Here is a 144,179-nt window from a genome sequence, read left to right as displayed (position 1 = left end):
GAAAAGATAAAAAATAAATAAAAAAAATAGTTTAAGCTCATTAAATTGCAAACAAGATAACTCTCAACATAGAAGTTATACAAATTTTATTGATCCTTATCAGACCAGATCTACGACCTAAGAGATGGTTGAGTGATTGTGGGCGGATGCAAATCCACAAAGAGGTGCACATGCAAACACTCCAACAATCAATTTAATAAGGGTCGTGAGTGTGAGGTTTTTGTGGTTTTGGAATAACATACTTAGACCTGAGTCATATGTTGATTTTTATAGGAGGGGTTTAAGTTTCTAGGACCAGAACCCTAATTGAAAAACTATCTTCGATGACAGCTATAGATGAATCATGATACGATATTCATCACACAATCTTTATTTGATCAATGAACCTACTTTAATTGCCTCTAGGGCGCGTATATTGCAACACCCCGTTTATTATTACTATTTGTTTAGAATTTAAAGTGACATCCACATAAAGAAGCAAGGATGAGAAAATCACATAAGAATCATTATAGTAGTTCGCAACTCAACCTGTTTGTAACATATAGTACCTTACACCGAGACATTTAACTTCAAACACTAAAAAAAAATCTACTATAACCAAAACCATGATTACATAGAATCTCTAATTGAGTATAATTTTATCAACCTAACTACATCACAAACCTTCTCAAAAATAAATTAAAAACGCTTAAGCCTTTTCTAAGATCACCTCTATTTTAGATGTCTATGGAGAAGGGTGGTTGTGGAATCTCTCTCTCTCTCTCATATTTTTATGGGGACTTATTTAGTGTTTTTTTAGTTGATGGGTTGGAGAAAATTTGTCTTATTAAGTGTTGGCACAAAATGAGTGATATGAACATACAAGATCCATTTAAACACCCAACATGAGGAGCTCTATTGTAGATGGTCTAACCCGTCTTAATACAATTAAGACTTGGAGGAATTACAATATGTCACTGCATAGTGAAAATATACTATAAGTTTTTGTTTACAATAAAAGTTTTCTTTTAAAGATAACTTTCAACAAGAGAGGATAAAAAAATTTAAGCTTGTAGAATTACATGTAAGACAACTCTTAAGAGGATACAAAAATGTTACTGATCCTTACCAGGCCTAGATCTACAACCTAAGAGACAATTGAGCGATTGTGGACGGATAGAGTTCCTTAAAGGAAGTGGTGAAGCTTCTAACACTTCAACAATCAAGTTAGTAAGAGCAATGAATGTGAGGTTTATATGGTTTTGAAATAACGTACATGGACCTACGTCATACACGTACCCTTATAAAAGGATCATTAAAGGTTCTACGATCCAAAAATATAATTGGACGACTATCTTGGATGACAATTGTAGGTAGACCATGATATGATCTTCATCATGGGGTCTTGATTTGATCAACATATCTGCTCGGGTGTGTCCATGGTATGATCCTCTTTAGGCTGGTGATTTGAAAGTTGTTTTTTCCATTGTTGGGTTGGGCTTGACTTAGTTGAAACAATTATGTTTGTTCGATGACTTTCAGAGTAATAATCTGCTTAATTGTTCAATATAGCTTGCCAATATTGTTCCAAAATACTTCTTCAAAATTTTCATTAACTTCAACTGTTTAAGAGATGTTGAATTTAAAAAGCTCGAATAATAAAGTTGTTGAGTAGATGTTGAAAGAGTGATTGTCACCATAGGTATCATAGGAAAAATAATTATAATTTGAGGTGTAGTACAAACATAATGTTACAACCTATGATGAGCGAATTTTGAACAATCTAAAAATGATCTTTGAGACATCCATATATCCTAGTGAAATTCAAATAACTATTTTTTTAGGAAGCCAAAATAATATATATTATAATCGAACGACTCTCAACCCAGCTCAAGGCGTGCCAAAGAAGAGAGCAAAAGATATAGAGTCATCCAACAAAGCTAGAAGAGAAAAAATAACAGAAATCAGCCAATGCCCATACATTGCAGAGGGCTAAGCCACCACCTATGATAGTCAAAAACAAGGTTTGTGAATATTGTGTTTAACCACCAGAAAGAAATGAGCTGAACATTATCTAAAAACTTAATAGTCTAACATTATTTGTTGTTGAAAATTAAGCTATTCCTTTCCTTCCAAATGATCCAAGTGCAGGCACGCCAAATAAGAAACATAATTGAAGTCTTCGCTTTTGATGTACCAACTAAATTGCCAAACTGAATAAAATGATCTAATAACAAAACCGGATGGGCCAAGTCAAAACCCAACCAATGATGAACTAGATGCCATAATGAACCAAACAATGAACAATCCAAAAAAAAAAAAAAGATGAGTCGCCGACTATCTTTAACCACACCAAGTTGAGCATCTTGGGAAACTATACCTCGTCTGCATAAGTTCTCTTTTGTAAGTAATTGATTTCTAAGCAACCGCCAAACAAACACCGACACCTTTAGAGGGACATGTTGCCAAATGGAATCCAGCACTTCCACCACATGATGAGAACTGTCACTAGCGAGAAGACTGTTAGACTCAAAGAAACTAAGAAATGAGGGATGTTTAAACTCAGAGAGACTAAGAGAAATGAGGGTCAAAACTGTGTACCTCTTCATTCTGATTTCTCATATAAATACAATGCAATTACAAGCTTTCAAGTTGACTTTCAACCCACTAAATTAGCTAAACTGACATATATACATTTACAGCTAATTATGCTAATTGATAGAATGATTATTTGACTATTTACAAATAAATGTGCAATCTTATAAAATTTGATTTGTCATTAATTCCATTGACACCCCCCCTCAAATTGATGCTGGTAAATCTACAAGCATCAATTTGCCAAGTAGAAAATTGTGCCGCTGACGTGTCAAACTTTTAGTGAAAATGTCTGTTGTTTGAACAGATGTTGAGACATGTGGTAGATTGATGATTCTTCGATCATAGGCTTCTCGAATAGAATGACAATCAACCTCGATGTGTTTCGTCCATTCATGGTAAACTGGATTTGCTGCAATCTGAATGACACTAGTGTTGTCAGCATGCAGCGGAGTCGGTTGTTCTTGAGAGAATCCAAGTTCTGTTAGAAGTCCACGCAACCATATTATTTCAGAACAAGCAGCAGACATTGCGCGGTATTCTGCTTCAGTGGATGATTTTGAGACTGAATCTTGTTTCTTACATTTCCATGAAATAGGAGCATTTCCTAGGAACATACACCAGCCAGTAGTAGATTTTCTTGTGTCTGGACAGCCTTCCCAATCTGCATCACTATATGCTTGGAGTTTAATTGATGAACCAACAGGAAAAAATAAACCACGCTTTGGGGTGCCAAGGAGGTATCTAATGATCCGTTGTACTGCTGAAAGATGAAAATGTCGTGGAGCTTGCATGAACTTACTAACTGTGTGTACAACAAAAGAAATATTTAGGCGAGTGATAGTTACATAGATGAGACTTCCCACCAGTTTGCGATATTGAGTGGGATCATCAAGGTGGTCACCTTCATCTCTTCTATATTTAACATTAACTTCCATGGGAGTGTCAACAGGGGTTGCATTTGTGAGACCAGCTAGCTGGACCAAGTCTTGAGTATACTTTTGTTGATTTAGAAAAACACCTTCATGATGATAATGCACCTCTAAACCCAAGAAATAAGTGAGACAGCCCAACTCTTTCATATGAAAAGTTGAGTGCAACAGATTTTTTATCCTAGAAATAGCATCTTGATCAGAACCAGTCACAACAATGTCATCCACGTAAATAAGCAGCACCACCATGCCTTTAGGAGTTCTTTGTAGGAAAAGAGATGGATCATACTGACTTTGACTAAATTCAAAACCAATTAGTGTCGATCGAAACTTTTCAAACCATACTCTTGGTGCCTGTTTCAATCCATACAAAGATCGTTTTAGTTTGAAAACAGTATTAGGTGAAGGTGTAGGCATACCATTAGGAAGTTTGATGTAAACTTCCTCCATTTGATGTAACGACCAAGCTTGTGACGCAGCAATAGCAAGAATAGTGCGCACGGTTGTCATCTTGGCAACCGGAGCAAACGTCTCATCATAGTCTAGTCCATATTCTTGCTTATTTCCAAGCACAACTAAACGAGCCTTGTAACGATCTATAGATCCATCCGAGCGCAGCTTTATAGAGAACACAAACTTGCTGCCTAAAGGTTTAACAGATAAGGGACATGGCACTATATCCCATGTTTGATTTTCTTCTAAGGCAAGAAGTTCATATTCTATAGCTTTCTGCCAACAATCATTCTCCATGACCTGTTTATAAGAGGAAGGAATAGGAATAGAAGATAATGTTGCTGTCATGCAATTGATATACCTTTCTAGGGGATTGCTTTGGCGTGAGCTGCGTCGTAGAGGAGCTGGTTCTGGTTCTTCTACTGGACCAGCAACCAAGGAATTATCTTTAGGGGGCCCATGAGTGGCAGTACTACGTCTTTTGTAGGTCAAGAGAGGTTTAGATGATTGTTGATCTAAATGAGAGTTAGAAAACATTGGTAAAACAGAAACTGGAGAAGAGACAAGGTCATGATGTGATGCAAAAAAATATTTATTTTCTTGGAATATGACATTTCTAGACACCCGAATCCTACGAAGGTTAGGATCATAACATAAAAAGCCCTTTTGATTAGGAGAGCATCCGAGAAAAGCACATTCAACAGATTGTGCGGTGAGCTTAGTGCGTTCTTGTGGAGGAAGGTGGACATAACACACACAACCGAAGACACGTAGAGTGGAGTAATTTGGTGGGTGACCATATAACCGAGTGAAAGGGGATTCATTACCTATTGATGGAGATGGCATTCTGTTTATAAGATGAACAGCAGTGGAAAGAGCTTCACACCAAAACCGTGAAGGCACATGAGACTCTAACAAAACGGTGCGAACAACATCAAGCAAATGACGGTTTTTTCTTTCCGCTACCCCATTTTGTTGTGGAGTTGAGGGACATGACCTTTGAGATATAATGCCATTAGATTGCAAAAATTCCTGAAATGAGTGTGACATGTATTCCCCCCCATTGTCAGAGCGAAATATTTTGATTTTTGATGAAAATTGGGTCTGAACATAAGCATGAAAAAATTTGAAAGTGGAAAAGACTTCATCTTTTGATCGCAGAAAATAGACCCATGTGAAACGATTATAATCATCAATAAAAGTTACAAAATATTTGTAATGAGAATGAGATATAACTGGTGCCACGCCCCAAACATCACTATGGATTATATCAAAAGGTAGTGTTACATTAGACTGATCTGTTGGAAATGGCAAAATTTTACTTTTACCAAGCTTACAAGGAATACAATCAAAATGAACAGAATTAAGTGATGGAGTGTGTTTATTTCCAAGAAAATTAGATTTTAGCAACTCATGAAGTACATTTGCGTTTGGATGTACAAGACGCTTATGCCACACTTGGTGATCAACAATAGCAGAATTACAAGAAAGTAAAGGCAAAGAAAGACTTTGAGGTAATGAAAACTGGATTGGGAAAAGACGTCTAACTTTAGTCCCCTTCGCGATTATCTTCCCTAATTGTTGATCCTGCACAAGACAACTAGATTGTGAGAACTGTACTTGACAGTCATTCTCAACTAATTGACCAATCGAAATGAGATTACTAGTGAGACCAGGAGAGACAAAAACATTTGTTAAAGATGAAGAAATATCACTGGTGGCTGTGATAGGTAATTGATTTCCATCAGCAGTATGTATCTTGAGGTTTCCAAAATATTTTTTGATATTAGTAAGAAATTGGGCATTGCTGGTCATGTGATTGGAAGCCCCCGAATCAAAGTACCATGAGGAAGAGGATTTACCTGAGATTCCTAGAGCAGAGAAGGCAGAAATGATCATTTGTTGAACCATTTCAGGGGTCACTGATGAAGCAGTAGGAGCATTTTGCTGAACCGTTGCTAGGAATAGATGAATCAACCGAGGTTGTAAAGGCTGTGACATTTCTCCTTGGTGGCCTTATTGGGCATTCCTTCAAAATATGTCCGTCTTTTTTGCAGTAGTTGCAGACTTTGTCTGGACAGTTTGAAGCATAATGTCCCAATTTCTTGCAACAGAAACATTGAACAGCACTCATGTCACGACTTCTTGTCTTTCCTCGTGCCACATAAGCCACTATAATAGTAGAAACTTTTTGATCTTCAATGATGGACTATGTCAGCAGACGTTGTTCTTCACGTAACAGATCATTGAAACATGCATCCAATGATGGTACAGGGTTTCTATGCATGAGATTGGACCGAATACCTTCAAATTCAGATCTCAATTTCATAAGAAATTGATCTCGCTTGGTAGTTTCATGAACAGATTATACAGAACTTAAACCTTCAGAAGTTAAGTCTGCATAAACTATCTCAGTATATTCAGCCCAAAGATTCATGAATTGAGAGTAAAATTCAGAGATGGAGAGACTATCCTGTTTAAATAAGGCTATGTCGTGTTCAAGCTGGAATCTTCGAGCGGCATTGTTCTGATTGTAGACTTTCTTCAAGTAATTCCACTTTGTGGCTGCTGTTTTGTAAGGTCGGAGATTCAGGACAATGTTTGGATCAACAGAACCTAGGACCCAGGACATGACTTGAGCATCTTTGACTACCCATTTGGCATGTGTAACCTTATCTTTCTCTTTGTCAGGAACTGAAGTGCTGCCATCAACATGACCTCACAAATCTTTTCCCGTGACAAATATCTCGAAATGGAATGCCCAAGTTGAGTAGTTTTTGCCATTAAGGCGAACCACCAAGATTTCATGCTTTTCGGTAGACATGTGACTATGAAAATACGTATTGAACAAGAATGAGAGGTTAATCTGGACTGGGAAACGAATAACCGAGACACAGAAGTGAAATGAAAAGAAAAACAGACTAGGTTCTTGGATTGTAACCTAGGCTGATACCATGTTAGACTCAAAGAAACTAAGAAATGAGGGATGTTTAAACTCAGAGAGACTAAGAGAAATGAGGGTCAAAACTGTGTCCCTCTTCATTCTGATTCCATGTTAGACTCAAAGAAACTAAGAAATGAGGGATGTTTAAACTCAGAGAGACTAAGAGAAATGAGGGTCAAAACTGTGTCCCTCTTCATTCTGATTTCTCATATAAATACAATGCAATTACAAGCTTTCAAGTTGACTTTCAACCCACTAAATTAGCTAAACTGACATATATACATTTACAGCTAATTATGCTAATTGATAGAATGATTATTTGACTATTTACAAATAAATGTGCAATCTTATAAAATTTGATTTGCCATTAATTCCATTGACAAAGACGGCACACACCGCACATCATGTACCCACCATCAAGATCAAGAGACTAGATCCAACGATCTAACATAGCATCCCTGCAAAAATACGTTAGCAAGAATATTCCTACACTCCGCTTACAACTCCTTCTTCCACGCCAACAATCTCCTCTTTCATTTCCACGCCTCCCCTCCAACTCCACACCCTAACGGATACATCTCTACAATAAACGCCGACTTATTCTCAAACAAGACAAAAAGTCAAATAACTATTCTAACTCATTTATAATACTCAATCACTATATAAAAAAATACGCAAGAATTTAAACTTAAATATATAAGAAATAATAAACAAAAATATATTCCTTAAAATAAATAAAAATACATAAAGATTTATTTCTTAAAAAAAAAACATACATGATACCGCATTGAAAATTTATGTCGTATTAAGAATGATATCTATTTATGTCAATTTTTGTTATTATTGTGATAAATTTAATCAACTATACATAGAGTATATGTTTAACGGTTTTTTCTAGATTACCCTCTCATGATATCAACCAATCAAAATATAATATACATTGGCAACATTAAATGTCATAAATGAGTCAATTTTTTTCTAAAAAAAGAATTAATTATAATCATAAGGTAACTTTTAATACTTTTAATTTTTATTTAATTATAGACATGATTACATTAGAGATCCTTTATCTTATTTATTTGTTACATTTAAGTCCTTTATCTTTATTTTTTTCCGCTTAGATCTTTTATCTCTTATAAAAGCACATATACATCCTTTTTCTCATTTTTTTATTAAAAAAAGTACATAATTTTATTTTTTTAAATATCTTTTTATTAAAAATGAAAGAAATCCAGAAATATGATGAAGATGTTCATCATCTTCATCTTCTTCCTTTGAATCTTCATCATCTTCATTGAATGAAAAAAAATTCTACACAAATATATCTCCAAATATCATGAATTAATGTTATATTCACCTCAAATATTCTTTTAAATACAAAAATCAAACCCCTATAGAGAAAGAGATTTAGTTTCATCACAAAAAAAATTATTTATGTAAATTGTCACGCTGTATATTATTATATTATTATTATTTTCTAACTCAATATTCAAGTCCGACATAAAAATAAGCCCAAAATTGATAGCAGCTTTGCACATCAATTTTGTTGTTTCCAGAACAATCTTAACTTTCATAAAGCCTAACCTTTCCGCCAGTGACTATGCCTCCACCATCCGCCTTGCAACATTTGTGAAGTTACAGTTTTTATTTTTGTGTTTAAAATAAGATTTGAGGTGAATATAACATTAATTCACGGTTTTTTTTCTTCAGTTTTAATAAAAATATATTTTTTAAAATAAAATTATGTATTTTTTAATAAAAAAAATGCGAAAAAAGATCTATATGTGCTTTTAAGAGAGATAAAAGACCTAAACGGGAAAAAATAAAAGACAAATGACCAAAGTGTTACAAATAAATAAGATAAAGGGCCCATAATGTAATATTGCCTTAATTATATTTAGGTGTTCAATCTTAATTAATTTAAACTACATGACTGACTTAGAACAATTAAAATTTCACATCAAATTTCTTTCATCTGAATGTCCTTAAATTTATCAGTTATATTCATAAAATTTATTCTTCCCATTTTGATTGTTCAATTTTGTCGTTCCAACTGCCGCATTTTTCAATTTTCGTGAGAATCGTCATGATTTCAAATATCGTGAGAATTGTCGTTATTTCCAGTACAACGTCATGTATGATGACTTGATTTTTCTTTTTGATTTGATTTTTCTTCGTTGTGAGGTAGTTAATTATAACAATTGAGTAAATCATCTGTTGTACTTTGAGGGCTGCTAGCAGGTGTTGCCGCTGCGATGTTGTGGGAGTTTGCTAGCATTTTTTTGGTTGCTGCTGAAATGGTTATGTGATGAGGCTTTTGTTCTTTTATTTGGACTTAAAGGCTTTTGCTGATAGTGAGACATGTCTATGCGTGTTAACAGATTTTATTAGGTTGCTGCTTAAATAAAAAAAAAATAAGTCACGATACCTGACGCGGTTCTAGAAACAACGACAATTCTCACGATAATTGGAAATTGCGGCAATTTGGAATGACAAAATTGAACAATCAAAATGGGAAGAAGAATGAAAAAGAAACAAAAATTGATCAAAATGGAAGAATAAAGAAGAAGAAATTTGAAAGAAGGAGATGTTTTTGTTCTCACGTTCGGGGTTCTGGAATGGAAGAAATTTTATGAATGTAAATGATGAATTTAAGGACATCCAGATGAAAGAAATTTGATGTAAAATTTTATTTGTCATAAGTCTTGTAGTGTAAATTAATTAAGATTGAACTCCTTAATATAAAAGAAAAAATTAAATCATTTATTGTTTAAAAAAAATAAAAATTAAAAGTATTAAAAGTTACCTTATGATTAAGATTATCTCTCCTTCAAAACAAATAATTAAGATTAACTCTTTTATTTTTAGAAATAATCTACTCATTTATTTGACATTTAATATTACCTATGTATATTACATTTTGATTGGTTGATATCATGAGAGAATAAATTATCCTTTAAATAAGAGAGGGTAACGTAGGCTTCAGCATGCTTAACCGGTTGTAATCCTCACCCTCACTCCCAAGTCCCTCCCCCAACCCCACCGACTCTCAACACCACAAGCCTCCCCTTTTTCATAACTTGGTGACGTGTGTATTGACTAAGACACAAACATATAAACAAGAAGAAGAAGGTCCACAAATCAAAATCACACATTTAAATTACAACAAGAAAATACTATTTCTAATTTAGATAAATAAACTCCTCTATTCGGTCTCAAATATAAACAACTTTTCAAATTTTTTGGAGTTTATCAATAACTCCAAAGACATTTTGTTTGCAGAATTGAAAGCAATTTATCAGGGTCTCAATTTGGCTATTAGTTTAGGTGTTGAAGAATTGGCTTGCTATTCTGATTCACTCCTCGTAGTTAACCTCATCAACAATGACACATCTCAGTATCATAATTATGCAGTTCTTATTCAGAATATTAAAGATGTATGGGATCAAGAAATTTCTCTCTTGAGCACTCGCTTAGGGAAGGGAATCAGTGTGCGGATTTCATGGCTAAGTTAGGAGCTTCGATTGATGTTGATTTGACAATCCATTCTTCCCCTCCAGAGGATCTTCTCCCTCTGTTAAGGTCGGATGAATTAGGAACCCTTTTTATTAGGCGCTAGCTTTTCTTTTTCTCTGTTCCTGTTTTTGTTTTCCTTTTCCTTTGATTAGCTTTGTAACCAAAAAAAAAAAAAATATAAACAACTTTTCATATTTTAGGTTCATTCAATAAATGATGTATGTGGTCTAAAATATGGACTACATACCTCATTTATTGAATGAATTTAAAATGTGAAAAGTTATTTTATATTTGAGACAGGAGGAAATATTATTTTTTATCTTCATAAGTATAGCTGGAATGTAAGAAAAAAAAGTATTTCAAATCGTAACTTTTTTACATACTCCTATAAAAAAAAAAAAAAAAACATGTACATGAATAAAAGAGTGTTTTTATTTTATTTTAATTTGCTACTGACAGGGTAGGCAAAACATACTCAAATAAACACATACTATAAGAAGAAACTGTGGTGATTCAAGTTCAAATTTAAAATTATATTTATAATGTTACGGTCATACTCAAATAAACACATACTATAAGAAGAAACTGTGATGATTCAAGTTCAAATTTAAAATTATATTTATAATGTTACGGTCAGTAGCAAAGGAATGCATATCATAACAAAGTTGATGAATAGACTTACGTAATAAGGTATGATCTATTCAATTGTTCATAACAAAGTTATTGACTTAACAATGCTTATTAAAAAAAAAAAAATGCTGCGTAAATACAGTCTAAATGGTTAAAGAATATAAAAACATTTGATATGTAAGAATATTGGATCCGCAAATTTTCACTTTTCAATACTTACTTTGTGTGAATTTAAAATAACGAGAAAGAAAAAAGAGTCTTTACTTTTATGCAAATTTGCAAATATATTTGATATTAGAAAAGATCGATTTAGTAAATTTGAATAAACATAGCCATGTTTCAAATGAGGAAGATACGCATGAATAGTTTGCTAAAAAGAAGATATGCATGAATACCCAATGCAGGGCCGTTCCTCTGAAATAGGAGGGCTCGACTCTCTTTTTAAAATAATAATTTTTTTGTGTAGTTAAATTTCATTAAAGAAAAATATATTAGAATCAGAAGAACTTCTAAACATGAAAGGAATTAAAAAAAATTAAGTGAAAGAGGTGAAATTTATCAAACGGTGTCGTTTGGATTTGTCACTGCTCTGTTGTGGAAAAGGGTAAAACGAATTGTTTATGCGAAAAAAAAAATGATTGTTGTGATTCTTTCAATGGATTAGCTTTTCAAATTGACTGATTAAGTGATTATACAAATTAGGGGTGGTTTGATAGGATCCGATTTATGTACAAAAATGAGAACTAAAGTCTAGAAAAAACTCAAACGTGTACTAAAGAAAGAAAATGATATAACATATATATTTTTTATTTAAGTGGAAGGTGGGTATTATATTTAATTTTTCGTTAAAGATCCGTAGCAATTGAAGGCCCGGCCTAATTGAACACCTTACACACCCACAAAGCCGCCGGGCCTGACCCCATGCATCATGAAATATATTTCATTCATAAAGACATGAGAAAAGGAAAATAGTATAATAAAGAGAAATGAGATATTTTAACTATTTATTTAAACAGAGACCGATAGTAAAAGAATGAAGCCTGAAATTTATATTCTTAGGGTGTGTCAATTGAACGTTCATAATCATACTATTTTTTATTCTTGATTAGCTGTTAAAGTGTTAATGTAGCGACCGTTAGCATAGCTCAGTTGATAAAAACATACATTGTTATATGCACGTACATGAGTTCGAATCTCGGACACCCTATTTATTCTCTTTAAAAAAAAAAAAGAGAATTCTAACCACCTGACGAAAAAATAATTTTTTATTTCTATAGTTTAAAATTTGTATATACACTGCACTTTTCTTTATATCCAAAATATAGTGTTTCTACATTTTCACTCTCTTATCTCTATTTTCTCACATAAGGAAACAAAAAAAAGAAAAGGAAAATTTATAATTTTGTTACAATACCACGAACCAAAAATTCGCAATACAAAGTATATTCAGTGAACATGAACCATACAATTAACAAGTTGTAAGAAAACGTTTTCACCAACCTTAACGTTAAATGTATGGAAGTGCTGTTTTTATAAAAAAAAAATTGAAAAAGGAAACACCACAATAAGGTTTCCCTATTTTTATAAAGAAAGGTAAAATCCCACTGTCAAACCAAATTCATTGACCAAATTAAAACAAATATTGTCAACAAAATTTAAAAATTAGTTGGTGAAAAATTAAAACAAATATCCTCACAGGTAAGATTTCCATATTCTTATCATTTAAGTCGTTTTTTATTTTAACGTCAAAATTCACAAAAATGAGGTGTTGAAAAGTGAAAAACCGTGAATTCAACTTTTTAGATTCCAACGTAACAAAAGTTTTTATATTCTCCTAAAAAAAGATTTTTGTATTCTTTAACCATTTGAACTGTATTTACGGGACATCATTAAGTCAATAATTTTGCTTTGTTATACACACCTTTGACAATGAATAGATTACAAATAGATTTTACATAGTAATTCATATAACTCATCGTATTATCACGAAAGTTTATATTATAGTCGATTTCTAACTCCGGTATATAAAAAAATTGGTTGAAAGGCAAGAATTTATGTATACCTCGTAAGTTTTTTTAGTCGTCACCGCTAACCAAAGTAGAAAGTTCGTAATTATAATATGATAATAAAAAACTATACAAAGATATATAATGTACAAAGATGTTTCATTTCATATAGTCACATTACATGTATGACAATAAAATTCCCATAAATAGAAGGAATACAATCTTTTTCTTCATTACCCATATATAAACCTTTTACCTCTCATTCTCCAACACCAATCTTTTCCAACAACACACAAAAAAACACAAACAAATCTAACATGGCTTCATCAATCACAAACCTTAACTCACCAAAATTACTACCCATTTCCAAAGAACAAACCAACCCATTTTCCCATTTTCCATCAAATACCTTAAAGTTTGCATCTTTGTCTTCAAGAACATTTTCTAATGTGTCTTGTTCTGTTATAAGAGATACTTCCTCTGTTCTTCCATTGCAGGATGCAAATGGGTCGGTTGTTCTTCAACGACCCGATTCATTTGGGAGATTTGGGAAGTTTGGTGGGAAATATGTTCCTGAAACTCTTATGCATGCTCTTACTCTGCTTGAAGCTTCGTTTCATTCTCTTGCTGGGGATGAAGATTTTCAGGTTCTGCGAAAAAAATTAAGTTTTTTGATTTTGTGAATGTGTTTTATTGGATTTGGTTGTTGATTTGTTTAATTTGCAATGCTGGGTTGGGCTGAAATTTTGTTTATAATGAGTTATGTTTTGAATTTTGGATTATTTTTGTTTTGGTTGGTTTTGCACACTAATTGATTGTTGAAATGTGGCACTGAAATTGATTGGCAATGATAGTTTTTATCTGTTGACTGTTTGGATAAACAGCTTATTTGCAACTTATAGTTGAGAAGCGCTTATGTATAAGCTTACATAAGTTATTTATATAGGAAAAGATAAAATATCGTTGAATTTTTTTTTGTATATGCTATAAGTTGTTTTCATAAGCTATCTTGGAGAACTTATGAAATTAAGCTTGAAAAAGATTATGAAAAGTGTCGTGAACTGTTTTCATAAGTTCTTGCAAACAGTCTCACAAAACTTATGTCAGTAGATAAGCTCAAATAAACCAATCCAAAAGGACTATGTTGGTCAACTTATGTCAGTAATTTGATGGCCAACGTTTATTTATATTTTAATAAAGCCTATTTTATAATACAATCGTTTGATGTAATTCTGAAATAGATATTTTAAATTGCAGAAAGAGCTGGCTGGGATTCTAAAGGACTATGTTGGTCGGGAGACCCCTCTTTATTTTGCGGAAAGGTTGACGGAGCATTACAAGAACGCTAATGGTGAAGGACCTCACATTTATCTGAAGAGGGAAGATCTTAACCACACCGGGGCTCATAAGATTAACAATGCTGTTGCTCAAGCTTTGCTTGCCAAGAAATTAGGCAAAAAGCGCATTATTGCTGAAACCGGAGCTGGACAGCATGGAGTTGCCACTGCTACTGTATGTGCTCGGTTTGGTTTGGAATGCATTATTTATATGGGTGCACAGGATATGGAAAGGCAGGCACTGAATGTTTTCAGAATGCGTCTTCTTGGTGCTGAGGTATAACAATTGCTATTGTTGTTCCATTTGGTTTAGTTGATGTATCCTGTATTTAGTCTCTGGTTTGTTGAAAATAAAAAAAATGGCGGAAATTATCCAATAAAAAAATGAGTTAATGTTAGTATGTTTGTTGTTCATGATTTCATATGAATTGAAGGTGTGTCCGGTGTATGACACATGTTGGCGGTGTCGGACACTGACACATGTGGTTACCTTTCAATCACTTCCATTTTCTTAAGTTTTTATTGGTTTCTACGTGTCAGTATCAATGTTGTGTCCAGTGTCTGTACTTCACAGGCTGAAGACAATAACCGGGCTTTAGGTTGTCAACTGTTCAACTTTTAAAAAATGCACCATTACAGCTAGAAATTGATCTCAAGTATTTGTACTGTTCATTCACGCATATGATGCTAAAATACTTGAAAATAGCACAGAAATATAAAACTTTGAACAAGATAGAATGCAAATTTTGTAAGCAAATAAAAAAATTTCAACACCCCATTACTTTTAGCATTTGTAATTATATTTGACTAATTGTGGCATCGAGGACTAAATGTTGATTGATTTATTTGTAAAAAAAGCTTGGATTGTTTTATTGCATTGTTCATACAGGAAATTGTGTCTTTATCTAGCATTGAACAAGGTGTAGCGTTATTGAGTTTAAAAACGTGCATTTGAAAAATGCGATCTATTCATTTATGTATCTAAATCCTGTGATATAGGTGAGACCAGTCCATGCTGGAACTGCTACACTTAAGGATGCTACATCAGAGGCTATTAGAGACTGGGTGACTAATGTTGAAACAACTCATTACATTTTGGGATCTGTTGCTGGACCGCATCCATATCCAATGATGGTAAGAGAGTTTCATGCTGTGATTGGCAAGGAAACGAGAAAGCAAGCTTTGGAAAAATGGGGAGGGAAACCAGATATTCTGATTGCATGTGTCGGTGGAGGTTCAAATGCCATGGGACTTTTCCATGAATTCGTTGATGACAGTGATGTTAGGCTAATTGGTGTGGAAGCTGCTGGCTTTGGCCTCAACAGTGGCAAGCATGCCGCTACGTTGACAAAGGGAGAAGTTGGTGTTTTGCATGGAGCTATGAGCTATCTGCTGCAGGATGATGATGGACAAATTGTTGAGCCTCACTCTATTAGTGCAGGGTAATTCTTTTGACTGATAAATTTTTATTTGTTTTGGTTTTAACCCTCCGGTTCTCAAGGGAAAGGGGCCCTAGTAATATGGAGTTTGGCCCCAAGGTATGTAAAGTCTGGTCAAAGATTATTTCAACTATGATCCGATCTCGGGTACTCCGGATTGATTCGACTTTACCTGGCTGATGATTTAATATCAGCTTTTTTGTGTTTATTTAGATTCAGCTTGTTCTGATTGTGTTGTTGTGCTTTCAAAAATATCGTTTTGTAGCTTGGACTACCCTGGTGTTGGACCTGAACATAGCTTTTTGAAAGACTTGGGGCGTGCTGAATATCATAGCATCACTGATGATGAAGCATTGGAAGGTAGGAATACTATGACTTTGTTACTTATATTACATGATTGCAGATATAGGTGAAATATATTTTGTATAAAGTGTAAATTCCATGGATCTCTTGCCTTTTAGTTGTCATGATTTGATTTCCTTTCCTTCCTTTGCATTGGCATAGTCGTGCTTCATAATTGTTAGAGATTTTAATGTATGAGAATGATAACTGTCACTTTTTCAAAACTTAGCATCCTATGTTATTCGTGTAATTGATCTTCCTGTAAGTTTTTCCTTGCCCTTATTCTGTATAAGTTTTACAGAGACTGATGTGGTCTAGGTAGATGGCATAACTGTTGTCAAATAGTGGCTATAGCATAGCGGAATTTTAACAAACCACTATTGTTTTGCGATACACAATTTAGTTCTAAGTGTTGTTAAATAGTGGCTATAGCTGAGCTATAGCAGCACTGTACGTAGCGGAATTTGAACAAACCGCTATTTTTTACGGTCCGCTATTGACAACACTATATGACATCCATTTATTCTTAGTATCTTTATCTAAATTTTCTTGAAAAATGGTTCTAGAACTTGATTTTCTTGTGAACTTGAAATATAAATTTAGGATATTATCATTTGGCGCAAATCAAATTGAGAAACCAGCAATTACCATCTTTTATGTGATATTGTAGCCAATCTTTAGATTTTTTTTTTTTCTTGAGGATTGATGGGCACCAATCTTCAGATGCAAGTGTACTGCTTATAGATATGAATCTGCAGTCATATGAAATATGAGTTCTGATGGGAACATATATATATAACTAGGGAAGTTAGAAAGGTTCATAATTTTATTGTATTAGAACACCTTTCCAATTTTCATCATATAAAATGTAATAAAATGCATCTTTCTTTCAAAACTTTGTGGTTAAATGCTAATGCTGCTCTATTATAAGATCCTGTTACTCTAATCTAATTAATGATTTTTTTTATTGTATGTGCAGCTTTTAAGAGAGTTTCGAGACTTGAAGGCATCATTCCAGCTCTGGAGACATCCCATGCGTTGGCATATCTAGAGAAAATATGTCCAACCCTTCCTAATGGGACAAAGGTCGTGGTTAACTTCAGTGGCCGAGGTGATAAGGATGTTCAAACTGTTACCAAGTACTTGAAGCTTTGAAAACGTCATGTTCTTGTATTGAATAATGGTTTAGCTGCTGAATGGTTGGTTTCATTTTCATACTTAGAGACAGAATTAGTTCAATTTGATTTTACAAAAGCAAGCTATAGTTAAAGAACAATGTATATTTGCTTCACAGAACTCCTGTCTTTTTAATAATCTTCTGTTTGGAATGGTACAATAAAAGTAATAAATGCCACAAAATTATGCTGTTGCAACTTTTAGCTTGGGAGCTATTGTATTTGTTCAAGGTCAAAGTGCTATATGAGCCTACCATGAATCAGATTTTGAATCATGGTCATGTGTGATTCTTGATATTGCTGAGCATCCCGATTAAACGTGTTGACGTTGTCTCAATTGTAGTCGCGGAGACATCAAATTCTTGAATATTGCAGCTGTAGACATCTTTTAAAAACCCTGGAAACGACGTTTCATGACGCAATAACCTTTGACTTTGAAAATTGATGCTGTAAGGAAATACTAGTACTATGTTTTCCTTACGGACCTCATGTGCTGCTAGCTAACCACATATTTGGTTTGATGCTACAAATGTTGCCGATGGTTGACGTAGTATTAGTTTTTTTTCTTTTCTTTTCAAAAACTAGTGCAATTAAACAGTTGAAATTGCTTACAAATTCTTTATTTTTTCATTTTCTTCCTTGTCAATATTTAAACTTCATATATTTCTTCTAACTAAAATAGGCCTAACTACAGTTAGGTTGGAGGATCCATTAGTAGGAGAAGTTTTCTCTATTCCCACATTTTTAAAAAATTACACTTATTTTTTGGAGCATACCTTTAGATGACATATTTTGTCTTTAAATTTACCTTTGAACGGCACAAAATTTGGGTAATTTGCAAGTGATATCTAAAATACTCTTATCTTTTTACCAAAAAGTACCTAGAAAAAGGAAAGAACATCAACCAACAATGAACTGGCTCAAGTGATAGTAAGAGATTTGAGCTATTTAAACAAGAAGTTAAGGCTTCGATCTCAAGCTCTTATGTATGGAGAAAATTTGGTTGGAAGTGGAGAACTTGCCTATTCAATTGAGTCTCTATTGGAGATTAGTCGCTGTTAAATGATGGTGGAAATTTCTTACTTGCAACATGGACATGGTAACAAAGAAACTCAACCTTGCATGCAACCTGAGATTTAATGTTCAGCATTGGGATAACTTGGTTTGTTTATGTCCCAAAAAAAATATAAAATTTGTGTTGTCTAGAAGTACACTTTTAAACAAAATATGTCATTTGAAAATACACATTCAAAATTATGTGTAATTTTTTTATTTTTTTTTTAGAAATATAGGGTGGTAAAAGTTCCTCCCTAAACTTAACCACATGCATACAAAAAGACCTGACTAAGTTCATGAACTTGTGAGTAAAATATAAGGTGACCCACGTTATTTTGGAACATTTGGAAGCATGCTGTTTATTTGTGGTTATTACTAATAGAAACCTTATCCCATCAAATTGTTTTATTGGAACTCACCTCAATCTTAAAAAAATATCATCCACAAAAACCTCTATAAAATTATAGTCTCTGCCAAAACTTACCTACAATGAGTTCACCATTTTTATTTCCTCTTAACATGGTTTCTACACCCATATATAGCTGCTTCCAAAGCCAGTTAAAGAATACAAATATTAGATAAGGGTTCTTTTCATCTTGTGGATGAGTAAAAAAAATCATCTTGTGGAGGTACCTTCATGCATAGATAGTCTCCATGAAACTGGTTCAGTACTCTCTCTCTCTCTCTCTCTCCATCTTTTTTTATTGATAAGTATACTCTCTCTCTTGTCTTTTGTTATAAGCTTTACTTGATAACTTTATACATATTAAAAAAATACAGTGTACCTAATTTCTCAATTATGTGTATTGATATGTTCCAAAATTAATTTTCAAATATTGTTTTAGTTGATGAAGCCAAAAGATGGTTAAAAAAATATTGGTGCAACAAAAGCTGACAATATTAATACACCTAATGATGATTTGATTAAAAAAACTTATATTTCGGGACAACTTTTTCAATGGAGTAAGACAAAATAATCATTTTAAATTATTGGATAATGTGAGGCACTAATCTCAAATAACAATTGTATCAAAATATATGAAACTTTTATATCAATTGACACAAAAAAATGTCATGTAATAGATAAATAAGATCAACTAATTATCTCTAAATTTCCTTTTGATTTTTTGACTTACGGTTTTTCTTCATCTTTTTGTACCTCTGATTATTAGACTACTAATTTCTCTACTAATAATTATTAGACTATTATTCTATGGGTGTGAATTTCCTAACTTTATTTTTTACTTCTCTTCTCCATAAAAAATAAATAAATCAAAAAAGGAATTTACTTTCTACTATGTATAAGAAACTTTGTCTTAAAAAATAGTTTAAAATGAGCTTGTAACTCAATTGTAGACCTTTTACAATTTTATCCAATTTTTAGTCATTTAACTCAAATTCTGCCATTCTACTAAAACCTTTTGAGCTAGAAAACAATCATTACCAAACAAACAAATTTAGCTTTATTGTTCAACCTTTTATTTTTAGCTTTAATTTCAAAATTGCTTTCAATCCCATAAAAAGCTAGGTCAAATGATCTTTAGATATACTGTCCTTGCCACTACTTCAGGTGTGTCCAAAGAATCAAAATCAGATTCTATAATTTTCTCAATTAGTAGTAGCAACTCCAATTTTTATTCTATCCATCCTATCTAACTTTGTTACAAAACTCAAAATACAAATTTCCATGGAACACAAGACATTGGACCACATCCTCTAAAATATTTGCCTTCCTAAATTATATTTTGAATCTAAAATAATTTGATACATTGCTAATATTAAAGTAGACACTCATAGTCCCCGTGAGCATAACTAAATTATATATATATGCAGGGGGTTGGGGTTCGAACCCCGGACACGCTACTCATTCACCTTAAAAGGTGAATTCTAGCCACTAGACTACTTGACCCCCTAAAAAAAAGTAGACACTCGTAAATTTGATTTGATTAATTTGTCCAAACAATCACATTGAAGAGAAAACATTTATCAAAGAAATTGGAATGAATGATTGACTTATAGTTATTATTGACAAAAAGCATAGATCATTGAATTGAGAATGCATTTATCAACAAGAGAAAGCATGCTGCCCTTTTAGAAAAGTGAAAAGTTGCTCTTTTCACAAGACAAAGTTCACATGGAAACTTAGGGTCAAGGCACATACTACAAATGAAAGGGTCACAATCACTGAAACAAAATGCACCTGTCTTCTAAGCATAACATAAAAAGCTCATTAATATTATATACGAGTGCCCCCGGGGGCCGGGGGCACTCTTTAAGGATTCCAAAAGAAGAAATAATTTTTATAAAAAAGTCAAATATTTCGATTTCCGATGCATTGATTACACAACTTTTCATGATAAGTTACCATTTAAAAGCCTTAACTAATGCCCCGGAGGCACTCGTTATCATTTTCCTATTTTATATATCTCAAGTTGCATCTCCACCAATGTCAGCAAACAAAGAAACATATAAAAAAACAGCACTAAATAGGTCACACACACATCATATATCATAAATAAAACTCCTTTATAGTAAACAATGTTTTGAGAAATTATTATTCTCAGCCTCTATAAACAGGAACATTTATTTCAATCCATTGGCATTGCAGAAATTAAAATAACAAAAATCTCACTAATCATCTGTTTATGATAATGTTTCTCAGCAGGATTATTCTGATTATTAGTATTATTATCTACATGCACTAAAAGCCGGATCATCCTAGTCTTACAAAAATCCAGCAGCCACATGTTCCAAAATAACCTTGTAGGTTTGAAAATGACAGAGTAACAAACAAATCCCTCTTTCTGTTAGCAAATTCTATTGTTTTGCCTGCAAAAAAAAACAGTTGGTAGGTTATACGTAAATTCCATCGTAAATCCTCAATGAGGTTGGTGGTTCTACTGACCTTTCATGAGATGTGTCTCCACTAATCTAAATTTATTTTTTAAGAATCTAATCAATATTCTAAATTGTTTCTAACCCTTCTTTTTCTCTATTTTCCAAGGTCCTACATGGAAACGACTTTTAGTGGTCACCATTGAATCTCCTATGTAAAGGTTTGAACTAAAGCATGTGCTCAGGTGTCTGGTGCAGTCAACAAGGAAACTCAAAAAGGTAAGCCAACTCATGTTGACATTGACTTGGAAAAGGAATATGTGATGGTAGGTGGCAAAGTTCAAACCAATAAAGTTAGGTGGGAATCTAAAGTATATCTGCCAATAAAACATTGGATCGCCTAATGAGCCTCAATTTCTTCCCATAGTAATTCTTGTTGAATTAATATATTTTGCACCAAACCCTTTTCATAAAAAGAACGAATGAGTTTAAAATCGGATTTTTACTCCAGAAATAATAACAATGCTTTAATGAAAGTGTTTGATGTTAAAAATGAACATTTTTTTCTTTTTGATGATGAATAATACGGGTAGAGGGCACAGTAAAAAAAGAGGGGCATGTGAAGCATCGATACAGACTCGTCCCTAACTTTGGTAATAATTTATGAAAATGAATGTGATTGAATGTAATAACTACAAATGTCAAGACTATGTCGGTGTTGGTGTCGGACACCGACACGTGTCGGACACAAGACACGCCATTAATGTGAAGTGTTGGAGCTACATATCAAATAAAAATTGATAAGAAAGTACCTGAGAGTATAAGAAGGTCCCGAAGACAGCAATTGCGGCTCCAAGAGCATTGACAGGCTGAATTGGTGTATGGAAGATGATAATTGAAGATACTATGACAGATATACGTTTCATGGTGTTTCCAATGCTAAATGTTAGGGGAGAGATCTCATCCAACGACATGTAAGACACCTGATTGTATAGATGATAGAATATACTCTGAGCTGCTACCCACCTGTTGCGCACATTTAACAGCCATACTTTAGTCATAATATGAAGAGGCGGATGCTCTCACAACCAAATAATAAACGGAAGTGGAAAAACATTACTCAATCAGAACAAGAAAAAAAACACTTTGTTTTCGGTTACAAAAAAATATTATTCATGCATGAAGTATCATCAATTTCATCATTTAAATAACATTAACTCATAAAAATCCAGGTAATTGATAGCCAGGTCATTGCGGGTCATGGATAATCTCTTGGCTATCAAGTCCCAAATCAAAATAAGGATGGACATGGTCATCAACAAGAAACATAAAAGAAGCATAGCTGAGTCCTGCAACTAAAGAATTTAAAATCGGCATAAATTTTATAGCAAGAAATGCTTTCGCGTATTCTCTACATAGATTTTTTGAAGTTAGTTCATCTTTTCAGCAAAAATATACAGAAAGCATTTGAATTTGAAAAACATAAACATATAGATTGAGTAGTCTCGACAGGACAGGAGTTTAACTTGGCTCTCCCGACATAAACATATAGATTTTTTGAAGTTAGTTCATCTTTTCAGCAAAAATATACAGAAAGCATTTGAATTTGAAAAACATAAACATATAGATTGAGTAGTCTCGACAGGACAGGAATTTGACCTTTCACCATACTGATATTATGCATGTCTTTGGAAGTTAAATGAATCAATGATTTAGGAAATACTTTTGCATTCTCTCATAAGTCCAACCAAAAGATTGATATAATAGTTATCTCAACCTAATCAAAGATCGTGAATAGTCATCTAAACCTAATAAAAGGTCGTGAAATTTTTTTAGAGGTTCAAAGTAGAGATGTATATAGATTTAGATGAGAGTGCAACAATGACAACAAACATATAATATAAGGGATAACATCAAATCAAGTAGTCATCTTGTAATTACCATAAGAATTGGGGTCCAATTTCAGCGAGAGCTGTTTTATATCCAGCAGCCCACATTGCTGGTCCTTCCACAGCAATTGCAAAGGGTGTGAGAATTGCAAGGGACAAAATAGATAAACAAGCATAGTAATTCATTCCACTAACAGACTTTCCCTTCATCCCCTTTTTCGAGAAGATGTTGCGGAACACAAATGCCAGATTTGATATCATAGCCCCCATAAAACCTGAAGAAGAAAACAAACAAAAAAAGTCAATGAAATTAAAGTTGGGGGAGAGTAGTAAGAACAGCTTGCAGCAAAATTACAAGAAATATGTTCGTTGGTAGACAAACTCGAGCAAGATTACACAATAAAGTGCACTAAAGACCAGATTGCTAGCCAAAACAATGCAAAACTACTCGCACCGAATTGATCAAACAAAGATCATCTTTTTTCAAGTTCAATTCACATTCACAATTCTAGTAAGTTTATCATCTTACCTCAAGCTTCTACCATGCCAAACAACATAAAAACAAAATATTATTGAAGAGTCAAGTTCATTACCAATCATATTGAAATTGAGTTCAGTCACAGCAGCAAGTGCACATCCACCAATGATTGGAATTAAAGACAGATAGACTGGCACGGGGAAGGTTTCACCCAAGATAAATCTCGAAACCAGAACACTAAAAGCAGGCTCGCCACTCTTGATGATATGTGTAAACGACACAGCCACTTTGGACATACTAACCGTAGCCGCGACATGTCCAATTGTGTGTGCAACAGCAACCTGAAGTTGAAACATCAAAGAATAAAGTCACTATCCATTCATAGTGATAAATAAATGAAGGAAAATGACCATATCACTTCATAATTGTTAGTATCAGTTACATTGCTGTCAATCGTAGATCACAAAAAATAGCAATTTGTTTTGAAAAGAACTCCGCTATGCCAGTGTTATAACGACGCTATAGCCGCTATTTGACAACACTTGGCTAAAAAGCGTATGCATAACAATAGCAATTTGTTCAAATTCTGTTGCACTATAGCCGTTATTTGACAATACTGATTCATCATGTACATAAAGTACAAAGGATTAAATGGACAGGATTAAATTTTCTCTATTTTGTTTTTGACTGTTTCTTTTCCACCCTATGAGCTTCTCACGCGCCCTTTGCAATCCAAACTGCATAAAAAACCTATAAAACCTCCACAAACACATTGAAATATTTCGGATTTCAGAATACAAATAGGGCGCGCGAAAACTCATAGGATGGGAAAAATAATAGCCTTTGTATTTTTTCTGAACTCAACATACTTATCAATATCATCCACATATGAGTTCAAAATTGCAATAAAACAAAACAATTTGTTCCAGAACAAAAAAACATAGAAGCAAACAAAACAAACCTATCAATTCCACCAATCAATTTTCCTTTTTCTCCAAAGAAAAAAACAAAAACAAATTCAAACTTACAGGGAACAAAGTCTTCCAAAATTCAAGATCAGTCTTAGGAGCTTCAGCAATCCTAGTGGCCCAAGAGATCAACATCATAAGAGAGCCACAAGCAAGTGAGAGAGTTGATGTAAGCCAAGGGTAAGGGTAAGCATTCAAAACCTTCTTGTTGTAAATATTAAACACAACATTCAAAGCCCACCAAGTTGCAAAATATATCCCAATTTTCACTTTCTTTGCAGCCTCTGAAGGTGTTTCTGCTCCTTCAACCTCTGATCTATCAGCTTCATAAGCTTCACACTTCACCAAATCACCCTTTTCAAAACTCTTCTTCTCTGATTCAAATTCAAAATTCTTCACTGACCCAAAATTTCCAACACCAGCACATGCAATATGAAGAGGCTTCTTCATTGAAATCACAGATCTTTGTGATTTTCCACCAACCAAAGATGGGAGAAAAGATTGTGGTTGAACTAGGGTTGCATGTCTTTTCCTTAAACCGGCATCAGAACCAGTGATCACAATACCAGGTTGTCTCAACGATGAAATCATGGTTTTTGAGGTAAAGGGTATGTGAAAAATCAAATTTTTCCGACCGAAACCTTAAAAAGAGTGGAGAAAAACAGAATCAAAGACAACCCTTTTGTGTCAGGGTTGAGATCACACTGTTTATGTGTGAAAGAATGTGTCTTTAGGTTCTGATCATGCCCTCTGAGATCTTGAAAGGTTTGTTTATATGAAACCAAAACACTGCGAAACAATAGCAACGATTATAATAATTAAATTAATAAATAATTAAGAAGGGAAAGTGAATTTTCAATTATTATAGTCAAAAAAGTATAGAGAAAAAAATAAGGCAAAGGAATGATACCTTGGAATCTGATTTTAGTGGGATGAAATATTAAAATTTAATTGTATAGATGCAACAAATATTTGTTGAAAGTTAAATATGGTTGTTGTTTTTCATCTGAATCGAGTAGTTTAATGTGTAACCGTAGAAATTAATCTTATAAGTCGATTGAAATTGCGCTGCAATTTTTTTTTATGTGAAGAGTGTATTTTAATTTGTAATTGTAGAAACTAATCTTATGAGTCGAATAGAATCGCGCGGAAAAATATTCAAAACTAATCTTACGAGTCGAATGGAATCGCGCGGCAAAATGTTTAAAACTAATCTTATGAGTCGAATAGAAGTGCGCGGCAAAGTGTTGAAACTAATCTTACGAGTCGAATAGAATCGCGCGGCAAAATATACAAAACTAATCTTACCAGTCGAACAAAATTGCGCGGCAAAATATTCGAAACTAATCTTACGAGTCGAATAGATTCGCACGGCAAAATGTTCCTTCAAATATTTAAGATTGTTGTATTTCTATAGCTGAATTCAAACACGGGATCGTTTTTTTTTTGTTAATCCTCTGATTATAAGAGTAAAATGAACTTAATAATACAAAATTCGATCATAAGGTAAATAAACTGGATCAATAATTATTCCTCTCAAAAACACAAGATTTTTGGTCAAGTTGAAACCGATCCAAACATGATTGTTGTTTGTTGTTAATATTTTATTTAAAAATAAATAAATATTTGCAGGGTAAGTGTTTAGGGGACACCAAAGTTGGTGGGATTTGGTGATGGAGGCGTTAAGGTAAAGAGAAGTGTTTGTACTTCTTTGAAGTCTCAGTCCAAATTGAAAGTACTCAACAACAACAAAATTCACGTGCACTCTCTCTTTTTTCACTTTCAGAATCAAATGTGATCTAATCAAATTGAGTAAGGAAAGATGTACTATAAATCTTAGGTTATATATTTGGGCATGGATCCAATTTTTCCTAGTTTATGATGGACATAACATATTTTTATCTTTTACCGTTGTTTATGTAAACACAAAACAAATCTTTTGCGGTTTTTATCTTTTATAAGCAAATCTTTTACAGTATATTCTCCTTCTAAAGGTCACAAGAATATTTTAAAAGAACTGTTTATGAATATTATTTGACTTTCGACTACAATAAAAGCAGAATCTATTGCATTTATTTGGATGTAGCAATCAATTAGAAAAAATTATTATCATTTGCTGAATTAATTACCGTTCGCTTTTCAAAACGATAGTCGGTTGAAAAATCGGTTGAATCACTTTTAAAACGATGTAACCGATTTGAAAATTCTCCAAATTGTAAATAATTGTCGTTGGATGTATTTTGGATAATTTGAGGTTCCAATGAGCAATGGATAGGTGATAGAGAGAAATTTTCTATTTGGTTTAAGAATTAGTGTTATGCCCCAATTATGCAAAACCCATTAATGTATCCATTAATTTTTGGGTTTTCATTTTCTCACCCTCCAAGCCTCTTGCTCACCCTCTATTGTTCCAAATTTACCCTCGTTCAGATTATATAATTTGAAGAGTATTTTATGGTTTTTCAAATTATATAATACAAAATTTATAGTTTTCCCTTTGATCCCACCCTCTACGCTCAGTTGATTTAAACTTAAAACCCACTTTTTTAAAGTAATTTAAAAGTGAGGAATACTTTTGTAGATTTACATTTTCTATCTTTTCTTGCACAATCTTGTATGATTTTTTTTGGTAGAACAAACAATTTTGTAGGTATTAATGTTAACTTATGTCCCAAGAAAAAAAATGTTAACTTGTGGACATTTTATTCAAAAATAAATAAAAGCTTGTGGACATATCACATCAAATTTGTGGTGTATATCATGTTACTTCACACAATGTTTGTTCATTCCTGGCCAGTGACATTGCTAAAAGAAATGGATTAAAAACAAACTTCATTTGGAATCAAAGGAATATATCAGAAGAACCAAAAAAGTTTTTCCAAATCAATTATATTCTTAATCATCAAAGGAATATATCAGAAGAACCAAAAAAGTTTTTCCAAATCTCACAAACCTTGTGTCTCAAGTCACCATTCCTCTTCAAGTTCAAACATATAAGCTAATCTAAAAGCATTTTACTAATGGTGGACTACCCTTGTAAGATGCATACAAATTTAAAATGAATCAAACTCCAAAACTGCATTGAGTTAACATAAATTCCTCCTTCTAAATCATTAGTAGTTTAGAGACTTATGTTGGACAAATTGCCTAGTGATGAAATATTTCTCAAAGAGGTTGTTGTATTCCTTCTATGTGCTCCTTTTGCTCTAAATATGTGGAAACCTCATTCCATTTATTGTTTGAATGCCTCTATGCTTTTAACATATGGGGTTGGTTTGCCACAATCATGAAATACACCCTGCACTTCCAATCAAAAGAAGACATAGGAAATGGAGAAAATTTTAACTCTTTTGATGAAGTTGAGATTCTCTCCATTTCCTATAATAAATGGCAAAACCCATTACTATAGTTTTGTAGTAAATACATAGTAATATAAACGCACACATTTCTATAATATGTGACATTAATTGAATATATATACACCAAACTATAGTTAATAGTAATGCACTTCGCCATATATTATAGGAAATGGAGAGGATCTTAACTCGTTGACATAGCTTTAGGTCTATCTCCCATAGAGAGAGTTTTTGTATATTGCACCATCTCTTTTGCCTAAAAAGGAATGTTTTCTTTCTCTCTTATTTTTCTTTTATTCCATTTCCACACTTTTTTCATATTGCTATATGAGAACAAGTTTTTATTTTTCTTTGAAGGGGCAAGATTTTAAGTACAATCAAAACATCAAAGAAATCAACTAAGTAATTGAGCTAAAATGGTTAATGAGTTCCATCAATGGATGAATCGTTCGGAAGAACCCGTGTTCGATCTTCTAGTGTAATAATTCAACATAATGAAGGACTATCATGTTATCATTAAGCCTCCTAATGCTCCAATCATTCGGAAGTGATATAATCTCCTCCAATTGGTCCATGGATCAAAATTAACACTGATGATGCATCTATCAAAAATCCAATTAGAGTATTAGTTGGTGGCATATTCAGAAATGCTGAAGGAGTTTGTCTAGGTTGTTTTGCACAATATCTGAGAGAAAGTAATGCTATTTTTGCTGAACTCTCTACTGCAATGACTGCAATTTAGTTGGCTGCATCAAAAGGATTCTGAAATATTTGGCTTGATTCCGACTCTCATTTGGTGCTGCAAGCTTTCAAATCTAGCACAATGGTTCCTTGGAGCCTAAGGAACATATGGTATAATTGCATAGCAGTTACTCATAATATGAGGTTTTTTTTGTATCTCACATCTATAAAGAGGGAAATGTGTGTGATGATGACTTGGCAAATTTTGGTCTTACTTTGTCCTCTTTTGATCTTGGTTTAATGAAATCCCTGATTTTATTTTATTAGGGGGAGTACATTAGAAATAAGTTGAAATGCCTAACTTTAGATTTACAACCTTTTGAGAAGGTTTTGGCTTCATCCCCTTTTCTTTCTTGTACTCTTTTTTATATGAAATGAAGTGACGCTCTTGCATCTTTTTAAACAAAAAATAATAATACTATTATATCATTTTTATTCAAATAGTTAGTTAAAAAATTAAGTAAATCTAATTAAAATACAAACAATCCACAACAATAGCAAGAACAATCAACAACAATAGAAACAATACTAGACACAATGAAAAATCATTATTTTGACCTTATATAAAGAAAAATATTTGTGTTTCGGTGTAGTATTATTTATTTCAATTCTACCCTTCACTTCATAATTTTTTATCGTACTATTTAATTGTTCCTTGCCAGTAAAAGCGGAAAGATAGGCACATTAGTGCCCGTCTTGATGTTAGTATACTATAAATTTTTCATCTCTTTAAATGACATCAACAAAATAATATTTTTATAGTCAAATTTGTTTAAGAGTATAATTGGAAGCTATAAAGTCTGTTCAAAAACATGTATTCCCGGTATAGATAATAACAAATAAACTTGTTATAGTTTTGGTGATTGGTACAATTTTCTTTTGGTTGTCTCTTAGATATGTAAACTACTATTGCCATTTGTTTTCGGGACGTTTCAACGACATTTGTAAATTTTAATTTATTTATTTATAAATATATAGTATGACGAATGACAAATTAATTAAAGATGTTTCTCTAACTCAGTTGGTCGGAACAAATATCTTTCTTGACCTACATTTAACTCTCTAACTCTAAACATATTGGGTCCGCCCTCGTCGGATTCAAATTTCATACACAAATTCAATTGTGGAATTATTTGATTTTGAAAATACAGATATGCTCAACCGGCTTGATGTACTCCAAACTCTACACAACTGTAATTTGCACATTCTTGTTATTAGCACTATAATTCTTTGTTACTATGTGTCGAGTACGTAAAAAACAAAGCTTAACTTGATAGATATATCCAATGAAAAGTGGTTGTTCAAGTCTTTTCAATGTTTTTTAAATGGTCTTTAAATTGTTAATGATCACCTTAAGTATGTACAAAATTATATCAACTTTCATGCATATTGTGTTTGGTTTAACGAACATAATGGCAAGAATAATGAGAAGTAGCTTCTTAAATCTTTTACTATTAGTGGTCTTATTTACAAATTTATTACACTGTTTTGATGCTCAGCCTGTGCCAACTCCTGCTCCATCTCCGAATTCACCTTCACCGGCTCCAAATTTGCGTCCACCTTCGCCTACACCAGCTCCTGTTCCGCCTCCTAATTCGCCTCCACCAGCGCCTGTTCCGAGTCCTATTTCTTCACCTCCCCCTAATCCAAATGCACCAGAACCGGAACCTACTGCGGCTGGTCAAGGAGGCTCATCGGGTCTAAGTGGCGGTCAAAAGGCGGGGATAGTAATAGGTACACTTCTGGGAGCTGCCATATTAGGTTTCATTGGAATGGTTTGCTGGAAGCGCCGAGTTAACATTAGAAGAAACCGTTATAGTGATGCTGCCAGAAACATTGAACTTTGATCTTACAAATTAAGGATTTGTTTTGTCCTGAAACATTTTAATTTTACTTTCAAAATGCAAGGAAACTTCGGAAAATGGTCGGGTGTATGTGTTTTTTTTTTCCTTTTACTAATGTGTCTGTGTTGAATATTTCACAGATGATATTTGAATTCTAGTTCAATTTTTTGTTTTATTATTGATATTAATTTATTAGTTTAGGTAAGAAGTCAAATAATAAATTATGGTGTTTCATTTTAACTTTTGCTATATTATTTCATTTGTAAGTAAAATGCATTGAAAATGAGTGGAATAGGTAATTCAACCCATATACAAGATTAACAAGACTCAATCACAATGTAAAACTGCTATGGTAAAAGACTACATGAACAAATGATATGTTTGTTGGATCTGTAATTCACAATTTCCTAATATTTTATTTAGGTTAAACTGCACCTTTCACCCCTTAAGTTTTAAAATATTGTGATTTTGGTCCCCTATTAAAAAAAATGACAAAAGTGACCCCCATGTTAAGGGAAATATGCTCTTTTGACCCCCTACCATAAGATAAATATGTTCTTCTGATCCCTTAGCTTCTAAAAAAGATGCAAGGGTGAGAGCGTGTAGGGTTACTGAGCGGTTACGATCTCCTAAAAACTAGGAGCGATTACGATTTTTTTTCCACAATGTTTCAGGTTTCATGATCATTAGTTTGGTTTGTTATAACTTGAAAGCAACAAACATTTATATTTTTAGTTTTAATCAAAATCACAATTTCATAAAAAAAACATCGTTTATAATTTTCAAACGTTAGGGCAATAAAAAGAGCGGAAAGACTGCCACGTGAGTGCCCGTCTTTTTGCTAGTGTGTGTGTGTGTGTGTGTGTGTATATATATATATAGGGGTATATGGGGATGTATCAAATGAGAGGAGATGTTATTGTGAGAGGATGAGAGCATTAAATAGTAGCCACAAGATTAAAACAAAAGGTTGAGATATTATTTTTCTTAAGCTGCACCTTCAACCCTTCGCCTTACATGCACAATTATGTCTGTTCCTTCCTATCTTCTCTCTCACACATGAAAATGCCATCGATTCTATCCCTATCCATTGTAAACAAATAATCATACACCAAACGAAGTAAGAAAAATAACGATTCTCAGATTAATCCTTAAAACACATGGAAGCTTAGGAAATTGAAATGACAAATTATGTATGAAAAGAACCAATTTTGAAACAAAACCCATTCCCAAAATTCATATGAAAAATCATTTTCTGAAGGGGAAATTCATTTTACGATACAATTTCCGTTTTCAAACAATGAAATAGAAATTGTGATAATAAAATCTATTTATTGTTAATCTTTTAACTATTGAGAAATTGGGATAATCACATCATCCAATTATTGCTTGAAACATGAAATCATTGGAGAACAAATGAGAGAGGTTAAGATCTCAAACTGTTTTCTGTGACAAATGGGAGACGAACGGGTCTGGAATAGAAAGAAGTTGTGATATTAAAAACTGGGTCTTTTTGTTTATGATAGTGATTGTGAAGTTCTTTTCTTTTTTTTTTTACTAAATGGTGAAATTGAAACCATGAAAATAAGAAGAGACGCAAAAAAAAAAAAAAAAAAAAAAAAAAAACCAGTAGAAATTACCCAAAGAGAGAGAGAACGATGAAATGGAGAAGAAGGGTATATGTTGAAGAGCATTTTAATCTTAGCCATTGATTTAGATCTAACCATCCAAAATAATTCCTCTTATCTCTCATTGTAACTACTCCTCTCATTTGATATGCCCTATATATATATATATTTAAAAGATGCAAGACAACAATTCATTCCAAAAAGAAAAAGGGGTACAATAAAGAAAAGAGGAACAAAGATCAAGGCCTTTTCAAAAGGTTGTAAATCTATAGTTAGACATCCCTAACCTATTTCTAGTGTACTCTTCCCTAATGAAGTCAGAGGCTCTATTAAACCAAAAAAGATCAGAAGAAGGTAAAGTAAGACCAAAATTAGCCAATCTATCAGCATAGACATTTTCCTTCTCTGTAAATATGTGAAGCCAAAAATCTCATATTGTGTGTAATTTCTAAGCAATTGTACCATCTCTTTATGAGCTTCCAAGGAATCCCTATGTTGTTGGATTTGAAAGCTTGCAACACTAACTGTGTGTCAGATTCCAACCAAACATTCCAATACATAAAGAAAATATACTGTTTTGGCTTTTTGGGATGACTTTTTTTTTTTTTTAAAACTACCTTCATCTTTTTAATACATATAACACATATAACAAATATATAAGAGTAAATTTAAATATTAAAATAAAAGTTTAACAAACACAATATGAGTATATATATATATATATATATATATATATGTCCATTTTTTTTCCTTTATTCTTTAAAAAGTGTAACAAACTATATAAGTATGCCTATACTTTTTCATTATCTCAATTATACTCTCAAACAACTTTTTTTTATAACAAAGATTGTAGCTGCTGTCATTAAAAAAATTTGATTATATTTTTTGTTATATTGTTTGTCATGTCATCGAAATAAATAATCATGGTTAGTTTGATTTTTTATAATTTGAAAGCAAAATGCATTTATATTTATATTTTTAATTAAAATCAAAATTTCATAAAAAACAACATTCATAATTTTCAAATGTTAGCGCAATAAAAAGAGTGGAATGACGGACATGTGAGAGCCCGTCTTTTCGCTAGTTTGTATAATATTTGGTTAAATATGTTTTTGGTCTTATAAATATGTCAACTTTTCATTTTAGTCCCTCTAAAAAATTTCTTCAACTTTTATTCCCTCAAAAAATTTCTATTTTCATTTTTGGTCCCTCCTTTAAAATAAACTCGAGTAAATAGTCAATTTCCCCCCTGAAATTGTAAGTTTCGTCAATTACCCCCCGAAATTAACAAAACTTCAATTACTCCCCTGAAATTGCATAACGTTAATCAATTTACCCCTCCGTCAAATTTTTCATTTGACGGAGGGGTAAATTGATTAACGTTATGCAATTTCAGGGGGGTAATTGAAGTTTTGTTAATTTCGGGAGGGTAATTGACGAAACTTACAATTTCAGTGGGGAAATTGACTATTTACTCAAATAAACTCATATGTAGAATTCATATTTTTAAATAAAAATTTTCAGAAAAATGTAAAATATTATAAGGATCTCTCCCTAAAAAAATTAGAATTTTTTTACCAAAACATGAATTAAATTTGAATTTTAATATTTTTGACAGTATAAAATTCATATTTAATTCATCTTTTGTTAAAAATTCTAATTTTTATCGGGAGTGATTTTTACAATATTCTATACATTTCTGCATAATTTCATTAAAAAAAAATACAAAAATTTACTTAAAAATATAGACCAAAAGTTGTGATTGAAAATTTTATAGGGACTAAAAGTTGAAGGAAAATTTTAGAGGGAAGAAAACGAAAAATTGACATATTTATAAGGATCAAAAATATAATTAACCCTATAATATTTATACTATTATATACAAATAATCTTATCTCCATAGTACGGGTCTCCAAAGAAGGTATCTATGGTTCAATCTTTGCTACTTACATTTTCCTCGTCCTCTCTAAAACCAACTAACCCTAACATTTACCCATAAAGAAAAAAGTTATGCACTAACTTTCCAAAATTCACCTTTATTGATGAAATTAATACGAGTCCCATCATATTGATAATGACATCATAAAAGAGTGAAATACACATGATTTTCATATAATAAAATAGTGAATGTTTGAAATAAATAAGCATTAGAAAATCATTTTCTAACACATATTTGGACCCTCTCATATTTGAGTCATGAGGGGTTGGTTATGTTGAAGATCTTGTAGAGCGGCTGAGATTGATGTACCTTTTTCTCCAGTGATTTCTAAGTCACAGAAGAAAAAATTGAATAAGAATAAGGTTGGTTATCAAACCCATTCTCAGGGTCCTCTTCCATCATCTAAATGAAGATTATATGTTCTCATATTTACACGGGAGGCAACTGTTGTGTAGACGCTTTGGCTACATTGGGGCATGACATGTCTGATACTACTTGGTTCTGAACCATGTCAGTTTCATTGTCGGATGATTTTACTAGAGACAGAAATAGGCTTCCTAATTTTAGATTCTCGTAGCCATTTCTAGTCTTTTTTTCTGCTTTGTTTTCCATTTCCTTTTTTGAGGGTATTGGCCTAGTCCCCCCTCTTTTGTACATATTTTTTCTTTTCTTTAATAATATTATTACGTATTAGGAAGGCGACAAAGGATGGGAGGTGTTGTTGGGTGCCAACCTAGTTGGGATGTTTCAGCTTCTCCCTGATGCCTAACATCTCTATTTTGCCTATCAAAAAAAAAATTTATATTAATACAAATGTTTATAATTCATAATAATCAATTTTCAAACGGACGAAAAAAAGTTAATGGATTTCACAACTATAAAATCATTTATTAAAAATTGTAATAATCTTATTATTATTATTATTATTATTATTATTATTATTATTTTATCATAATAATAATAATCTATAACTATTAAATAAGAGGATTTTAAGTATGGTCTTAAAAATTATAATCATCAGATAAGTATGGTCTTCCAATAATAATAATAATCATAATTTTAAGTCCCAGATCGGATGGGGTTCATTTTGGTTTTAAAAAAGAGTTTTGGGAAGTTGTTCAGGAGGATATCATGCGCTTCATCACTGATTTTCACAGGAACGGCAGGTTAACGCGAGGTATAAATTCTACTTTTATTGTTCTCATTCCTAAGGTGGACATCCCCCTAGTGTTTATGTAACACCCCGTTTTCCCAACATAAAAATTTCTTAACATAAATCAGAGTAAACATCACAAACGGGATATCACCTTTCACATAATCTAAAAACAGTTAAATAACAATTTAACTTCCAACAAAATATCTTAATCAATCGCAGCAGAGTTATTTCAAAATTATAAATTGTCTTGGCACGCAGACCTAATCAAAATATCTCATAAAATTCAGTTAAACATCATAAATGAACACGTAAAAGAATGAAGCATGCATATCATAAACCCTATCCCGTTACGTATCAGAGCAACCTAGGACTCAGTGAGGCAAGGCCACTCACGACAGCACAACAGCAACTTAAGCTCGATCACCTGCAAGTTACTCATACAAAGAGCAACATTTCCAAGCAGAAGGGGTGAGATTTCACAAAACAATAATATTAATCAATATAATTCAACAATCGTAATTAACAACATAAACATCTTAAACATCATTGCATCTTTGACAATCAAATATCAAGTAATCACTTCATTCAATCATCATAAATAAATTACATCTTTCATCAATTGACTCGACAATGCGACAATGCAACCTAAACCTCTTATATGCATGTGGAACCAATACAGGGCATGAGCCCCCAGCATTATAGTATTAATATACTTTCAGGGCATAAACCCCCAACAATTATTTTGAGCAAATGCTCCATCGTGGTGAGTACAAAGCTCCAGGGCATAAGCCCCCAACAAATGTATGCTAATGCATGGACTCAATCATCTAAAACATCTTAATCATCATCTCATATACATCCAATAATTTGGAGTTCAACATCATCTTAATCATCTTGTATAGACTCATGCAACTTAGTTAAATAACAATAGCAGCATAATCAGATCACAACAACATTATACTTCATCATATCAATTCATTTCATCAACATCTTGATCATTCAATAATATTTCAAGTAATGCAATTAATCATTAAATCACATTAAAATCAGCTTAACAGTTCATAACAGCTTCACTGATCTCAGTTAACATCTTAAATAGGTCACATTACTACCTAAGGGTCCAACCCTAATCAATTTATGCGAAACAGATCGCAACATACTAACTTGCATTCAGTTCTTGAAGTGCTCGCGAGGCGAGAGCATCTGCTCGCCATGGCGAGTACAAGCCAAAATTCCAACTTAAGTTGTTCTAAGCTAAACCAGGTTCAATCTCATTCTAAATCATCATCTAATCTTTAATAAACATCTTAAGGCACTCAAAAGCATCTAAGGTTCAACTCAAAAGTCAAAATTACAGAATTCAACATGCTCTCTGGTCATGCTCGCTATGGCGAGTAAGGTTGCTCGCTGTGGCGAGCTACGACTTGTAACTCGCGAGGCGAAGGGAAATGGCTCGCGTGGCGAGCGATGAACTTCATCACTCGCGAGGCGAGGATCATCGTTCGCGAGGGCGAGTGATGAATGTAGGCTCGGGCAGAATGCAGTTTTCTACGAAAATTCATCTAATCTCTTGGTTCTAATCCTAATTTCAATTCCAGAATTCATCCTAATCATAATCTAAGGTCAAAGGACAGTTTCTACATCAATCTAATCAATTTTCATCGTTTAATCATCAATTCTAAGAATTTGACCTAATTTTCGATTTCTCCAATTCAATCCTAATTCTTGCTAATTACAACCGGATGGATTATATTGATTAATATTATTGTTTTGTGAAATCTCACCCCTTCTGCTTGGAAATGTTGCTCTTCGTATGAGTAACTTGCAGGTGATCGAGCTTAGGTTGCTGTTGTGCTGTCGTGAGTGGCCTTGCCTCACTGAGTCCTAGGTTGCTCTGATACGTAACGGGATGGGGTTTATGATATGCATGCTTCATTCTTTTACGTGTTCATTTATGATGTTTAACTGAATTTTATGAGATGTTTTGATTAGGCCTACGTGTCAAGACAATTTATAATTTTGAAATAACTCCGCTGCGATTGATTAAGATATTTTGTTGGAAGTTAAATTGTTATTTAACTGTTTTTAGATTATGTGAAAGGTGATATCCCGATTGTGATGTTTACTCTGATTTATGTTAAGAAATTTTTATGTTGGGAAAACGGGGTGTTACAGTTTACATGATTTTAGGCCTATATCCCTCGTCGGTTGTTTGTATAAAATATTATCGAAAGTGTTAGCAAACCGTCTGCGAATGGTCATGGGGAGTTTAATATCTAAGACTCAGACATCATTTGTGAAAGACAGACAAATTCTTGATGGAATTCTCATTGCAAATGAGTTAGTGGATAAGGCTCGGAAATCAAAGGAGTTGATGCTTTTTAAAGTTGATTTTGAGAAAGCGTACAACTCCGTAGATTGGGGTTATTTGGATGAAGTAATGAGAAAAATGGCGTTCCCGGTTTTGTGGAGAAAATGGATTAAAGAGTGAGTGTCAACAGCAACGGCTTCAGTTTATTCAATGGAAGCCCTACAAAAGAGTTTTATTTTAAAAGGGGACTGCGCCAAGGGGATCCTCTGTCACCTTTCCTTTTCTTATTGGCGGCGGAGGGCTTGAATGTCATGATGAAATCGATGGTTGAGAACAATTTCTTTACTGGTTACGGGGTGGGTAACGCAAATGACATTGTCGTTTCCCACCTTCAGTTTGATGACGATACGCTGTTACTCGGTGCTAAGAGTTGGGCCAACGTAAGAGCTTTACAGGCAGTTTTGTCTTTGTTTGCAATGATGCCGGGTTTGAAAGTGAATTTCCATAAAAGTTTATTGGTGGGAATTAATATAGCAGGCTCTTGGTTGAATGAGGCAACATCGATTCTTCACTATAAGGTTGGTAAGGTTCCTTTCCTTTATCTTGGCCTATCGATTGGTGGTGACCCTAGAAAGCTAGCATTTTGGGACCCCGTATTGGTGGCCGTTTGGTTTTGATCAAATATGTCTTGACATCTCTACCTGTCTATGCTATTTCCTTTTTCAAAGCTCCATCAGGTATAATATCTTCCATTGAATCTATTTTGATTTTTTTTTTTGGGTGGGAGTGAGGATAATAGGAAAATTTCCTGGATCGCTTGGAGCTATGTTTGTTCTCGAAAGGAGTATAGGGGTGAGACAGTTGAGAGACTTTAATTTAGCTTTGCTAGGTAAGTGGTGTTGGAGAATGTTGGTTGATAGAGGAGGGTTATGGTATTGGGTTTTGGTGGCGAGATATGGTGACGAGGATGGAAGGTTGGATGTAGGGGGCGGAGTGTTTCTATTTGGTGGAGGGAGATAGCGAGGATTAGGGATGGTGTTGGTGTTGATGGAGGGGGTTGGTTCGCTGATAGGGTGGTGAGGAGGGTAGGAGATGGTTCGGATACTCTTTTTTGGCAGGATAGATGGTTAGGAGATGTCCCGTTGTGTAGGCGTTTTGACCGTTTTATTTGGCTTGGCTTTGAATAAGCACATTGCGGTGGCTGATATGTTCATGCGCGGTTGGGAGGTAGGGGGAGATGCGTGGAGATGGAGGAGACGGTTGTGGTCGTGGGAGGAGGAGTTGTTAGGCGAGTGTCGCCTTTTACTTAACAATTTTGTTGTGCAAACTGATGTTTCTGACAAGTGGCAGTGGCTCCCTGATACTGTGGGAGACTATTCAGTGCGCGGAGCCTATCAGCTTCTAACTTATCAGTTGGCCCCTATGATTGATGCAGCGGGAAAGCTTGTTTGGCATAAGCAGGTTCCCCTAAAGGTTTCTATCTTTGCGTGGCGAATGCTTCAAGACAGGCTGCCCATGAAACTGAATCTTTTCAGGTGTCGTATTCTTCAGCATGCAGATGTTACGTGTGTGGCGGGTTTTGGGTTCGACGAATCGGAAACTCACTTGTTTCTTCATTGTGCTCACTTTGGTTCTATATGGCAGCATATAAGGAATTGGTTGGGCATTTCCGGAGTTGATCCGTTTACATTACATGATCATTTCTTTCAGTTTACTAACTCCATTGGAATGTCTCGAAAACGACGTTCTTTTATGCAGCTTTTGTGGCTTCTGGGTGTGTGGATAGTTTGGAATGAATGTAACAAGAGAGTATTTAAGAATACTCAAACTACCATGTTATATCTTTTAGAAAAAGTTAAATATCATTCTCTCTGGTGGCTTAAATCTCACAATGCCAATTTTGTTTATGGCAATCATAATTGGTGGTCGAACCCGTTACTGTGTTTGGGTATCAACTGACCTCTCCTTTGTAATTACAAATTGATTGTTTGTTCTTTTTGGGGTGACCTCTTTAGTACACCTTGCGCTTAAGAGGATCAATTGCTAGTGTTAATATATTTCATTTTTTTATTCTTCAAAAATAATAATAATCATAATAATAATAAAGTTTAGAAATTGAAATAAGAAAAAAAAGTATACTATCTTTAAAAAAATAAATAGAAAACTATACTCATGATTATTGGCTTAATATTTTTTTTGTTTTAGAAAGTTAATCATCATACCTCGATTATTTATGTATATTCAAAAAAATTCTACTTGACTGTAACGTGAAGATGTATGCACCATTGGTTTTATTATTTATTTATTTATGTATCTTTTAGAAAGTTGTGAATTGTGATATACACATAACACATCTGGTATTTTGATTGTGTGAAATTAATTGCATTGACTTGGATATTGGTATTTTGTTCAAAAATGATAATTACTTACAACATGTAGTCACTACTAGAAAAAGTAAAATTAGCGAGGGAAATCAGTGACGGAAAAAATGAAATTCTTCACAAATTTCTTGATCGTAAAATTTAGTGACGGAATTAAAGAGGGATTTTACATTTTCCCTCATTAAATTTCCCTCACTAATTTTTGTTTTTTTAGTAGTGAGTGTCGTCAATATTCTTTCTATTTGGTCTTTGCTTTCATTTTGAAGACTTTTCTGAAATTTCTTCATGCAAAATTGGGATATGCAAGTTTAAATATATAATAAAAAGAGTAGTTTTTTTAGAGGAATAAAAAGATTAGTTTTCAAAATAATTAATGAAATGTGCATATGTGTAGAGATAATAACAATTTTAAATATTCATTCAAAAAAAAAAACAATTTTAAATTAAAAATATTAAATTTAAAAAATAAAAATTATGACTTGCAAGTCAAGTGCAATATCTTGATATGTTTAACACTTATTCAACTTCATTCTTGCGGGTTTCATGAAAACGTGATGAAACAAATATTGGAATTGCATCATTGGCTGGCTCAATATTTGCCGTACTTGATATTTACACTTGTTTTCTCCTTAATCTTTCATATAATAGACAAGTCTTGTGTCTTTTGTTCTAGACAATTTTCTGGGTCCAATAACACAAGATTACAAAATATCACATTGTGGTCGGAAGTGGTTTTTGGAATGTGTTGGAACGGTAACATCGTCGATTTTAGCGAATGTTTGTCCGACGGAGGAGTTTCCTATCGGGAGGGGTCTTCGGCAAAGTGACCCCTTGTCCCCGTTAGTATTTCTTTTGGTAGCCGAAGGGTTATTCAATGGTTATTGTGTTGGGCGTGTTGGTGAGGTGAGGTTAACCCACCTTTAGTTCGCGGACGATACTATCATTATTGGTCAAAAGAGCTGGCAAAATGTTTGTACTATGCGAGCAATGTTTCTTCTGTTTGAAGAGATTTCGGGTTTGAAGGTAAATTTTAACAAAAGCATGTTGACAGGTGTACACATTTCAGAATCCTGGTTGTTAGAGGCAGCTTTGGTGATGAATTGTCGTCGGGATATCATTCCTTTTGTTTATATAGGTCTACCTAACGGTGGTGATTCTACGAAACTTACCTTTTGGAAACCTGTTGTTGATCGCATTGTCAATCGTCTGTCGTCGTGGAACCAAAAGTTCCTTTCTTTCGGTGGTCGTCTGGTTCTTCTTAAATCCGTCATGACCTCTCTTTCGGTTTACTTTCTTTCCTTTTTCAAATCCCATGCAGATATAATTTATTCTATTGAATCTATTTTTAATTTTTTCTTTTTTGGGAGGAGGGATGGGGTGAGGATAATAGGAAAATAGCTTGGATAAATTGGGAGTCTATTTGTACTCCAAAGGACGATGAAGGTTTGAGAGTTAGGAAGGTGGGTGCTTTTAATTTATCTATGTTGGGTAAGTGGTGTTGGAGGATGTTGGTGTAGAAGGAGGGGATGCAGTACCGTGAAAGTCCGTTATGGTGAGGGGGGGGGGGGGGGGGGGGGGGGGGGTTGAAGGAGGGAGGTAGCCATAGATCAGCTTGGTGGCGGTCGTTGTGTGGGATCCGAGAGGGGTTGGCTGAGGGTGTTGGGAGTTGCTTTGATATTAATACTAGGAGGTTGGTGGGAGATGGTAGAGACACTTTATTTTGGCATGACATATGGGTGGGGGAAATTACCTTGAAATCAAAATTTCCTCGCCTTTATGAGCTTGCTGTAAATAAGGAGTGTTCAGTGGCGGAGGTGAAGAGTGTTTTGGGTGCGGATGGGGCTGGGGAGAGGTTATGGCGTCGCAGGTTGTTTGCTTGGGAGGAGGAGGGTGTGAGGGAGTGTGTTGTCTTGTTACATAACATTGCTTTGCAGGAAAATGTACATGATGCTTGTCGGTGGCAGCTAGATCTTATTCAAGGTTATATGGTGAGGGGAGCATATCGCTTCCTCACTACTTCTGGTGAGCCTGTGGATAGGACTCTTGTTGACAACGTCTGGCATAAGAAAATTCCATCAAAGGTGTCTCTGTTTGTATGGCGCCTTCTTCGCAACAGACTTCTAACAAAGGACATTCTGGTGCGGCGGCATGTTCTTCATTCTACTGACATGGCATGCATTTCAGGATGTGGTAAGCTGGAAACGGTAACACATCTGTTCTTAGTTTGTGACATATTCAGTTCCCTATGGTCCCATGTCTGGCATTGGTTAGGTATTACTTCGGTTTCTTCCAGTGACATTAGACAACATTTCGTCCAATTTACTCATATGTCGGGTCTTCCGAGATTCACTCATATATTCTTGAGAGTTATTTGGTTCGCCTTTGTTTGGGTGCTTTGGAAGGAAAGGAACACCCGTGTCTTTAATAATACGGCTCCAATTCATTTTTGTGGGTGAAATCAAAACAACCGACATTCAACTATAGTTATCATGATTGGTGGAAACATCCTCTCCTTTGCATGAGTGTCCACTTGTAATTCTATTATTTTGGTGCTGTTTTTGTGACGCACCTTGATCTTGTAAATACTCTTGGGTGATTTGTCTTTTCCACATCTTGTACGAGACGAATCATTGTCGTTTATATTATATATCATTTTAGTTTGTTGAAAAAAAGGGTGATAAATCTTCACAATCTATAGCTTATAGAGGGATTCAATGGACGAGTTGATGATTCATGATTACGTTTGGATGGGTTCATAAGACTAAATTTAAAGAAAAATGTAAAAAGATAATACTCATTTTTTTCTTTATACTAAAATATTGAAAATGAGGTAAATATTTTGTGTGCGCGCTTAATTGATTAATATATGTGGTTGTGACCAACTAAAAATTATCCTTAAGTTTGTCCCTTATTCCACTTTAGGATTTGAAATAGTTTTAGAAAATGATTGTTTGATGAAAAAGTTTTATTATATGCAATCAATACTTTTATATAATTTGAATAAGTTTTGTGATATTCAATCAATTTTTTTTACAACTTATAACAATTGTTATGGTATTCAAAAACTTTGAAATTTTGATGGATTGCATTCAAAAACTTTTTTTAGACTATACACCGAATGTCTAAGCAAAACCCTACTTTTCTCTAATTTTTACCTCTTTCAATTCCATTACTTCGACCACCACAAGAACTCGGTTATTTTTTCTTAGTAGAAAAGATAATATATGCGACCCCATGATTATGGTTATGAATCCAGTTTAAACTTTAGGGTCCAGACACCACTGAACGATCAACACCTGAAGGGCAAGATTTAGTGCGCTTACATCTTTGAGGGGTAGATTCACTCACCATGGGTTTATGAGGGCACGGTGTCGTCCTAGAGTCCACTGATAAAACTAAAACTAAGCAAATCAGGTTAAAAATAATAAACAGTAAAATATAAGAAAATTTATAAATACAGCAAAATACAATAAAAGAGCATAAATAAAGTGATTGAATTCAAGTAATTAATAAACATTAATTAAACAAAATTTGTTCAAGAAAATCAAAGTTTGAATTCTAATCATAATAATCTTAACCAACTTATAAGCCAAACTTCGTGTTAAAAACTCTTTTCAATAAGGAGGGGTTAAGGGGAAAAAAAAAAAGATATATTGTCCTTCTCTTCCAACTTGAGTGTCACGTTATAATAACTCGACGTGTGTTACAAAAGTGAACATATAAAATAAAACATTCACATAAAAAAAAAATAAACATACAAAACTACTAGTAGTAGTTCATTAGTGTTGCTTTGCAAATTCTAATAGTTATGATATCTAAATTAATAACTCATGCTTGAAGTATGCTCTAGATGATGTTATCTAATCTACATTTCCTTTATAAATTTCGTCTTAAGCCATGATTTGAGTGTTTAATTATCTGGTTTTGTTTTCCTATTTTTCTTGGCAACATGAACAACTATCTCGCTTGATTCCTCATGTATCCGAAGAATCGAGGATATGCTACCTTCGATGATTATCTGGTTTTTCTTATTCCCGGGGTTGAGAAGTTTTCAAGAAGAAAACTAGTGAAAGGTGACCATTACTTTGATTCAGTTAGCGATGTTTTGAAAAAAGTAGTAGCTGAACCGAATATTCTCGTCCTCAAAGAAGAAGAAGCAGCTAAAGTCGGTAGCTGCAATGAGGAAGAGCTAGAAAAAGGATCAAATGGACATGATTTATCTGACGATCATCGCCAATGTTACCTCAAGCCTCGATCTTCTACTTACAGTAAAGATCACATGAAATTCATGGTTACTGAAGCCAGTTTGGTGCATGACAGAAAGCCATCTGATCTAAGGGAATTGAAATATGAGCCTATTAATTCAGTGAGTAAAGTTGATGTAGATGCTTCTGGTAAAAAATATAAAGGGCACAAATATACGAGGAAAGTAAACCATAGCAAGGATACGTCTAAAAGCATTAAACAGAATTCGACAAAGTTAACAGTTAAACAAGGATTCTCCCGGTCTTCTAACTTTCGAGATGCTAACCAAATTTTTTGTGGTTCAGTTACTCATCAGCAGAATGGAAGTTCAACTGCTTCTTCAGCAAACAGAAATGTGGAAGAGAATAATAAAAACAACATTCACAATGACAGTTATCGATGCATGAGTGTCTCTTGTGTTAAAATTGAGAAATGTGAGTCTTTCAGCATTAACATACCGCAGGTTCCTTCAAGATTTATGTATTTAACTCTAGTCTTTCAATTTGATGTTATCTATTATGAATTATGTTGTTGTACTTGAATTAATGAATGGTAGTATTTTCAATTTCTTGAATGTGTCTGTGTTTTCCATGCGTCTGAATTTCAAAATTCGATGTGTATTATGTTATTATTAAAAAAAAACAAATTTCACAAGTCTAGATTTTTAAATTCGAGCAAAGATAATTACAATTTTTGAAGGGAGATTTTCAAAGATAATTTAAATAGGTTTGAGGTTGAATCATATATTTTTTTTATCTTTCAATCAAAAAGTTGAAGTAAAAGAAATATATGTGTTTAAAAAAAGACAATTACCATTTTTTTCATATTAAAGATCTATTTCGTTCTAATAGTTATTCTCAAAGAATAAATTGAGTTCGTATAGGCATTTTGGATGCCGCTATTGAAATATTCTTTCTAGCTATATTTTTTGGGACCCCCCATTTCATAAAGTATTTAGTCAGGTTTAACAACAACTATTCAATATCAGAAGATTCTTTTCTCGAACCCATACTCGTTTCGGTAGGGAAAGAGAATTTCACATATAAAAAAAATACATATTAATCCAAAGATAAATAGTTGATATTATATAATGGGTTAAATGGAGTAGTAACCCCTATCTTAACTAATTCAGAATTTGAACCCCAATATTTAAAAATTTGGAAATTTTAGACCCCTATTTTATAATTTTTTAGACCCCTATTTTGTCCCCATTTTTGTTGATGTGGATTATCTCATTATCCAACTTTTTTTTTTTCTGATGTGGATTATATTTAATTAATTTTAAAAATAAAAAAAAATTGAACAGTAAAAAGAATATAAAAATTTGAAATAAAAAGAATTTATTGATTCCTTTTTATTGCTAATGTGGATCATCATACACGTCAATCATTTATTGATTTTTTTTTTAATTTTAACTTCTCTATTTTAAAACCTTCTTCATTAAGTTTGGCATGTTCGCTTTGGTCAAACCCTTAAAGAAGAAAATAGTTGTATACACTTAATAACCGAATTAAGAACTTCTTCTAACATTAATCTCACGGTCCACCACTCTCCTCCAACCAGCATCATGGACCTTCTCTCCATAGACTCTAGAATCCTCGTTCTTTTTGTTTTGTTTTCCTTTCTCTTTGGCTTTTCAACCAAAAACTAGATAAATATGACGGCATATATTCATAAATTAAGAGATCAAATTGAGCGGGTTTAAAGGTTAAGGACAAAGTGAAGTAATTAAGTTAAAGGATGAAGGGTACGTCTAATATGCTAACTGAACAACAAAAGACAAAAGAACATGACACAAAGTAGAACCGCACATGACAAACTTTTACCAATCAAACACTATACAACTAAAGTTATACTTCATATTTTAGCGGATCAAACACACATGTAAACGTGTTTAAACTAAGAACTTGCTTATTTAAATCCGAAAATCATGACGTCAACACAACACAAGTATACTAGCAGGCAGCAGCTACTTCTTCAATCACGAAGCCCAACCCAACCAGGTAGGTTGCTTCTCTTTTTCTTCCACAATAATCTCCTATTTATTTATTTATTTTTCTTCTTCTTCTTCTTCTTATTATTGTTCAGATCATGGGACTGCAGTTTTAGCACAAGAAGAAAAACATTTCAATGGAGATGGTAGTGTTAGCTAGATATTTGCAAGCCAATTGGTTAAGTTAAAGAGTAGAGGTCAATAGTTATTTTCTTTTAAGATACATGCCTATCTGTCATCATCATGGAGTTTTTGACCTTTGGAAACAAAATGGTTTAGAATGTACTATAGATTCTCTTACCTGACTTTAAATTGTGTTCTAAGGCTGCCAGATGACTAGACACATTTGTCCATAATTTTTTGGTTTATTTTGATTTCAAATTTTTTTTTTCTTTTCTTTTCGTTGGTATGTTATGTTTATTTTAAAATCAAAATGTCGTCCAAGTGAAAGAATATTAGAAATTTTGTTTTTATGTGGTTGGTCCTCCATTCATTTATACAACATTGATTGAATGGTATCTTGACGTTTCTAGAATATCCATCTCGTAATGAATGAATATTGAACATCATATGTAATGTGTTTGAACAGTGTAGCATAAAATTGAATAGTTTCATGATGAATGAAATCACCGTAACTTTTTATGATAGGGTATGATTTTATATCTTACGACTATTGATGAATAGATTAGTAACCTTGCATACAATGGTGTGGGTTCTCTCTCCATGTTCCTTAAAATATGTCTTGGGATATACGTCAATAATCTTGTAATAAAATGGCTTATACCTCATCAGAGGGGAATGAATTCTCTCCTTTTTTCTCAATTGTTACATCTCAACCACGCACTCATTATCCTCTTTACTTTATAATATTATATCTATTTTTCTCTCTCATATTTAATGATGTAGATGTAACAATTGAGAAAAATGGAAAAAATTCCACTTGAAAGAATTCATTCCCCTTCTCATTTTATCAATATGTGTATAGACCTGGGGATAAATTTTGTTATGCAAAATAAAAGTTCCCTTGAGATTGCAAAATAGGGCATGCATACGGATTGAATCGGGAATGCAAAATTGTTAACCGTTAGATTTTCCATGTTAACGACATCATTAATGGTTCCTTGAGCTTGTAACATCTTCGCTGCAAGTTACTCCACATAGAACCATGTGCTTGTTACGGGTGATTGTTGTAGACAACAACGACGAGGAATGGCCTGATGCATTTGTGCTATAGCACTGTGTAGTTGATCTTGGTTGAACAATTCAGCTTCTAAACTATTTGAAATCTAAGAATAATGTACTCTACTCAGGACCGTCTTTGAGAATTCGGAGGCTCGACACTGGGAATGAAAAGAGGTCAGTGATAAAATCAAAACGTATTTTTTTTAAAAGAGCAATGTTCTATTTATATTTTTTAAAAGATAAATACAAGGTGTCGTATATATGCGCGCGGTACACACAGAGGTGAAAATGACTACCGTATACATGAGGAATCCCCATCTAACACCAAAATCAAGAGGAACTAATTCTAATAATCCTAAAAGGCTAAAAGAGGACATAAAATGAAACCTGCACAAAACCACCAAAAGCCATGCGCGCAGAAAGCTGGCAGCACAACAACCAAGCGGTCACAACAACAACAAAACACCCACAAAGCTGGCAGTATAGAAGCCAAGCAGTCACAACAACAACAAAAAAATTGCAGCCCTGTTTAAATTAAAAATGAAGTCTGTAAACCTAAGAAATAAATAATATAAAACGAGTTTAGGCGATGAGAAATCGGTGATGAGAGCGAGGAAACGCATTTCAACTTTTGTGAGGGAATGAAATAATTTTTTTTTATTGGAGGATATATATTATACTGAGTATAATTTTTTTTTTTAGGCCCATCCTTGAGGGAGCCCCAGCTCGTTTGAACTGTTTGCACCCCTCAGAGACGCCCCTGACTCTACTTAAAACAAAAAACCAGAACCATAGAAACCTTAAAAAAACTCAGCAAAATTTTCGTTCAGATCTGATTTGTGCATAATTCTTTTTAATTCTTAATCAATTTTTCTCAAATATAGACTTTAATCCATATAAAATTAATCAAAAAAAAAATCAATTCTCTATAACTGATACCGTGTGGTACACCGGCGACGACCGTGTGGTCATGAGAGAGACAAAGAGAGAGTCGTCATGAACCACCAAATTTGGTGGTGGAAGGAGGTGACGGCGATCCCCTACGGTGGTTGAAGGTTGGGGGCGCCGAATTAGGTGGTGGAAGGTGAGGTGAAGAAGAACGGATAATAGTTAACGTGAGAAGAAGGAAGAACGCCTTGAAGGTGTATGTTATAATCTCAGCCTTGCTTATTTTAATCTGATGGCTCCTATTCTTTATGGAGAGTTGTTTTTAATTTGAAGGCGTTGCTATAGAATTAGTACGAGAACAACATCATAGACTATGGTGGGTTGGAGAATATGAAGTTGAATGGGTTTATGAGATGGAATAGAATAAGGAGAGGCACATATGAGGCTTTTAATCTCAATCATCTGTTTTTGATCAGAGGGTTCATAAATATTCTCACCATTCTCTTATAAGAAATGCATTCTCGCAGGATATGTTCACAGATAAAAAAAATGAAGGCCTTCCTATTTAGCAGTTGATATTAATTTCAATTATTTCAAATTTGAATTTGTTTTCGGATAGTGTTAACTTTCGGTTAGTGTTAACTTTTCATTTCAATTAGAGTTTTCCAGTCGATTTTTTTTTAGAGGTTGTGTCTATTTTTATGTTTTAAGTATAATATTAATATTGATATTAAAAAAAGAGGAAAAAATGTGTCAGGTGCATTTCATTATGGGTGTGTTTGGTATAGAAGAGAAGTTGTGAAGAGAGAAGTAGGTAAGAGAGAGTTTGTGAAGAGAGAAAAAGGTGAAAAATATAGTGAATTTGATGGATTGTTTGGTATAAGAGAAAGATAGAAGAAATAGAGAAGAGAGAAGTGTTGTTTATTTTTAAAAGTACTATAATGCCCCTATGTTAAAATAACATTTCCATTCAAATTAATTTAATTCTTTTGTTTAAATTCAGTTAATTAATTTAACTACTTATTTTAAATGAAACGTATATCATTTTTTTATATATAAATTTATGTGTTTTTTACCAATAAAAGGTGTAGTATTTCCCCTGGAAAAAAAGTGTAGTATTTCGAAAATATTTTATAAACTATTTTAACATGAGCATACGACATACAATTGGAAAATAGGGACATACTATATATTTATTTACCAAAACGGTTCTACTTCGGCACCAAGAAATAAAGTTTTATTTTTAAGGAATGAAAAAAAAAATTGAGGGAAGGATGAAACAAAATTGTCGTTGAAAAAATAAAAACTATAGTATAAGATAACAAAATTAATTGAATGAAAAGAATGATGAGGGGTATAATAGGAATAAAAAACACCTCTTTTCTCCTTCTATTTCTTCTCAATTACGGTGGGGAGAAAGAATTTTGTGTGGGACCCACATCTTTTTAGTCTCACTCCCCTGTTTCTCTTCTCTACCAATCAGGAGAAGTTTACTATCTCTCTTCAATTTCTCTCCTCCTTCACTCTCTCTTCCCTATTTCTACCCTACCAAACAGAGTCTAAGTGTTTTTTCTTATGATTTTTAATTTAACAACTCTATCAATAAAAGAGAAAAAAAATTTAACAACTCACAATCTCTTTTTTTTGTTGACAAAACTCACAATCTCTTTAAATCTACAATTTTCTAATTGTTTGTTAAAACAAAGAAAGGTGCATTTTAAATTTAGAACTATGTTTCTAAAAAAAAAAATTAGAACTATGTTAAAAGCACCAAAATAATTGCACCTACGTTTTTTCCAAAATAAAAATAGGATTTTTCGGATTGAATTTTTATACTAATAAGCAAATTGATAAGATCAGGTGGAAAATCTATCCGTTTGATCTTTTTTTTTTTAGGAAACCATTATGATCTCTTATACAAAAAAACAAAATAGGATTTCTTTATTTTAGTTTTTGTAAGGACTTTTATGTTTTATTTTATTTTATTTTGTTTATAGACGAAGTGGGAAGAACAAAGTAAAAATCATGTGTATGAACACGGGACATTAAAGAACATATTCATGCTAACAATGTCGGTATTATCAATTGTAATAGGTCAGGTATAATGTTTATGTTTTATTTATGTACATTTTATAACTCATATTTTTCTAAAAACTTTATATTATTTAAAATATACAAAATCAATTTTCGACAAAACATTTTTTTATGCAGGGCGTGAGTTTCAAACTAGTAATAGTAACATAGTATATTTTTACTTATTGATTTATTTTTTTTGAAGAAATCAAAATGAAATTATATATCATACCAAACAGCAATTCCCAAGCATAAGGTGTGCCTAAGATACCACTAAAAGTTACAATAGTTCAGTAACACAAAGCACAGGGATTACACAAGTTAGCCAATGCCCAAACAATCTAAAAGGGCTTGACCACCACCTCTGCGTACCATAGACAAACACAGCCTTTTTAGCTTTCAGCCAACCTAAAGATAACAATTTAACCTTATCTAACAGGCGAGGAATTATGGTTACAGTACTTTTGAACAACCGGTTATTACGTTCAGTCCATACTACCCAAGAACACAAGAGCCAAATAAGTTGCATGAATGAACTTTTAGCTTTACCAACACCTGTCAAATAAGTAAACTCCACCAGATGATCTGCAATAGTATTAGAGTCCACTCCAGCAAAATCAATTCAATCGCGCACCTGCTGCCATAAAGATGCAAACGTAGAACAAGATAAAAAAAGATGTTCGGTCGTCTCCATGTGACCGCACCCAGAAACACAAAAGATATCATCTGCATGAATAACACCACGAATAGCCAGGTTAGCTTTCATTGGTAGTCGATCCCAAATAAGGCGCCACGCAAAAACCGAAACCTTCAGAGGAACCTGATGATGCCACACCAACTCAAACGAAAATCCCAATTGCGAATCCTCGCCGTTTGTTAACAAATCATAGGCAACTCTCACTGAGTACCCCTCTGCAGTATCAGGAAGCCACTCCCAAATATCTGAAACATTAGGACACAAAGAGATATCAAATAGTAATGCCCTACACTCCTCTAGCAAAGCCTCCTCCCACACCCACAACCTACGCCGCCAACACCACCCCTCCCCACCCTGCTCCAGACCCATAGAGAATATAGAAGCCACTGTAATGGTTTTGTTCTCAGCTAAGTCAAATAATCGAAGAAAACGCACACAAAGCGGGGAACTTCCAATCCACCTATGCGACCAGAACAAAGTCGCAGCACTATCACCCACCCTCCGTCTAATACTATCACTGAACCACCCTCCACATATGTCTCCATCACCATCACGAATCATACCTACCTCCCTCCACCACAAAGAAACACTCTGGGCCCCTGTAACACCCCGTTTTCCCAACTTAAAAATTTCACATATAAATCAGAGTATTTAAACATAAACGGAATGTCACACTTCTTTTCATAAAAACATAAACAGAAATAAATAACTATTTATCCTTCAAATTTAACAACATATCAGTTATTTCATCGTAGCGGAATTTATTCAACATTTAAACATCTTTGGCACCAAGGCCTCAACATAAAATCTCATAAAATTATTCCAACAACATGTTCATAAAACTTCATAAAATAATACGTAAGGAACAGAAAGCAACAACAAAATTCTCATCCCGTTACGTATCAGAGCACCTAAGACACACGTGAGAGGAGGTCCACTCACGACAGCAACTAACAACAACTATTCTCGATCACCTGCAAGTTACCCATACGAAGAGCAACATTTCCAAGCAGAATGGGTGAGATTCACAAACAATAATAATAGGTATATAAATCACCAATTGTATTTAACAATCTAATTAACAACGGATAATTCAACAGTCTTGTTTCATACTTCATCAACATTAACAACACCTACAAACTCAAACAACAACAACGACAACAATTCAACCAGCAACAACGACAACAACTCAACCAACAACAACTACTATGCAACGACAACGACAAATGTGACAATGCACATGCATGTGGTACCATTTTAACGCGTTTGAATGAACTAGCATTCACAGGGCATGAGCCCGCAACAATTTGAATGATTTAGCATTCACAGGGCATGAGCCCTCAACAATTTGAATGACAAGGCATTCATAGGGCATGAGCCCTTAAAAATTTATGAGCATGCAATGGACTCAACATTTGTGTATATCAACATACAACTCAGCAACATCAACGACAACGTAGACAACGACAACAACAATTGTGTGTAAATAATTATGACTTACTCCACAACTTGATCAACTTAATGATATTAATAATTAACAACAGCAGAGACAGCAACATAAGCAACTTGCAACATAACAATATTAATAATAACAACTTGAATGATATAAACAACGATATTTTCAATATCATACATTTTCCACATAATATAAATATCTTAAACTAACCAACAATCATTAATCATTTGATTCAGGCTCTCTGTAAGTCTATAATTTATTAACAACTCCCATTGCTATCCCAAGATCAACTCACAACATGGGTTAAATACTCTTAAACACCTTAATTGAACTCATAGTACTTCTAGCTTTGAGGGTTGGAATTATTCCATAAGTTTTGGATTAACTTAGAACGGGTTATACTGAATTTTCCTAAGATTTCACTAAGACCTCCTTGAAATATTTTCATCATATCTCAAAAATTAAAAATCATTTTCAAGTCAAACCAAAGTCATTGGAAAGCTAAAAAAATTATCTAAAACTTTCATGTTTACACCAAAACTCAGTTCAAAGCGAAAAAGGGTGAAAATAGTGAAATATGAAGGATCTGGTTCATAAAAATCGTGTCACGATTTTAGAAATCGCGGTGCGTTTTTGTGTCTAGAACCACTGAACATTCTGCCATCAAAATCGTGGCACGCCTGCAAAAATCGCGGCACGGTTTGACAGTATCAGGTCCAGAAATCTGTTTTTCAAAAAGTGCGATTTTCACCATTTCGCGCGTAAAATTCAAACCGTTAATCGGATTTTGATGCCGTTTTCGCCTACACTCTTCTGACACTTGGCTCTATCATAATCTACAACTATTTCAAGTCTCAAAAACCCAAAATCGATTTCCCAAACCTCACATAATCTCATGTTTGCAAAAACGTTTAGACTCCGACTTTTCAATCATAAATTCCAACTTCCATCGACCCAAACTCCATAACTGATTGGGAACTTAGTCTGTGATTAATCTGCAATCTAAACATCCTTTATCACCCTAATCCATCAGATTACCTACTTCTTCCAATGATTCAATTCTACATTCTAACCCTAATTCTCAAATTCATAAACAACTACATGTTAAATCAATTTCAGAATTTACATACACTATGATTATTGAGAGTTAGCCTCACCCTTACCTTAGGTTAATCGATCGAAAGCTTCTCCTCCTTGGTTCTTCTCTTCTCTTGGTTTCTCCCTTTTTCTCCAAAAACTTGTTTCACGTGAAAACTATTATGACCTATGTTTCTCCTATTTATTTCCTCAACCCTCTATCTTATTTCTACTTATTCCACTAAACTCTTCTAAATTCCAAAACAACCCCCACAACTTAATCTTATTTTATTTTCAAATCTTATTCTATTAAATATTAAAATAAGCCACTTTAATAAAACAACAACACCACACAAAAATCATATAAATCACATAAGTCATAAAAATGGACTCTAAACTCAATAAAACAATCAAATAATTAAATAGGGCGTTACAGCCCCCACCTCCAACCTCCCACCTACTTCGCCATAACGGGCGACTAAAACATGAAACCACAACCCTTCTCTACTTATTGATTTATTTAAAGTAGCATACCTTATTTTTTTTACTCATTCTTTCAATTTTTTTTTTCTCATGAGCTTTCTCTATTTAAAAATTATTGAACAATAAAAGTGGATATCTCTCTTAGTCGAGATTTAAACATGGGTCGAGATTTAAAAATTATTGAACAATAACATGTGTCGAGCTTTCTAAGAAGTCATATATAGTAATATTTGCATTAAATGCTTAAATAATAATCTAAAAAGGGTAATATTTACCTTCAAAGTTATGTAATAAATGCATTAAAAGCTTTCTCTTTTGACTTAAATTTTCCTCTTTTGGCTTCCTTAACCAGGGGGTATTGGTTAGCATTATCCTTTAGGGTCCGTTTGATTCGAGAATTAGGAGATGAGGGGAGGGAAGAGATTTTAACGGAGGGGAGGGGAGATATTTTAATTAAAAATGTGTCTGGTTCGGAAGGGGAGATGAGTGATTTTAAAATTATTTTACTGTTTTACCCTTAAACTTAATTGAATAAGGATAATAAAGTAACGAAAAAATAACAATGTAATCCATAACAACACGATGTAGACGATGGAATAATGTATTTGTAATAGGGTTGTTACAAGTAGTAATAAAAGTTGTTACAAAGAAAAGTTGTTAATAATATGGAATAAAAGTTGTTACAAGGATAATATAACCTAATAAAAAAAATAAAAAAATAAAAAAAATAATTATAATAATAATAATAATAATAATAATAAGAGTAAATTACACTCCCCTCCCCTCAAAGATGCTTGAATTACACTCCCCTCCCCTCTTATGTTAAAATATACACTCCCCTCCCCTCTTATTCAAAACATATTAGAAAATATTTCACCCCCCTCCCTTGAGAGAAGCTTGAATCACATTCCCCTCCTTTCTTAAGTTAAAATCTACGCTTTAGTCCCTCAATACTTTTTTTATTTTATTTCTAATAATATCTAGCAAAAAAATAACATTGCGGATTCATTTTAATATAATCAAATTTTGAATACATATCTTTCTCTATTTTTTATTCACAATTTCATTAACATATAGTTTTAAACCCTATTATAAAATATGAAACAACCCAAAATAAAATTAAAATATGTGAAAAATTACTAAAGTCGATTAAGTATGGTTATTTAAAATTGAATTTTATACTCTAAATTATAAAATTAATAACACAATATTTAAATTTAATTGTCATTAACATTTAGATTATAAAGAAACGAGTTTATATTTTTTAAATGGTGATTCAAAATTAATATATATTATAAAAATATTTATTTATGTTAACATAGATTAAAGTGTAGTTCATATTTAATTATTAAGGGAGAGGATTGTAATTCATGCATCTTATAAGGGAGGTGAGTATTAATTTTATTTTTCAAGGGAGGGGAGTGTATATTTTAACATAAGAGGGGAGGGGAGTGTAATTCAAGCATCTTTGAGGGGAGGGGAGTGTAATTTACTCTAATAATAATAATAATAATAATAATAATAATAATAATAATAATAATAATAATAAAAGTTGTTTCAAGGATAATATAATCTAATAATAATAAATGTTGTTATACGGATAATATTGAAATTTTAAATTAATCTAAGGATAATTTTGGCAATGCAATAAAATTTGCTCCCCTCCTCTCCCATCCCCTCCTAAAAATTGAATCAAACATTTCAAATTAAAAATCTACCCTCCCCTCCCCTCCAAAACTCTCGAACCAAACGGACCCTTAAACATTTATTCGTCACGTTAAAGAAGTCTAACCTCCTCGAAAAAAAACCTACGCTACCCATTTTCTACCTGTTGTTGCACCCTCCGTTCCAAAATGTAAGCAAAAATGGTTAACATAAGTTGATGTATCTGACACAAATTTTGAACAAAATACATTAACGAACCATTTTTACTTACATTTTGGGACTGAGGGAGTACTTGATATCTTTAATCTTATTTATTCACCATTAAGAATTCTTTAATCTTATTTAAAGAAAATTAACACATTCAACCTCTACCACTCACACACGTTCTCAAATACTCATATATTCCCTATATAGTAGTATTTGTTTGTTTGGTAGTACATATTCATTATAGTTTCCAATTTAAAATAGTTTCCAATTTAAATCCATTTGATGTTAACTCTTCTCCCTCCTTATAGTATCCCCTATTCATGTAACTCACTAGCATAAATAGACACAAACCTCATTAGAAAAATTGCAAACCGCTTCCATCATCTAAAACCACCATGAAATCTATCATCATATTTGTTTCTCTAATTCATGTGCTTCTCATGATTCATGTTCATGGGAAGACAATAGGGTTTGCAAAGAGTGGTTGTGATTTGTTTCAAGGGAAATGGGTTTATGATGAATCATATCCTCTTTATCAAACCTCACAGTGTCCCTTTATAGAAAAAGAATTTGATTGTCAAAATAATGGTAGACCAGATAAATTCTATCTCAAGTATAGATGGCAGCCCACAAAGTGTGACTTACCAAGGTACATACATTTCTTTTACTTTCTGTGATGTATATTTTCAACTTTGTTATTTGCTTGATATCGGTAAAAGACATAAAATAAGGTATGAATCGTGGTTAGGATCGAGTTGTAATACTTGATATTGCAGAGAATTGTGGTCAAATGTCCTCGATACAACCTCAATCACGATGGTGGAGATGTAAAAAATTTCATGTCACAATCTAAATTGTGGTGGCCAAGATTTTTAAAACGGACCATTGTAAAGATGCATGATTTTAGCTGGTAATAAAAATAGTTCTAAGTTTGTACCAAAAAAAATTAATAATAGTTCTAAATTGGTCTCCAACATTTATATTTCCTAGTATTCCTAAAAAAAAAAAACTTTCTGGTATAATTGCATATGTGGACACAATTTATAATCATTGTGATATTTTACTTTTCTTTTTTCTTTACTTCCACAAAATTAGTTTATTCTGACATATAATAGGCATGGCTGCATAAATTATGTCTGTGAATTTAATCTATTTACTCTCAAAGTGCTTTTGTAAAGATTTCTGATATGGAAGAAAGAAAAAAAACACACACAATGCAAACTAAATTATAACAGAGAGAAAGACAAATCAACCTAGGTAGATGATGTCTCTTTGTCTTGGAAATGATATCTTTCCCGCCTTTTTTACTCCCTAACTTAACAATTTGTGGTATCGGATCATATCGGCCGTCCGATTAAGATTATATGGACTAGATTTCAATCTTGATTTTTTAATTTCATAGAAAATAAAAATTGGTTTTAAAATATGGACTCTTCATCTTGATTTGTGAAAGGAATTTAACTTGTTTATCAAGACAATTAAAAAGGGGTCCTAACAAACATAGAAATTAAGTAAAAAAAATAGTGATTAGATCTTTTAAGTTATTAAGGTTCCATAGACGTGTATGGAAAGAACTACTCTTTGGTAATGGACCAATGGTTATCCAATAGCCACTTAAATAAATCTCTATTATCTTGAGAGATAAGTATGCTTTCATTTTCGGCTGCGGGATACCCTAATATAGCTCCAAGCAAAAAAAAGAAACCATTGCTTCATGTGTTACAAATCTAACCTAAATTTAGGATACTTTTAATTTCTATGCTACCATTTGACAAGTATAAATTTGTGGATTCAAAAGTTTATCTATCACAAAATAATGGGGTGCAAGAAAGAATAAAATAAATAAACAACTCCTAATTTGGAAAAAGGTTGGACATTGATATGTTTTCTCTTAATAGCTTTCCCTAGTTAACTTCACTCAATGATCTTCATGTTTCTCCTAACCCATATTTTCATCATGCCATAAAAAAATAAAAAGTTGAATGATTGTAGTTAGTTATAACCTCCAATTATTATTATTAAGATATTTTGTTGCGTACATGCAAAGTTCCAAATCATTACTTTGTTTGCTAGGCTGTCTTTTTAAGGTGACGTACCCCAATAAATTATTTAACAAACAATCATTTTGTAAGTGATTTTATCATCGAATATGTTTTTAGTTAATTTGTTTAGTCTTTACATTTGTTTTTCGTTAGTCAATTTAGTCTATAAAATTAGGGATCAATTTTTAATTTCTATTCATTTAGAGATTATAGTGTTGTATGGTGATTGGTGTCAACGCTCATACGTTCAAATATTGAAATGGCATTTGCCAAATATCAATCGAAGGTTGTTAGAATTATATGTACTTGACCCACCATAGGATGCATGTGTGGATAAGTTTTTTTTTTTTTTTTGACAAATATGTGTGGATAAGTTGTTATTGAGATGAAGTTGTTGTGAAATTGTTTTCAACCATTTTGTTTTCAAATAAGGATCACATGCCAAATTAGATCCGAACAAAATTATCTTTTAATGATGATTAAGACCATGCAATTTAATTTGGTCCACTTTATTTTTTTTTTAATGAAATTTATCATACAGATTCAACGGTGAAGATTTCTTAAGAAGATATAGAGGGAAAAGTATTTTGTTTGTTGGGGACTCTTTGAGTTTGAATCAATGGCAATCACTCACTTGCATGCTCCACATAGCTGTACCACAAGCTCATTACACCTTAGTGAGGATTGGTGATCTCTCCATTTTCACATTCACTGTTAGATCTCTATCCTAACTTTTTTTTCATTTCTTATATCCTTCTAAATCTGTCTCATTATCATAATTTAAATCTATCAAAAATATTTTTACAAATCAACAATATTCACCCTCAATTATTTGACCTAGTTCATGGTGGTATCTATTTTACAAATCAACATCACTTTTTTTTTTTTTGTTACAAAATCAACATCACTTTAACATCATAAAACTACTTGTTATTTAACGGTTACACATAAAATAAGAAATAGATGGAGGCATATAAAATTTCAAGATATTTTCCACACATCAAACCATGAGACAACTTGTTATCCTAATAAATGTGTATCAAATGAATATGGTCTCTTTTACATGTAAATAATCTTGATTTATCAATGTATTTGTTTCTTTTTTATAAAATGAAATTGGTGAAGGAGAAATTATTATTAATTAATACGATATCAATGATTATTTTACAATTATCACGAGAGAATTTCTCCTATAACATTACAGTGCCAAGTTATTATAAAATAAGTTTTTTTTTTTCTTTTGAAAATATAGCGAATTTTGATTTTAGTCTCTAAAAATAAAAAGATGTTTCCACCTCACAAAAAAAATTTGTTTCCATTTTCGTCTCTATTTAACATAATTTAAACATTTTCTTGAACATAATAATAATATGGACATACATGAGTCGGACATTATAAATGGACATAAATTGAACAAATCTTGTACTTGAACGTGTTATATAACCTTGATATGAATACGAAACAAAAAATTTGAGAGGATAAAAACATCTCATTTTTATTTTTTGGGATTAAAATCAAAATTCACTATATTTTTAGGGAGGAGAAACTTATTAAACCCTAAATTGAAACTTCGACTACAAACTTTTTCAAATGAAAATTTTAACTTGGAGTTCAGTTATTGGTGAAGTAGCACTTTTTTTTTATTGATGAAAAATAGCACATAACTTATATCTTTTCTATGACATGATTTGCAGACTTATGGTGTTAAGGTGATGTTCTCACGCAATGCGTTTCTGGTGGACATTTTTAGTGAAAATATTGGTAGGGTCCTGAAATTAGACTCTATTCAATCTGCCAGAAATTGGAAAGGAATTGATGTGTTGATATTTGATTCTTGGCATTGGTGGCTTCACACAGGAAGAAAACAACCGTAATTAAAATCCATACACATTCTTCATTGGCTTATACATCTTATGGCATAGTCACATTTGGTCCCCTCACTCGCACATAATTACAAATGGACAACTTTCCTGTTGCAGAATAAGGAAAACATTTTTATAAGATAATTGCTCTTCTCCTATCTGGTTTTGATCATTCCCGTCAAAACAGCAGTGTGAGTTAACTCACGCAGGTGTATTTTCAGCGTGAGTTAACTTACGTAAAACGAGAATGAGCAAAAACAGATGAGAGAAGAGCAATTATCTCTTTCTAATGTATACTTGTATCAATATTTCTTAGTTTTACTTTGTATATGCAGATGGGATTTAATTCAGGAAGGGAATAACACATTCAGAGATATGGATCGTTTGGTTGCATATGAGAAAGGATTGAAAACATGGGCCAAATGGATTGATGACAATGTTGACATTACCAAAACAAAGGTCTTCTTCCAAGGAATCTCTCCAGATCATCTAAAGTAAGTATTTGTTTCTATTGAATTGATTATGATGAGATGAAAATTGCATAATTAGGATGTCAATTTCTTTAGGGCAATGCCATTATGAAAGTAATTTTTTCAAATTACTCAATTATGTTTGAACTTTAGTTATCAACATAACCCTAATTATACTACTAATTTTTCCTAATTCTATTACATATTTTTCTACAATCCGAAAAAGATATAATGAACTTAAGATAGATCACATACCCTTTGTTGTACTTTTACCATAAAAAAGAGAACATTTTGATAAATTTTTAAGGTTAATACATGTTTACCCCTGTAATATTAGCGACTTTCGGTTTACTCCCTTGTAAAAAAAAAAATTTGTTTAGATTTCAACCTTGTAATTTAAAGATTCTTTGGATTTAGACCTTCATGAATTTTGACTGTAAAAAATCGATCGATGATATGACAGGGGTAATCCGAAATTCTCTCAAATTACAGCGGACTAAAGTACCTTAAATTTTGTAATTTGATGCCATGTATATCTAAAACTAAAGAATCTTCAAATTACAGGGTTGGAATCTAAACAATTTTTTTTTACGGAAATCGCTAATATTACAGGGGGTAAACAAGTATATATTAAGCCAAATTTTTATTACATAATCATATAAATATTAACAAACAAAATGAACATATAGTTACGTAGAAGTGTAATTATTATTGTTTTTCAAAATATTTTCAGCTCAAGGCAATGGGGAGACCCAAAAGCAAACTTTTGTGAAGGACAAGAAAAACCATTATCAGGATCTATGTATCCAGGAGGTCCAGTTCCAGCACAGTTGGCTTTAGAGAGAGTTATAAGAGCCATGAAAAAGCCTGTATACTTGCTTGACATTACCACTTTATCACAGCTGAGAAAAGATGGCCACCCATCAGTTTATGGACATGGAGGACATAGGGACATGGATTGCAGCCATTGGTGCCTAGCTGGTGTTCCTGATACTTGGAATCAGCTTTTATATGCAAGTCTAATTTAAAATTGATTAATGCCTATTCTCAAAAGAGAAAATATATCCTTAGTAAACATGTATATTTTCATTTGTAAAGGATGATGGAATAAGGTATCTCATTACATAATCTAAATGTGATTTTTATTTGATCTATATATAGGATGAAATTGCTCTTATCTAATATATTTGATCAAATTTTAGGTTGAATTTACAAAATGTTATACTCAAAATTGAAGATTATATGAGAATCTCTCTACTTTTTTATTCACTTGGAATCTCAATCAAATATATCACCAAATATTTGAGAAGGCATATCTAAAACATGTCTTAACACTAATAGTTTTATTTACCTTGTTGATGCTCTTAGTTCGATTAAGTTATGAGAAATTATAACGAGTGATCTTTGGGCACTCTTTTAAGTTTAGTACAAATAAAAAGTAGAATTATGTTGTAAATTAAGGCGGCATCATAAATAAATAGAAACAAATTGTAAATTTTTTTTTATTACGTGTTATTCATTGAAAATTAAACCATAAAAGACCAAAGTTACATAATATTCCTTTATGGAATAATATCCTTAGGATCAACAAATGAAACTAGTGGTGTGGGAGGTGATGGTGGTGAATGAACATCCTCAACCTGATCACAATAACCTTCTAATACATCAGTTTCTTCATTGGTGAATCCAAGTGATGCAACAACGTTAGGCCAACAATCATGTCCAATAACCCTAATTGCTTTGCAACAACCATAGCCCAAGTAAGTCTCACCATTTAGAAAAAATGTAACAATTTCACCACTACATGCTTGAAGCTTAAATAGTGACTCCCAACAATTAGAAGGCTCATCACCACTCACCTTCAATCTTGCTTCAAGGCTCATCAAATTGGAATTAGGGTTAGACAGTTTCCTAGATTCCACTATAGACGTTGATGAGTTCAATGCAATGAACACAAGAGCAAGAGCAACAAGAACAAATATTTTATGAGAGGAAGCCATTTTAGTATTAGAAGAAATTTTTTATATTTCTATATATGACGAGTTTGGATTGTTATGGTGAAACTTACTTAGGGTTTTATATATATAGTAGCTAACTAGGGAGAGTAAATAATTAGTAACGGTAGGTTCATGGGGAGATGAAGGGTAAACATAAATGTGCAGTGGTTACATAAGAAAAGTGTATATGAAAGATTGAGGATGTTCATATTCTCTATGATGGAGATATAACAGTAATAATAACTGAGTTGAATTTAAATGACAATTGATTCTATAGTCTATTTGTCTCCATTAGGGCACGATGAACATTTGGGTAATATTCTAATTCAAAAATCTCCATTTTCCTTGAATTAAGCCATGATGATGACTATCCATTTCTTTGGCCGTTAGGATGAAGTGACTAAATTAAATATATAAACAAAGACAATATATATATATATATATATATATATATATATATATATATATATATATATATAAAAGCAATAGAGGTTGAATCTATTAGAAGAGATTACACTCTCACAATGTATCCTTATTTAGTACATGATAAGTTGATACGTGTATCAACAAATATTCAATGTGTGTTTATGAGTAATATGAATGTTTACTTTTAGGGAAATATGCTTATAGCATTTCATGAATAATAAGAGATTCAATATATTCGGGTATATCAAAATAAACAACGGAATTAGCTAGTAACGTGGCTTCTCCTGCAAGAGCATGAGCAATCCCGTTTGGCTTATCACCTAACAAACTCCACCCTAGAGTTGGTAAAGAAAGATTTGAATAAGGAACGACATGAATAAATAATACAACGAAATACAGAATTGTCGTCCTGAGTAGCATGTCATCAGACGTCATCTTGGAATCTGTTTCAAAGTCAACGTTATCAAATTGCATGTCGCTCAACCACTCCAAAGTAGAGTGCAAACCCAACACTTCACCAACATCAACTGAATAAAGACAATGATAACTAGCAACCTTGGCCAAAACAAATGTACCTTGAAAGTCTCGAACACAAATGCCAATGTCGGTCCATTTGAAATGAGAAGAGCAAGCGGCATCAATGTTGCACTTGTACCTACCCGACATAGGACAGTAAAAAAATACAGGAGCGAGATACTCATAATTTGAGGGACAACTAACACAATTGGTTAGACATTGGACTTTGTCAAGGAGGCGAACGCGGGTCAGTAAGCAGAAAGAATTCATCATTCGTAGTCGGTGAATACCTCGTTGTCTAGTTTTACCTTGACCCGACCAGAAAGAATTCATCATCTTCTTGATGGTGTTAATCAATGTAGTCGGTAGCTTAAATGCATGTAGTTGAAGGAATATTAATTAGTAGAATGACCTTCTAATGATTGTAGTTAATAAAATAAAATTCATTCAATTTAACGATGAAGTTTTTGTTTTTGAAGGAAATGATGAAGTTGAAATTACAAATGTAGAGGAAATGTATTGGAAAAAACTCAAGTTTTGTAACGGATAGATAAGACTCTTGATAAAAATTTATAAAGATGAGATATCTATTATTTTATAAACCGATTTTGTAAGGATGTATTAGGACCTAAGGTTCAACAAAATGAAAACATTAATATATCATCACAACTTTATAGAAACCGATAAAATATGAAGTTTAAAGTGTTTTTGTTACCAAACTTTTTTTTTTAGCAATTTGTTTAGGAACATAGACTTTAATTTCATTTCCACCTTTAAACTTGTTAATTAATACCCCTATGTTTCACAATACATATCCATTTTGAAAAAATTACACATGCCAAGGAATTAAATACATGTTGTCAGTTTTGGTGAAATTCTTTGTGTTTTTTCTATAATACCCTTACTCATTTATCATTTCATTCTATTATTTCTCTCTCTACAATAAATAAGTAAGGGTATTATTGATAAATCAATAATTAATGTTGCATTGAAACTTGAAAGTGACAAGTAAAGTGAAACAAAATTATTCTTCAAAATGGACAAGTATTGTGAAACGGAGGGAGTAGCATCCATCCAGATCCAATCTTTGTTGTATTCCTTTCTCCAACATTTCTTTTCAATATATCACAACCAACATCGAAACCATCTGAACTGTATAAGATGACTTTATCATACCTGATTGATCTTATGTACTCTGCAAATTAAGTTTGTATGCAAATCAAGAACAAAATAATTTATTAGTTATGCATAAAATACAAAATGAAAATAAAATAGTCTAAGTAGTAGTTACTGAACCAATTGAGATCCATATGCTATGTAAGGTGTAAGAGTAACTTGGAAAAAATTTAGATCATCTAGGGCTAGTCCAACCATCAGTTAAGACTCAAGTCAGCATTAAAAGAACTTCAACGAAAGCCTCTCATAAGGCAAGGTGCCAAGCAACACTTTCTAGACCCTTATAGCTTCTTTGAGATGATGTGAAGGCCATTGTTATTACGATGCCAGGTGAAACGGCCGCTAGTTGCGATAAAATCGAGTAGGTTACAGTTGTCCGTGAAATTTAATAACAAGGAAAGCGGGTTTGTACTTTTTAATCATGTCTTTATGTTGTCTTCTGGAGTTGTTATTGTATGCCACCTCTAATATTCTAAGAGATGACTGAAGTATTAAAAAGAGCTTCAATAACAAACAAATGAACTGAAAGGGCGTAGAAAATGAGAGGGCTAAGTTATCATGTCATCCTAACAGCGAGTGGGAGTATCTTGGATTTCCTCGCAATTTTCAAAATCAATATCAAGATTATTCCTCTGGGTAGGCAAAGAGAGATTGTTAGCTACGGTAGTCTAAGAAATGATAGAGTTCTCTCCGGGTTGAATATTTGTTTTGGAGGGATTTGCAAGATTAGGGTCATAAGTGTAAATTTTTTTCTAGAGGTGGGTTATTGTGGTCAACGTGAGTGGGCGCGCACGAGGTCGAGATATGGGACAAGTTTTCTTGGAATCAATAACCCTTACAATAGACTTAAGTCAATTTTGCCTAATTTCTCCTGGTCATCTCCAATTCTGGTGGTTTCCGTTTTTTTTTTCCAGCAAGTTTTTTTTTTTCTCACATGGTTTTGTGTTGTTGGTCTGAAACATCGTTTGAATTGAATCAGGTTTGGTTGTGGATATGTTTTTTGTCTTTGGTGGGATTTTTTGTCTTATTGGGAAAATCTTCCCACATCTTAATCTTCTATTTTGTTGTCTTGTGGAGGTACATATTCCTTTTTTGTCAGTTTTGTCTCTAAGTTGAAATCTCTCTATTGCCCTCTTCCTGGTGTATAAATGGTGGTGTGGTATGGTTGTTGTTTTCAGTTGCCTGTGCCGAGTCTCATTTTGTTATTCGTCTGGTTTTGGTTCCTGAGTTTTTTTTGTTTTTGTTTTGCTGAATTTGTCATGGACAGTTGTTATGATTCATTGGCAGCCGTTGTGCCTGGTAGGGAGGGGTGGCGTTTTAAGGTTAGGATCTTTAGAATGTCGGAGGTACCTTCTTTCCTGAACCCTGATCAGCCAAACTCTTTGGAGATGGTGCTTATTGATGAGAAGGTATGTTTATTTGATTTGTGTGTTTTTGAATTGAGGTTCAATTGGCATTTATTATGTGTCTTTTTCACAGTCCTGATGGCATGTACCTCCTTAATCGCATTTGATCTTTGGTTTGTTAATGCTGATTTGGTAGGGTGACAAGATTCATGCCACTGTTCGGAAGCAGTTGTTGTATGAGATGCCTACAGGATGTCCTATTTGTCAGTTGAACCAAACGTTAGTTATTATCGTACTACTACACACGAATTCAATCTGATTTTCCAGATGAAGACAAAGGTTCAGAAGATTGAGGGTTCTGCTATTCCCGATAATGGACTTTCATTCAGCAAGATTGAAGATTTGTCGAAGCATACTGCTAACTATCCATTTTTAGTTGGTAATTTTTGATTAATTGTGATTTCATTATCTATGATTTTGTTTACGTTTTGTCGTGGTTATATATATTGATTCTGATTGAATTGGTAGATGTTCTTGGATTGATGACCGGTATATCTGCTGAGAGGGAGTATGTGAGGGATGGTAAGGTAATTTAGTCTTGCGATGTATGGTATTTTAGTGTTGGCATTTGAGTGTATTGAACCTAGGTCTTTTGGCTGTATTGAATTAGTTAATTGCAGTTGTGTGTTCCCAGCTGATCTTTTGTTAACTCTGCGGTTGTTTTGTGTAAGTTATAACATATTCTGGTTGTATTGTGTTTGTGATTTGTAGACAATGGTTTGATATATGATATTTGGTGTTTGTTGTGTTTGTGAGATGTATGTTTCTGATAATTCAATTTTGGTTTATGTAACGTTAATTGATTTTAAGATTAGGAATCCTGTTGAGAGTGCGGTAGAGATTTTTGCGTGTGTGGTGTCGTGTTTTCGACATCGTGTTCGGCTAATTATATTAATTTTGTTGTATCGATCTGTCTGATAATAAGCATTAACTTTATGTTGCATTTATATCAACATCGGTCCGATGAAATTGTTTCTGCTGTGGAATACGATTTTTATTTTACAATCTCAGAGAATTATATTGAATCAATAATCGCTTGTGTTTGGTGAAAGTATTGTTGTTTTGGACTATTGTCCTGGGCTAACCACCATGTTCTGTACTGATTTTGAGTAGTTGATGCTGCAATCATCATTTGGTTTGTGTTAGAAATATTTACCATGCCTTAATGACAGCAGAATTGTATTGTATTAGTGTATCATATACCTATGCAGATCATGAAATGGAGATCCTGCACTATCATAGCATTCAAAATGAAAGTGTGTAAAATGAATAGCGCCGGAAGGACAAAGGAGAAGCTGATATTTTAACAAGTCTAGAAGCTGTGTTTTCTTAGAAAGAAGAAGAGCTAAATTTCCCAAGGTAAATTTAATCAAGTCTAACAAGTGTGGTTTCTAAAATTTAATCAAGCAGAACAATCTCACGGTATCCAACAAGAGTATTCCTAAGGAAACAAGACCACGGTTTGAATTCAGTGCAAAAGGTGTTTTGAAGGGCGTGTCTCTCCCAAGAGCAGTGCTGCTATTGTGCTTTGTTTTTCAATGAAGATTGAACACTATAGTAGAATAACTGAGTAGAGATTTCAATTGATTAATTATTCTGATGCTTATGGTTATTTATGCAGTAGTGTAGAAAAAGTCTGAATTGCCTTTTCTTAAATTGTATTGTATGAAATCATGGAAACTCTTGGTTTTTCTTAATTTGCAAGAATTTGCAAACGGCAATTATTTATAGGGTGTCCTAAACTATAGTTTGACAAATGCTACAACTTATCATATTTTCTACATGCACGAGGTATGGTGTGGAGTTTTAAGTTTCTGATTTTGAGGTTTATCGTTCATAGTATATTATCTTTCAAGGATGATTATGCTACCTTATGTGTAACTTTACTTTTTTTTATTGTTTAGTTAAGGACAATTTTCTATTTTATTGGTTTTGGAATCTGTATATATTTAATTCCATGCCAAAAATATTTGAGGCTCAGTCTTATCATTCAAATATAAAAAATAATTTACTTTAGCTTCTCATAAAAATAAATCAGAACACTTTAGTCCATAAGGGTCTAAAATAAATCAACAACTAAAGCCTTTTTCATTGGATGTAGTCACTTATATCTACCAAACAACTATATGGATCAACTGTCATAAATTGAATATTAGAATATATATATATATATATATATATATATATATATATATATATATATATATATATATATATGATAGATTATTGTAAGATATTAGTGTTCAAGTTGTTTTTATTGAAAAATTTAGATTGGACTCCAATAGTCTTTTTTCATTCTTATGATATGGAGTCTCCATAAGGTTCACTTCCCCATTCTACATGCACATCTTTTTTGCTCTAATTTCATCTGTTATTTTAATCATGAGGCATGAGTTTGAGGTAGTTATTATTGGGTGTATCAAGGTTCAAGAAGTGGGTGAAGTTTCAACTGGATTATTTGTTTATAAATGAAGTGTTTCATGTTGCAATTGGACTATGCCTACCTCAAATATTTGAATGTTGACATCAGCTGTTATTGGATGTATCCTTTTTTAAGGATTGTGCGCCGCTTTTTCCTAACAAGGAAAGGAATTCTCTTTTTCTTATGTGCCCCTTTACTTTGATGACATAATTTTGTTTCCACGTGCATCACTCTTTTGTCTCCTAGTGCTTATTTTTGACTGTTTCAAATCTTTTGTTTCATATTGTGTTTGGTTTAATGCAAGGTCAATTTGGGTTATCACAGTTAATTGTTTACATGTTGTGCTCGTGATTTTCGGATATCAAACCATTAATTGATTTGAATTGTCAATCTCTGAACTCTCGATTTTTATTCGTGGGAAGGGAAAAAATGAGTAAAAACCCTTAAGACTTTGGATTTGGGGGTTGGTTACGCGAAGGGAAGGTGCTAGCACCCTAAGCGTCTATGGTATCCCATAGGAACCTCTTACCTAGATTATCTTGTGCTAAATTCATTTGCTTACTTGAAAAATTATTACCTAAAAATCTAAGTGAAAGAATGGAGGGAGAAGAAGTATGTTTTTGGTTATTTTTATTTAAATTGGAAGGATTGACTCCCCTGCCTACATACCCTTAAAGAAAGGGATCAAAACCAATGTAGTTCACCTAAAAAGTTTCTTTTTGGTGGGTTAGGTTGATTTTAAGATTTTTGAAAATGGGTTTTAAGAAGAGAAAGAGGCCTTAAGGCATGAGACAAAGGAAACAAGTGAGGTTGATTGATTTTAAAGTTTAAAAATGGTTGAAGTTGAATTAAGATTGATTGATTAAGAAAATAAAGAGAAAATGTTGTTAAGAAAATGATTTTTGAATTTGACATGTTTAGGTTTTTTGATAAAAAGGTTTTTTTTTTCTAAACTAACGGTAAGCTAACGTAACGGCGTACAAGAAATAAATTTGAAGTGTCGGTGCTTGTGTTACCTACATTATTACATCAATTCCTAAATACAACCCTAAGGCCTTTATGCCAAAATAAAATGCAAGAAATAAAACTTACATCGATTTCCTATTTATACACACTAAGTCAATGACAAAATAAAATGATGAGAAAATTAAATGTGCATGCTATGATTCAAAACAAAGATTAAATCGTTAGTAAGCATAAGGAAAATTGTGATGAATGAGATATAAGAAGTAATAAGCAAGAAATTAAGAATAGACATGTGAAAATAACAAGTAAAAATTATTATATAAAGACACAATAAAGCAACAATTGAAAGCAAGTGAAGAAATGAGCAAAAAAATAAAAAGAAACGAGTAGGAAGAATTTTTTTGAGAATTAGAGAAAACTAAGATGATAAGAACAATATTTTTGGAATTTTTTTCATTTGAATGTTTTTGTTATTTTGAATGATATATAAAACTAACGTAGCAACAAAATAAAAGTATGAGAATTTTGTAGTAATGTTGGATCACCACAAAATCTTTTTTTTTTTTTTGTATTTTTTATAACATAAAGCAAAACAAAAATAAAATAAAATACCTTGAAACCGAAAGGGACAGAAAGGAGTAGAAAAAGAAGAAAGACTCGTCAACACAAGTCAAAAGAGGGAGAAGAGAAGAAAAACACAGGAAGCATCAACTGTGTATTTCGGTGTGTTGAATGCATTGTGTGAGCCCTCTATTTATAGAGAAACTTCGCAACTAATAGGTGAGAAACTTTGGGAACAAGTAATTCATCTAGTACAAAAATATGCCAATTGTCTACCAAAATATATCATATTGAGTACAAAAATATATTATTTAGTACATAAATATGTTATTCAGTACATAAATATATATTATTGAGTATCAAAATATATTTCAGATCAAGCACTAAAATATATTAGATTGCCTACCAAAATATATCATATTGAGTACAAAAATATATTATTCAGTACATAAATATCTTATTCAGTACATAAATATATATTATTGAGTATCAAAATATATTTCAGATCAAGCACTAAAATATATTAGATTGTCTACCAAAATATTTTAGATTGTGTTCCAAAATATTCTAGATTGCGTTCTAAAATAATTTAGCAAAACTTGGGGACCAAGACAGCACTTTTTAATAATGACCAAATTAATTATTTAATTTATCATTTCCAAATAAAATTTTTCTAGTGCTTACTTCGTTCACACAATTATGTACCCCCATTATATAATCTTAGGTCAAAAATTGGGGTATCTCTGCCGAAATTTCGTCTAAAACGACGGACATTTCCGATTTTAAAAGTACGAATAAAATGTGTAAAAATAGAGAAAAGTTGTCAAAATTTGGGGTATCACACATGTCAAGCCCTCATTGGTTATATTCTTAACCTGTAGTGCCAAAGTCAATTACATGCACCGTGTTATTTGTCTCCATTCATGTTCCGTTGTTTGTTTGCAAGTGGGGTTTCCTTGGCGAGGAAGGCTAATTTAATATTATAATATTCTTCCCATGGTGAATTTTCTATGGGTTTATTCTTTACATTTTATATTTTATTTATGTCAAGATACATATGTTTCTGTTGGGACAGTATATATAGGTGTCATGGCCTGGAGTTTATGTTGTGCCATATTTCGACTGTGCCTGCTTATAGTGTTATAATTCAGAATTCTTGACATCTCGGTTCATCTTGGATCCACCCGTGCGTCGCACAGGCACGACACTAGTTTAGGACAGTTCAATATCTTAGTTGAGGACGTGGCATTAGAAGATTGAGTTTTATTTTCAGAGTGATCTTGAATACAAAGCTTATATGTATCAAACATATCTTGTAAAGTCTCCTTTATCTTATCACACAAAAAATCAGCAAGTTCCTTTTCATAATATTTATTCAAGCCCCATTTAACAAATTGAAACTTGTTTCTAGGATCATGTATCACTGCAACATATATCAACAAGTTGACATTTTTAAAATTCCCCCGATATTTATCATACATAGCTTTCATTATTCCAGTCATGTTTCCAAGATGTTTGTCAGGACTCCTTATCCATTTCTTGAAGGTAGTCAATATCAAAACATACTCATTGAAATACTGAGAAGAAGTTACAACATTTGAACCATAAAACTTATTAATGATATCATAAAATAATTTCAGGAATTTAACAAAGGATTTTGTATTCTCCAAATCCTCAATTTTTGGAACCCCACCTTCCATATGCGAAAATTCAGCACGCATTTCATTCAATCTCTTAAAAGCCTCTTGAAACTTAATTGCATTGTCAAGCATCAAGTAAGCAGAGTTCCACCTAGTGGAGACATCTAACTGCACAATACACTTTTCTTGTACTCTAGCTTCCCTAATGCAAGTTCTAAACCTATCCATGCGATCGGGAGATTGACGAGCATATCTAACTGCATTCTTAATTTTGCTAATTGAAGACTGGATTTTTGTTAATCCGTCTTTGACAACAAGATTCAAAATGTGAGCACAACACCTGATATGTAAGTATTTCCCCTTTACTAGGTGTGAATTACAATCCTCCATTTTTCTATTCAAGTAAGTAATAGAAACATCATTAGAACTAGCATTATCGATTGTAATGGTAAAAACTTTATCAATCAGCCACCCCTCCAAACATTTTTCAATTTTCCTACCAATTGTTTCTCCCGTATGATCTATAATTGGACAAAAATTAAGAATTCTTTTGTGCATCTTCCAATCTTGATCAAAGAAATGTGCAGTTAGACAAAGATAACCCAATTTTGGACAGGATTCCAACAATCAGTGGTTAGACTAACATTTTGCAATCCCCTCCTAATCATACTTTTTAACTTATGTTTCTCATTAGTGAAAATATCCCAACAATCTGTATAAGATGAAATCCTAAAAGGAATTGGGAATCTAGGCTGCACAACACATGAAATAGCGAAATCCCTCCCCCTCAACAAACTAGAGACCAAAAAACTCATTCTTTCTAATCTATTTGATTCAGTGATTGAGGAGAAGGAAAAGAGTATCAAAGTAGTAGTGAGTATACACGAAAATGTTACATGATGACCCATAGAGAGAGAGAGAGAGAGAGAGAGAGAGAGAGAGAATCAGAGCCGATGAGAGGATTGTTGGTGATGCTTGCCGAGGAGGATGAAGGAATCGACGACAGTGGTATTAGAGGTGGGCGACACATTGAAAAGGGAGAGAAGAGAGGTGATTAGTGTTTGGAGTGCTGGTAGATTAAGAAATGAACTATCTGATTCCTTCAATTTAGTAGCAAAAGTCATTGGTAAGTATACCAAAAAGAAGGAATTAAACACTCGCTTGGTAGTTGGATAGTTGTGTTAGTTATTAGTGAGTGATCTGAAGAGTTTAAGTTAACAAGGGGTAATGGACCGGTCTAGAGTATGAGAAGAGTCTAGTAACATTATAATAAGTGTGGTTCGGTTCGGTCCGGTTCTTAAGTTATAAACCAAAAATCAAATCAAATCGGTCGGTTTTTAATCTATATGGCCCAAACACATCCAAAAAATTCAATTTTTTGTGGTTTTTGTTTTTGTTTTTGTTTATCCGTTAACGTTTTTTTATGGGTTCGACTCTGAACACCCCCTAGAGATGATGCCATTGTTGTAGATATTAAGTGTATTAAAATGGCAGATAAAAATATCTGAATGCATTTTTCAATAATTGTGAGATGATGTCATTGTTGTAGATATTATCAAAATTATAAATAAAAAATTTTGAACGCATTTTCCAATAATTTGTTCAATTCTTGATTACATTTTTCGTCAGTTAATTTGATGATTTTGTTTTTGAAAGGAAAGTCAGTTAATTTATTTGACACCAAATCTTATCCATTCATTTCATTTAATCCAAAGGCTTAAAACTATCACCAAATTAATTAACATACATCAAATACTCTCTATCACCAAATTAATTAACATACATCAAATACTCTCTATCACCTAATTAAGAAACATATTTATCATCATTAATTCATAATCAAACATTCTATTTTTATTTCCCCTAATTAGAAGACACGTTAAAAAACATTTGTAATTTTGTTTAATAAACCAAAAGAAATAGCCCGTTACCAGCAAGCAATGATTCGTGCTCGAAAATAGTTTTGTATTGCAAAACAAGTACTACTTCATTGTAATCAAACACCAATAATCATTGTAACCAAAAAAAAAAACACCAATAATCATATACCAACGTTTCATATTCAGCAGCAGAAAACACGATCAACCAAAAAAGGTAAGGGAAATGCAACAATCTTGGGTACTACATAAACACAAAATTTCAGAGTTTAGTACAAATAAAAAGCTTAAAAGCAGAATTGTGTTTCTTAGAGAATACTATAAATCAAGGCTGCATATAAAAAGTAAAATAAAAATGGTAACTTTTTATTACGTGTTCATTAAAAAAATTATTCCATTATGGAAGAATCTCCTTAGTCTTAACCAATGATGCTAATGGTGTGGGAGGTGGTGGTGGTGAATGAACATCCTCAACCTGATCACAATAACCTTCCAATAAATCAGTTTCTTCATTAGTGAATCCAAGTGATGCAACAACGTTAGGCCAACAATCATGTCCAATAACCCTAATTGCTTTGCAACAACCATAGCCCAAGTAAGTCTCACCATTTAGAAAAAATGTAATAATTTCACCACTACATGCTTGAAGCTTAAATAGTGACTCCCAACAATTAGAAGGCTCATCACCACTCACCTTCAATCTTGCTTCAAGGCTCATCAAATTGGAATTAGGGTTAGACAGTTTCCTAGATTCCACTATAGACGTTGATGAGTTCAATGCAATGAACACAAGAGCAAGAGCAACAAGAACAAATATTTTATGAGAGGAAGCCATTTTAGTATTAGAAGAAATTTTTTATATATCTATATATGACGAGTTTGGATTGTTATGGTGAAAGTTACTTAGGGTTATATATATATATATATATAGTAGCTAAGTAGGGGGAGTAAATAATTAGTAACGGTAGGTTGATGGGGGAGATGAAGGGTAAACATAAATGTGCAGTGGTTACATAAGAAAAGTGTATATGAAAGATTGAGGATGTTCATATTCTCTATGATGGAGATATAACAGTAATAATAACTGGGTTGAATTTAAATGACAATTGATTCTATAGTCTATTTGTCTCCATTAGGGCACGATGAACATTTGTGTAATATCTCCTTTAATATAAGAAAAAAACATGTTGTGGAAAATCTATTTATGCCCCCTTATCCCTTTTTAATGCAAACATCTCAAATTTTGGGGTAAAGCTGGTCTTTTTTTCTTAAATCTGTGGAAAATCTGTTTATGCCCTTATCCTTTTTTAATGCAAACGTCTCAAATTTTGGGGTAAATCTGATCTTTTTTAAAAAGTACACTTTTGGTTAACTACTCTTCTCATGCCTCACTTTAACATTGTCATCACAGTGAAAAAGTTAACGACAGAGAACACCTTTTCAATCAAAAGTTCACACTTCCCTACTCCAAATTTTTGGCTCTAAAATTTGAAATTCAAATTCAAACTCATTTTATTCTCAACACACTTTTATATAAAATTCAATAATCTCACAACTTTCTTCTTCTTTCTCTCACCCTTTCTTATCTATACTTCATCATCTTCTCCATTTTTCTAATCTTCATTTTTTTTATGTCCTTCATATCATCATATTAAACTGAGTTTACTTTTTTCTTAGCTGCATAACATGACAAATACCAAAAATCATTCACATCCAAACTATAATAAATAGATTATTTCAGATCTATAATAAAGCTTTACACTATACTCAATCTTCTTCTAATACTAATGTTCTTGCACAATTTTTCCTTTGTTTTTTTGGACAAAAAAATAGACAAGAAATAAAGATGACGAATATCACCATGGAAGAGTAAGAATGAAAAAAGCACGAGAAAATAAAGATGAGTACAAAGATCAAAAGAAGTAGCAATCTTGTCTGTTATGATTTTATGGAAGAATCATTGAAGATAAAAGGGGAAAACAATAAAGAAGATGGAGAAGAACCAACTTATATGTATGTGTGATAGCTGAGAGTAACAATACAGTTATGAACTTATCAGATCTACATGGGCATTTGATGTTTAAAATTTACTCTTTTCATTATCTAACATGTACCTCTCCTCCTTTTTCTAATCTTCATTATTTGTATTTATCTTCAACTAAAATTTTTTGATCTACAAATGTTATTCCAGGAAAGGTGAATGGAGTTCTTGTCTCTTCAGCAAACTACAAACAATGAAGGGAGACATCAGTAAGCAAATGATGAGAATACTAATTAGTTTAGTACATAAATCCTCAACAAAATAAATGACCCATTTAAGTGTTAATTTCTTGCTGGAAATAATGAATTAGTGTCTTGTATGTTGCTAATAAAATTGAAAATATAATATATTGCAGGAAAGTCAATTGATGTTCTTTTCACTTCAACAAACTACAAAGAAAGACATCCTTAAATAAATGATGAAGAAACAAATGGAAGAGTTTGATTAGTATATGTTTTTTTATGATTATATACTGTTATGAAGAAATAAAGAAAAAAACTACATAAGAAAGGAGTTAATTGTTTAAAAAAAAAAAGGAGTTTAATGGTGGTGTGTATAAAGATACAAGTGTGATTATCTACTAATTGTATTTAGCTTACAAAAAATATATATAGTAACAATTAGGTTAAATTATTAAAAGAACAATTATGTTAAATAAAATAAATTTTAAAATTGAAATGTCTAATGTAGTGAAAGTGTGAAAAGAAAAAATTGATATGAATATTTACAATTAAGAGTAAATTAAATATTATGTGTACTCTTAATCAATGATTGTGATCACTTAGTCAAAATTAAAAAGTGAGTCGTATTTCAAAAATTAATTGAATATTTTTAACAAATCCAACAATGAAAAATGTGGATTTGTCAATTTATTAAAAATTTATTTGCAGTGAGTGTTACTATTTGAGATTTATACAATTAAAATAATTTTTGTTTACATTTTTACAATAAAAATATGCTCCTTCCGACCTATTATTAGCAAAAAAAAATCATTTTGTTGTCTCAAATTATAAGAAAAAAGATTATACAGAGACTTTGATACACTAACCTTGATTCACAGGACAAGTTGTCATTTATAAAAAATTGTTACTGCTGAAGAGTTTTTACTATTTCGAATATCACCTTACTTTAATTCTAGAATTATTTTGTCATTGATTAAATTAAACTATCATGGACAAGTTTTTACTAATAAAAATCAGAATTAACTCAAATGCACATGATAAATTGTCGTTGATAAACTAACTTTGATGCATGGGTACCCGTGCGTTAGCATGGGTTTTTTTTACTAGTTCTAATTCAAAAATCTCCATTTTCCTTGAATTAAGCCATGATGACTATCCATTTGTTTGGCCGTTAGGATCAAGTGACTAAATTAATTATATAAAAAAAGACAATATATATATATATATATAGGGTTATGCTATACAACACCCTCTCAATTTTATGAAGGTGTGTTTTAGCATTGAACACCTTTTTTGTTTGGACAAAAACACCCCAACTTTCCTTTTTAAAAACAAGTAGAAATGAAGGGCAAATATGTAAATCATGGTTTAATTTGTGTTAATATGCTTCTTTTTTATCAAGCTTTTCTCTCTCTTCCTCTTCTCGTCCAAAAAGAAAAAAAGGAAGCACTTCTCCCCCAATGGATAACATTATGCAGGTTGAAAATAAAATTGGAGTTTCTCAGACTTTGACGGATACCTCCCTTCCTCCCCTTTTTGTTCATGTTCACTAGTACAAAGTTAATAATTCTCTTGACATCAATGCCAAAAACAAAAGCTATTCCTCAATCAAATTACATGCATCTAAACGAAAACATCATAAAATTCACAATCCAAGGTATAACTAGTACAGCCAACGAGACAAACTAAGCTTCGATTCCGGCAAAGAGCGGTGGTCATGTTTTGGAGAGAGAACTCGGTAAACATTGAGTCTATTAGAAGAGAAGAGATTACACTCTCACGATGAATCCTTATTTAGTACATAGTAAGTTGATATGTGTATCAAAAAATATTCAATGTGTTTACGAGTAATATGAATTTTTGCTATTAGGGAAATATGCTTATAGCATTTCATGAATAATAAGAGATTTTATACATTCGAGTATATTAAAATAAACAACGGAACTAGCTAGTAACGTAGCTTCTTCTGCAATAGCATGAGCAATCCCGTTTGGCTTGTCGTCTAACAAACTTCACCCTAGAGTTTGGTAAAGAAAAATCTGAATAACGAACGACATGAAGAAATAATACAACGAAATTCAGAATTGTCGTCCTGAGTAGCATGGCATCAGACGTCATCTTGGAATCTGTTTCAAAGTCAACGTTATCAAATTGCATGTCGCTCAACCACTGCAAAGTAGAGTGCAAACCCAACATTTCACCAACATCAACTGAATACAGACAAGGATAACTAGCAACCTTGGCCAAAACAAATGTACCTTCAGAGTCTCGAACACAAATGCCAATGCCGGTCCATTTGAAATGAGAAGAGCAAGCGGCATCAATGTTGCACTTGTACCTACCCAACATAGGATAGTAAAAAAATACAGGAGCGAGATACTCATAATTTGAGGGACAACTAACACAATTGGTTAGACATTGGACTTTGTCAAGGAGGCGAACGCGGGTCAGTAAGCAGCCCCGACACATACGCCACACTAAATGCTTGACCTTATGGGGTATCTTGATCTTCCAAATCCTAGAACCAATAACCCGGACGCCAAAGATGAGAAGAATCAATAAGCTCATCAACACATAACCTGTAAGCATTACGAACAAAATAACGACCATGTCGTTCCGCTTTCCAAATAATTTGATCCTCTTGTACCAGAGTAATAAGTGGTGTATGAAGAATCTTATATGATATATCAACACTAAACACCTCATGTCGAACCACCAGTTTATTCCAACTCTTATCATATAAATTCATCAAATTATTGATAGTGACATTCTAAACAAAATGAGCACCTTTAATATCACCATCAATGCACTCCCCATTAGGTAACCACAATTCATTCAAAATAGGAATAGACGCACATGAACCAATGCTCCACTGAGCACCGCCGCAAACTAGAAATATAGCGCGCAAAATGCTACGCCAAACGTAACTAGAGTTATGACCATGCTGGGCCATGAGATAGGTTCCTGAGGGAAAATATCCTGCTTTAAATATATGAGCGACAAGGGAGTCAGGTTATGTGAGAAACTTCAACCCCCTGCTTACCTAGCATAGCTAAATTGAAAGCGGTGAGTGATGTAGTATTTTTGCATCAAACAATTGTAAGTATTTATATCGTCTCCTCAGGGACTAGTGCGATATCGCGGACCGTTCGACACCAAATACCATTCCAAGTTAAAAAGATACACCTAAATCGATAATCATGCAACGTGTGTGCGAGTGTCGGTGCTTGTGTCGGTGTACATTATTAGAGAGTCCATAGTCCTTTACATTGTCCTAGATACATTCTATGGTCTTGCAAAAATCTTAAAAGAAATTAAAACTATCTAAAATATTACATGCCAAAGTAACATTGAAATAAAAGAGATAAACCCTAAACTATGAGGAATAGGAATGGAATTATGAAATGCTTATGAAATGTATGGCACATGAAATGAAATGGTTAGTAATCATAAAGCACAAAATAGTAGGAAATAAACAAAAAGAAATTGCATAAGAATGGCAAAAAAGAAAGTAATAAAGTGGTAAAAACCTAAAAAATTTGATATGATACCTAAATGTGCTTGTGACCCATAATTCTCACATCATGGCAATTTTGAAAGAGATTTTGTTTCAAGCCATGACATGAAATTAATAGAGACACATGCAAGCAAAGTATCACACCGAATTCATAGAGAAATTTGGCACTTTATTCCTTAAGACAAACACTTATTGTTTGCAAAACAAGAAATTTACAAAATCATATCCAAAAACAGCAAAAAGGACACATGATCAGAGGCATATTCATCACAATATTGTATATCAATCATCCATGTCACATATCAAAGTGTCAAGAAAAAAAAAAAAAGAAAAAAAAAAAAACATAACCAAAAGAATACCAAAAATGTAAAAACACATGGGAATTAATTCATGCCATTTTACCATTTTTTTTTTTACATGCAAAACACCATAAAAATACCAAAATGTATCAAGAAACACCTAGGATTTTTAGGAATTTTTTGTAAAAATATGTGAGCAAGAAACAGGTTCAGATAGCAAAAAGTAGGGGTACAGATAGCAAGAAAAAGGTAAAAACGTAAAAGGAACCTTAAGCCCAACCCAAAATCCAATGCAGATTGGGCCTGGATCATTCAAAGGCCTCAGAGGCGTTAGATTGATCCAGACCTAGATCTGACGGTTCAAAACAAGCAGCGCATGGTAACACAGATCAAGCACATGGAAACAAAGCATCACAGCCATTCAAACAACAAAACCCTAGATCCTACGGTCCAGGATGAAAACAAAATGAACCGGACCGGTTCAGGCGTCTATATAAGCATATGGACACCGGTCCAATTCATTTCTTTCATCTCTCTCTCTCTCTAAACTTCTCTCTTCTCTCAGACCTCTCACCTCTCTCCTCCCTTCTCCGGTGGTTGTTGGCTGGAGAAGATGAAGGTTCCACCGGAAACTTCATCTTCTCCGGTGAGAAGTTAGGGTTCCGACGAGCAAAACACCCAGAATTCAGATTTTCTTACATTTTCTTGTTCGTTTTTAAACCCTAAACACGAATCTGACATTGATTTTCACAAACAAAGCCTGAAACGACGTAGATCGGAGAATTTTCATACGGTTTTGAAATTTTTTTTTTTTTAGGGTTTTGAATGAGTACGTTCAAACTCTTAAGGATCTACATCGTTTCGTGTTTGTTACTTCTCTGGTGCTTGTTCTTGCTTGCAAAGTCTAAGTCCTTATGGATCTAGATCTTGCGCATACGGTTCAGTTCGTTTTCTGTTCTGGAAACTTTTTAGATCTGGTTTGTTCGTTTGCATGCAGGTTCAACTATGATTAACGCCATTAAAGAGAAAAAATGAGTTTTACCTGAGTTTTAATGGAGATTCTGCTGAGTTTCTTCGGAAAACTTCGATTTGTTCTTGATGATTTCTGGTTGCTTTCTGAACCGAAAATAAATCGGTTTACTGGCTTGGTTTCTTCATCTTCTCCGATTCTTTCTCTGTGATTACGTGCTTGAGCTTGCTTCTTGCTTCTTAGATCCACATGAGAATCCCTGTGATCAGTGCTTGAGCTTGCTTCAATGTGAGCTCACACTTGGAATTGTAGGGAAATCTCCAATCCAGTGATGAAGATTCACACGAATCTCTGAGGATTGATGTGAAATTCGTTGACTTCTGATGAATTTCTATGATTTCTGCAGAAAATTAGGGTTTGTGTTCTTCGTGTTCTTGAGAATTTTTGATCTTTTGATCCTAACAGAAAGGAGAGAGAAAGCTTGATTGTGTTTGTTGAGTTGGCGTGTGATTAATGGCTTTGTGTGGCACTGTGCACTATTTATAATCTGACATGTGTACTTGAGATCCAATGAAAAGGTGACACCTGGACTTGTATGAAAATGGCACGGCCTTGGACTTGAAATGAATTTGGGACCTTTCTGCAAAAACAAAAACTTAAGGACTAAACTGCAATTAACCAAAAAGGACTGAAATGTCAAAAATAAAAAAGTTCTGGACTGAAAAGCAATTTTGGACTTCTTTGAGGACCAAAATGCAAAATAAAAATAAAAATAAAATTGGAATAAAATTGGTAACCTGACAAAACGTAAAGTGAAACCTAAAATAAAATCAACAAAAGGACTAAAACAAACCAAATACTGACATGAGGTATTTCAAAATACCTCCCTGTCAAAATTTTGACAGGAAAAGACCAAAATGCCCCTAGGGACTAAACTGATCCAAATTGACTCAGATGCGATTTTGAAATGATTTTTAACAAAGAATTAACGATGATTTGTACAGACAAGTTGAAGAGACTTAGAGACAAATACAGGGACAAAAATGGGTTCCACTGCAGGAAATGACCAAAATACCCTTTTGTATGATTTTTTGAAATAAAGTGCAAGAAAAGTAACGCGACATTTCAGAGAGTTCTTAAATGACTTGTAATGTCAGAAAAGACAGAGGCAGTAAAATACGTTTAAAAAGAGAGTAAAGATTCAGAGTAAAATAACAGAGAATTGACAAATATTAGTGTTAAAAAAGAAATTTGAACGAGTATTTTTAGGTCCAAAATCAGGGTATAACAGCTGCCCCTATTTAAGTTTCTTTGTCTGGAGGGTCAAGAGACGGAGTCTTTGGCTTGACGGGACGAAGATACTTAAATATTAACATTTGCACTGTGTTTGGACGTAAAAATACGCTTGTACATTTTCAAATATCATGAATGCCATGCAACATTTGGATTATGAGTGCGAGACAAACGAAAGCTGGGATTAACAAAAGATGTCGTATCCATTGCGGGATTGGTAGACATTGGTAAGTTAACAGATAACAGGGTAGATAGGAGACTAGGAACAAATTGACGGGTACAAGCTGCTCTTGGATTGAGCTGGGCACTTGACCTGGAATAAAAGCAGACAAACAGGTGCGAGTTGTTCTTGGATTTGAACTGGTCACTCGACCGGGGACATAGAAAAGGTAGACAGGTACGAGTTGTTCTTGATTCGAACTGGTCACCCGACTGAAAGCAAAGGCAAATAGACAAGTACGAGTTGTTCTTGATTCGAACTAGTCACTCGACTGAAAGCAAGGCAAATAGACAGGTGCGAGCTTGTTCTTGGATGCGAACTGGTTACTCCACCGAAGACAAAGACAAAATAGACAGGCGCAAGCTGCTCTTGGATCGAGCTAGCCACTTGAGCGAACAGAAACAGATAGACGGGTACAAGCTGTTCTTGGACTTGAACTAGCCACTTGACCAAAATCATAGACACATAGACAGGTACGAGCTGTTCTTGGATTCGAACTGGTAACTCGACCGATAACATTGAAAAGTAAACGGGTACAAGTCGTTCTTGGATGCGAACTTGTAACTTGACCAAACAGAAACATATTGACAGGTACAAGCTGCTCTTGGATTGAGCTGGGCACTCGACCAAACAGAAACAAATTCACAGGGGATTAGTTTTGACAAAATATAGGTTGAAATTGACTTGACGTCGATTTGATTTGAAAGGTAGAAATTGACCGATATTATTGGCTCACAAGGTTTTGACAGAGAACCTGACATGAGTATTGAGTTGAGACTGATGTTGACATTGGAAATGCAATATGCATGGATGATACAACAATTTCATTAAATGCATGGGCACGTAATATGCATGATTATGCATGTATGAATGCTCGTAATGCATGACTGTTGGCGATTTGTAGACATAGTTTCGCAGAGACAGACAGGACATTGGAGTATTGGGCACGTAGTGGCTCGTGCTATATTATACTTTCCTGGAAATCCTCTTTGGAGATGACGTCGTTGGGAGACGTGTCGGAACCCTGGCTGAGGGCAGGTAGCTACGCAACTTGCTGGGGATAGAATCTTGGGAGACTCTACTGGGAATAATGTCGGATGTATCGTGGACGTCGCATCTGTGGTCAATGCTTTTTGCATGTTATTTTCTCAATTTTCATTCATTCATTTTTTGTATCCCATTTTTGCCTGGATCGCCCTTTCGGGTTTTCGATCCACCGGGGAAATAAATTCTTTTTTAATGCCCCATTTTTGCCTGAACTGCCCTTTCGGGTTGTCAATCCAGCGGGGTGCTCATTTTTGCCTAAGCCGCCCTTCCGGGTTTTCAACTTAGCGAGCCTATTCATTTTCATGCATTTTTATTCTGTTTTTTCATTCTTGCCATTGACCATAGACTATCCTGGAGGAGAACCTGCTTGTAACATATATTGAAATAGACACCAACACACACTCGCTCATGCATGTTCATTTGAATGTACCCTGTTGCTCAGGTTTGCTTTTCAAAAAAAACTTTTTCAATTTTCAAGATGTTTGTTTCGAGCATTATCATTATCATAATAGAAAGAAAATGTTTTGTATATAGCTTTGAAAGTAGAAGAAAAATAGAGTTTCAAACAAAAGCACAAGCTCAAATCGATGTATAAGAGTGGTGGTCAGCCGAAGGCGTGACTCCACGGATTTACAAAGCTTGGAAAATGGTAATTTTTATTGGTTGGTGGTACATTGAACACAGTAATCATTACATTTCCTAGAAACTTTGAATTCGCAAGTATAGGAGCTTTTGATGAAGATAGTCATTAACAGCTGCAGATGCCCCAAGGGGGACGGTGGTTGGCCAGATATAGTTACTTGCCTTTCGTTTCAATCTCATTTTTGCATGAACCGCCCTTCCGGGTTTTCGGTTCATCGAGACGCTCATTCTTGCCTGAGTTGCGTGCACTCTCAGCGAGCTTTTTCATATATATTTTTTTGTCCCTTATTTTTGCCTGGACCGCCCTTTCGGGTTTTCGATCCACCGGGAAGCGCATTTTTGCCTAGGCCGCCCTTTCGAGTTTTCGACCTACCACGCTGTTCTTTTCATATTTCTAGGCAAAGTATTTCTTGACTATATCGGCATTCACTGGATTTGGAAGTTCTACACCATCCATGTGTGTAAGGATCAAAGCACCACCGGAGAAGGCCTTCTTGACAACATAAGGACCTTCATAGTTAGGCGTCCACTTGCCCCTTGGGTCGGGTTGTTGGCTTACCCTCCTTTTCAATACAAGTTCCCCTACCTTGAATTCTCGAGGATGGACTTTCTTGTCAAAAGCAGTCTTCATTCTTGCTTGATATGACTGTCCACGAGCCATGTCATCCATACGTTTTTCCTCAATCAAATTCAACTGATCATACCGGCTTTGGCACCATTCAGCCTCAGATAACTTTGCTTCCATGATCACACGGAGAGATGGGATCTCCACTTCCAAAGGAAGAACTGCTTCCATACCATATACAAGAGAGAAAGGGGTTGCCCCGGTTGAACTGCGCACGGTAGTACGGTAGCCATGCAGAGCATAGGGTAACATCTCATGCCAGTCCTTGTAAGTGGTTACCATCTTCTGGACAATTCTCTTGATATTCTTGTTGGCGGCCTCAACTGCACCATTCATCTGAGGTCTATAGGGAGAAGAGTTATGATGCTCAATTTTGAATTCTTCACAAAGAGCTTGCACCACATTGTTGTTCAGGTTGGTACCATTGTCGGTAATAATCTTGCTGGGAACACCATATCGACATATGATGTTGTTCTTGATGAACTTAGCTACCACTTGCTTGGTCACATTGGTATAAGATGCTGCTTCAACCCACTTGGTGAAGTAGTCAATTGCCACTAAGATGAAACGATGACCATTTGAAGCCTTCGGTTCAATTCTTCCAATCATGTCGATGCCCCACATTGAAAACGGCCATGGGGATGAAATAATGTTGAGAGCGTGCGGAGGCACATGAATCTTATCAGCATAGATTTGACATTTGTGGCACTTTCTGGCGTGCTGGTAGCAATCATGCTCCATGGCCATCCAGTAGTAACCTGCCCGTAACAACTTCCTCGACATAGTATGCCCTGTAGCATGGGTCCCGAAGATACCGTCATGTACATCATGCATTAACTGCTCCGCTTCATGTTCATCAACACATCTTAACAATACCATGTCATAGTTTCTCTTGTACAGAATATCCCCATCTAACAGGAATCTACTGGCCAATCTTCTCAGGGTCTTCTTGTCTTGTTTGGAAGCACCAGGCGGATACTCACGGCTTAGCAAGAACTGTTTGATGTCGTAGTACCAGGGTTTATAGTCAACCACATTTTCGCCAGCCTGATCGATCACATCCCCAATAGCAAACACATGTGAAGGTCTTTCAAGGCGTTGCACTTTGATTAATGGCACATCATTCCAATGGTTTACTCGAAACATGGAGGATAGAGTAGCAAGAGCATCAGCCATTTGGTTCTCATCACGAGGAATATGGTGCAACTCAACCTTTGTAAAATATGTCAGCAAACGTCTCGCATAATCACGATAAGGAATCAACTTAGCATGGTGGGTCTCCCATTCACCCTTTATCTGGTTGATGACGAGCGCGGAATCTCCATAGATGTCGAGGTGTTTGATTCTCATGTCAATTGCTTCCTCGATCCCAAAGATACATGCTTCATACTCAGCCATATTGTTGGTACATTCGAACAAAATTCTGGCGGTAAAAGGAATGTGATGCCCCTGCGGGGATACAATGACTGCCCCAATTCCTTTACCATAAGCATTGACAGCACCATCAAAGACTAAACCCCACTTGCTATTGGGATCTGGACCTTCATCAATCAACGGTTCTTCGCAGTCTTTTGATTTTAAATACATGATCTCTTCATCGGGGAAATCGAACTCAATTGGTTGGTAATCATCAAGAGGTTGGTAAGCAAGATGATCGGCGAGAATGCTACCTTTGATTGCCTTTTGAGTTTTGAACACAATATCATATTCAGACAAAAGCATCTGCCAGCGTGCAATCTTCCCAGTAACAGCAGCTTTCTCAAAGATATACTTTATCGGATCCATTCTGGATATCAACCAAGTTGTATGATTCACCAAATAATGACGCAGGCGTTTAGCGGCCCAGGCCAAAGCACAACAAGTCTTCTCAAGCATTGTATACCGAGTTTCACAATCGGTAAACTTCTTGCTTAGGTAGTAGATAGCATGTTCTTTCTTTCCAGTCTCATCTTGTTGACCAAGTACGCATCCCATGGATTCATCAAATACTGCCAAATACATAATCAAAGGCCTTCCTTCCACGGGTGGGACAAGGATAGGGGGTTCCAGCAGGTAATTCTTGATGCTATCAAAAGCTTCTTGGCATTCATCATTCCATACAATAGGCTGATTCTTTCTGAGTAGCTTGAAGATCGGCCCGCAGGTTGCGGTCATGTGAGATATGAATCGGGAGATGTAATTCAAACGCCCGAGGAAACCTCTGACTTGCTTCTCGGTCTGTGGTGCTGGCATTTCTCGGATGGCCCGGACTTTATCAGGATCGACTTCAATGCCCTTTTGGCTGACAATGAAGCCTAATAACTTCCCGGATCTGACGCCGAATGTACATTTGTTGGGATTCAATCGAAGCTTGTATTTTCTCAACCTTTCAAACATCTTCGTCAAATATTCAACATGTTGCTCCTCATCTGTTGACTTTACAATCATATCATCCACATATACTTCGACTTCTTTGTGAATCATGTCATGAAACAGAGTAGTCATTCCTCTTTGGTAGGTAGCACCAGCATTTATTAGGCCGAACGGCATCACTTTGTAGCAGAAAGTACCCCATGGAGTGATAAAAGACGTCTTTTCTCTATCTTCAGGAGACATTTTGATCTGATTGTAACCGGAGAAACCATCCATGAAGGAGAACACCTTAGACTGAGCAGTATTATCAACAAGCACATCAATATGAGGTAATGGAAAGTTGTCTTTTGGACTGGCTTTGTTCAGGTCTCTGAAGTCAACACACATCCGGACTTTACCATCCTTCTTTGGCACAGGTACAATATTGGCAACCCATTCAGGGTACTCAACTGTCATGAGGAAACCTGCATCAATCTGTTTTTGAACCTCGCTCTTAATCTTGAATCTGGATGAGTCCTTCTCAATTTCTGCCTGACGGGAGGACATTCAGGCTTGGTGGGGATCCGATGCTCCACAATCATAGGATCTAGACCTGGCATATCTTCATATGACCATGCAAAAATATCCGGATATTCCCGGAGGAGTTGGATGATCTTCTTTTTAACCCCTTCCTCTAGAGCAGCACCGATCTTGATTTCTCGCTTGTTCTCATCGGTACCTATGTTGATAAGCTCAATCTCTTCCTGGTGAGGCTGAATGGCTTTCTTTTCTTGCTCAAGTAACCGAGTGATCTCATATGGTATGTCATCACCTTCCTCATCTTCGGCCTCATACACTGGGAACTCAAAATTCGGAGGGAATGCAGGGTTACTGTGCCCAACGGGTTCATTATAGTTCAATCTGCGTAAAATGATTGGATGATTTTAGAAAGAGGTTTTTTTTTTTTTTTTTTTATGCAGATTTTTCAAAATTAATAAGAAAATACAGATATTTTGGTTTTTTCTGGCATTACCATTATTTCCAAGGGAAAAAGCACTAAAAAAGCAGTCGTGGAAGAAACGACAAAATTTTTATTAATCAACGGCAATGCCGAAACAAACATGCCCTTACAGAAAATATCACTCTCGCTTTGGGCAGAGCGAGATGATTGTTATTTTGAAAAACAAGATACTCAAGCAACAAGGTATATTACTCAGAAACATGCATGATTGAGGGAATGTCAATGGCATCCCAATCTCTCGCAATGCCTCCTGGTGTAACAAATACAGGCCTCGGGCCAAATCCAGTTGTTTCTTCTGTGATTGCGTTGACAAACCCAGCACTACAGAATGCCCCGGTGGAAACTCCTGAAGTTGGGGAGAAGCCAAGACCTTCCTTATGCTTGTTCTCAAGAAGCTGTATTAACCTGCCCCAGCCGGCAGCTTGACCCTCTTGGACGGCTCTCTGTGCATCCTTCAAAGAAGTCATTGCAGTTCCATCCCTCTTGGGCTCCGTACCTTCGACAGTTAATCCTTGAAAAGCGGTCCCCTCTGCAGACCCTGCTTCTATGCAAGAGAAAGATGATAGCTGGCTAACCAGGTATGCTTCCTCTCCACGAATGGTAACAAGCTTTCCACTTTTTGCAAATTTCAACTTTTGGTGCAAAGTAGAGGTCACTGTTCCCGCGTCGTGTATCCATGGTCTCCCCAAGAGACAGTTGTAAGAGGAATTAATATCCATGACCTGAAAGGTGATTAGAAAGGTTTCGGGGCCGATAGTTATTGGCAAGTCTATCTCCCCGAGAACGCTCTTGCGGGTTCCATCAAAGGCTTTGACCAGAAAAGTGCTCTTCCTCAAAGGAGTTCCCCGGTAACTCAGCTGATCCAGCGTTGACTTGGGCATCACGTTCAAAGATGAGCCAGTGTCTACTAACACATTTGAGATCATGTCGGACTTGCAATTTACGGAGATATGCAAGGCCAGATTATGATGCTTTCCTGCTTCGGGCAATTCATCTTCACTAAACCACAGATTGCTGCAGGCGGTAATGTTCCCCACTATGCTACCAAAGTGATCCACAGTTACTTCATGATCCACATAAGCCTGCTCCAATACTTTCAAAAGGGTATCTCTGTGGGCAGCGGAACTCAGGAGTAGAGACAAAATGGATATCTTCGACGGAGTTTGCAACAGCTGATCCACAATCTTATAATCACTTCTTTTGATCAACCTCAAAATCTCGTCTAGATTAGAATCCTCTATAGACCGGCCTGGTTGGCTTGTCAATGGGTGGCACGGTAGGCGTAGCTGCCTTCTTTTGAAACAATGGTGGACGGACTCTTCCGCTTCTTAGGGCTGCTGAAGTTCCTTCGGCAGTATTGTTCACCACAGCCAAGGACACCAGAGGCACTTCTACTCCGTTTTCAATTATGGTAGCATTGTATTTGTACGGGATAGCCCTATCTGAAGCATACGGTACCGGTCTGGGCAACCTTATCACCAAAGGCTCAGCATTCTTCTTCAAAGGTATACTCTTGACAGGCGGATCGTGAAAAACTGGCACAATCACGCAGACGTCACTAACAGTCAAAAAATTTTCATTCATCAAGCTTTGGATGTCATCTTGAACAGTATAGCAACCTAAAGGATTACGAAGGCATCCTAGGCACTTGGCATGATCATGGCTGAACAGAGAAGCTTTGCACAACTTGATGTGTAGAGGCACCAGAGGAGTTGCGACGTTACGGACATCAAGTCTAGGAGCTTCCTCACATACTTCGATCATATTCACAGCGGCATGATTTGGAAGAGGATTGTCGAGGACATGTGGGACATTATTCTCAAAAGTCAGCTTTCCTTGATCAATGAGCTTCTTCACGATATACTTCAAAGCGTAGCACCCCTCGACATCATGACCCAGGGCGCCTTGATGAAAATCACATTTGAGATCGGACCTGAACCTTGGAGGCAACGGATCAGGTGGGGGCTTGCCCTGTCTGGTTGTACAATGCCCTCTATGGAGTAAGGTCGGAAGCAACTCAGCATATAACATCGGTATCGGAGGGAAAGTAGGTCTAGCTTGCTGATTTTGTTGTTGTTGTTGAACTGGCAACTGTTGTTTCATCTGTTGAGCGATTGCATTAACGGGTACTTGAGGTTGACCCGGTGGCAGAGGGATGATAAAATGGTGGAAAGAAAGGATGCTGAGAATACGGCACATATGGGTATGACGGAGGCATTTGAGCTGCATTGATAGGAGCAACAGTAGCCATGGATTGACCGGCTCCAGCTGACACCATCCCTACTTCCGTTTCTTTCTTCTTGTGGTGTCCATTACCATACCTCTTCGATGCATTCACAGAGGATTCAGCTTTCTCGAGCACAATGATTCCATCCCTGACGGCTTCCTCCAGACGGGTTCCCATGGTGACCATCTCCGAAAAGTTATTCGGGGCAGCAATGATCATTCTCTCAACATAATCCTTCTTCAAGGTCTTTAAGAATGTCTGGGTCATTTCTTCTTCATCCAGAGCGGGAGTAATGCGGGCAGCTGCCCCCCTCCATCTTTGTGCGTATTCACGGAAGCTTTCCTCCTTCTTCTGGGAGAGAGATCTGAGGAATTCCCTGTTCGGCTTCAATCGGGTGTTAAACCCGTAGTGGCTCTTGAAAGCAGCGGCTAATTCATCGAAGGTATGGATATCATTTTTGCTCAAACTAGTATACCACTCTGCGGCATCTTCCATCAAACTATCCTGAAAGCAGTGGATCATAAGGGAATCATTGTCTTTGTAATTGCCCATCTTTCGGACGTATTTGATGATGTGGTTTTGGGGACAAGTTAGCCCGTTGTACCGGTCGAAATCCGGGATTTTGAACTTCTTAGGGACATCCACCTTTGACACCAAGCAGAGATCTTGAGTTTTGAAAGAGTCCGCATTCCCTCGATTGGCTTTGATCTCATGACGGAGTTCTTTAGCAAGTTCCTCCATCATCTCTTCCATGGTTTTGGTCACGGGGATGCTTCCGTGCTGTGTGTTGATGTTAATACCTTGAGGCAGGGTATGCACAAGAGGCTCGGTGACAGCTGCTGTTGTTTGTGGCAAAGTAGCATTGATGGAGGCAGCATTTGTTGCAGGGATCAGAACATTGTTAGCAGTGCCCGAAGTGCCTGTTGCAGTACTGGGAGTGAAGAACGGTGGAAGCCCATACGGAAACCCAGCTGGCATAGCAAAGCGAGCGTCTGCAGATGCGGTTGGGAGCACGCTTGTAGTCACCGGTACAGCTGTGGCTATAGGGATAGCCGTAGCTGATTGTTCTTGAGCGGCTAGCAGAGCAGTCATGACATCATTAGCTTTAGCCAATTCCTCCCTTAGAGTGGCTAACTCGGTACGGAGCTGAGCGTTCTCTTCTTCCATAGCCTTTTTCCTTCTTCTATATTCTCTGGTTCGATCGATTCTGTCAGGTTCGTAGACCTTCTGAGCACGAGCCACTTTTCAAACTGTGGCAGAGGAACCAGGAGGTAGTGAGCACTTGGAAGCCTTTGTGACCAATGCATGATGCATATGATGCATGATATGCAAATGCAAATGCAAAAGACTTCTTTTTTCATCGAAGGATTTTTAAACAAATTAGAAATCTTGCAAATAATCAAAACTACATAGTATTTTCAAAAGGAAGACTTTGAAATTTCAGCAAGATAAACAAATGAAGCCCTCAAGCATAGGAAGTAGTCGGAGAATCATCGGACTCGGAATCTGAATCACAGTATCTGGCAAAGAAGTCTCGTCGTCCTCTGGCTCTCTTGGAATCCCTCATAAGCAGCTCGTCTTTCTCTTCCAATTCCCTCCGGACCTTAGCTAGTTCCTTCTTCAACATCAGGTTCTCATGAGTCTTCTGCTCATCTCTACCATCCAAAGTCATGATTAGATTCTCAGCTTGATTGTACCGAGCTTTCCACACTTGCTTCTCACGACTCTCCATAGCTAGATGCTCCTGATACATATCCTGAGTCGTGGGGAGTAGAGGTAGAGGCATAGATGGAGCAGATGAAGACACGTATCTCATAGCTGGATAAGGCATACCAATCTCCTCAGCTCGATCTATCACCCACTGAGTATAGGCCTCATGAGCAACACCGGATCTCATACCTAGATGCTTCACACTCTTCCTTCGAACTTTGGACCAAGCATCCATGAAAGCTCTCCTTTGTCCGGTAGGAGCATTCGTGTAGAAGAAGAACTCTGGAGATGTAGCAAGATTGATGGGCTTTGACTTCATAGGGAAGCCAAACTGTCTCATAGCAAGCTCGGGGTTGTAGTTAATTCCTCCACGAGTACCAAGAAGAGGTACATTGAGAAAGTCCCCACAACCCATAATGATTTCCTTCACCTGAGCGGCAGGAGTGAGCCAGACGACCTCATTAGGAGTGAGGGCCATAATCCGCTGCGAGTAGGACCAGTTCTCCGAGTTGTCATGGAAGGAACTCGGAAGGTGCGAAATAAACCACCTATACAAAAGAGATATGCAGCAAAGAATATACCCACGGCCCTTGAGAGTCCTTTCATGAATGGCGTGGTAGGTATCCGCTAGCAAAGTAGGAACCGGGTTCTTGGAATGGAAGACCTCGATAGCATTTATGTCCACGAAGTTGTCGAGGTTCGGAAAGAGAATGAGCCCGTAGATAAGCAAAGCAAGAATAGCCTCGAGTGTATCCTGACAAGTAGTACTGAGATTAGCCTGCTCAAGAAGATACTTCGAAGTGAACCCCCGGATGTGAGACTTGGTAATAAGATGGTTGGAGACGTCGGAAGTCTTGAGGTAGAGATCCTTAGCAATAACCAGAGGAGTAAGAGAAGTCCCGGGACCGGTGAAAGGCGTCTTCTCGGCTATAGGTAAACCCACTAGATTGGAGTAAGCCTCGAGAGTAGGAACCAACTGGAAGTCCGGGAAAGTGAAGCAACGGAAGCTCGGATCATAAAATTGCACTAGAGTGTGCACTAGCTTCTCTTCCACATCGGTTCGGAGCAAAGTAAGCAATCCCCCATACCGGAGTCGGAAACCTGTTTGACTCTTGACCTTGAGTGCCAACTCTCTTAAACTGACCAAATCCACTTCCTTGAACTTGTAGCACTTAGTCTTCTTCATACCTGTGATTATTTACAAAAATTTCCATTTGTTTAAGCCCTTCGATGAATGCATGAAAAATGTTTATGCATGAATGCATGTATGCATGATTGTGTTGTTTAGTTACAAAGAACAAGGTGGGTTGAGATTCAAAGTAACAGGGACACGGATGGACACGGCGTCCGGTGAACTAAGGCTTTGGATAGTAGTAACCAAGGTTCTAACACAGTTCCCAAACTGCAACCTCTCTCACATATATCATGGTAGTACAGGACGACACCCGTTCCATGATTATTTGTGAGAAGGTCTAGTTTGAGTGTAGTATCGCGTGACGACTAAAGTTTGAGACAACACTTAATTTAGCCACCGCACTACGTCCTAAAAAGGCTAGGATGGGTTTGGTAACTACGGTTCATAGCTTCGTCGAACAATTGAAAGCAAAGTGCCTAAGCATGACAACACACGCCGACAATATTACTTCCAAAATGCCTCAGCTATGTGAGATTGATCGCATAACCCAATACACGAGGCAACCCTCGGATCGAATTGTCGATTATATCTCTGCCTATTCATAAGTCCACTCAGCCCGGGTATAGGACTTTTGATATTCTCACCCCACACGTCAAATGAAAAAAAATAAACAAGTATTCACATATGTAAGCAATAAAACAAAGTGTAAATATAAACTAAGGAAAACTAGGCGTGACCCGCTAAAAAAGTCCCCAGTGAAGTCGCCATTTCTGTTATCGCGATTTTCGGGTGTCAAGTCATTAATTTGGCTTGAACCTTTCAATCTTTGATATTCTCTATTTTTTCTTGGGAAGGGCAAAATTGAGAAAAAACCCTTAGATTCTAAGTTCGGGGGTCGTTTTCGCTACGGGAAGGTGTTAGGCACCCGGAGCGATTATGGTACTCCATAAGAACCGTTCTCCTAAGCTTATTTCTACGCTTTTTTATTGCCTACTTATTGAAGGAAAAGAAGTTTTATTTGAGTGAAGAATGAGGGGAGAAGATGATTGAGGTTTTTTATTTTACTTGGAAAATGATTTTTTGAAAAGGAGGAGAGAAGCCGTAAAGCATAGAAGAAAAATGTCGACTTTGATCTTTATTTTTATTTCACAAAAAGGCATTGGAGTTTTGACTCCAAAGTTTGTTTGAAAAATTTAGCCTATTTCGAAGAAGAAATTTCACTAGGCGTCGAATTCCTAAACATACACCTAAATCGATAATCATGCAACGTGTGTGCGAGTGTCGGTGCTTGTGTCGGTGTACATTATTAGAGAGTCCATAGTCCTTTACATTGTCCTAGATACATTCTATGGTCTTGCAAAAATCTTAAAAGAAATTAAAACTATCTAAAATATTACATGCCAAAGTAACATTGAAATAAAAGAGATAAACCCTAAACTATGAGGAATAGGAATGGAATTATGAAATGCTTATGAAATGTATGGCACATGAAATGAAATGGTTAGTAATCATAAAGCACAAAATAGTAGGAAATAAACAAAAAGAAATTGCATAAGAATGGCAAAAAGAAAGTAATAAAGTGGTAAAAACCTAAAAAATTTGATATGATACCTAAATGTGCTTGTGACCCATAATTCTCACATCATGGCAATTTTGAAAGAGATTTTGTTTCAAGCCATGACATGAAATTAATAGAGACACATGCAAGCAAAGTATCACACCGAATTCATAGAGAAATTTGGCACTTTATTCCTTAAGACAAACACTTATTGTTTGCAAAACAAGAAATTTACAAAATCATATCCAAAAACAGCAAAAAGGACACATGATCAGAGGCATATTCATCACAATATTGTATATCAATCATCCATGTCACATATCAAAGTGTCAAGAAAAAAAAAAAGAAAAAAAAAAAAACATAACCAAAAGAATACCAAAAATGTAAAAACACATGGGAATTAATTCATGCCATTTTACCATTTTTTTTTTTACATGCAAAACACCATAAAAATACCAAAAATGTATCAAGAAACACCTAGGATTTTTAGGAATTTTTTGTAAAAATATGTGAGCAAGAAACAGGTTCAGATAGCAAAAAGTAGGGGTACAGATAGCAAGAAAAAGGTAAAAACGTAAAAGGAACCTTAAGCCCAACCCAAAACCCAATGCAGATTGGGCCTGGATCATTCAAAGGCCTCAGAGGCGTTAGATTGATCCAGACCTAGATCTGACGGTTCAAAACAAGCAGCGCATGGTAACACAGATCAAGCACATGGAAACAAAGCATCACAGCCATTCAAACAACAAAACCCTAGATCCTACGGTCCAGGATGAAAACAAAATGAACCGGACCGGTTCAGGCGTCTATATAAGCATATGGACACCGGTCCAATTCATTTCTTTCATCTCTCTCTCTCTCTAAACTTCTCTCTTCTCTCAGACCTCTCACCTCTCTCCTCCCTTCTCCGGTGGTTGTTGGCCGGAGAAGATGAAGGTTCCACCGGAAACTTCATCTTCTCCGGTGAGAAGTTAGGGTTCCGACGAGCAAAACACCCAGAATTCAGATTTTCTTACATTTTCTTGTTCGTTTTTAAACCCTAAACACGAATCTGACATTGATTTTCACAAACAAAGCCTGAAACGACGTAGATCGGAGAATTTTCATACGGTTTTGAAATTTTTTTTTTTTTAGGGTTTTGAATGAGTACGTTCAAACTCTTAAGGATCTACATCGTTTCGTGTTTGTTACTTCTCTGGTGCTTGTTCTTGCTTGCAAAGTCTAAGTCCTTATGGATCTAGATCTTGCGCATACGGTTCAGTTCGTTTTCTGTTCTGGAAACTTTTTAGATCTGGTTTGTTCGTTTGCATGCAGGTTCAACTATGATTAACGCCATTAAAGAGAAAAAATGAGTTTACCTGAGTTTTAATGGAGATTCTGCTGAGTTTCTTCGGAAACTTCGATTTGTTCTTGATGATTTCTGGTTGCTTTCTGAACCGAAAATAAATCGGTTTACTGGCTTGGTTTCTTCATCTTCTCCGATTCTTTCTCTGTGATTACGTGCTTGAGCTTGCTTCTTGCTTCTTAGATCCACATGAGAATCCCTGTGATCAGTGCTTGAGCTTGCTTCAATGTGAGCTCACACTTGGAATTGTAGGGAAATCTCCAATCCAGTGATGAAGATTCACACGAATCTCTGAGGATTGATGTGAAATTCGTTGACTTCTGATGAATTTCTATGATTTCTGCAGAAAATTAGGGTTTGTGTTCTTCGTGTTCTTGAGAATTTTTGATCTTTTGATCCTAACAGAAAGGAGAGAGAAAGCTTGATTGTGTTTGTTGAGTTGGCGTGTGATTAATGGCTTTGTGTGGCACTGTGCACTATTTATAATCTGACATGTGTACTTGAGATCCAATGAAAAGGTGACACCTGGACTTGTATGAAAATGGCACGGCCTTGGACTTGAAATGAATTTGGACCTTTCTGCAAAAACAAAAACTTAAGGACTAAACTGCAATTAACCAAAAAGGACTGAAATGTCAAAATAAAAAAGTTCTGGACTGAAAAGCAATTTTGGACTTCTTTGAGGACCAAAATGCAAAATAAAAATAAAAATAAAATTGGAATAAAATTGGTAACCTGACAAAACGTAAAGTGAAACCTAAAATAAAATCAACAAAAGGACTAAAACGAACCAAATACTGACATGAGGTATTTCAAAATACCTCCCTGTCAAAATTTTGACAGGAAAAGACCAAAATGCCCCTAGGGACTAAACTGACCCAAATTGACTCAGATGCGATTTTGAAATGATTTTTAACAAAGAATTAACGATGATTTGTACAGACAAGTTGAAGAGACTTAGAGACAAATACAGGGACAAAAATGGGTTCCACTGCAGGAAATGACCAAAATACCCTTTTGTATGATTTTTTGAAATAAAGTGCAAGAAAAGTAACGCGACATTTCAGAGAGTTCTTAAATGACTTGTAATGTCAGAAAAGACAGAGGCAGTAAAATACATTAAAAAGAGAGTGAAGATTCAGAGTAAAATAACAGAGAATTGACAAATATTAGTGTTAAAAAAGAAATTTGAACGAGTATTTTTAGGTCCAAAATCAGGGTATAACAATGAACTAAATATTATAATTGAAATTCATAAAAGTTATATACAATTTCATCCAAAAAATATCACCGCAATAGCTCAAACACGAGACTAAAGCTCCAAATATACTATATACCAACTAGAGAGATAACCTATCCTAAACTTAGAGGATCAAAACCAGTCATATGCTTGCCACGTGCAGAATAGAAAAACAATCGCACCAGACTGCTACATATATATAAACATAGGAGACATTTACCTCAATTTAAAATTTAACGGTTCGGTCTTTTTTAGACTTGAACTCGTCAATAATTGAATCAGTACTAAATTGATCGGCTATTTCTTTTTCAATATAAAGCATCATACTGTCACCAAGAAATTCATCCTCCATCTTGTTACGCAATCTTGTCTTGATTAACTTCATTGCTGAAAATGATCTTTCTGTAGTAGTTGTAGAAACCGGAAGAGTTAAGATAAGGCGGATTAAACAATCAACCAAGTAGTGTGTATCCGCCTTCCCTGTCGTATTGAGAGCTTCACACAATTCAGACATAGTTGACAACTTATTCAAACCTGGATGACTAACAGCATCAAGATGGAAGAAATGAAGATGATATTCAAACCTGGATGGACAGGAAGTATTCTTTTATAAAATGCTTCAAGTTTTTTATGTCGGACTTTCCTCATACTCCTACAAAATGCACAATTCACACATAAATTACAAGTAACAAAATCAAACTAGAAATGGTGAATATGAACAATGACTTGAGCATGTAATTAAAAAAAAACATTATCAAAGAACACAAAATAAAGAGTAATAATCAGTACAGTACATAATCATGTATTCATGTCTTGTTCAAAATATGGAGTTCAAGGCTTCAAGCAACATAGGAACAGCACAAGTGCACAACAGAATTGAATTGAATTGTTCAAGGCATAGGAACAGGAACAGCACAACAGAATTGAATTGAATTGTTCAAGGCATAGGAACAGAACAACACAACAACATTGAATAATCATGTCTTGTTCTAAAAATAGAATTGAATTGAATTAGCAGCATAGGAACAACACAACAGCATAGGAACATAATAGAATTGAATCAAACAACATAGAAAATCAAGGATTAAGTTTCCCCCAATTTTTTATTTCTAGGGTTCAAGGCTTCAACCAAACTGAAGTGAAAAGGAATCAAATCAAAGGAATGAAATTATAACTATTAAGAGAACAAACTGAAGTGAAAGGAATCAAAATCAAAGGAATGAAACATGATAGAATGAGGGAGAAGAACAAACGTGAATTGAAAATCAAGAAAACAACAAACGGAACTGAGGTGTATGAGAGTTCAGAGGAGCACCGTGCTGGTGCTGCCTCCATATCGTCGTCGCCGTGAATCGTGATGCACTTATGTTGCCGCCGTTCGTCGCGTCGCCGAAGGTGAAGAGTGGGGAGACCGTGAGGCGTGAGAGGTGAGAAGAATCACGTTTTGATATGTGAGGATGGAGAGGAGAGGGGGTACCGCGAGAGAGGCAGACAAAAACAATTGTGGTGTGGATTCCGGGAGAGGAGACTGGAGAGGAGACCGCGCGCGAGAGATTGAGAGGTGAGAAGAAGAATCGCGTTTTCAGTATATAATTTTTTTTTTTTTAATTAGGGGGGTGTCGTGGCACCTGGGGGTCTCAATAGAGATCCGCCCCTGATTAAGATGAGTCATACCACACTGGATAACACTTGGATGACATAGAGTTGGATGACATTGGTCAATCACAATGTCACAATGCATGTGAAAAAGAGAAAAACACAAACTTTGTGACATTGTGATTGACCAATGTCACCAATATCACCCAACTCTATGTTGCCCAAGTGCTATCCATACTACACTCTAGAACTAGGTGAATCACCACATTTATATTGTACTTCTAGAATAGAAGACATTCAAAACTACTTCCCTCAAAAAAAAAAAGTTGTAATTGTTTAATAAACCAAAGGAAATAGCCCGTTACCGGCCAGCAATGATTCGTGATCTAAAATAGTTTTGTACAAATAAAAAGCTTAGTTAAAAGCTGAATTGTGTTTCTTAGAGAGTGTAAATCAAGGCTGCATATAAAAAGTAAAATAAAAAAAAACAATATTATAATTTTTTATTACATGTTCATTGAAAAAGACTAAAGTTACACAATATTATTCTATTATGGTTCCTTAAAAAGGAACTAGAGTACAATGAATTGCGTAACACAACAGTCAATTCATAAATATCAATTTTCCTTAAGATGACATGATTAAATATATAAACAAAGTATATATTTAATAAAGGAACTAGACTTCTACAACGTGACGAATCAATATTCATTTACTAGTTGTTTATTCCATATATTTTGTACTAGTTTCGTTTTGTTAGTCTATTTTTCGAGCAAATAAAAGGGTGAGTCATCTGCAACCGTTCATAAAAGGTGGGTAAAATTTTCTCATTTTGATGCTAGAATAGAATCAAATAAAAAAAAAGGGTTAATATGTCTTTACTCCCCTGCAATTTGGGCGAGTTCCGGTTTAACCCCCTGTAAAAATAAAAGTTTAGATTCCAACCCTATAATATAAAAATTCTTCACAAAACACCCCTATGATATTAAGATTCTCCACAAAACACCTCTGACCCCATCCAGACGCTGATGTGGCACGCCACTGTGTAATTATTTTAATTTTTTTTTTAAAAAAAAACTGACACATGTGTAATATGCTGACTGTATAATTATTTTTATTTTTTATTTTTTTTATTAGAACAACTATGGATGAAGTCATAACATCTCGTATTTAAAGGAATAAAGAATAAAAAATTCCATAAATAACTACAATGTTTTGTAGTTTTAGAAATAATAGAAAAACATGATACATTACAAAAATCCTCACCTGTTTCTAAATCAATTAATTTTTACTAATTTTATTTTCATTATAACTTGAAGCATTTGAAAATAACCATGAAATAAAATTATGTTTATATAGGATGATAGAATATAGGATGATATAATAGACAATATTTTGAAAGAAAGACAATAAAATGTTGACAAAAAAAAAAAAAAAAATAATAGATGATACATATAATAACAAATTATACAATGTCTGATTTAACATGTAAAAAAAAAATGAAATTAATTCAGTTGAAAAACAGGTGGTGTGGGGTTCATGTGCAAGGCAAGTCATCAGGAATAAATTAATCCTTTTCATAATAAAATGGGATCATGAAAAAATTTCCTGTTAATTTTTCCCAGTATATTTTTTTTTACCTTCACCACAGAAAGATCCCTCCCAATTCAGGAATAAATTTATACCAACAAACACCCTCTAGTGTGCATAAATTAATTGTTTTTATATAGAAGACGAAAGAATGATACGACCCATTCGAGAGGTCAATCAAAATAGGAGATTTAAAAAAACTAAATATAACATGTACTCTAAAAAAAAACAATTAATTAAATCTTATGCTTTATTTTAAGTATCTATCACTCGACCCCTTAAGATAACCTTTCTCAACTGCTTCACAAAAATCCAGCTTAAGTGTATTTTTAGCCTCCACTTTCACAACATTGTGAATTGACCTCTATAAAAAAAATCATTACCCTATGATTTAGTTTTGAATAACTTTATTTTTTTGTTTTGTGTTTGACCATGGTGCTCATATTCAAGGTCAAAGTTCAGGTTGAGTTTCCCTTCAACTTTGGGTATTTTGCTTTTATATTTTGTATTATTGTGACTCTAAAACAAATTTTACATTACCTCCAGTTTTAATTTGTCACTCAGTTCAACACCTTATTTTTGTTCTATTGTTTTTTATCACATTTTTAGTCTATTATTTTTTTTATTTACTCTATTTTGTTATTCCCATAATGGTAACTTGTTGTTCACAGACGATTTCATTGGATGGATTGGTCCACTCCACCCGAATTATAAATGGTTCTATGAGTAAACAAAAAAAAAAGATTAAAAAAACAAAATTGATTTCAAACAGCATAAAATGAAACGTTATGGTAAGAACTACTTATTAGAAGCCACTACTATGCAGTTTAGAATGATTGGACACCATATCGAAGATATAGAAAGAAGAAAAACTACAGCTGAATTGTTGAAACTAACAGCAGAAGAAGTTGAAAAGTGAAGAAAAAGGCTAATGAATGTGATATTCCAAAAGGGTCAAGACCTTACAGTAGATTTGAAGCAATTAGTGCACATATATGGAAAAGTGCTTCTAAAGCACGTAAGCTTGAAGAGAATCAACAAAGTGTTGTTAGGTTCAATGTTGAAATCCGGAATAGAATAATTCCAAATCTTCCTAAGAATTATTATGGAAATGCTTTGATTCAAACAGCAGTAGAAGGGTATATTGGAGAAATCTTATCGAAGCCGTTGAGTTATGTTGCAATGAAGATAAGGGAAGCACATGAGTTGATAACAAATGAATACATAAGGTCAACAAATTGATGTTATTAGAGGTTTTGAAAATTTAGATGATGCAAGGAAATTGTTTATAGGTGGAGAAGGTAAGAATGCTACATATTTTGGGAATCCTAATCTTCATATAACAAGTTGGATGGCTTTGCCTTCACATAAAGCTGATTTTGGGTGGGGAAAGCCATTTTACTTTGGTTTAGGATATGTGTCTCCACATGATAGGGGATTAAATTTATTTAAGTCCTGAAGGAGATGGTTCTGTTATTGTGTGTATGCATTTTCAAGTTGAAACTTATGCAGCTTTTCAAGAAGTTGTTCTATGGGGATTTATATGAATTGTTCACTTCAGCAAGATTGTGATGAAGAAGATTTGTGTGCTAGCTTTATATGTGATCTGTAATGTAATTTACTCTATTCGATAAATGTACTATATACATGATAGTGTAGAAAATAAAAAGATTTTTGAATGATAGCAGGGTACTTGCAATCAAAATACCATATTCAACACTATATATGAGCCAACTTGGTTCAGTACAAGCATATCATGCAATCAAAATAAGACATTCAAAATGAATAATAAAAAATCATATTCATACCCACTTGGGTTGGTCTGGTGGTGCTGGCTTGGGACCTTGGAGTGTGCTCCTCTCAAGGTCTTAGGTTCGATTCTCCTTGCGTGTCAATTTCGGTGAGCTAATAACAATGCAAGTCAATGAATAAAGAAGTTAAACTCTGAGTGGATGATACCTTGGATGCAGAAAACATGAAAGGTAAAAGTAGAACAATCACAACAGAACACAGACAAATTAGAGAGGAGTCGTTAAGTAGAACATAAGGAGTGGGAACCGAACAGAAATACAGGAAGACGATGATCTTTCTTCTACTTGAAAGACTTGGGAATAAAGTACAAGTAGAAACACTTTCCTTATTTCAACTCAAAAATACAACATTATCGACACGAAGTAAAATTAACATACAAGATTCACTCTAACAAGACTTTCCTTATTTCTAAGAAAACACATCAGCTCTATATGATACATCTATTGAACAACAAAGTAAATTGCATTGCATATAAGATTCATAGCTTGCAAACAAATCTTCTTCATCACAATCTTGCTGATGTGAACAACTCATATATATCCTCATAGAAGAACTTCTTGAAAAGCTGCATAAGTTCAACCTGAAAATGCATACAAACAATAGCAGAACCATCCTCATCGGGACTCAAAAGAATCAATCCTCTATCATTTGGAGACACATATCCTATACCAAAATGCATAGGCTTTCCCCACCCAAAATCAGCTTTATATGAAGGCAAAGTCATCCAACTTGTTATATGAAGATTAGGATTCCCAGAAAATGTAACATCCCTACCTCCAACCAAAAATAATTTCCTTGCATCATCCAAATTCTCAAAACCCCTAATAACATCAATTTGTGACCTTATATACTCATTTGTTATCAACTCATTTGCTTCCCTTATCTTTTGTGCAACATAACTCAATGGCTTTGATGTAATTTCTCCAATAAACCCTCTTGTTGAAGTTTGAATCAAAGCATTTCCATAATAATTCCTAGGAAGATTTGGAATTATTCTATTTCTGATTTCAACATTGAACCTAACAACACTTTGTTGATTCTCTTCAAGCTTACGTGCCTTAGAAGCGCTTTTCCATATATGTGCACTAATAGCTTCAAATCTACTATAACATCTTGATCCTTTTGGAATATCACATTCATTAGCCTTTTTCTTTAGCCTTTCAACTTCTTCTTTTGTGAGTTTCAACAATTCAGCTGTTGTTTTCTTCTTTCTTTCAGCATTGTCGTCAGATCTTCCTATAATGAATGGTAGTGGCTTCAACTCCATGTGTTCAAAACGTGGTTCAATTGGGGTGTGTGAGAATTTGAGTATTGTTGTTATACCCTGTTTTTGGACCTAAAAATACTGGGCCCAATTTCATTTCAAACTTTGTCAATTATCAAATTTCTACTGCACAGTTCAAATTGTCTCTGCCTCGCAGTATTTTCAATCACAATTTTACCTATGTTTTTCTTGCATAAAACCTTTCGAAATGTCTTTACTTGTCTCGTAAGTCATTCAAAAGTGTCTCTGAATCATTGCATTGCTTTTTCTACAGTTTATTTCAAAAATTGCAAAAAGTCATGCAGAAGGGTATTTTGGTCATTTCCTGCAGTGGGACCCACTTTCATCCTTGTGACTGTCTCTGAGTCTTTTTCAGATTGTTTTTTAACATTTCATCAGTAAACCTTGTTAAATTTATTTCAAACTCGCATCTGAGTCAGTGTCAAGCCAATTTGAATCTGTTTAAGACATTTTTCGCCCTAGGGGGATTTTGGTCATTTCACACAAAATTTTGGCATAGAGAGGTTACTTTGAAGTACCTCATTTAGGCCATTGGTTCGTTTTAGTCCGTTTTGTCAATTTTTTTTTTTTTTGTTGTTTTTGTTTCGCTTTACGTTTTGTCAAGTTACCAATTTTATTTCAATTTTATTTTTATTTTTGCATTTTGGTCCTCGAAGAGGTCCAAAATTGCATTCCAGTCCAATTTTCTTTCCAATTTACATTTCAGTCCTTTTTGGTTAATTGCAGTTTGGTCCTTAAAGTTCTTATTTTTGCAGAAAGGTCCAAATTTCATTTTTTGTCCAAGGCCGTGCCATTTTTCTCCAGGTCCAGGTGTCACAATTCCATTGGCTCAAGTGTACACATGTCAGCTATAAATACATTGAGTCAGATTTCAGAAGCAATAATCACACGCCAACTCAACAAACACAATCAGATTCTCTCTCTCTATTCAGTTAGATCAGAAACAGAAAATTTCTCAGAATTTCTCAAGAACACCAAGAACAAAAACCCTAACCGTTTTCCAGACACTCAAAAAAGTTCATCAGAATCAACAATTTTTGGATCAATTCTCAGAGATTCTGTGGAATCTTCATCATCGAATTGATCATTTCTCTGCAATTCAAAAACGCGAGCTCGCATTGAAGCAAGCTCAAGCGTTGATCACAGAGGGGGGATCAGAAGAGGGAAAGAAGCAAGGTTTACACCGGCGAAGAAGATGAAGAAGCAGAATCAGTGAAATCACCGGTTTATTTCCGGTCCAGCAACCAAATCAACAACACAGAAAACGAAGAATCAAGTGTTTCCGAAGAAATTCAACAGAACCTCCAATCAAAAACTTCAGGTAAAACTCAGAACAGAATTTCTTTTCAAAAATAATATCATAGTTTAAACCTGTAAAAATCACGCAAGCAAACAGATCTAAAATTTCCAGAATTCAAAGGTAAAGCCGTAACCGTAAACACAAAACCTAGATCCATAAGGATCTGAGTTTTGAAAGCAAGAACGAGTACCAGAAAAGTAATCAAACGACGAAACGATGTAGATCTTTAAAGATCTAAACGTTTTTGTTCAAAAATCATTTCAAAACCGTATAAAGTTTTTCCAAGATCTACGTCGTTTCAAGCTGTATTTGAAAAAATAATTGCTGGATTCGTGTTTAGGGTTAAAGGACGAATCAAGAGATGTAAGAATCTTTAAGTTCTGGAAATTTTTCACCGGAAAGTTCATAGGTTTCGCCGGAGAAGATGAAGTTTCCGGCGGACCTTCAAGGTCTCCGCCGTAGCTTCATCCTCACCGGCGGTGAGGGTTCTAGAGAGAGATGAGAGAAGAGAGAAGGTTTAGAGAGAGAAAGGATTGTAAAGAATGGAAAAAACCGGTGCCAGTCCCTTTATATAGCCAGTGAACCGGACCGGTCCAAGACCGGTCCAATCTCCTTCATTCCTGGCCGTTGGATCTAGGGTTTCCCACCCTGGATCAATCCAACGTCTCCTGTGCAATCTGGGTTTTAGTATGCTGGGCTTTGGGTTGGGCTTAGTTTTCTTTTACGTTTTTTGCTTTCTTTTGTGCTATTTACACCGTTTTCTTTGCTATTTGCACCTGTTACTTGCCTACTTTTTTTTATAAAAAATTCCTAAAAAATCCTAGTTGTTTCTCGATATATTTTTGGTATTTCCATGGCGTCCTTGCATGTAAAAAAATGGTGAAGTGGCATGAACTAATTTCCATGTGTTTTTACACTTTTGGTATACTTTTTGCTATGTTTTTGTTCTTGATACTTTGATATGTGCTATGAACAAATGATACCCTATCTTGTGATGAATATGCCTCTGGACATGTGTTTCTTTTTGCCGTTTTTGGATATGATTTTATGGATTTCTTGTTTCACAAGCAACAAGTGTTTGTTTTGAAGAATAAAGTGTCAAATTTCTCTATGAATTTGGTGTGATACTTTGCTTGCATGTGTCTCTATTAATTTCATGTCATGGCTTGAAACAAAATCTCTCTCAAAATTGCTATGATGTGATGATTATGGGTACAAGTACCTTTAGGAATCATATCAAAATTTTTTTAGGTTTGTTACCACTTTATTACTTTCTTTTGCTTTTCATATGCAATTTCTTTTTGTTTATTTCCTACTATTTTGTGCTTTGTGATTACTAACCATTTCATCTCATGTGTCATACATTTCATAGCATTCCACCACCCCCTCCACTTTCTTTAGCCTAGCATTTATTTTTGCAAGTTTTGATTCATTTGGCGATGTAATTTGTTATCATTGGTTTGTAGCTTGGCAAAGGGGCCATAGAATGTATTTAGGCAACTTTTGTAATATGGACTATGGACACTATGACGCACCGGCACGCACACACTCACCCTAGATGTATGCCTAGGATTGTATGTGTAGATGTATGGCTAGGATTGCATGTTTAGGTGAATGCTTAGGTTTAAACACTTAGAGAAAAATCCGACTTTTTCCAAAACATGCAAATAACCTCACTTGAAAACCTTTTTGAAAATAAAATAGGAGTCAAAACTCCTTATTTCCCTTTTATTTTCTTAAGTAAAATTTCTAATAAAACTTAACTATACTTGGACTTCATTTTGAAAAAGCTAACTCCACCTCACTTTTTTCCAAATCTCATGCCCTTGAGGCCTCTCATCTCTATTCTTCAAAATCTCTTTTCAAACTTAAAATCAACCAACAAAAACAAAAACTATTTTTTGAGAATGAACTACGATCGGTTTTGATCCCTTAAAAGGGTACGTAGGCAATGAGTCAAAACTCCTCCAAGCCGAAATAAAATCAAATTCTACTTCTTCTCACCCCCATTCTTCACTAACCACACCTTCTTTTTTACAAATAGTCTCTAAAAAAATAAAGCGTAGAAATAAACTTAGAAAACGGTTCTTATGGAATACCATAATCGCTCCGGGTGCTTAACACCTTCCCGTAGCGAAAACGACCCCCGAATTCGGAAACTCAAGGGTTTTTCTCCTTTTACCCTTCCCAAGAAAAAAGAGAGATATCAACGGTCAAAAGGTTCAAGTCCAATTAATGGCTTGGCACCCAAAAACCATGATAACAGAAATGGCGACTTCACTGGGGATTCTTTTTAGCGGGTCGCGCCTAGTTTTCCTTAGTTTATATTTACGCTTTGTTTTATTGCTTACATATGTGAATACTTGTTTATTTTCATTTGACGTGTGGGGTGAGAATATCAAAAGTCCTATACCCGGGCTGAGTGAACTTATGTTTAGGTAGAGATATAATCGACAATTCGATCCGGGGGTTGCCTCGTGTATTGGATTATGCGATCAATCTCACATAGCTGAGGCATTTTGAAGGTGATATTGTCGGCGTGTGTTGTCATGCTTAGGCACTTCACTTTCAATTGTTCAACGAAGCTATGAACCGTAGTTACCAAACCCATCCTAGCCTTTTTAGGACGTAGTGCGGTGGCTAAATTGAGTGTTGTCTCAAACTTTAGTCGTCACGCGATACTACACTCAAACTAGACCTTCTCACAAATAATCATGGAACGGGTGTCGTCCTGTACTACCATGATATATGTGAGAGAGGTTGCAGTTTGGGAACTGTGTTAGAACCTTGGTTACTACTATCCAAAGCCTTAGTTCACCGGACGCCGTGTCCATCCGTGGCCCTGTTACTTTGAATCTCAACCCACCTTGTTCTTTGTAACTAAACAACACAATCATGCATACATGCATTCATGCATAAACATTTTTCATGCATTCATCGAAGGGTTTAAACAAATGGAAATTTTTGTAAATAATCACAGGTATGAAGAAGACTAAGTGCTACAAGTTCAAGGAAGTGGATTTGGTCAGTTTAAGAGAGTTGGCACTCAAGGTCAAGAGTCAAACAGGGTTCCGACTCCGGTATGGGGGATTGCTTACTTTGCTCCGAACCGATGTGGACGAGAAGCTAGTGCACACTCTAGTGCAATTTTATGATCCGAACTTCCGTTGCTTCACTTTCCCGGACTTCCAGTTGGTTCCTACTCTCGAGGCTTACTCCAATCTAGTGGGTTTACCTATAGCCGAGAAGACGCCTTTCACCGGTCCCGGGACTTCTCTTACTCCTCTGGTTATTGCTAAGGATCTCTACCTCCAGACTTCTGGCGTCTCCAACCATCTTATTACCAAGTCTCACATCCGGGGGTTCACTTCGAAGTATCTTCTTGAGCAGGCTAATCTCAGTACTACTCGTCAGGATACACTCGAGGCTATCCTTGCTTTGCTTATCTACGGGCTCATTCTCTTTCCGAACCTCGACAACTTCGTGGACATGAATGCTATCGAGGTCTTCCATTCCAAGAACCCGGTTCCTACTTTACTAGCGGACACCTACCACGCCATTCATGACAGGACTCTCAAGGGCCGTGGGTATATTCTTTGCTGCATATCTCTTTTGTATAGGTGGTTTATTTCGCACCTTCCGAGTTCCTTCCATGATAACTCGGAAAATTGGTCCTACTCTCAGCGGATTATGGCTCTCACTCCTAATGAGGTGGTCTGGATCACTCCCGCCGCTCAAGCCAAGGAAATTATCATGGGTTGTGGAGACTTTCTCAACGTACCTCTTCTTGGTACTCGTGGAGGAATTAACTACAACCCCGAGCTTGCTATGAGACAGTTTGGTTTCCCTATGAAGTCGAAGCCCATCAATCTTGCTACATCTCCAGAATTCTTCTTCTACACGAATGCCCCTACAGGACAAAGGAAAGCTTTCATGGATGCTTGGTCCAAGGTTCGAAGGAAGAGTGTGAAGCATCTAGGTGTGAGATCCGGTGTTGCTCATGAGGCTTATACTCAGTGGGTGATAGATCGAGCTGAGGAGATTGGTATGCCTTATCCAGCTATGAGATACGTGTCTTCATCCACTCCATCTATGCCTCTACCTCTACTCCCCACGACTCAGGATATGTATCAGGAGCATCTAGCTATGGAGAGTCGTGAGAAGCAAGTGTGGAAAGCTCGGTACAATCAAGCTGAGAATCTAATCATGACTTTGGATGGACGAGATGAGCAGAAGACTCATGAGAACCTGATGTTGAAGAAGGAACTAGCTAAGGTCCGGAGGGAATTGGAAGAGAAAGACGAGTTGCTTATGAGGGATTCCAAGAGAGCCAGAGGACGACAAGACTTCTTTGCCAGATACTGTGGTTCAGATTCCGAGTCCGATGATGCTCCGACTACTTCCTATGCTTGAGGGCTTCATTTGTTTACCTTGTTGAAATCTCAAAGTCTTCCTTTTTTGAAAATACTATGTAGTTTTGATTATTTGCAAGATTTCTAATTTGTTTAAAAATCCTTCGATGAAAAAATAAGTCTTTCGCATTTGCATTTGCATATCATGCATCATATGCATCATGCATCGGTCACAAAGGCTTCCAAGTGCTCACTATCTCCTGGTTCCTCTGCCGCAGTGTGAAAAGTGGCTCGTGCTCAGAGGGTCTACGAACCTGATAGAACCGATCGAACCAGAGAATACAGAAGAAAGAAAAGGGCTATGGAAGAAGAGAACACGCAGCTCCGTACCGAATTGGCATCCCTAAAGGAGGAATTGGCCAAAGCTCATGATGCTATGACTGCTCTGTTGGCTGCTCAGGAACAACCAGTTCCTATAGTTTCTGCAGCTGCAAATGTGACTCCTACCGTAACAACTGATCCCCGCTTTATCATGCCATCCGGGTATCCTTACGGACTTCCGCCGTACTATACTGCTAATACAGGGGCAGGTACCTCTGGTACTACCAACAATGGCCCAATCTCAGGGGCAAACTTAACTCCTGTTAGTACCGCCTTGACTCAAGCCGCAACAACTGTTACCGAGCCCATTGTGAATACGTTGCCTCAATTTGTCCATGTTAATGCGCACCACGGGAGTATTGCCACAACCGAACTATGGAAGAGAGAATGGAAGAACTTGCCAAAGAGCTCCGACGGGAAATTAAGGCCAACAGGGGAAACGGAGACTCCATTAAAACCCAGGACCTCTGCTTAGTATCGAAGGTAGATGTTCCAAAAAAGTTCAAAGTCCCGGAGTTCGACAAGTATAACGGCTGACTTGTCCTCAGAATCATATTGTCAAATATGTCCGGAAGATGGGCAACTATAAGGACAATGATTCCCTTATGATCCATTACTTCCAAGACAGTCTGATGGAAGATGCTGCAGAGTGGTATACTAGTCTGAGCAAAGACGATGTCCACACTTTTGATGAGCTAGCCGCTGCTTTCAAGAGCCATTACGGGTTTAACACTCGACTGAAGCCGAATAGGGAGTTTCTCAGGTCCCTATCTCAGAAAAAGGAGGAAAGTTTCCGTGAATATGCGCAAAGGTGGAGAGGGGCAGCTGCCCGTATCACTCCTGCTTTAGATGAAGAAGAAATGACCCAGACATTCTTAAAGACCTTGAAGAAAGATTATGTTGAGAGAATGATCATCGCTGCCCCGAACAACTTTTCGGAGATGGTCACCATGGGAACCCGTCTTGAGGAAGCCGTCAGGGATGGAATCATTGTGTTCGAGAAAGCTGAATCCTCTGTGAATGCATCGAAGAGGTATGGTAATGGACACCACAAGAAGAAAGAAACGGAAGTGGGGATGGTGTCAGCTGGAGCCGGTCAATCAATGGCCACTGTTGCTCCTATCAATGCAACTCAAATGCCTCCGTCATACCCATATGTGCCGTACTCTCAGCATCCGTTCTTCCCACCGTTTTATCATCAGTACCCTTTGCCACCGGGCCAACCTCAGGTTCCTGTCAATGCCATCGCTCAACAGGTGCAACATCAACTGCCGGTTCAACAACAACAACAAAATCAGCAAGCTAGACCTACTTTCCCTCCGATACCGATGTTATATGCTGAGTTGCTTCCAACTTTACTCCAAAGAGGGCATTGTACAACTAGACAGGGCAAGCCCCCACCTGATCAGTTGCCTCCAAGGTTCAGGTCTGATCTCAAATGTGATTTTCATCAAGGTGCCTTAGGTCATGATGTCGAGGGGTGTTATGCTTTGAAGTATATCGTGAAGAAGCTCATTGATCAGGGAAAGCTGACTTTTGAGAATAATGTCCCACATGTCCTCGACAATCCGCTCCCAAATCATGCCGCTGTGAATATGATCGAAGTGTGTGAGGAAGCTCCTAGACTTGATGTCCGCAACGTCGCAACTCCTCTGGTACCTCTACACATCAAGTTGTGCAAAGCTTCTCTGTTCAGCCATGATCATGCCAAGTGTCTAGGATGCCTTCGTAATCTTTTGGGTTGCCATGCTGTTCAAGACGACATCCAAAGCTTGATGAATGATAATTTTCTGACTGTCAGTGATGTTTGCGTGATTGTGCCAGTTTTTCACGATCCGCCTGTCAAGAGTGTACCTTTGAAGAAGAATGCTGAGCCTTTGGTGATAAGGTTGCCCGGACCGGTACCGTATACTTCAGATAGGGCTATCCCGTACAAATACAATGCTACTATGATAGAAAATGGAGTAGAGGTGCCTCTAGCCTCCTTTGCCACAGTAAGCAATATCGCCGAAGGGACTTCTGCAGCACTAAGAAGCGGGAAGGTCCGTCCGCCGTTATTTTAGAAGAAGGTAGCTACGCCGAACATTCCACCAGTTGAAGAAGCAACTCCAACCGTTGTTTCACCCATTGCTACAGATGTGAACCAGCCAGGCAAATCTATAGAGGATTCGAATTTAGATGAGATTCTGAGGATAATAAAAAGGAGCGACTACAAGATCGTTGATCAATTGCTGCAAACTCCTTCGAAGATATCTGTCTTGTCATTACTCTTGAGCTCCGAGGCTCACAGGAATACCTTGTTGAAAGTGCTGGAACAGGCTTATGTTGACCACGAAGTCACGGTAGATCGTTTCGGTGGCATAGTGGGAAATATTACTGCTTGTAACAACCTCTGGTTCAGTGAGGATGAATTGCCCGAAGCAGGAAAGAGTCACAATCTGGCTTTGCACATCTCAGTGAATTGCAAATCAGACATGATATCAAATGTGTTGGTAGATACCGGTTCCTCCCTCAATGTAATGCCCAAGACAACTCTAGATCAGTTGAGCTACCGAGGGACCCCTTTGAGGAGGAGTACTTTCTTGGTCAAAGCTTTTGACGGATCTCGAAAGAATGTGCTGGGGGAGATAGACTTGCCGATAACCATTGGCCCTGAGAATTTCTTGATTACCTTCCAAGTGATGGACATTAATGCATCCTACAGTTGTCTGCTGGGAAGACCGTGGATACACGATGCGGGTGCGGTAACCTCCACCTTACATCAGAAGTTGAAGTTCATAAGAAGTGGAAAGCTTGTTACCATTCATGGAGAGGAGGCATACTTGGTTAGCCAGCTATCATCTTTCTCTTGCATAGAAGCAGGGTCTGCAGAGGGGACCGCTTTTCAAGGATTAACTGTTGAAGGAACGGAACCTAAGAAGGATGGAACTGCCATGGCTTCTTTGAAGGATGCACAGAGAGCCGTCCAAGAGGGTCAAGCTGCCGGCTGGGGCAGGTTAATACAGCTTCGTGAGAACAAGCATAAGGAAGGTCTTGGCTTCTCCCCAACTTCAGGAGTTTCCACCGGGGCATTCTGTAGTGCTGGGTTTGTCAACGCAATCACAGAAGAAGCAGCTGGATTTGGCCCAAGGCCTGTATTTGTTACACCAGGAGGCTTTGCAAGAGATTGGGATGCCATTGACATTCCCTCAATCATGCATGTTTCTGAGTAATATACCTTGTTGCTTGAGTACCTTGTTTTTCAAAATAACAATCCTCTCGCTCTGCCCAAAGCGAGAGTGATATTTTCTGTAAGGGCATGTTTGTTTCGGCATTGCCGTTGATTAATAAAATTTTGTCGTTTCTTCCACAACTACTTTTTTTTAGTGCTTTTTCCCTAGGAAACAATGGTAATGCCAGAAAAAACCAAAACGTCTGTATTTTTCTTATTAATTTCAAAAATCTGCATAAAAACCCTCTTTCTAAAAATCATCCAACCATTTTACGCAGATTGAACTATAATGAACCCGTTGGGCACAGTAATCCTGCATTCCCTCCGAATTTTGAGTTCCCAGTGTATGAGGCCGAAGATGAGGAAGGTGATGACATACCATATGAGATCACTCGGTTACTTGAGCAAGAAAAGAAAGCCATTCAGCCTCACCAAGAAGAGATTGAGCTTATCAACATAGGTACCGAGGAGAACAAGCGAGAAATCAAGATCGGTGCTGCTCTAGAGGAAGGGGTTAAAAAGAGGATCATCCAACTCCTCCGGGAATATCCGGATATTTTTGCATGGTCGTATGAAGATATGCCAGGTCTAGATCCTATGATTGTGGAGCATCGGATCCCCACCAAGCCTGAATGTCCTCCCGTCAGGCAGAAATTGAGAAGGACTCATCCAGATATGGCTCTAAAGATTAAGAGCGAGGTTCAAAAACAGATTGATGCGGGTTTCCTCATGACAGTTGAGTACCCTGAATGGGTTGCCAATATTGTACCTGTGCCAAAGAAGGATGGTAAAGTCCGGATGTGTGTTGACTTCAGAGACCTGAACAAAGCCAGTCCAAAAGACAACTTTCCATTACCTCATATTGATGTGCTTGTTGATAATACTGCTCAGTCTAAGGTGTTCTCCTTCATGGACGGTTTCTCCGGTTACAATCAGATCAAAATGTCTCCTGAAGATAGAGAAAAGACGTCTTTTATCACTCCATGGGGTACTTTCTGCTACAAAGTGATGCCATTCGGCCTAATAAATGCTGGTGCTACCTACCAAAGAGGGATGACTACTCTGTTTCATGACATGATCCACAAAGAAGTCGAGGTATATGTGGATGATATGATTGTGAAGTCAACAGACGAGGAGCAACATGTTGAATATTTGATGAAGATGTTTGAAAGATTGAGAAAATACAAGCTTCGATTGAATCCCAACAAATGTACATTCGGCGTCAGATCCGGGAAGTTATTAGGCTTCGTTGTCAGCCAAAAGGGCATTGAAGTCGATCCTGATAAAGTCCGGGCCATCCGAGAAATGCCAGCTCCACAGACCGAGAAGCAAGTCAGAGGTTTCCTCGGACGTTTGAATTACATCTCCCGATTCATATCTCACATGACCGCAACCTGCGGGCCAATCTTCAAGCTACTCAGAAAGAATCAGCCTATTGTATGGAATGATGAATGCCAAGAAGCTTTTGATAGCATCAAGAATTACCTGCTGGAACCACCTATCCTTGTCCCACCCGTGGAAGGAAGGCCTTTGATTATGTATTTGGCAGTATTTGATGAATCCATGGGATGCGTACTTGGTCAACAAGATGAGACTGGAAAGAAGAACATGCTATCTACTATCTAAGCAAGAAGTTCACCGATTGTGAAACTCGGTATACAATGCTTGAGAAGGCTTGTTGTGCTTTGGCCTGGGCCGCTAAACGCCTGCGTCATTATTTGGTGAATCATACAACTTGGTTGATATCCAGAATGGATCCGATAAAGTATATCTTTGAGAAAGCTGCTGTTACTGGGAAGATTGCACGCTGGCAGATGCTTTTGTCTGAATATGATATTGTGTTCAAAACTCAAAAGGCAATCAAAGGTAGCATTCTTGCCGATCACCTTGCTTACCAATCTCTTGATGATTATCAACCAATTGAGTTCGATTTCCCCGATGAAGAAATCATGTATTTGAAATCAAAAGACTGCGAAGAACCGTTGATTAATGAAGGTCCAGATCCCAATAGCAAGTGGGGTTTAGTCTTTGATGGTGCTGTCAATGCTTATGGTAAAGGAATTGGGGCAGTCATTGTATCCCCGCAGGGGCATCACATTCCTTTTACCGCCCGAATTCTGTTCGAATGTACAAACAATATGGCTGAGTATGAAGCATGTATCTTTGGGATCGAGGAAGCAATTGACATGAGAATCAAACACCTCGACATCTATGGAGATTCTGCGCTCGTCATCAATCAGATAAAGGGAGAATGGGAGACACATCATGCTAAATTGATTCCTTATCGTGATTATGCGAGACGTTTGCTGACATATTTTACAAAGGTTGAGTTGCACCATATTCCTCGTGATGAGAATCAAATGGCTGATGCTCTTGCTACTCTATCTTCCATGTTTCGAGTGAACCATTGGAATGATGTGCCAATAATCAAGGTGCAACGCCTTGAAAGACCTTCACATGTGTTTGCTATTGGGGATGTGGTCGATCAGGCTGGCGAAAATGTGGCTGACTATAAACCCTGGTACTATGACATCAAGCAGTTCTTGCTGAGCCATGAGTATCCGCCGGGTGCTTCCAAACAAGATAAGAAGACCTTGAGAAGATTGGCCAGTAGATTCCTGTTAGATGGAGATATTCTGTACAAGAGAAACTATGACATGGTATTGTTAAGATGTGTTGATGAACACGAAGCAGAGCAGTTAATGCATGATGTACATGACGGTACCTTCGGGACCCATGCTACAGGGCATACTATGTCAAGAAAGTTGTTACGAGCAGGTTACTATTGGATGGCCATGGAGCATGATTGCTACCAGTACGCCAGAAAGTGCCACAAATGTCAAATCTATGCTGATAAGATTCATGTGCCTCCGCACGCTCTCAATGTTATTTCATCCCCATGGCCGTTCTCAATGTGGGGCATCGACATGATTGGAAGAATTGAACCGAAGGCTTCAAATGGTCATCGTTTCATCTTAGTGGCAATTGACTACTTTACCAAGTGGGTTGAAGCAGCATCTTATACCAATGTGACCAAGCAGGTGGTGGCTAAGTTCATCAAGAATAACATCATCTGTCGATATGGTGTTCCCAGCAAGATTATTACCGACAATGGTACCAACCTGAACAACAATGTGGTGCAAGCTCTTTGTGAAGAATTCAAAATTGAGCATCATAACTCTTCTCCCTATAGACCTCAGCTGAATGGTGCTGTTGAGGCCGCCAACAAGAATATCAAGAGGATTGTACAGAAAATGGTAACTACTTACAAGGACTGGCATGAGATGTTACCCTATGCTCTGCATGGCTACCGTACTACTGTGCGCAGTTCAACCGGGGCAACCCCTTTTTCTCTTGTATATGGTATGGAAGCAGTTCTTCCTTTGGAAGTGGAGATCCCATCTCTCCGTGTGATTATGGAAGCAAAGTTATCCGAGGCTGAATGGTGCCAAAGCCGGTATGATCAGTTAAATTTGATTGAGGAAAAACGTATGGATGCCATGGCTCGTGGACAGTCATATCAAGCAAGAATGAAGACTGCTTTTGACAAGAAAGTCCATCCTCGAGAATTCAAGGTAGGGGAACTTGTATTGAAAAGGAGGATAAGCCAGCAACCCGACCCAAGGGGCAAGTGGACGCCTAACTATGAAGGTCCTTATGTTGTCAAGAAGGCCTTCTCCGGTGGTGCTTTAATCCTTACACACATGGATGGTGTGGAACTTCCAAATCCAGTGAATGCCGATATAGTCAAGAAATACTTTGCCTAGAAATATGAAAAGAACAGCATGGTAGGTCGAAAACCCGAAAGGGCGGCCTAGGCAAAAATGCGCTTCCCGGTGGATCGAAAACCCGAAAGGGCGGTCCAGGCAAAAATAAGGGACAAAAAAAAACAAATATGAAAAGCTCGCTGAGATTGAACACAACTCAGGCAAGAATGAGTGTCTCGATGAGCCGAAAACCCGGAAGGGCGGTTCATGCAAAAATGAGATTGAAACAAAAGGCAAGTAACTATATCTGGCCAACCACCGTCCCCCTTGGGGCATTTGCAGCTGTTAATGACCGTCTTCATCAAAAGCTCTTATGCTTGCAAATTCAAAGTTTCTGGGAAATGTCATGATTACTGTGTTCAATGTACCACCAACCAATAAAATTACCATTTTCCAAGCTTTGTAAATCCGTGGAGTCACGCCTTCGGCTGACCACCACTCTTATACATCAATTTGAGCCTGTGCTTTTGATTAAAACTCTATTTTCTTCTACTTTCAAAGCTATATACAAAACATTTTCTTTCTATTTTGATAATGACAATGCTTGAAACAAACATTTTTTGAAAATTGAAAACTTTTTGTCTATTTTGAAAAGCAAATCTGAGCAACAGGGTACATTCAAATGAACATGCATGAGCGAGTGTGTGTTGGTGTCTATTTCAATATGTGTTACAAGCAGGTTCTCCTCCAGGATAGTCTGTGGTCAATGGCAAGAATGAAAAAACAGAATAAAAATGCATGAAAATAAATAGGCTCGCTAAGTCGAAAACCCGAAAGGGCGGCTTAGGCAAAAATGAGCACCCCGCTGGATTGACAACCCGAAAGGGCAGTTCAGGCAAAAATGGGGCATTGAAAAGAATTTATTTCCCCGGTGGGTCGAAAACCCGAAAGGGCGATCCAGGCAAAAATGGGATGAAAAAATGATGAATGAAAATTGAGAAAATAACATGCAAAAAGCATTGACCACAGATGCGACGTCCAAGATACATCCGGCATTATTCCCAGTAGAGTCTTCCGAGATTCTATCCCCAGCAAGTTGCATACCTACCTGCCCTCAGCCATGGTTCCGATACGTCTCCCAACGACGTCATCTCCAAAGAGGATTTCCAGGAATGTGTAATATAGCACGAGCCACTACGTGCCCAATACTCTGATGTCTCGTCTTCCCCGTGAAGTCGTGCCTACAAAATGCCAACAGTCATGCATTACAAGCATTCATACATGCGTAATCATGCATATTACGTGCCCATGCATTTAATGAAACTGTTATATCATCCGTGCATATTGCATTTCCAATATCAACATCAGTCTCAATTCAATACTCATGTCAGGTTCTCTGTCAAAACCTTGTGAGCCAATAATATCGGTCAATTTCTGCCTTTCAATTCAAATCGACGTCAAGTCAATCTCAATCTATATCTTGTCAAAAAAAAAAACAATCCCCAGTGAATATGTTTCTGTTTGGTCAAGTGGCTAGTTCAAGTTCAAGAACAGCTTGTACCTATCAATTTGCTTATATTATCGGTCGAGTGCCCAGCTCAATCCAAGAGCAGCTTGTACCTGTCAATATGTTTCCGTTTGGTCAAGTGACTAACTCAATCCAAGAGCAGCTTGTACCTGTCTATCTGTTTTTGTCCGGTGGAGTAACCAGTTCGCATCCAAGAACAAGCTCGCACCTGTCTATTTGCCTTGCTTTCAGTCGAGTAACCAGTTCGAATCCTTAAGAACAACTCGTACCTGCCAATTTTACATGTTTCCAGTCGAGTCACCAGTTTGAATCCGTAAGAACAACTCGTACTTGCCAATTTTCTCTTTTTTCCAGTCGGGTCACCAGTTCGAATCCATAAGAACAACTCGCACTTTCCAATATCCCCAAGTGAGTTACCAGTTCGAATCCATAAGAACAACTCATGTTTGTCCAGTAACCTCTATCCCCTGTGAAGTGACCAGTTCGAATCCATGAGAACAACTCGCAGTTGTCTGTTTGTTTCATCCCCGGTCAAGTGGTTAGTTTGAATCCAAGAACAGCTTGTACCTGTCCAACTTGTTTCTAGTTTCCCGTTACTCTGCTATTCACTATCTTTGTCAATGTCTACCAATCCCGCAATGGATACGACATATTTTGTTAATTCCAATCCCCATAAGGCCTTGCATTCATAATCCAAATGATGCATGGCATGCATATTATTTGAAAATGGGTAGGCGTATTTTTACGTCCAAACACAGTGCAAATGCTAATATTTAAGTATCTTCGTCCTGTCAAGCCAAAGACTCCGTCTCTTGGCTCTCCAGACAAAGAAACTTAAATAGGGGCAGCTGTTATACCCTGTTTTTGGACCTAAAAATACTGGGCCCAATTTCATTTCAAACTTTGTCAATTATCAAATTTCTACTGCACAGTTCAAATTGTCTCTGCCTCGCAGTATTTTCAATCACAATTTTACCTATGTTTTTCTTGCATAAAACCTTTCGAAATGTCTTTACTTGTCTCGTAAGTCATTCAAAAGTGTCTCTGAATCATTGCATTGCTTTTTCTACAGTTTATTTCAAAAATTGCAAAAAGTCATGCAGAAGGGTATTTTGGTCATTTCCTGCAGTGGGACCCACTTTCATCCTTGTGACTGTCTCTGAGTCTTTTTCAGATTGTTTTTTAACATTTCATCAGTAAACCTTGTTAAATTTATTTCAAACTCGCATCTGAGTCAGTGTCAAGCCAATTTGAATCTGTTTAAGACATTTTTCGCCCTAGGGGGATTTTGGTCATTTCACACAAAATTTTGGCATAGAGAGGTTACTTTGAAGTACCTCATTTAGGCCATTGGTTCGTTTTAGTCCGTTTTGTCAATTTTTTTTTTTTTTGTTGTTTTTGTTTCGCTTTACGTTTTGTCAAGTTACCAATTTTATTTCAATTTTATTTTTATTTTTGCATTTTGGTCCTCGAAGAGGTCCAAAATTGCATTCCAGTCCAATTTTCTTTCCAATTTACATTTCAGTCCTTTTTGGTTAATTGCAGTTTGGTCCTTAAAGTTCTTATTTTTGCAGAAAGGTCCAAATTTCATTTTTTGTCCAAGGCCGTGCCATTTTTCTCCAGGTCCAGGTGTCACAATTCCATTGGCTCAAGTGTACACATGTCAGCTATAAATACATTGAGTCAGATTTCAGAAGCAATAATCACACGCCAACTCAACAAACACAATCAGATTCTCTCTCTCTATTCAGTTAGATCAGAAACATAAAATTTCTCAGAATTTCTCAAGAACACCAAGAACAAAAACCCTAACCGTTTTCCAGAAACTCAAAAAAGTTCATCAGAATCAACAATTTTTGGATCAATTCTCAGAGATTCTGTGGAATCTTCATCATCGAATTGATCATTTCTCTGCAATTCAAAAACGCGAGCTCGCATTGAAGCAAGCTCAAGCGTTGATCACAGAGGGGGGATCAGAAGAGGGAAAGAAGCAAGGTTTACACCGGCGAAGAAGATGAAGAAGCAGAATCAGTGAAATCACCGGTTTATTTCCGGTCCAGCAACCAAATCAACAACACAGAAAACGAAGAATCAAGTGTTTCCGAAGAAATTCAACAGAACCTCCAATCAAAAACTTCAGGTAAAACTCAGAACAGAATTTCTTTTCAAAAATAATATCATAGTTTAAACCTGTAAAAATCACGCAAGCAAACAGATCTAAAATTTCCAGAATTCAAAGGTAAAGCCGTAACCGTAAACACAAAACCTAGATCCATAAGGATCTGAGTTTTGAAAGCAAGAACGAGTACCAGAAAAGTAATCAAACGACGAAACGATGTAGATCTTTAAAGATCTAAACGTTTTTGTTCAAAAATCATTTCAAAACCGTATAAAGTTTTTCCAAGATCTACGTCGTTTCAAGCTGTATTTGAAAAAATAATTGCTGGATTCGTGTTTAGGGTTAAAGGACGAATCAAGAGATGTAAGAATCTTTAAGTTCTGGAAATTTTTCACCGGAAAGTTCATAGGTTTCGCCGGAGAAGATGAAGTTTCCGGCGGACCTTCAAGGTCTCCGCCGTAGCTTCATCCTCACCGGCGGTGAGGGTTCTAGAGAGAGATGAGAGAAGAGAGAAGGTTTAGAGAGAGAAAGGATTGTAAAGAATGGAAAAAACCGGTGCCAGTCCCTTTATATAGCCAGTGAACCGGACCGGTCCAAGACCGGTCCAATCTCCTTCATTCCTGGCCGTTGGATCTAGGGTTTCCCACCCTGGATCAATCCAACGTCTCCTGTGCAATCTGGGTTTTAGTATGCTGGGCTTTGGGTTGGGCTTAGTTTTCTTTTACGTTTTTTGCTTTCTTTTGTGCTATTTACACCGTTTTCTTTGCTATTTGCACCTGTTACTTGCCTACTTTTTTTTATAAAAAATTCCTAAAAAATCCTAGTTGTTTCTCGATATATTTTTGGTATTTCCATGGCGTCCTTGCATGTAAAAAAATGGTGAAGTGGCATGAACTAATTTCCATGTGTTTTTACACTTTTGGTATACTTTTTGCTATGTTTTTGTTCTTGATACTTTGATATGTGCTATGAACAAATGATACCCTATCTTGTGATGAATATGCCTCTGGACATGTGTTTCTTTTTGCCGTTTTTGGATATGATTTTATGGATTTCTTGTTTCACAAGCAACAAGTGTTTGTTTTGAAGAATAAAGTGTCAAATTTCTCTATGAATTTGGTGTGATACTTTGCTTGCATGTGTCTCTATTAATTTCATGTCATGGCTTGAAACAAAATCTCTCTCAAAATTGCTATGATGTGATGATTATGGGTACAAGTACCTTTAGGAATCATATCAAATTTTTTTTAGGTTTGTTACCACTTTATTACTTTCTTTTGCTTTTCATATGCAATTTCTTTTTGTTTATTTCCTACTATTTTGTGCTTTGTGATTACTAACCATTTCATCTCATGTGTCATACATTTCATAGCATTCCACCACCCCCTCCACTTTCTTTAGCCTAGCATTTATTTTTGCAAGTTTTGATTCATTTGGCGATGTAATTTGTTATCATTGGTTTGTAGCTTGGCAAAGGGGCCATAGAATGTATTTAGGCAACTTTTGTAATATGGACTATGGACACTATGACGCACCGGCACGCACACACTCACCCTAGATGTATGCCTAGGATTGTATGTGTAGATGTATGGCTAGGATTGCATGTTTAGGTGAATGCTTAGGTTTAAACACTTAGAGAAAAATCCGACTTTTTCCAAAACATGCAAATAACCTCACTTGAAAACCTTTTTGAAAATAAAATAGGAGTCAAAACTCCTTATTTCCCTTTTATTTTCTTAAGTAAAATTTCTAATAAAACTTAACTATACTTGGACTTCATTTTGAAAAAGCTAACTCCACCTCACTTTTTTCCAAATCTCATGCCCTTGAGGCCTCTCATCTCTATTCTTCAAAATCTCTTTTCAAACTTAAAATCAACCAACAAAAACAAAAACTATTTTTTGAGAATGAACTACGATCGGTTTTGATCCCTTAAAAGGGTACGTAGGCAATGAGTCAAAACTCCTCCAAGCCGAAATAAAATCAAATTCTACTTCTTCTCACCCCCATTCTTCACTAACCACACCTTCTTTTTTACAAATAGTCTCTAAAAAAATAAAGCGTAGAAATAAACTTAGAAAACGGTTCTTATGGAATACCATAATCGCTCCGGGTGCTTAACACCTTCCCGTAGCGAAAACGACCCCCGAATTCGGAAACTCAAGGGTTTTTCTCCTTTTACCCTTCCCAAGAAAAAAGAGAGATATCAACGGTCAAAAGGTTCAAGTCCAATTAATGGCTTGGCACCCAAAAACCATGATAACAGAAATGGCGACTTCACTGGGGATTCTTTTTAGCGGGTCGCGCCTAGTTTTCCTTAGTTTATATTTACGCTTTGTTTTATTGCTTACATATGTGAATACTTGTTTATTTTCATTTGACGTGTGGGGTGAGAATATCAAAAGTCCTATACCCGGGCTGAGTGAACTTATGTTTAGGTAGAGATATAATCGACAATTCGATCCGGGGGTTGCCTCGTGTATTGGATTATGCGATCAATCTCACATAGCTGAGGCATTTTGAAGGTGATATTGTCGGCGTGTGTTGTCATGCTTAGGCACTTCACTTTCAATTGTTCAACGAAGCTATGAACCGTAGTTACCAAACCCATCCTAGCCTTTTTAGGACGTAGTGCGGTGGCTAAATTGAGTGTTGTCTCAAACTTTAGTCGTCACGCGATACTACACTCAAACTAGACCTTCTCACAAATAATCATGGAACGGGTGTCGTCCTGTACTACCATGATATATGTGAGAGAGGTTGCAGTTTGGGAACTGTGTTAGAACCTTGGTTACTACTATCCAAAGCCTTAGTTCACCGGACGCCGTGTCCATCCGTGGCCCTGTTACTTTGAATCTCAACCCACCTTGTTCTTTGTAACTAAACAACACAATCATGCATACATGCATTCATGCATAAACATTTTTCATGCATTCATCGAAGGGTTTAAACAAATGGAAATTTTTGTAAATAATCACAGGTATGAAGAAGACTAAGTGCTACAAGTTCAAGGAAGTGGATTTGGTCAGTTTAAGAGAGTTGGCACTCAAGGTCAAGAGTCAAACAGGGTTCCGACTCCGGTATGGGGGATTGCTTACTTTGCTCCGAACCGATGTGGACGAGAAGCTAGTGCACACTCTAGTGCAATTTTATGATCCGAACTTCCGTTGCTTCACTTTCCCGGACTTCCAGTTGGTTCCTACTCTCGAGGCTTACTCCAATCTAGTGGGTTTACCTATAGCCGAGAAGACGCCTTTCACCGGTCCCGGGACTTCTCTTACTCCTCTGGTTATTGCTAAGGATCTCTACCTCCAGACTTCTGGCGTCTCCAACCATCTTATTACCAAGTCTCACATCCGGGGGTTCACTTCGAAGTATCTTCTTGAGCAGGCTAATCTCAGTACTACTCGTCAGGATACACTCGAGGCTATCCTTGCTTTGCTTATCTACGGGCTCATTCTCTTTCCGAACCTCGACAACTTCGTGGACATGAATGCTATCGAGGTCTTCCATTCCAAGAACCCGGTTCCTACTTTACTAGCGGACACCTACCACGCCATTCATGACAGGACTCTCAAGGGCCGTGGGTATATTCTTTGCTGCATATCTCTTTTGTATAGGTGGTTTATTTCGCACCTTCCGAGTTCCTTCCATGATAACTCGGAAAATTGGTCCTACTCTCAGCGGATTATGGCTCTCACTCCTAATGAGGTGGTCTGGATCACTCCCGCCGCTCAAGCCAAGGAAATTATCATGGGTTGTGGAGACTTTCTCAACGTACCTCTTCTTGGTACTCGTGGAGGAATTAACTACAACCCCGAGCTTGCTATGAGACAGTTTGGTTTCCCTATGAAGTCGAAGCCCATCAATCTTGCTACATCTCCAGAATTCTTCTTCTACACGAATGCCCCTACAGGACAAAGGAAAGCTTTCATGGATGCTTGGTCCAAGGTTCGAAGGAAGAGTGTGAAGCATCTAGGTGTGAGATCCGGTGTTGCTCATGAGGCTTATACTCAGTGGGTGATAGATCGAGCTGAGGAGATTGGTATGCCTTATCCAGCTATGAGATACGTGTCTTCATCCACTCCATCTATGCCTCTACCTCTACTCCCCACGACTCAGGATATGTATCAGGAGCATCTAGCTATGGAGAGTCGTGAGAAGCAAGTGTGGAAAGCTCGGTACAATCAAGCTGAGAATCTAATCATGACTTTGGATGGACGAGATGAGCAGAAGACTCATGAGAACCTGATGTTGAAGAAGGAACTAGCTAAGGTCCGGAGGGAATTGGAAGAGAAAGACGAGTTGCTTATGAGGGATTCCAAGAGAGCCAGAGGACGACAAGACTTCTTTGCCAGATACTGTGGTTCAGATTCCGAGTCCGATGATGCTCCGACTACTTCCTATGCTTGAGGGCTTCATTTGTTTACCTTGTTGAAATCTCAAAGTCTTCCTTTTTTGAAAATACTATGTAGTTTTGATTATTTGCAAGATTTCTAATTTGTTTAAAAATCCTTCGATGAAAAAATAAGTCTTTCGCATTTGCATTTGCATATCATGCATCATATGCATCATGCATCGGTCACAAAGGCTTCCAAGTGCTCACTATCTCCTGGTTCCTCTGCCGCAGTGTGAAAAGTGGCTCGTGCTCAGAGGGTCTACGAACCTGATAGAACCGATCGAACCAGAGAATACAGAAGAAAGAAAAGGGCTATGGAAGAAGAGAACACGCAGCTCCGTACCGAATTGGCATCCCTAAAGGAGGAATTGGCCAAAGCTCATGATGCTATGACTGCTCTGTTGGCTGCTCAGGAACAACCAGTTCCTATAGTTTCTGCAGCTGCAAATGTGACTCCTACCGTAACAACTGATCCCCGCTTTATCATGCCATCCGGGTATCCTTACGGACTTCCGCCGTACTATACTGCTAATACAGGGGCAGGTACCTCTGGTACTACCAACAATGGCCCAATCTCAGGGGCAAACTTAACTCCTGTTAGTACCGCCTTGACTCAAGCCGCAACAACTGTTACCGAGCCCATTGTGAATACGTTGCCTCAATTTGTCCATGTTAATGCGCACCACGGGAGTATTGCCACAACCGGAACTATGGAAGAGAGAATGGAAGAACTTGCCAAAGAGCTCCGACGGGAAATTAAGGCCAACAGGGGAAACGGAGACTCCATTAAAACCCAGGACCTCTGCTTAGTATCGAAGGTAGATGTTCCAAAAAAGTTCAAAGTCCCGGAGTTCGACAAGTATAACGGGCTGACTTGTCCTCAGAATCATATTGTCAAATATGTCCGGAAGATGGGCAACTATAAGGACAATGATTCCCTTATGATCCATTACTTCCAAGACAGTCTGATGGAAGATGCTGCAGAGTGGTATACTAGTCTGAGCAAAGACGATGTCCACACTTTTGATGAGCTAGCCGCTGCTTTCAAGAGCCACTACGGGTTTAACACTCGACTGAAGCCGAATAGGGAGTTTCTCAGGTCCCTATCTCAGAAAAAGGAGGAAAGTTTCCGTGAATATGCGCAAAGGTGGAGAGGGGCAGCTGCCCGTATCACTCCTGCTTTAGATGAAGAAGAAATGACCCAGACATTCTTAAAGACCTTGAAGAAAGATTATGTTGAGAGAATGATCATCGCTGCCCCGAACAACTTTTCGGAGATGGTCACCATGGGAACCCGTCTTGAGGAAGCCGTCAGGGATGGAATCATTGTGTTCGAGAAAGCTGAATCCTCTGTGAATGCATCGAAGAGGTATGGTAATGGACACCACAAGAAGAAAGAAACGGAAGTGGGGATGGTGTCAGCTGGAGCCGGTCAATCAATGGCCACTGTTGCTCCTATCAATGCAACTCAAATGCCTCCGTCATACCCATATGTGCCGTACTCTCAGCATCCGTTCTTCCCACCGTTTTATCATCAGTACCCTTTGCCACCGGGCCAACCTCAGGTTCCTGTCAATGCCATCGCTCAACAGGTGCAACATCAACTGCCGGTTCAACAACAACAACAAAATCAGCAAGCTAGACCTACTTTCCCTCCGATACCGATGTTATATGCTGAGTTGCTTCCAACTTTACTCCAAAGAGGGCATTGTACAACTAGACAGGGCAAGCCCCCACCTGATCAGTTGCCTCCAAGGTTCAGGTCTGATCTCAAATGTGATTTTCATCAAGGTGCCTTAGGTCATGATGTCGAGGGGTGTTATGCTTTGAAGTATATCGTGAAGAAGCTCATTGATCAGGGAAAGCTGACTTTTGAGAATAATGTCCCACATGTCCTCGACAATCCGCTCCCAAATCATGCCGCTGTGAATATGATCGAAGTGTGTGAGGAAGCTCCTAGACTTGATGTCCGCAACGTCGCAACTCCTCTGGTACCTCTACACATCAAGCTGTGCAAAGCTTCTCTGTTCAGCCATGATCATGCCAAGTGTCTAGGATGCCTTCGTAATCTTTTGGGTTGCCATGCTGTTCAAGACGACATCCAAAGCTTGATGAATGATAATTTTCTGACTGTCAGTGATGTTTGCGTGATTGTGCCAGTTTTTCACGATCCGCCTGTCAAGAGTGTACCTTTGAAGAAGAATGCTGAGCCTTTGGTGATAAGGTTGCCCGGACCGGTACCGTATACTTCAGATAGGGCTATCCCGTACAAATACAATGCTACTATGATAGAAAATGGAGTAGAGGTGCCTCTAGCCTCCTTTGCCACAGTAAGCAATATCGCCGAAGGGACTTCTGCAGCACTAAGAAGCGGGAAGGTCCGTCCGCCGTTATTTTAGAAGAAGGTAGCTACGCCGAACATTCCACCAGTTGAAGAAGCAACTCCAACCGTTGTTTCACCCATTGCTACAGATGTGAACCAGCCAGGCAAATCTATAGAGGATTCGAATTTAGATGAGATTCTGAGGATAATAAAAAGGAGCGACTACAAGATCGTTGATCAATTGCTGCAAACTCCTTCGAAGATATCTGTCTTGTCATTACTCTTGAGCTCCGAGGCTCACAGGAATACCTTGTTGAAAGTGCTGGAACAGGCTTATGTTGACCACGAAGTCACGGTAGATCGTTTCGGTGGCATAGTGGGAAATATTACTGCTTGTAACAACCTCTGGTTCAGTGAGGATGAATTGCCCGAAGCAGGAAAGAGTCACAATCTGGCTTTGCACATCTCAGTGAATTGCAAATCAGACATGATATCAAATGTGTTGGTAGATACCGGTTCCTCCCTCAATGTAATGCCCAAGACAACTCTAGATCAGTTGAGCTACCGAGGGACCCCTTTGAGGAGGAGTACTTTCTTGGTCAAAGCTTTTGACGGATCTCGAAAGAATGTGCTGGGGGAGATAGACTTGCCGATAACCATTGGCCCTGAGAATTTCTTGATTACCTTCCAAGTGATGGACATTAATGCATCCTACAGTTGTCTGCTGGGAAGACCGTGGATACACGATGCGGGTGCGGTAACCTCCACCTTACATCAGAAGTTGAAGTTCATAAGAAGTGGAAAGCTTGTTACCATTCATGGAGAGGAGGCATACTTGGTTAGCCAGCTATCATCTTTCTCTTGCATAGAAGCAGGGTCTGCAGAGGGGACCGCTTTTCAAGGATTAACTGTTGAAGGAACGGAACCTAAGAAGGATGGAACTGCCATGGCTTCTTTGAAGGATGCACAGAGAGCCGTCCAAGAGGGTCAAGCTGCCGGCTGGAGCAGGTTAATACAGCTTCGTGAGAACAAGCATAAGGAAGGTCTTAGCTTCTCCCCAACTTCAGGAGTTTCCACCGGGGCATTCTGTAGTGCTGGGTTTGTCAACGCAATCACAGAAGAAGCAGCTGGATTTGGCCCAAGGCCTGTATTTGTTACACCAGGAGGCTTTGCAAGAGATTGGGATGCCATTGACATTCCCTCAATCATGCATGTTTCTGAGTAATATACCTTGTTGCTTGAGTACCTTGTTTTTCAAAATAACAATCCTCTCGCTCTGCCCAAAGCGAGAGTGATATTTTCTGTAAGGGCATGTTTGTTTCGGCATTGCCGTTGATTAATAAAATTTTGTCGTTTCTTCCACAACTACTTTTTTTTAGTGCTTTTTCCCTAGGAAACAATGGTAATGCCAGAAAAAACCAAAACGTCTGTATTTTTCTTATTAATTTCAAAAATCTGCATAAAACCCCTCTTTCTAAAAATCATCCAACCATTTTACGCAGATTGAACTATAATGAACCCGTTGGGCACAGTAATCCTGCATTCCCTCCGAATTTTGAGTTCCCAGTGTATGAGGCCGAAGATGAGGAAGGTGATGACATACCATATGAGATCACTCGGTTACTTGAGCAAGAAAAGAAAGCCATTCAGCCTCACCAAGAAGAGATTGAGCTTATCAACATAGGTACCGAGGAGAACAAGCGAGAAATCAAGATCGGTGCTGCTCTAGAGGAAGGGGTTAAAAAGAGGATCATCCAACTCCTCCGGGAATATCCGGATATTTTTGCATGGTCGTATGAAGATATGCCAGGTCTAGATCCTATGATTGTGGAGCATCGGATCCCCACCAAGCCTGAATGTCCTCCCGTCAGGCAGAAATTGAGAAGGACTCATCCAGATATGGCTCTAAAGATTAAGAGCGAGGTTCAAAAACAGATTGATGCGGGTTTCCTCATGACAGTTGAGTACCCTGAATGGGTTGCCAATATTGTACCTGTGCCAAAGAAGGATGGTAAAGTCCGGATGTGTGTTGACTTCAGAGACCTGAACAAAGCCAGTCCAAAAGACAACTTTCCATTACCTCATATTGATGTGCTTGTTGATAATACTGCTCAGTCTAAGGTGTTCTCCTTCATGGACGGTTTCTCCGGTTACAATCAGATCAAAATGTCTCCTGAAGATAGAGAAAAGACATCTTTTATCACTCCATGGGGTACTTTCTGCTACAAAGTGATGCCATTCGGCCTAATAAATGCTGGTGCTACCTACCAAAGAGGGATGACTACTCTGTTTCATGACATGATCCACAAAGAAGTCGAGGTATATGTGGATGATATGATTGTGAAGTCAACAGACGAGGAGCAACATGTTGAATATTTGATGAAGATGTTTGAAAGATTGAGAAAATACAAGCTTCGATTGAATCCCAACAAATGTACATTCGGCGTCAGATCCGGGAAGTTATTAGGCTTCGTTGTCAGCCAAAAGGGCATTGAAGTCGATCCTGATAAAGTCCGGGCCATCCGAGAAATGCCAGCTCCACAGACCGAGAAGCAAGTCAGAGGTTTCCTCGGACGTTTGAATTACATCTCCCGATTCATATCTCACATGACCGCAACCTGCGGGCCAATCTTCAAGCTACTCAGAAAGAATCAGCCTATTGTATGGAATGATGAATGCCAAGAAGCTTTTGATAGCATCAAGAATTACCTGCTGGAACCACCTATCCTTGTCCCACCCGTGGAAGGAAGGCCTTTGATTATGTATTTGGCAGTATTTGATGAATCCATGGGATGCGTACTTGGTCAACAAGATGAGACTGGAAAGAAGGAACATGCTATCTACTATCTAAGCAAGAAGTTCACCGATTGTGAAACTCGGTATACAATGCTTGAGAAGGCTTGTTGTGCTTTGGCCTGGGCCGCTAAACGCCTGCGTCATTATTTGGTGAATCATACAACTTGGTTGATATCCAGAATGGATCCGATAAAGTATATCTTTGAGAAAGCTGCTGTTACTGGGAAGATTGCACGCTGGCAGATGCTTTTGTCTGAATATGATATTGTGTTCAAAACTCAAAAGGCAATCAAAGGTAGCATTCTTGCCGATCACCTTGCTTACCAATCTCTTGATGATTATCAACCAATTGAGTTCGATTTCCCCGATGAAGAAATCATGTATTTGAAATCAAAAGACTGCGAAGAACCGTTGATTAATGAAGGTCCAGATCCCAATAGCAAGTGGGGTTTAGTCTTTGATGGTGCTGTCAATGCTTATGGTAAAGGAATTGGGGCAGTCATTGTATCCCCGCAGGGGCATCACATTCCTTTTACCGCCCGAATTCTGTTCGAATGTACAAACAATATGGCTGAGTATGAAGCATGTATCTTTGGGATCGAGGAAGCAATTGACATGAGAATCAAACACCTCGACATCTATGGAGATTCTGCGCTCGTCATCAATCAGATAAAGGGAGAATGGGAGACACATCATGCTAAATTGATTCCTTATCGTGATTATGCGAGACGTTTGCTGACATATTTTACAAAGGTTGAGTTGCACCATATTCCTCGTGATGAGAATCAAATGGCTGATGCTCTTGCTACTCTATCTTCCATTTTCCTCGTGATTCATTAGGCTCTAGTGTTTCACCTCTTGCAATTTTGGCCCATGAGTTGATAAAGTCAATACAACCAACACCATCTGATAAAAGATGAGAATAAGCAATTCCAATTGCAAAGCTTTCATCATTGTTTCGAAATCTTGTGAGTTGAACAACAAACAATGGCATTTCTTCAATTGGTTTGTTGTAATCAACTTTTGGAATAAGCTCTTTGGTGGAGTCAGAAGGTGCAAAGTCACCATAATCATGAATACTTTTTGAGCTTTCAGCTTCTATCAAAATAGCTCCTTTTGCATTGAGATTCAATTATATTCTACCGCCTTTTGTGTAAGAATATCGACCAGCTACAGGATAGTAGTGAACTAGGATTTTGCTGAGTGAGTTCTTTAAGGTTTCTATGATTTTGTTATTTTGGTTCTGGTTTTGTTTGTAGATATAGATCAGTGGTGTGTGGAGGTTGAAACGCACAGTTTGATCTATATCTGAGAGCCATAAATGACCATTTGGGGTTACTTCATTTGGAGTCACATTGTAAGAAGCTTGAATGGTTACCATTTCTTTGGCTTCTTACAATTTCTATTTTTTTTTCCTACTATATTATATGTGCTATGTGATTCATATATTTTCTTCAAGCTCAATAATTTAGCTACTGACAATTGCATTGATGTGTTTTGTAATCATTCAAGCTCGATGACAAAACATGTGACAATCAAAAACATCATTGTACTATATGATATAGTACTCCATGGCTCACAATTTTACGTAGGAAAATTATACGGTGAAGTCATGAGAATGACTTTTCTAATGACGTTAACTCCCAATCATTGAACATTTGTGTATTTAATTCATATCAAGTCAGATTATATGGTGTATTGCACATTTGCTCAAATATCCTAGATCTTAAAGTGGTCCCACCAGCAGGACACCAACTGACATGATATCAGCAGTTATACCACTGACTAAGAGAGTTTTTATCAAGAAAATATCTCAACCAATTAAATTTGTTATTTGGCGGAAATCAATGGAGGTAATGGTGTGTAATTAAAGAAAGGTGTTAGCAAATACTCTATCTTAAAATTTTCTTGATAAATTTTGTCACTATATCTATCATTTTCCATAAAATAACTTTTTTAAAAAAGTCAATTTCTTGACTGCACCATAGAAACGTCATTTCACATATACCAAATATTTCGCTCATAGACATGGTTCTTTGATAAACTGTCGTGGTTGATGAAATCCAAATTAAAGTAATAAAAATATTAGTTGGGGTTAATTTAAATTGGAATATATGTGTTCCCAATTCCCATAAACACTTTTTTAATGAATTTTTTTTTAGATAGACTAAATGGCAAAGTCATTATAAACTCACATACACAAGTGGAGGTACCGAGATTCAAACCCGATCATGGCATCCGACCTAACAATTTCGGCATTTTGTCAGTTGAGTTAGAACTTCTGGATTGTTTAATGAATATTTATCTAGTGTAAAAGTAAATAATTGTTTCCTTTTTTTTTTTTAAGGAAAATAATTGTTTCCTTGAATACTTGTTTAATGTAAATGTGACAATTTGTTTCCTTTTTTTTTTTCTTCCAATTTTGAATCGACTTAAAAAATTAGTCTCGAGTATCAATTCTTATCTCATGAATACTTGTTTGGTCCAATCAACTTGAAAATTATTCCCGTGAATACATAAAAATATGGAAGATGACGACTCAGAAAAATTGTTCACCCTTATCAATTGTTGTCTCATTTTTTATAACTATTATGAATTTTTTATTAGGGAAAATTTGTCTGATCACAACCATTTATTTTAGTCTTTAAATGTATGAGACACTTACATAGAAATCTCTAAATGTATTAAATATGTAAATATATTTTTAAGTGTTTTTTTAGTTTATCATTTTGATTCTCGTATTAATATTGGTCCTCAAATATTTTTCGTTACATTTAGGCAAATGAGATGCTTAGAGATGTACTCACAATTTTAATATATTTAAAAAGGTTTAGTTATTCTTTTGGTCCCTTAACTTATTTTTTGGTTTCGTTTTGGTCCCTTAACTATTAAAAGTTTCGTTTTGGTCCCTTAACTTACTTTTTGGTATCATTTTGGTCCCTTAACTATTAAAAGTTTCTTTTTGGTCCTTTAACTTACTTTTTGGTTTCGCTTTGGTCCCTTAACTCTTCCTCCGTCAACCACTTTGGTCCTTTATGTTATGATGAATGTATTAGAGTTAAGGGACCAAAATGAAACAAAAAAATAAGTTAAGGGACCAAAACGAAACTTTTAATAGTTAAGGGACCAAAAGAAAACCCAAAAATAAGTTATGGGATCGAAACGAAACTTTTAATAGTTAAGGAACCAAAACGAAACCAAAAAATAAATTAAGGAACCAAAAGAGTAATTAAGCCTATTTAAAAATTGAAATGACAACACTTTTAACATTCATTCACCAAAATATTTGTTTTACCTTTTTTTTTCGGTGAACATGTTTTTTGTATAACAAGTTTTTTTTTTAAAAGAGCTAAAATGGAATTTATTAAAATTGAAATGAATCTTAACCGGTACAAGAAATGCTAGGCTGTGAGTTTTAAATAGTAACATACAAAGGATAGATGGGGTGCCTCCAATGAAAAACCCATACACCCGTGAATCAAAGAAAAAATCCAAAAAACCTATAGGAAACGCCTCCTAGCAAAGAGCTATCTCTGAAATCAATTAATAGAAACACCAAAACCAAGCTAACAGCACGATCAACGAAACAACATAAACTTATGTTGTACCAAAATCCTCAAACATCGTCACAACACCACAAAAATAACTTTCACCACCCATATTCCGCTGCTCGCACACAACCCCTGAACACCAACTTAAAAACCTACACAACAACCAACAACCTTTGAAAAAACAGTCGAGAATAAAACCCCAAACACCACCCTTAGCTCTCCCAAGCACCTTCACCCAAAACACACCTCGAAGAACCGCAAAAGTCAACTACAAACCCTTGTACCATCATACAATAAGGAAAAAAACCTAACCACAACCAAAAATCAACACCACTACCACCATCGTCACCAAAACTTCCATTGACCACCACAAAAACCACCATTAACCATCACTAAAAAACAACACCAGCCACCACGCGCATCACCACCAAAAACCACCACAAACACCACCACCACGAGCCCCACCACAAAAGACCCAAAATCAACACCACCATGAAAACCACCATGAAGCACCACAAACCAACACAACCAAAGATCCATCGAAACCATCACCACCTATGTTTCGATCAGACATAACCTCCATCATAATCAAGAGAGAAAACGAGTGAAACAAACAAAACACCAAAAATACAAATCAACCTTTATGACGACAGAGAGAGCAACCGTACGTCGGAAAGGTACGGTGGTGCGGAGGACAGAGACCCTCATCGCACCACCATTCATTTGATCTACATGATGGCGACGACGGATTTGGAATTTGTGTGAGGGAGAAAGGAGTAGGACAGTCCTAGGTTTATTGAGAAAGGAGTACTACGACTGTTTTTTTTAGGGAGATGTTAGGTTTTTGAGTACGGCCCCCAAAAAATTCACAAAATAAAGTCAAAGTATTATTTTTTTTTTACAAAATAAACTAGTTAGTATTTTGCTTCTTAGACGTGTGGGACGGTGTTAGTCTCTAAAAATATCAAAATTTTGAAAGATACATTTTTTTTTCTACGCTCAAGTGCCCTACTCCATGATTTGAGGTATTGTCCATTTTTTTTGTCTTTGAGTGGGCCCTCGCAGATTTTTCATTTTTAAAAGATGTCTCATTGGATTCAGGAGTATATGTGTTGAATATGAACTACCTTTTGTGTCGACTCCCAAGTATTGTGGGATTTTAAGGTGTATTGGTACATATATCCTCCGATCAAGGATAAAGTGGAGTTTGTGGGCCCACTTTCCAATTGAAGTCAACAAGTTCTTTGTCAAGACCAGAAATCTGCAACCATGTGGTATAAGAGACACCATGATCCCAGTCAAAATTGACTCTTCCACGAAAATGAAATAAGTTGATCTCATCCTCAAACATCCTAAATTTTTTGTGTACCTAAAATGAATCAAGTTCAACAAAAAAAAAAAATTGTATCAAACTCAAACCAAGTTTTAAACTCAACCAATTCTTACCTAATAGAATTCACCTAAAACAAATTCGATTTAACTCATTTCTAACTCAATTTACAAGTATTAGCACCAAATTGAATGATTCGATAAACTTCAAGATCCAATCTAAACCAATTAGACTCATTTAATATTTTTTTTTCTTTTAATTATGACGTCCAAATGAACCAAACCGAACCGTTACACCTACAAGTGACATCTCAATAACACCCAAATTCACTTTTGGTCTCTCTATCACGCGAAACACAGTAGCTTGCTTGTTGTCTTGCATACCCAACCAACCAACCAACCGTGTTCACCAGATCTCACTCCGTTTGTTTCAACACAGAAGACAAAAATGGCGGTGATGTCTGTTCATCAATTCGCTCAATGCATCACTTGTCACGCTTGGAGTCCCGATCAATCTAGTAACCACTCTTCTCTTCTTTCCTTTTTGATTCAAACCTTGTTTAATTTCGTTGTTTTTGATGAATTCTTGAGATTTTATGTACTTTTCTAGATGCAGTTATGATTTGGATCTGATTTCTTGTTTTGAATCAAATGCAGTTATGATCTTTGTTTCTTAAGTATGAATATGTGTTTGGTGTTGGTTTATTAAGTGTTTTGATTTGTAGATGTTAGATGAAAGTGGAAGATTTGTAACTTGTTTGATCATTTTGAAAATCACTTAATTTCCGTGTGTGTGTGATTTGAATCGATTTATTGCGTTATTTGAATTTTATGAGAATGTAATTGTTTGAGTGGGAAACTAGAAGCTATGTAGTACTCACACAGACACCGGATACGATACTGAAACTGACATGTCAACACTGATAATAATTTGAGAAAATGAATTAATTGAACGTAATCACATGTGTCGGTGTTGTGTTGGACATCGGATGCACCTTTGATCAGAGGTGTCGGTGCTACAGAGAGTAGAAGTGATTAAGAGGGTGTTTGGATAAACTACTGGATTAAGTGTTTCTACAATCAAAGAGCTCATAGGGTAAACTCTGCATAAGCTCTGTGTTAATTGTTTCTATAAACTATAAGGTATGTTTGTAAGCTTTTGTAAATGTTTGTGGAGGTGTTTATGTTATGTAAGTCCATATAAGTTCTTCCAAATTCACGGAATCTAAGATGTGTTGAAGAACCTGAGTGACAGAAAGGAGCTAGAAGTTGTGGTTCTGGAGTGAAGCAATGTGCAGGTTAAGAATACGAACATGTAATTTGCATTGGGAAATGTTTGGATGAAAAGGGGAGGGAAGAACATAGTTACCGAATTTTTACAACTGCACTTCTAATGTTGGTGCTTTCTCTCCGATTGTAGACGGGGGAGGAGAAAAGGCCTTGGTTTCTGACTCTATAGAATAATTTGTAACAGTGGTGATGAAGGGTGCCTTTGAAGTTCACCTTCTCATTGGGAAGGAAGAACAAATCAGTAATAAATGACGCATATATAAATAGAAAAGGAGATTAAATAGTAATAATCATAATTTTTTTTTTTGAGCAAGTAATAATCATAATTATTAATGCTTTAAATGCATCTGTGTAAGTATAACTTCTGTATACCAAATTTTCACAAGTAATGTTTCCTGCCATGTACCCATTCTTGTACCGAAGAGTATTGCGTATTTTCTAATTATGAGGAAGAAATTGGAAAGTCAAGTAGTAGGTTTCTTTCCCTTTGTTTGGATGAACTTGAAAATGTTCGTAAAGGCGGAGTTTTGGATTCCTCTTTTGGTCCCTTTTTTTTTCTTTCTAAAACTCTCAAATAAGAGGGAGCTTACTCTGCCTTTCGACTGCAATTTCCTCCATCCAAACATATCCAGCTATCATAATTAGTTGCAAATAGTAAAAGCCTAGCTCAATTATGCAGTTTTATTTGCTGATATTATTAATGTCAAATATTTTTTTAACACCACATGTTTTCCCCCTTTTAAAAATGGCAAACAATTATTGGAAAACTGTCCAAATAGTGACCCTTAGTGATGCTTTCATTATTATATTGTTTCTCGATAACAACTTTCGTTTTTAGTCTAAATCAAATATGACACATGAAATATGTAATCAATATATCTTGTTAGAATTTTTGTCCCAATTAGCAAAAGAATAGGATGAATATTTTCTGATATTTAGTTGCATAATAATCACGTGTTAATATCTATTGTAAGTTGTTGCTTTAGGACCCAATTGGAGACTTTGCCTCCACACATAGTCTTTGTAAAGGAAAAGCGCATCTTATTGTGGAAATAATTGAAACATTTTATTTTTTTATTTATTGCTATCTTTATCCTTTTCTGTTTAATGACTATAATGTTCTAATATTTAGACATCTATATATCATTGGATGTGCTTACAGTTTGAGTCTTACTATAACAAAACCAGCTTTTATCATCTTCAATGTATATTACCGATCTACCACGCATCTCTTGTGAATTATTCAGATATTATAATATAGTTACCTCCTTTTGCAGTGGTCGCATTTTGTCCAAACAATAATGAAGTTCACATCTATAGATTGGTCGAAGACAAATGGGAAAAGGTGCATGTTCTTCAAAAGGTACACTTCTGGTTTTCTATTTTTCCCAGAATAATAATTAATTATATGCTCTTTTATATCTTCTAGATGTGAGCACAGTTAGGGGCTCATATGAACATATATGAAGATAAAATAACAGTGTGGACATGTTAGGAGCACAGTTACAAAAGCAAATAACCTTTAAATCACTGCTAACATGTTTAATTAAATTAAAAGTTCAGAAGGTCTCATACAACTCAAAGTACTGAGCAAAACTGGGTGCTGAAAATGTGAGATTGCAGTAAAGAATAGCAAAGAACTAATGCTTGCGTCTCCAGCCTTTATGGTGTGAGAGGTGACAAAGAACACAGTCTGATGTACTTCAATTCAATGAACTGAGAGCGGATTGAGATCTGAGATTGAGAGACTATAGTTGAGTGAGAGGGAAAGATACTCGAACTAGGTTATTTGTTAATCATTCACTTAAATTGCGGGTTTCCCAGCTCGACCTGTCAGTGCTGCTGGAGCCTGGCTCATGAAATATTATTAATCTAAAAGCTTTTTACACACTTCCTTGGCGATCCCCCTTCAATCCGTATATACTGTAACCTGAGTGAATAGGATTGGAAGGCAGTCTGAAAGTCATTGAATTCCAGTTACGGTTTTGACAACCTTGATGCCAATATTATCATGATTGAATTTTTCCCTGATGCATTTTTGTTTATAATGATGAAACAACTAATTTGGTTGGAAATTTTATAATAGTTTCCAAGCAAGTATGGAATTTTGGATTGTCCAATTGCCATTTTGACAGTCTTCATACCCATATTATCATAATTTTTTTTTCTTGATATATTTCTTTTTTTTATTCTTCTGTTTATAATAAAAAGCTTCTATTTTGGTTGGACTTTTTATGATAGTTTCTGAGCAATTTCTTTACTTTCTTTTACCAGCATGATCAGGTAATATCTGGGATAGACTGGAGTGCAAGATCAAATAGAATAGTTACTTCATCCCACGACCGGAATTCGTGAGTGCCTGTGTGGTTTTGAACATTGGACTTTTCACCCTTGGTCTGGGTGACTGTTGCCAATTTCTCCTTTATACATTATTGATTTTGAAATAAAATATTCAAATATGAATGTGTTCTTGCTAGATATGTCTGGAACCTTGAAGGATCAGAATGGGTACCAACTCTTGTTATCCTTAGGCTAAACCGTGCTGCTCTTTGTGTGCAATGGAGTCCAAAAGGTATGAAACACATTCCCATGTCCCAGTTTTGTTTCTACCTTCTAGAATTAAATTAACATTTTTATGGTGTCCAAGACTCCAAGTCATCTAAGAGTTGAAAGTAAATGTTTAAAATTGAAATCTCTACTTTCCCAACTCTTGTCCCTCTTGGATTAAAGTTAGTGGATGGGATTGAAGGTGTGTATAACCTAACTCTAGTTAAGCCGTTTTCATGCTTGTCTGACGCAATTTTACATTTGATTATTTTCTTACTAGCCGAAGTCTTTTATGTCTTGGGTTTAACTGTAATGTAAATGTAAATACTGGGGTTTGATCCTCTACCAGGCCAATTTTGCCCATTACTACCCTGGTGCTTTCACCACCTATATAATTTATTTATTTTTACAGTTTTTTTCCAAATAATTGTCTTAATATTTCCTGTTGATTATCCCAACATATTATTATTATTATTATTATTTTATCTTTGCCTTTAGAAGTTATATGGTTTTAATGCATTGCTGAATTTTGTGTTGGCAGAAAACAAGTTTGCAGTGGGAAGTGGTGCCAAAACTGTTTGTATATGCTATTATGAGCAGGAAAACAACTGGTATATCAGCTTTTCCTAACACTTCATTCACCAAGTTTATTTGCACCCTGAAAATATGATGGTTGTGCGTAGTTTTGAGTTTGCACTCTGAATCCACCATTATCTTTGTTGACCATAGTTTTGAGTCTTGACTGTATTGAAGTGTGTTTAGACAGAAATATGTGTATATCTTGTCAAATAAACTAATATATGTAGGGTGATTTTTTATTGGTTTGCAAGGCATCTTGTGCCACCCAAACTAATCTTTTAGAATGGAATAGCTGTTACCGCACTCTTAAATGCTGGCCTTGGTATTACTTAACCATTTAAATTGATGAGGTATAGCAGACAAAAATATTATTTTTCAGAAAAAAATAATATGGTGAGACTGAGTGACTAGAATTCAACTTTGAGGACCTTTTCCTACAAAATCAAAACATGGATGTTTTCTCAGATTTAAGGAATATCAGCATATAATTTTCATGTACAATTGTGATCTTGTTGAGAATGTGGTCGAAGAAAATACAGATGAGAGATTGATGAAGAATCTCATGGACCATTGCAAAGAGAAATTGATAGATCATTTAGATGACAAGAAAGTTTTTGAAAATAATAACAAAAGCGTCAGTCATTATAGCAATCTATATGCCGTCTGTGTTGACACTGGTTTCAATTGGCTTACTTTTGTCATTAATTGTTTGTTGTTTTTTAAACTTGTAATGTTACCTTTGTTCATTTCATGTTCGTGTTCATTTAAGACTTGCTGTTTTACTTCAGTCATTTGTTCGTTTGAGAATTATGTTAGTTCAAGATTTGCTATGCTACATTTTTCATTCATTTGAGAGTTATGTTGATTTTTAGTTAAGACTTGTTATGTGTAATTAATTTTCCATTTCATATGTTCACATTATTTAGCTTGTGAAAATTCTGTTTATATATGATTTATGACAGGCCCATGGGCTCAACTGTACCCAACCTGTTTCTTTAAAAAAATAATCTGTACCCAACCTGTTGACGAGTGGGTTGGATTGGACTAAGTTGAAGAAAACATATTTTGAACCAGTCCCATCCACTGCTCTAATGAGCAGTTTGGGTCCAAAATATCGTTAACTCAACCTAACCCACAGACACCTCTAGTTGATATAAATAGAATGCAAGTTTAAAATTTCAAAAAAAAAAATCATTGGGTTTTATATATTTATAATTTATTTTACCTCTGCAGGTGGGTTAGCAAACTTATCAGGAAAAGGCACGATTCTTCAGTGACAAGCGTTTCATGGCATCCCGATAATGTTGGTATTCTTGCTCTCATTTTTGTATACTTTTTGTATCGATTCAGAGTCTTTCTTTCTTTCTTGTGTTTAGTGCTGTTTTATATGTTTTGTCAGCTACTAGGATGCACTTGCTTGGCATGTTGCAAATTCTCTGTAATGATTGATAAAAAAAATTATTGCTTGTAAAGAATTAAAGTTTCCTTATTACTGTGATTGTTGTTTGCCCTTAATATTTTACAATTTTTTTTATATGTCCTCAGTATTTTAGAATGAAATCTTTATTTTAAATTGCTTGTTAATACACAAACATATCAACAGTAAATATTTGATGTTCACAATTTACAAAAATGTACTTGACGCCTGTGATCATAACAACAAGTAGGGATGGTTTGTGTGTTTTCTCAAGTTTGCAACTTTTCACCATGTGTTCACAACATCAAGCTTCTAGTTGCAGTTTCGCAATGACCGTGCGTTCAAAGTCCAATTGGTTACAGTTCCAAAGACACGGATAGTTACATATCTTTCTCCTACCTATATCAAAATATATTCTTATATGAATGTGCCTCAAAAAACATACAATTGTGTGTTTGTAGTTAAAATGATGTAAGGAAGATGTATTGTATCCGGATGACAATTGTGCTTATAGTTGGTAAGAATTGTTTAAGATATATCTGAGAAGTATTTTAAATATTTTTAAAATGAATTAAAAAATTTGATGGATACTTTCTTTGATACTTGTCAAAAAATATCAGACACATATAGGTATCTAATATGTGTTGAACACCGATACTTTGATATTTTTGAAATATCTGCACTTTGTGATGAAATGGCACGTCATAGCTCTTTAAAATATATTTGATGTCGGATATATAAAATACTTTTTGCCACATTGTTTTTCTTTTGACTGCAGATTCTTCTTGCGACAACATCCACGGATGGGAAGTGCAGAGTATTTTCCACCTTTATAAAAGGTGTAGATGCAAAGTATGATAATAACAACTCTGAATGTGGTTGACTTTTTCTCTTCATTTTCAAGATTGTCAAGTTATTGATTTTTGCATGTCGAATTGGCACAGGGATTCAAAAAAGAGTACATCTGATATGAAATTTGGAGAGGTTCAATTTTAACTCATATCCTCATGTGATTTGTTGATTTTGTTTCTATGCCTGATTACATACTTTTTAAGTTGTACAACATAACATAACCCCACTGTTTGAAGACTGATGCAAACAATATTACTAGTATGTAAATATAAATATTACTATTCTACATGCATAATACATTTTTATACATATGATAGTAAATACATTGCCTGTAAAGTACATTATACATCCTTTGTATTTGAGTAGCTTCTGCTTATATAGTCATTTTCTTTCTGTTAAACAGTTGATTGTTCAGCTTGATCTCTCATCATCTTGGACATTCGGAGTCAAGTGGTCACCAAGTGGCAATACTCTAGCTTATGTAGGTAAGAAAATTCTCTCCTCTTACTGGTTTTATACTAGCTGAAGTTATGGGTTCCACCTATATGTTTCTTTTTCATGTTTCTACTTCTAAAGTCAAGAGTTCAATATTGCTTGATGTGAGTTTCCATTGAGGTTTAGTTGTCATCTATATGTTTATTAAAAGAGTACTATTGAAGGTAAAAATGTATTGATGCTTTTAGGTTTTCATGGTGCTTAAAATTTGATTCATTTATATTCCCCATTTGTATTCTTTTTTAAAAATATTTGGGTTCGGATTCTTAAAAAACCATGATTACTTGTGGAAACATTATATCTTGTTTGGCCTGTTTGTGGTTTTACTTCTGGCCAACTGTATTTGTTGCTATTACACAGGTCATAATTCAATGATATATTTTGTTGATGATGTGGGTCCTTCTCCTTTGGCCCAGAATGTCGTGTTCCGTGATTTGCCTCTCCGTGATGTGGGTCAGCATCCACTCTTTCTATCCATTTAGTTTCTCATGGTCTTCTTTCCGAATAATTTACTGATATCTTCTGGAACTGGTGGATCACTGTATGACTTGTTTTCAGGTATTATTTGTTTCTGAGAGAACGGTAATAGGTGTGGGATATGATTGTAACCCGATGGTTTTTGCTGCAGATGAAAGAGGAGTTTGGTATGTAAAAATTCAGATATTTGTCTTTCTAAGATTTGGCCGATGCCCAATCAATGCGGCTGGGCCAACTTATTTTGAATTCTCTTTCCAGGTGGAAGAGAAGTTAGTATTTTGGTTCTGTATTAATTTTCCTTCTTTTGTTGTGTTTTTTCCTCTAGGGGTTTTGTCAGGTATCTTGGAGAGCGGAAGACAGTATCATCTGGATCAAGATATGGCTCACAGGTAAACTACATTTCTTAGGACTCTTCAATATACAGCGATGAGACAATTGAATCTCCTGTTAGATATCAATTTCATTAATCTTACGAATGTCTGATGTGAGAAAATTGAAGAGGTTGTGGCATGAAACTAGCTTGATAGAGTTCCTGATCTTCCTAGCATGAAACTAATTTAAGCTTGAGAATAAGAAAGAATATTGGGAAAAAAAACTGTCAGCTCGAGGGGACCATTAGTTTCATTTGGATATCTAATGGCTCTAGTTATAACATTTAGCTTAACACTACAATTATTACTTTTAAATAACCTGTTGCTTTTGCAAACAGAGATGCATGGATGTATGGATAAGAATCGGAAGTTGTCATTTTTAAGGAAAATGAAATTATTTAGAGAAAATGGGGGAAATATAAGATATGATATCCTCTAAAACACATAATTCATGTTCCAACTGAAATAATAACATTGCTTGTAGTTGTATTAGGTCAAACTAGTGAAATCGGCACATGAACTGATTCCTCTTTTTACACTGTAAAAGTAAAAACAATGACTGCAAAGAAATGTTTCACTGCATACCTACATATGCTAGCTTCCTCATAATGTCATGAAGACCATTTATCCACTATTTCTTAACTTCAGGCGCACATGACATGACTCAATTGAGGTTTAGCATTGTCTGGCCTTAAAACCTGAAAAAACCTTTATAGATCATCAATGGTTATAATATTTGGTTCTGCGGTTCAATTGAATGATGTTGATTCTTTTTTGTTCCTCGTGCCTTTCTTTCATGGCTAAGCACATGTTGCCTGTTTGATTATTTGAATAGACTTTCTTTAATCCGTGTCTTTATTTTGCTGTGTCTGATATTATGTTTTCTTATAAACCAAAGTTCATATTTATTGCAAGAGTTTAATAACTATGTGTACTGGCAATGTAAAAAAGTTTTAAACAGGCGTCGAATCATATTTTACGACAGTATCATGTCTTGTTGTTATTTCCTAAAGTAGCTACACAAATTTCGACTCTGAAATATGATTTGATATATGTCAACTAGATCCAAAGCTTAGTTTATACGAGTTATCAGTTGTAACTATTTCTGTTATACATATCATATTTTTCTTTATGTTGTTAAATTGAGGTTTATGCTCTTTATCCCTTTTACCAAATTCTGTCTTTGATCAGTTCTCTGAAGCATTTGGGAAGTTTTATGGCCAATCCAAGTATGGTGTGGGAAACGATGCTGTTGAAACTTCAAAAACACGTGGAGCAGTTCATGATAACTGTATAAAGTATATATCTCCCTAATGATCTTGTACTTTTTCCGACCATAGTTGGTTATATTATATATCACAGTGAATGAATTCGATTGACAGTAGATTTCAGGATACACACTTGCATATATACTGTTAGTGACTGATGTGTTTTTTTTTTTCCGGCTTGTAGTTCTATCATACCTCTTGGTGAGCATGGAACATTGACAAGGCGTTTTAGCACATCAGGTTAGTGGTGGGAAAATGGTTTTCTGAAATTATCTTATTTCTTGTGCTTGATTATATTCTTTGCCAGTTTCGGCTAGTTGCTTTGGCTAATGTACTTCCCTAAAACTACAGGATTGGATGGAAGAATTGCTGTATGGGATTTGGAAAATGAGCAGGACCTTCTTGAATTATAAGCTTATTAGTAAATTGTCCCATCTGGGTAAAATCTCTAAACGATATTGTCGCGTTGTAGATTTAATTTGGCTGTGAGCAATTGGAAGTGGTCAAGGCTTGAAAGTATCTGATATCAGCCTCTAAAACTAGAATGTGTATAAAATTTTACCTGTATGATGTCATAGTCTCGTATTCTATATGTTTAGACTATTGTGTAATTTCATGCAATGAAGGACTAGAAGTTATATAACCAATGGTCTAGAAATTATCAGTTTTGTAAACTTTAACAAACACTAAGGTGCATCACAGGTTATCCATGAGTGCTTGTTCAACTCTGCAAATGCATACTCATTAAACTTGCAAATTCTATATATTTAACTTTTTAATGTACATTTGCATATAAGGAACTTTGTTACCAAAAAGAAAGAAAACAAATATAGCAGAAAAAGGAACACATATTTATGACATTGGTCAGTACATTGGTAAATAAAGTTTGGATTCCCTAAATATGCCTAATATACATGGATACATTTACGGCCTCTCATATCCAA

General features: G+C 35.7%; 9 protein-coding genes across 9 annotated transcripts; 5 read left to right on the top strand and 4 right to left on the bottom strand.

The window, feature by feature from the left end:
* Nucleotides 1–13,270: 13,270 nt before the first annotated feature.
* LOC11424595 (tryptophan synthase beta chain 1) lies at nucleotides 13,271–17,552 on the top strand. The gene is made up of 5 exons (XM_003599899.4): nucleotides 13,271–13,702; nucleotides 14,313–14,669; nucleotides 15,392–15,834; nucleotides 16,097–16,191; nucleotides 17,153–17,552. The coding sequence occupies exons 1-5, from the start codon at nucleotides 13,373–13,375 to the stop codon at nucleotides 17,326–17,328; spliced, it is 1,401 nt and encodes a 466-aa protein (XP_003599947.1). The 5' UTR covers nucleotides 13,271–13,372; the 3' UTR covers nucleotides 17,329–17,552.
* A 3,339-nt stretch (nucleotides 17,553–20,891) lies between these two features.
* On the bottom strand, nucleotides 20,892–25,388 carry LOC11421702 (glucose-6-phosphate/phosphate translocator 1, chloroplastic). The gene is made up of 5 exons (XM_003599898.4): nucleotides 24,635–25,388; nucleotides 23,722–23,947; nucleotides 23,181–23,403; nucleotides 22,052–22,265; nucleotides 20,892–21,233 (listed from the first exon to the last, which is right to left on the bottom strand). The coding sequence occupies exons 1-5, from the start codon at nucleotides 25,163–25,165 to the stop codon at nucleotides 21,222–21,224; spliced, it is 1,206 nt and encodes a 401-aa protein (XP_003599946.1). The 5' UTR covers nucleotides 25,166–25,388; the 3' UTR covers nucleotides 20,892–21,221.
* Nucleotides 25,389–30,083: 4,695 nt separating this feature from the next.
* On the top strand, nucleotides 30,084–30,518 carry LOC11430843 (vegetative cell wall protein gp1). Its single transcript, XM_003599897.1, has one exon. It carries the CDS (start codon nucleotides 30,084–30,086, stop codon nucleotides 30,516–30,518), a length of 435 nt encoding a protein of 144 aa, XP_003599945.1.
* A 25,609-nt stretch (nucleotides 30,519–56,127) lies between these two features.
* On the top strand, nucleotides 56,128–61,539 carry LOC11421701 (protein trichome birefringence-like 43). The gene is made up of 5 exons (XM_003599893.4): nucleotides 56,128–56,545; nucleotides 58,480–58,651; nucleotides 59,633–59,808; nucleotides 60,136–60,294; nucleotides 61,004–61,539. The coding sequence occupies exons 1-5, from the start codon at nucleotides 56,292–56,294 to the stop codon at nucleotides 61,296–61,298; spliced, it is 1,056 nt and encodes a 351-aa protein (XP_003599941.1). The 5' UTR covers nucleotides 56,128–56,291; the 3' UTR covers nucleotides 61,299–61,539.
* Nucleotides 61,540–61,832: 293 nt separating this feature from the next.
* On the bottom strand, nucleotides 61,833–62,270 carry LOC120579559 (egg cell-secreted protein 1.2). The gene has a single exon (XM_039831984.1). It carries the CDS (start codon nucleotides 62,268–62,270, stop codon nucleotides 61,833–61,835), a length of 438 nt encoding a protein of 145 aa, XP_039687918.1.
* An 11,384-nt stretch (nucleotides 62,271–73,654) lies between these two features.
* On the bottom strand, nucleotides 73,655–74,092 carry LOC11421699 (egg cell-secreted protein 1.2). Its single transcript, XM_003599882.1, has one exon. It carries the CDS (start codon nucleotides 74,090–74,092, stop codon nucleotides 73,655–73,657), a length of 438 nt encoding a protein of 145 aa, XP_003599930.1.
* Nucleotides 74,093–100,624: 26,532 nt separating this feature from the next.
* On the top strand, nucleotides 100,625–101,530 carry LOC11443511 (spermidine hydroxycinnamoyl transferase). The gene is given in 5 exon segments (XM_003599880.4): nucleotides 100,625–100,760; nucleotides 100,763–101,079; nucleotides 101,081–101,287; nucleotides 101,289–101,351; nucleotides 101,353–101,530. Coding segments are annotated over 5 exon segments (789 nt in total). The 3' UTR covers nucleotides 101,419–101,530.
* A 603-nt stretch (nucleotides 101,531–102,133) lies between these two features.
* Nucleotides 102,134–130,440, bottom strand: LOC11428237 (spermidine hydroxycinnamoyl transferase). Its single transcript, XM_039831983.1, has 3 exons — nucleotides 130,203–130,440; nucleotides 129,922–130,157; nucleotides 102,134–102,994 (listed from the first exon to the last, which is right to left on the bottom strand). The coding sequence occupies exons 1-3, from the start codon at nucleotides 130,438–130,440 to the stop codon at nucleotides 102,164–102,166; spliced, it is 1,305 nt and encodes a 434-aa protein (XP_039687917.1). The 3' UTR covers nucleotides 102,134–102,163.
* Nucleotides 130,441–134,210: 3,770 nt separating this feature from the next.
* On the top strand, nucleotides 134,211–143,963 carry LOC11443510 (actin-related protein 2/3 complex subunit 1B). Its single transcript, XM_003599877.4, has 15 exons — nucleotides 134,211–134,457; nucleotides 136,507–136,592; nucleotides 137,504–137,580; nucleotides 137,707–137,801; nucleotides 138,318–138,387; nucleotides 139,589–139,658; nucleotides 140,551–140,624; nucleotides 140,717–140,756; nucleotides 141,028–141,109; nucleotides 141,480–141,568; nucleotides 141,678–141,763; nucleotides 141,922–141,985; nucleotides 143,159–143,265; nucleotides 143,420–143,475; nucleotides 143,587–143,963. Exons 1-15 carry the CDS (start codon nucleotides 134,388–134,390, stop codon nucleotides 143,646–143,648), a joined length of 1,128 nt encoding a protein of 375 aa, XP_003599925.1. The 5' UTR covers nucleotides 134,211–134,387; the 3' UTR covers nucleotides 143,649–143,963.
* The last annotated feature ends 216 nt before the right edge of the window (nucleotides 143,964–144,179 follow it).

Source organism: Medicago truncatula, chromosome 3, assembly GCF_003473485.1.
Source record: "Medicago truncatula cultivar Jemalong A17 chromosome 3, MtrunA17r5.0-ANR, whole genome shotgun sequence".
In the NCBI taxonomy this organism is placed as follows: Eukaryota; Viridiplantae; Streptophyta; class Magnoliopsida; order Fabales; family Fabaceae; genus Medicago; species Medicago truncatula.
This window is presented reverse-complemented; position numbering and strand designations above follow the sequence as displayed.

Coding starts and splice junctions, on each gene's coding strand:
- LOC11424595 (XM_003599899.4), top strand. CDS start 13,373: ATGGCTTCATCAATCACAAACCTTAACTCACCAAAATTACTACCCATT. Junction 13,703..14,312: donor CTGGGGATGAAGATTTTCAG/GTTCTGCGAAAA, acceptor TTTAAATTGCAG/AAAGAGCTGGCTGGGATTCT. Junction 14,670..15,391: donor TGCGTCTTCTTGGTGCTGAG/GTATAACAATTG, acceptor CCTGTGATATAG/GTGAGACCAGTCCATGCTGG.
- LOC11421702 (XM_003599898.4), bottom strand. CDS start 25,165: ATGATTTCATCGTTGAGACAACCTGGTATTGTGATCACTGGTTCTGAT. Junction 23,948..24,634: donor TTTGGAAGACTTTGTTCCCT/GTAAGTTTGAAT, acceptor TTTCAACTTCAG/GTTGCTGTTGCACACACAAT. Junction 22,266..23,180: donor ATTGGACCCCAATTCTTATG/GTAATTACAAGA, acceptor TGTGCGCAACAG/GTGGGTAGCAGCTCAGAGTA.
- LOC11430843 (XM_003599897.1), top strand. CDS start 30,084: ATGGCAAGAATAATGAGAAGTAGCTTCTTAAATCTTTTACTATTAGTG.
- LOC11421701 (XM_003599893.4), top strand. CDS start 56,292: ATGAAATCTATCATCATATTTGTTTCTCTAATTCATGTGCTTCTCATG. Junction 56,546..58,479: donor ACAAAGTGTGACTTACCAAG/GTACATACATTT, acceptor TTTATCATACAG/ATTCAACGGTGAAGATTTCT. Junction 58,652..59,632: donor TCTCCATTTTCACATTCACT/GTTAGATCTCTA, acceptor CATGATTTGCAG/ACTTATGGTGTTAAGGTGAT.
- LOC120579559 (XM_039831984.1), bottom strand. CDS start 62,270: ATGGCTTCCTCTCATAAAATATTTGTTCTTGTTGCTCTTGCTCTTGTG.
- LOC11421699 (XM_003599882.1), bottom strand. CDS start 74,092: ATGGCTTCCTCTCATAAAATATTTGTTCTTGTTGCTCTTGCTCTTGTG.
- LOC11428237 (XM_039831983.1), bottom strand. CDS start 130,440: ATGGTAACCATTCAAGCTTCTTACAATGTGACTCCAAATGAAGTAACC. Junction 130,158..130,202: donor ATATTCTTACACAAAAGGCG/GTAGAATATAAT, acceptor CTATTTTGATAG/AAGCTGAAAGCTCAAAAAGT. Junction 102,995..129,921: donor TCAACTCATGGGCCAAAATT/GCAAGAGGTGAA, acceptor CAGTATTTTTAG/GTCCAAAAACAGGGTATAAC.
- LOC11443510 (XM_003599877.4), top strand. CDS start 134,388: ATGGCGGTGATGTCTGTTCATCAATTCGCTCAATGCATCACTTGTCAC. Junction 140,625..140,716: donor ATAAAAGGTGTAGATGCAAA/GTATGATAATAA, acceptor GAATTGGCACAG/GGATTCAAAAAAGAGTACAT. Junction 140,757..141,027: donor CTGATATGAAATTTGGAGAG/GTTCAATTTTAA, acceptor TCTGTTAAACAG/TTGATTGTTCAGCTTGATCT.